General features: G+C 49.9%; 5 protein-coding genes and 1 pseudogene across 6 annotated transcripts; 3 read left to right on the top strand and 3 right to left on the bottom strand.

Annotated features, from left to right (window-relative positions):
* The first annotated feature begins 23930 nt into the window (after positions 1-23930).
* Positions 23931-55824, top strand: UPB1 (beta-ureidopropionase 1). Its single transcript, XM_074321939.2, has 10 exons — positions 23931-24144; positions 30134-30305; positions 32198-32285; positions 41070-41164; positions 43318-43479; positions 45428-45597; positions 49535-49616; positions 50632-50674; positions 51895-52049; positions 53728-55824. The coding sequence occupies exons 1-10, from the start codon at positions 24041-24043 to the stop codon at positions 53809-53811; spliced, it is 1155 nt and encodes a 384-aa protein (XP_074178040.1). The 5' UTR covers positions 23931-24040; the 3' UTR covers positions 53812-55824.
* Positions 55825-68561: 12737 nt separating this feature from the next.
* GUCD1 (guanylyl cyclase domain containing 1) lies at positions 68562-81638 on the bottom strand. Of its 2 annotated transcripts, none has more exons than XM_074321879.2 (6): positions 81500-81638; positions 76009-76093; positions 75000-75165; positions 73742-73833; positions 71672-71913; positions 68562-70986 (listed from the first exon to the last, which is right to left on the bottom strand). In XM_074321879.2, the coding sequence occupies exons 2-6, from the start codon at positions 76017-76019 to the stop codon at positions 70895-70897; spliced, it is 603 nt and encodes a 200-aa protein (XP_074177980.1). In that variant the 5' UTR covers positions 76020-76093; positions 81500-81638; the 3' UTR covers positions 68562-70894. The 2 variants fall into 2 exon arrangements, with proteins under 2 accessions (XP_074177980.1, XP_019565900.2); XM_019710341.3 differs by lacking the exon at positions 81500-81638 and adding an exon at positions 80761-80976.
* A 148-nt stretch (positions 81639-81786) lies between these two features.
* On the top strand, positions 81787-98461 carry SNRPD3 (small nuclear ribonucleoprotein D3 polypeptide). Its single transcript, XM_019710343.3, has 4 exons — positions 81787-81956; positions 83324-83467; positions 96414-96606; positions 98244-98461. Exons 2-4 carry the CDS (start codon positions 83342-83344, stop codon positions 98303-98305), a joined length of 381 nt encoding a protein of 126 aa, XP_019565902.1. The 5' UTR covers positions 81787-81956; positions 83324-83341; the 3' UTR covers positions 98306-98461.
* LOC109433825 (transmembrane protein 126A pseudogene) lies at positions 85417-86303 on the bottom strand (annotated as a pseudogene).
* An 11096-nt stretch (positions 98462-109557) lies between the features above and the next one.
* Positions 109558-116165, bottom strand: LRRC75B (leucine rich repeat containing 75B). The gene is made up of 4 exons (XM_088800897.1): positions 115946-116165; positions 113370-113498; positions 111783-111898; positions 109558-110335 (listed from the first exon to the last, which is right to left on the bottom strand). Exons 1-4 carry the CDS (start codon positions 116120-116122, stop codon positions 109810-109812), a joined length of 948 nt encoding a protein of 315 aa, XP_088657023.1. The 5' UTR covers positions 116123-116165; the 3' UTR covers positions 109558-109809.
* A 7050-nt stretch (positions 116166-123215) lies between these two features.
* Positions 123216-139646, top strand: GGT1 (gamma-glutamyltransferase 1). The gene is made up of 14 exons (XM_074321142.2): positions 123216-123339; positions 124135-124167; positions 129366-129529; positions 130076-130206; positions 130356-130442; positions 133186-133378; positions 133773-133930; positions 134960-135109; positions 135522-135658; positions 138059-138246; positions 138469-138596; positions 138687-138799; positions 138873-138986; positions 139334-139646. The coding sequence occupies exons 3-14, from the start codon at positions 129369-129371 to the stop codon at positions 139478-139480; spliced, it is 1707 nt and encodes a 568-aa protein (XP_074177243.1). The 5' UTR covers positions 123216-123339; positions 124135-124167; positions 129366-129368; the 3' UTR covers positions 139481-139646.
* Positions 139647-140070: the final 424 nt, after the last annotated feature.

The raw sequence follows: 140070 nt of genomic DNA, 5'->3' as shown, positions 1-140070 counted from the left end.
TAGAGGGCTGGTCCCGGAGCTGGAAACCACGTTCTGGACTTTGTGATTGGGACAACCTGTGAACCCTCCTGGTTGGTTTCCCCATCTGTAGAGGAGCAATAACAACACCACCTCTGCTAACGTGGAGCCTGTCGTACCGTCATGTGAGATGGGAGATAGGAGGAAGTTTAAGAATTATCGAGCCCCATCTCTGCAAGTGAGAGATCATCATTCCTGTAGAAGAGCAGGGTTGAGGGAATAGGACGCATATGTATAATAAACCCTGCCCACTGTCATGGACTGAATGGTGTGCCTCCAAAAATTCTGTGATGAAGCACCAACCCCCATTAGGACTGTATTTGGAGATTGGGCCTTTAAAGAGGTGATTGAGTTTAAATGAGGTCATAAGGATGGAGCGCTAATCCAGTAGGACTGGTGATCTTATAAGACGAGGAAGAGACACCAGGGACATGAACCTGCAGAGACCAGGACGACACAACGAGAAGGTGGCCGTCTGCAAACCAGGGAGAGAGGCCTCAGGAGAAGTGAATCCTGCTGACACTTTGACCTGGGACTTTCAGCCTCCAGAACTGTGAGAAATCAGTTTCTGTTGTTTAAGCTCCCATCTGTAGTATTTTATTACAGCAGCTCTAGCAAACTAATATGCCAGCTTAACAGTTTTCCTTCCATTACTCCCTTCCCCAGAACAGAGTCTCCCTTCAAACCGAAGGATAATGCACAAAAATGGTGTTGTGCGGGGTGCCAGGCGGGGTCTCAGCTCCCGCTCCCCACATAAGAACGCAGGACACGGTGAGGCCAAAAAGGAACACCCACGGAGCCACAGGCAGGGGAGTCACACCATTATATTCTCGCTGGCGGCTGGGGTGGAGAAACAGGAAGCAGGAGCCACACTGTTCGCAACCCTCACTGCACCGCTTGCAGGCTCAGCCACCATCTTCTTGCTAGCCCCCATTTTCTGCTAGCGTAGCCACAGCAGTTATATTAGTGGCCAACGGCTCACTGGTTACAGCTGATGGCCAACTAGCCACAGCTGATGGCCATCCAATCACAGTTGATGGCCATTTACTACCTGAGCCAGCAGCTTTCTATGTGAGGCCAAGAGCCTGGAAACTGCTTTCTGGGGCTCTGTCCCCACAAATGGTTCCTAGAGGCATTCCGGCCAGCCAGCAAAGCGGGGAGACAGTGTGGCTAGTGGTCAGGACCAGGTTAGTTCAGGTCAGGACCAGGTGTTAGGAGCTTGCCCAGGCTAGTTGTGAGTTACGCTTCTGAACTGCAGAGTGAGTAGAAACCAGCTTTGCTCTTAGATACCAAGTTTGTATTCTTTTGCTTGTATACAAAGATTCTGAAGGTCAACAGAATGATAAAGTGTGTAAAAGAGCCTTTAGTCCAAGGGAAGACTCTGGACCCATGACTGAAGTTCAACTTTCTTTGTTATGGGCTGGGTAATCAGAATAATGATATCTTAGAAACAGGCGGCATCGTTTAAATCTTGGTTGGGAGATCTAAAAATAATTATGTGGTCTTCTTGTGGGGTTGAAGTCTGTCAGAATTAAAAAGACAAATCTGGCATCTCTGCATTACTTCTTACACCTTAACCTCATAGGTTTATTCAATCAACAAATTTTCTTGAGCACCTACTATGAGACAACTTCTACTATAAATCATAGAGCTCGTATAATAAGAATAAAATAGAGACAGTTCCTATACTTGGAGAGCTTACAGTTGAGTAGGGGAATATTGACAACAGCCTGAGCATAAAAATTAAACTCCTTTGAAAATCCAGTTCAATCTGGGCCCGGTCAACCTCTTCAGCTACCTTCCACAAATGCCTGTTCCAACCAAATCATTCCAGCCAAACCTTTCTAACCTCTACGCTTTCACTCTTGTTATTCCCTATTTGGGATGCTTTCTATACCTTATTTAAATCCTAACCAGCAGGGTGTGGTAGGTAGCCTCTAAGATGGCCCCCAATGATCTTGGCCTTTTGGTTCTCACAGCCTTGTATGAGCGCTGAACCTAGTACGTTGCTTCTAATGAAAAGAATCAGCAAAAGGGATGGGATATCATGTCTAAGATTGGGTTACAAAAGGACTATGGCTTCCATCTTGGTCACTCATGCTCTCTCTTAAATCTCTCCCCCTGGGGGAAGCCAGCACTGAGTCTTGAAGTAGTGCTGTAGAGAGGCCCGTGTTACACAGACTGAAGCCTGCCAATGACCACTCAGTGAGCCTGAATTTACATTCCCCTCTATTCCCCATTGAACCTTTAGGCTGGGAACTTGACTGCAGCCTCATGACAGACCTTGAGCCAGAAGTGCCCAGCTAAGCTGCAACTGGATTCTTCCCAGAAACTGTAAGACAATAAATGTTTATTGTTTTAAGTCACTAAGTGTTGAGGAAATGTGTTACACAGCTATAGACAACTAATACACAAAGTGGGGTAACTTGTTACACAGCAGTATATAACTAATACACAAGACCTGGTTCAAATTGCTGCCCTGAATTTTCTTTGACCTAACCTGGCCCAGAGCAACTCCTGCCTCCTTTGAATTGATGTAGATCTGTTCTTCTCATTGGTCATTTGACGCTTTTGCAACATTAGTTACCTTCTATCTTCTGTGTTTCTGGTCCTTTCCAAGTAACCCAAGATCAGTAGCTGCTTAAATTTCTTGTGCGTCCCTGTTCAGAGCAAGTATTTGGCAAGGCAGAGAAAGAGGTTTGGAGAAGTCAACTTTTGTGTCAGAAAGGGGCTTTTGTGTCAGAAAGGGGCTTAGTTCATGTTTGGTGGCTGACTGATAAATGACTTATAGGTGGGAAAGTGAAGTGTAAGTTAGAACAGGGACCATGGCATGGGAAGAGCTTATTTTTGGTCTCCATCAAAGTGAGGCTTCAACAGCCAATACTCACAGCCAGGCCGCCTTGTAAATTCTTTCTGGCTATTTCCTTCTTATTGTGTGAGGAGCTTAGCCTTGCGTTGGCAGATCTGAGGCAACAGAGAAAGGCTGGCTCTGGGGCACTGGGGGTCACTTCAGAGGAGGGAAGACAATTGTTTTCTCCGGGCCCCTCTCACGTTTATTCCTCTCAGGGCCTCTGCAGCAGGACTGTGCTGAAGCCCATTTCCTACATGTCGCACCATTTATTTAAAACGCACACCACATATACACATGGAAAAAACAAATGCAAAGGAAAAAGGGGGGAAAGGGCTGCTGAAGACCAGAGTCACTAAAAGTTCAGGCTAAGAATAGACAAGGAACTCTGAGAGCTGCTTGGCTATGTGACCTCCTGCAGGGGCTTGGAAACAAGCCCAATCCAGCTTTGTTTTCTTCTACGCCTTTACAAAGAAAGAGCACTCGCTCGGGAGTCAGGAGATGTAGGTTCTAGGCCTGGCTCTGCCAATGCCTTCTTTCGTGACCTTGGGTGAGTCCTCCCCCCTCTCGGCCTCTACTTCCCATTTGTGAAACGAAAGGGTTGGATGAGACTCCAAGATTTTCCAACTCCAACACTGAGAGAACACAAAGGAAAACAGAAAGAATGTTGGCGAGCCCGAGATCCAGGAGACCTGACTTCTTGTCTCAGCCTTGTCACTAAGAAGCCAAACCTCTTTGGGTCGCTGCTTCCTCATCTATAAAATGAAGTGATATATTCATCCATCCATTGCTTCAACAAGTATTTCTTGAATACCTACTATGTACCAGGCTTGGTGCTGGAGATATGATGGTGAATCTACAGACGTGGGCTCTGTCCTCATGGGATTTCCAGGCTATTGGGGGTGGAGGGGCGGAGGAGAAAGTGAATTCTAATTGATCACATAGATGAGGGTGTCAATTGTGCCAGGATAATCATGACAAAGAAAGGATCATACTACATGGTTCCAGTGACAGAGGGATAGTCACAACCTCCATCCATTTCAATGCTTTGTGAGCCATTAGCCATCTCTGCTGGGAGGCACAGAGACACCCTTTGAAGAACTCACCTCTCATACCACAGTCGTTTCTTCAGCTCCATTAACCCAATCTATGGGTTGATTGGGTACCATGTATTGGTACCTACTACAGGAAATCAACCAGCCAATTCCTGTCTTCCTGGAGCTTACACTAGTGGGCAGAATGGACTCATAAACTGACAGAACTATAAAACGTCTCACTCTATTCTCTGACCGCTAATTATGTGCTTTAAATAATAATGTTTATAAGAGTTAAGGCTCAAGTGGGGATTTGGATGTGCTAGGGCAATCAGAGACATTTTCTTCGAAGTAGAAATTGAAACAGGCACTGGAGGTTTGCTGCACAGTTTCAGACAAACAGAAACAATGCTATGGATGCAATGGTCCCATTCTCTATTACTGGACAGTGCAGGTACACAGAGATCTAAAGTGGGAGACTCCTAAATCCCCTTTTGGGAAGGAGGGATTCTAGACCCACTTTTGTCAAAGAGCAACAGACCCCTTCTGTGACCAGCTCTGACGACTGTCCCTTGGATTGCAGGGCCTGCTTCTGATGGACTTCCTGATTTGGGGTGGTCATCTCACCTCTGTGAGTAAGCCACTTGTACAATGAAGGCCTTAGGTGATAGCTAGCATCCCTTACAGCTTCCAGAAAGTTGGTGAAAATCTGACACTTGGGAAGGATTTTTATTATTTTGTAATATAAGTCATGGTTGCTGCCATGCCGTGTGAATTGTGGAATCTCAGACTAGTTACTTAGTTTTCTAAACCGGATTTACTTCCTTTTATTAGGTTGGTGTGAAAGTAATTGCAGGTTTTGCATTTTTTAGCCTTTTAAACAGCAATTACTTTTGCACCAACATAACAGTTTTTAGAATAACAAAGTAATACATGCACATGATTTTAAGAAATCGGAAAATCGGATATTACAAAAGACTATACTATAATGGTTAGGAAGTTCCTGTTTGGGGGATAAAGAGATTTGGAAATAGGTCGTGGTGATGGTTGCACAACACTGAATGCCACTGAACTGTGTGCTTGAAAATGGTTAAATGGCCAATCGTATGTTACATATATTTCACCACAATTTTTAAAAACCGTGTGATATAGCACAAAACTGAATGGTACACTTTAAATGAGTGAATTATATGTTATATGAATCATATCTCAATAAAACCGCTGGGGGGAAAAAAAACTTTTAAAAAAGAGGATACCCTGAGTATATTCTCTATTCCAACCCAGAACCTCACCCCCCCTTCCCAGAAATAATTCTTTCTTTCTTATCTTCCTTGTGAAAACAGACCAGGCATGAACAAGTATACCAGGAGTGCCAAAAGTATGTATGCACGTGGACACTTTGGTCAATGTTGCTCGAGCAGTAATTCTCTGTAATCAGAAGTGTCTGGATGCTGATGGGAACCACTTTGAGCACCTCTTGTAATTGCAGAAGTCTAACGTGACTTGTATTCATTTTTTGTTGTCAGTATATATTATTACAATTTTAATAGTTTTTTCCAGTCTTAACATGTGTATACCTTTTTTGTCACCCTCTGTATTTTAAAAGCCATCATATATTTTTCTTGTGTTACAAACGGCGGAAGTGATATTCTGTTCTGGATGCTTTATTTCACTTAATAATATATCTCAGGTTGCACATCAGCATATCCAGACCCAATTCACTGTTTTCTGGTCCCACTTAGGATTCCAGGGGAACTACCACAATTTATTTAATAAGTTCCCTTATTGATAAACATTCCTATTGTTTCTAGTGTTTTTCTCTTTTTTTTTTTTAATTTTTATTGTGGAATATTGGGAAACAGTGTGTTTTTCTAGGACCCATCAGCTCCATGTCAAGTTATTGTTTTCAAGCTAGTTTCAATCTATGGGAGATGTAGCTCAGCTTCAAGTCAAGTCGTTGTTGTTTTTCAATCTAGTTGTGGAGGGCGCAGCTCACTGGCCTATGTGGGAATCGAACTGGCGACCTTGGTGTTATGAGCACTGCGCTCTAACCACTGGGAAAACCGGCCGCCCCTCTAGTCTTTTTCTATAGCAAACAGTGTAGCAGGAAACCCTTGCTTTTAGGGCTTTAGCACAGACACATATCATCTACAGCAGAAACTGTTAGTTCTGGTGTTGCAGGATCACAAGGTTCATGCATATTAAATACTAATATTGCTAAATTGACTTCTCTAGAGTCTATACCAATTTATATTACTATCAAGAATTCAGTCATTCATTTTTTTCATTCAACCAATATTTGAGTGCCTGCCATGTGCCAGGCACTATTCTAGGCCCTGAGACTCAGCCAACGAACAACAGCAAACAACAAAAAGATAAAATCCATTCCCTCATGGAGCTTACAGTCCTGTAGGGGGAGAGGGCAAACAAAAAAGTAAAAGATGTAATATTTCAGGTGGTAATAAATGCTATGGCTAAAATAAAGCAGAGAAAGGAGTGTTGGCGGGGTGGGGGGGGGGGTTGGCGATTTAAATAGGATGGATATGGTATAAGAATTCTAGGCTGACCCAGCAATCCCTCTCCTGGGTATCTACCCAAAAAATCGGAAAACATTTATACATAAAGACAAGTGTACTCCAATGTTCATTGCAGCTTTATTTACAGTGGCCAAGACATGGAAACAACCAAAATGTCCTGAGATAGATGAACGGATAAAGAAGTTGTGGTATATATACACAATGGAATACTATTTGGCGGAAAGAAAAGATGAAATAGTACCATTTGTGACAACATGGATGGATCTTGAGATTATTATGCTAAGCGAAATAAGTCAGAAAAAGCAGAGAACCGTATGACTTCACTGATGTGTGGTATATAAAACTGAAAACAACAAAAGAACAAGACAAACAAATGAAGAAACAAAAACTCATTGACACAGACAATAGTTTAGTGGTCACCAGAGGGTAAGGGGGGTGGAGGGTGGGAGATGAGGGTAAAAGGGATCAAATATATGGTGATGGAAGGAGAACTGACTCTGGGTGGTGAACACACAATGTGATATATAGATGATGTAATACAGAATTGTACACCTGAAATCTATGTAACTTTATTAACAGTTGTCACCCCAATAAACTTTAATTAAAAAAAAAGAATTCTAGGCCTCAGTTTCCTTATTTATAAAATGGAATAATAACAGTACGTATGTCATAGGACCATTGAAAGAATTCAGTGAGATTATGTCTGGTACCTACTCGCGAACATTTCATAAATGACAGTTATTGTTATTTTCAACAAACTTACAGCTGAGAAAGCTGTTGCCTAGAGAGGAAGAATCTGCCGAAGGTCCCAAGGAAGATTCGTGCTTGAGTACGAACCAGAAGCCAGGCCTCCTGACCCTCCGTGCAGAGGACTTGGAAGCATAGCGAAGGCCCAAAAGCACTGAGAAGCTATCCTCCCAGGGCTGTTCATGGGCAACCTGGTTTTAGGTTGAAGAGCTCCCTGAGAATGTGATTTTCAACATTAGCAAGAGGGGAGGGAAGACGTGAGAGAGAGAACACGAGGTTCTTCAAGGAGAAGCAGGCCAAGTTCACTCGGGCCCAAGGCTGAGCCTGCTGGGGTTTACTGACAAGAAGTTCAGACCCAGGGTGCTGCTTTCAGCCAAAGGCAACAAGCTTTCTGACGGCTGCTGGCCCATCTGCTCTGATGAGACTCTCCCAAACCCTGATCTCCCATTGGTTTCATTCCAAGGAATCTCCTGGAGGAAAGATAAGCCGCAGTGAAGTCACAGCTGTAGAAATAATAAAGGGCACTTGACTCTGTTTGGCTGGATGAGTCGTTCGGGCAGGCCACTGTTTGTGGTGGTGGTCACTCAACTCTCTCTGTGCCTTTTCCTCACCCTGTGGCACGTCTTCTCTCTGCTCACAACCGGCTACCCACTGCTTCCGTGGACCTTCTGCCTACACAGAGCCCTCTCCTGCCTGGGTTCTAACCTGCCTTCAGCACTATCCTTTCTTCACTGGGAGGCTCATTCCCTCCACTCATCCTAACCCCTCCTTTAAAAGAAGATGCGTACTAGTTCAACAGAGTCAGTAACAGAGCAGGATTCAAAGAAGCCAGTTCTGGGCTGGACCTCTGCTAACGAGTGCTTGCTCAAACTTGGGCAAGGCAATTACCGTTTTGGGCCTCAAAGTCTTTATCTACAGAAATGTTGTATATCCTATGGCAGTTCAAGTACCATGGAATATATTATGCTGCAAAGGTCAGGATTACGCAGCAAATCGACCCCAATGATCTACCTAACAACAAAAAAGTACCCAGAGAAGTACCAAGGCCAAGGGCAGAAATTTTCAGAGCAGAGGTGCTAGGACCACTAAAACGCTGTTAGAAGGTGTGTTATGACCAATGTCTGGCGAATGGCATCCAGTATCTAGTCCTAGGTCAGCTGTAAGGGACAAGAGGCCTAGGTTTCGAAGCCTATTCTTGTGTGTTACCTGAATTGTATCACATAACAGACTTTAACGCAGCAGAAAATTCAGACCAGCTTTGGACCACACCACGACTACTCTTGAAAGGGGAAACAGGGAGTCAAACAAGTTGTGGCCCAAATTACCAACTATTAGTTGGACGTTACGGTGCAGGGCTAGCTGCACATTTCTTCTGAAAGGCTAAAAAGAGGAAGAGCGAGGAACATTTCATCAATAAAAAAGATCTTGAACTCAAATGTGGGAGAGTGACATAGGAAGATTTCAAAAGATGTTAGAACTATAAGCAAATGTGTGGCTGTTTCCACTTTTTTAAGAACTGTGGCCGGTGATATTAACAGATGCAGCTTCTGCTGGGGTAATTTGAGAAAACTTAGAAGTCTCAGTGACGGTCACCAGTGTGTGCTCTCTCTCAAGGTGGTGGCTATAATCTTTCCTTCACCCACAGAGAAAGGCATGGAGGATGGAGACTTGAGATTCTGAATTTAGAAATAAGCTGTGACAGTCACTACAACATTGTTCCTGCCTGAAGAAACAATCCGGACCCCCAATTTTTTTCTTTGGTGCCCCACAGTTGGGTTGACAACAAACTCTCACAGGCTTGTGTCTTGCAGCGTCCTTGGTACAGCAGAAGCACTTGCAGACACTTACTTCTTGGGTTGTAAATCCATCAAACTCGCTTCGATCCTCTCCCTGCCAGGACACGGATATGGTCAGACCTCAGCGTGTCCTAGCAGAGGAACACTGAAGGAGGGGTGGTACTGTGTTCACAGAGTCTTCAGTGACTTTCCACTGAGCTGTGGGAAAATTTGACAGTCGACTGTGGCTGAATCATAACCCAGAGGTCCTGACCACTCAGATCTTTGAAGATTCTTTTCATTCTTTTCTCAAAAGGGGAACCTGGCAAACTCCAATTGGTTAATTCCATTCACCTCTGTTTGTCGCAAATTACACGTAGATGCAGAGTTGTGTGCTCTCGGTGGCAAAGTGCATCAGAATTAACAGCGTCTACAATCTATAATTACAATAGCTTATCTCTATCAAGAACTTACTGTTGTCAGGTACTTTTTATAAAAGATTTTTTTTCATTGACTCTTCATAACCACCTAGTGGGATATTTACTATTAGTATCCCTAGTTTACAGATGAGGAAACTGAGGCCCAGAGAGGCTAACAACTTGCCGGCAGTCACACAGCGTGGGCGTACGGTGCTGAGATTTAATGTAAGCATTCTGACTACAGAGTCTGTGCTCCTATGTTATATTGTATCCAAACAGCAGCACAGATATTCAGAGCTCAAAGGCACTTTAGATATCACAGACCAACCCCCAGATTTTGCAGCTGAGAAAACAGACCTAGTGAGATGCTGGGAACTGCCTAGTGACAGAGCCAGGATTTGAGACAGTGCTGTTCACGCCAGGGTTCATTGCTCTCTGCCGTATTGGAAGGCTGTGAGTTCTTTGCATCAGCTTAAGAATCTGGAGTACTTTGATACTTTATCCCTTATTCTTTAGGGAATGAAAGTTGAATCTATATAAACATAAAAACACCTTCATATAGTTTTTCTACAATGTACTTACCCCACCATTCCTCCTACCCCTTTTTAGGAGCAAAAAACCCAAGCAACAACAACAACAAAAAACTTGGCCTCTTTATGCCTTCTTCTTTTTTTTAAATTCCAAGGAAGTGAAAGCAGTTTCAGATAAGGTTTAAAACAATATTGAAAATCTTCTAAGCAGTTTTGCCGTCTTTCACCAAAGCATTTTAAACACTGCTGTTCAGCTAAGATTTCTAATTGTCAGTCATCCAGTTAGTGTTTTTCATCTCCTCACACTACCCTCCTTTGCCCCTCCCTCTTAGGAGATGACCAACTAAGGCTCAGCATGTCCCCTCAGCTCCCATGGATCCATCTTCAGGCCTTACTCTGCATGAGTTGTTCCTCACATCGTGCCTCCTGTCATGGCGGGAGTGTCCCGACCGCTCCCCAGGTAGTCTCTACATAGGGATTTTGGCCCCATTCCTTCCCAACCCCTTTCTATATCTAAATCAACAAATTAAAAAGAGGTCGGAAGGAGCATGAAAACAGTAACATGTGACAGGAAGAGTTTGGTCTCAGTAATCAAACAGATTTTCACCCGTCTGCTCAAGTTAGTTAACCACGCGGAATCAAACCGAGAAGAGAGCTCACGTCAAGGGGATGATGAGAATGCAACGGAAGAATGTGTTAGAATGAGAGGGTTAGATCACCTCGTCCACAACACACACTGCCTTCTCTCTTCTGTCTCCTTCCCCCTTTTCCACAAAAATGTTCAAAGGAGCATCATTTAAAAAACAAAAACAAACAAACAAAAAACAAAACAAACAAAAAAAACCACCTCACCTTATCCTCAAATCATGAACTATTATTCTTTCTCCTTCCTGTTATTCCAGGCTTATTCAAACTTTACTGGCACTGTTGGCCCTTCCGTCTCCCTATTCAATGCATTTCGGCCGCTATGTATTGCGCTCCCCTAGTAGCCCGTGTCAGTACTCTCCTGAACTTGGCACTCAGCACACACCTGTGAACTGACCCTCTGCAGCATGAACTCCTGCCCGGCACTCTGACCCTGGTGGCCTGCTCATTTCTGCACCGCCTCCATTTTCTCTGAACATTTCTGTCTCAGTCCCTTTCTACCCTCCCCATATTTCTGCATCCTGTCTCTGGGCGCTCTGGGCGCTCTCTTTCACTCTCATGCACTCAACCACCACTGTTTGCGAAACTTCCAGATTCTTGCTCTCTCTAGCCCAAATTCCAATCCTTAGCCCCCAGACCCGAGTTTCCATCTGTTCACAAGGATCTCTCTTTGGAGGTTCCATGGGCATCTAAATCTCCAAATTTGCTATTTTTTCCCTTCTCCTGGCTCCTAATTCCTACACGGCGTCACCATTAAACCAATGCTCGAGCGAGAATCCTGAATCGTCTTGCATGTCCCTATCGTCTGTACTCCATATTCTGTCAGTGAGTGGTCACAAATCCCTTAGATTCTTATGTCCGCAGTGTCTCCTGAGTTTACCCTCTCTATTTCCAGTGCCTTAGTTCAGGCCTTCGTCATGTCCCAGCTAACGTTGCAGCCTGGAAGCCCTTACGGAATGCCATTCATTCACCCTGCCTCCTCTGCTCACATCCATGATTTATCTAATCAATAGATCTGAGCATATTCACCATCCGCTCTAAAATCTTCTACAGTAGTGACCAAACGAAATCCTAAATATTTCTATCCCTAGCTCCCTATTAGAATGGAGTCACCTCTTATTAATGATTGTATCCCATGGCCTACTAGAATACATCGAATATGCATCAAGAAAGCTTATTAAATGAATGAACACAGGTATACCTCAGAGATAGCGTGGATTCCATTCCAGACCACAGCAGCATAGCAAATATTATAATAAAGTGCCTCGTAATCTTTTTGCTGGTGGAGGGTCTTACCTTTAATTTGTTAAAAAAAAAAGCAACATCTGTGAAGCATAATAAAGCAAAGCACGACAAAACGAGGTATGCCTATACAAGCCCAGGAGAATAGGAAAGAAACAAAATATGGTCTCTGTCCTCTAGGAGCTTATACTCTTTTTGGAGAGACAAAATAAACATAAGAAACTATTAAGTCCCTAAACTGAGATACAAACTCCAAATGCTACAGAAGCTCAGAAAAGAGAGAGGTGAATGTGAGGTAGAACTGCTGGTGAAGACCTCACTGAGGAGAAGAGACTTCCTGCGGATCTTGAAGGATGGGCGGGGGTGTGAGGGCTCGGGGAAAGGTGCAGGATACTCCAGAGGGAGTCAGAACAGTGAAATGTACAGAGCATTTGTGGGACTAAAAGGAGCCTGATCTTTTATGTTGGGGAACAATGAGACTAGCTTTGGAGATACGGGAAGCCAGAAAAGAGAGGCCCTCAAAAGTCAGGAAAAAGGAGTTTGCCTAGAATAAGAAAGCAGTCACTTTTTTGAGTGCTCTAATAATACAAAAGCTATAATAATACAAAAGCTACCTGTTCATCTACACACATACACACTCTTTTAATGCCAGAATCCTTTGAGATAGATGCTATTATCCCCCATTTTACCAATGAGGAAACTGAGGCACAGCCACATTAAATAACTTGCTGGGGGCCACACCGCTGTGTGCAAGACCCTGTACTAAGCACTACCGGCACAGATAAATAAGAGAGTCACTACTTTCAAAGATCTCAAAATCCAACCAGAGACACGTACATAAATGATTACCTCATAAACAATTATAAATCAAGTGTTAGGTCTTGTAATAAAAATACACACAAGATGGAAGTGTTATTTTAGGAAAATTAACCGAAAAGTATTCATCTAAAAAAGGCTCTACTGGAAGTCAAAACCACTGAAATCAGAGCAATTAGCTTCCTAGATAAAACAGTGGTCCAGGCAAGACCCAGTGAGGAAGGTGACGATGATGGCTGCAGGAAGGCTGGAAAAGGGGCAGAACGCAAGAGGTTTCTAAAGCAGAAATGATGCTAACAGGTTTAATGTAAGAAAAAGAATCAGGTTTTAAGTCTGAGAAACTGAAAGAAGGATGTTAGTAACAGGAAGATAAATTCATTTGAGGTGAAGACAAAGTAGGAATCGCTCTGTTCTGGGAGAATGTAATAGGCCTTAATATAGTTAAGATTTAGAAATGAGACTTTAAAAATTGTTAGCATCCAGGCTTGAGTTGTATATAAAGAAATAATTTTTGAATATTTTAATTAATATTTAATGAATGTGCTAGCAGGATGGCCTCTACGTATTTTCTATGGTTTTATCTTCTCCTCACGTTCTGCTAGTCTCTATTAACAATTCTGTTTTGCATCAGCCTTTCTACAGGAATGAGATGTGATTATAACATAACAAAGCTGAAGTGTAAACATAGAAGAACGTATCTACCCAAAATTGATCCCAGAATGCTGCTTCTACTCAATGCTTTTCTGGAACTTCTCTGTTGGAGTTGCTTTCAAGCTCCACTGACAATCTAAACTTGATGTCACACTTTGTTAACATCTCTAACCTGATTGCCCATGAACTTCGCTCTGAGTTAACTTCGTTTTTTCAAAAATAAAATCTACCCTCAAAAAAATACTAGGTGTCTTGAGTACCAACACTAAGATAATCCCAGAGGTTGTGCCGACTTAGAGAGAGGCTTTCCAAATATTCTGAGGAGTGACAAGAGCAGTGTGGGGAAGAGGTCCCCTACCCAGAGTGGCGCGTTGCACTGCTGATGAATTCACAGTCCTGCTTTTCATTCAATCCTTGAAACAGCCGTACAAGCAAGGACTGTACTCTCCTCTTACGCTAAAGAGTAAAAGAAGGTCCAGAAAAGTTAAGTAACTTGCTCAGGGTTATAAAACTAATACGTAGCAAGCTGAGACTTTAAAAACCTATGATCTTGCTACTGTACCATGTTGCTTCTGATAAAATAAGAACACTGCTTCCCACTGAGTGGGAAAGTTATTAGTTAAATGGTATCATTACTATATAATCCTATTGCATATGGCCATAACTTTAATACTCTTTTCATTTCCCCCCCACACACGCTTTCTGTATCAATTGATTCAGAAAAATATTGAGGAAAATATGAACAACCAGCCCTGACAACCGACTTGTCACAGATATTGAATTAAGTTTACCGTATAGAAATATAGAACGTTAGAAATGGAAATGTCTTTAAATCATCAGGCCTGACTCCCTCTGCTTATAATATTATTGTATAGTTTAAATATGTTCTACTCCAGGTCAACAAGCAAATGGTATTTCTTTCTCCTTATATAACAGGTTGAACTGAAGGCTATGGTGTATACCATTCAGGGGCTTTATCATGCACTCTCGGTTGAATATAGACAGTAAGTTTCACTTATTCCTCCTTTAAATTCTACTCATTCACCACTGGCGCATCATACACATTTATATATAGCAGACATTTATACTATCTTAAACTGGGTTGGAAGGCTGCAGGCTTGAATTATTTAAGAGAAAAACATTTCCACTTGTCCTGCCAAACGCGTTGATCAATGCTCATTTAAGTGATGTAATCATCTCCTCTCATTTTGTAAGGTCTACTCTCTTTTCAGATGACTAAGCAGTTTGCATTCTTCCTTCCTTTAATTGGATAATTTTCAGGCTTGTCTTATCCTTCCGGTTTTCACAACTTCATGCAATCATTTTCTCCTGTGAATATGGCAAAGAGTTTCATGGCTAGCATCTTTCTTCAGCACATATGTCTCTAGAACGTTTTAGATATCTTCCAATACACTTTTGCAGTGCAACCCTTTACCTGCTCTGGTGTTCCAGACAGACTGGCTACGCTGCAATGGCCACCTTTTTCTGCTTACAGTCTTGCTTTTCTTTCTTCTTGGATTGACCTTCCTGTGTCCTCCACACATCCTTCTAGCTCAGATGTTTGTTCTCCCACCTCTGGGCCTGCATGACACTTTGGGTAATGTTATCACCTAATATTGTAAACACAGCTATTGTTTATTAAGCACGAACCCTGTGCTGTACCTGCACCCTTATGTATGTAATACAAACTACCCAGCCTTTCCTCCTAGCCCTTTACAAGTCATCTCCTTTTCCCTATAAATCCTGTTACTTGTAGGCCTAGCACAGTGCCTGACCCATAGCAGGTGCTCAAAAAATAGGCACCTTTATTATTATGACTATGAGAACAAGCACCATATGAATTATTCATGTTTGACCCCAGTGCCTGGTACAGTATCTGGTACCTTCAACGCACCTTTATAAAACTAACCGATGAAGAGAACAAATATTAAATGGCTATAAGATCTTTGTAAGGCAAGTTGTGCGGTCTGCCATGGGCTGCTGAAACTCACTCTTCAGAGTCTACACAGGAAAAGTGCCCAGTTAACAGATCTGGGGCTGGGGAGCACAGGGCCTGGAAATCCAGCAGGACACGTGGTAGCAGGTGCAGGAAGGTTTTGTTGGCTAGCGGCTGCAGAGGCTGAGTACGGGAGGCGGCTTTCTGGAGATTGCTCTGGGCAACCCCCTTGATCAGGGAGAACTTGGGACTGTAAGAAAGGCCCCTGATGACGAAGGGGGCCTGATTCTTAGAGAACTAGAGCCTATACCTGTGGCACCCACAGAGACCCAAAGGTAAGGCTCTGGAGCCTGGGTTTTAGCAGTGGCAGTCTAGGAAGTAGTCTGTGTTCGAGTCTGGCAAGAGCTAGCAGAGCCCAGCAACCAGAGTGAGACTTGAAATCCAGATTCAAGTCTTTGGCAGCGCTGAGTTTAAAAGAGGACAGTGCATTGGGATGCCAGAGAGAGACTTGGGTTTAAGGAAACAAAACATGACCTCAATTACTGAACTGGCGTGCAAAAAAGCTTAATGCCCCAAATGTGCAGACTAGTTATTTGATTTGGGGCATTAATTCAGGCAGGACTAGGAACAAGGTTGAGATATGATTTAGCAAAGGCTCAGATCTGGGACTAAGGACAGGACTTACCAGTGGTAAGGTTGCTCGTGGGGCAGAGAACCTGGTACATTATTACAATACTGCAAGCCCTCCACGATGGATACTTAGCACAATACAGCCTCTCAGGACACAAAATCTACTGTTTCAGTGTTAATGATTTCAAGATGCCAGTTATCTAGAGATGGTAACGTACAGAGCACAAGTCTGTTTGGCCCGGCTTAAAAAATACCTAATTCTTTCTCTACACTTGTTTCCCCCTTAGACTGTGTACAGCTGTGTACTTATGTGATCCCTTAATTCCCATGCTGTTATTCTTGCCCTGGCTGAGCCCCAGATACAACCACTTCCAAGTTGAAAATTACTCTTTACAACCATAAGAGAATTGTTTCATCTTCTGGTTCTGGGACCAGAACTCCTGTCACCCTTAGGTCCCAGAATCGAGGTCCACACACATTAGCAATAAATGTGGTTCTTTTCCTTTAAAACCATCCAATCCAAACAAATACATTACTATTATTACTACTAATATTAATAATAAAATCTTCCTATCACCTGGTTCTTCAGTAAGATCACGTTTTTTGACTTTCATTTCTTTCTTTTTTTTAAGATTTTATTGGGGAAGGGGAACAGGATTTCATTGGGGAACAGTGTGTACTTCCAGGCCTTTTTTTTTTTTTTCCAAGTCAAGTTGTTGTCCTTTCAATCTTAGTTGTGGAGGGTGCCATTCAGCTTCAAGTTGTCCTTTCAGTCTTAGTTGTGGAGGGCGCAGCTCAGCTCCAGGTCCAGTTGCTGTTGCTAGTTGCAGGGGGCGCAGCCCACCATCCCTTGCGGGACTCGAGGAGCTGAACCTGCAACCTTGTGGTTGAGAGCCCACTAGCTCATGTGGGAATCGAACCGGCAGCCTTCGGAGTTAGGAGCATGGAGCTCTAACCGCCTGAGCCACCGGGTCGGCCCCCTGACTTTCATTTCTTTATATACCAAACCGTCTGTCTTATATTGTTCCATAGTCTGTTTATGGTTCTTTGGATTTGGTAACCCTCAATTTTGGAGGGTTCATGTTAAAGCAATATACACAAACCATGGACTGTCTGGTTCAACTACCCATCTGATGACTGACTTTGTTCTACAACACTCCCACCAAGTGGTCATTTGGACAGTACTTGAACACCCAGAATGACTGAGAGCTCATCGCCTGCGGAAGCAGCCTATTTCATCTGCGGGTCACCTGTTGGAAATAACTGTTTGGGGCTGAAATATGCCTCCCTGAGTTTCTATCCACTGACTCCAGTTCCTTTCCTTAGGGTCATATGGAAGCAATATATACCTCTTATTCATGGTCCCTTCACATATCTGAATAAATTGACAATATCCTTCCTGAGTTTGTATGCTTCGTTTTGTTGGATAAATATTCTCGAGGTCTTCAACTATTTGTGTTATTGTTAAATATTCTCACCAACATCATCTTTTTTTTTTTTTTCCTGGATGTATTCAAGATGATCTGTATGCTTCGTAACCATCCCAGAGCTAGATAAATGTTAGGTGTTCTCCGGTCAACACAGAACCGAGTGGGGTACTCACCTCCTCACTGTGCTCTGGACACTATGGCTGTCATAATGCTGGCTATCTCGGATTTTTTTATATTTTTGATTATTTATTGATATTTTGACAACTCACATTGAGCTTATAGACAACGGAACACCCCTAAATGCCACATGTATTGCTGCTAAGCCCAGTGCATATTTATGCAATTGTTTTAGGGGGGGAAGGAGGGAGAGAGGAAGGTTTATTTACCACATTGATACTTCATTAAATTTGGGTCCCAAAAATTCAAACTGGGATTTTGCATTCTTAATGCTATTTAACAAATACCTAATTATTTCTATACACTGTTTTCCCCTTAGGTTGTGCACGCGTACAGCTACGTACCTTCTTTATCTCTTAATCCCCACACAGTTAGTTTTCAGTTTGCTAGCCCAAATGATTAGACAAGTCAGTGACGGGTCATGGACTAGCTCTCAGCTTAGACTAGTCAGCTTTGCTTTATTTCATGGCCTCAGACTGCAGCCTTCTTCAAAATTACTCATCTTTTAAAGATATGCTATTTATCACCAGAAGAACTGGTGGAAAGAATATAAATGATTCAATGCGAAGCAATATTACCTCAAAGATAAGTATCCAGTACATTAAGGATGGTATATTTATGATTTCCCATTGCAAAATTATCTCCAAACAACTTTTCCTCATTTAGAAATAGTATCTTTTAGAGATTACACTGTATAGATTTTCGAAGATATTTTAACTTAGCTCATTTGATTCTTTTAAATCAAAGAAAGTGCAATGGATATTATGGTCCTTATTTATAGATGAATAAACTGCAACTCAGAAAGGTCATGACTTGTCTATGGTTAAATGGCTAAAAAGGGGTGGGACCAGGGCTGAACCCCATGTCCTGGATTTCTAGTCCAGTGCAGTTCCCATGGACCCTGCAGCACTCCGGGACAAGTGTGGCCCAGTCCTGGCCTTAAGGTACTCATACCCAAGGACGACTCCTCTAGGTGTTAGGAAATATGTGTCTACTTGCCCTTGCCATCCAGATTTTTTAAAAAGGGTCTCCATGAAAATATTTGTCACAACACTTAAGAGATGTCAAACTCTAGCAATCATAAAATCATAGACTTTGTGAGAATTAGTCCAATACCTTTAACTTTAGAGATTAGGAAGAGGTATCAAGTAATTCATCTAAAGCTGAAATTTAGTGATTTATCTAAAGCTATTTATCTACAGCTGAAATTTAGTGATTTATCTGAAGCTATTAGGTATAATAGCAACACTAGGATTAGAACCTATTTATATACCTGATTCAATGTTCTTTCTGTTACACTGTACGGTTTCTCAAAATACAAGTAGGCAGCTGTCTGTTACCCATAGCTGGGGCATTTCTGAAAATGGGATCTGACGTGTATTATGTATAACTTAAGAATGTCATGGCCAAGGACCCCACCAAATTCCTAATTCAAGGGACTATGGGCCAGGAGGCTAATCAGAGAGAGACGAACGATGACATACTTATCTGGCAACTTCCCAGTGAACAGAGCTGTGCTAAATGAAGCAGCCCCTGAGGGTGGACTCCTTTCACCAATATCTACTATTGTTGGAGTCACTCAGTGACTGGGACCACCTGTGTCTTAGATGACGAGGGTGCAAAGACAGATGAGAGTCTTATGGATGGGAGATGGTTATGAATCTGCCATAGCCAAGGGTGGTCTTTTTAAAAAGCAGGCTAGGTAAGCAGCTACTGAGATAACATATATAAAAAGGAGATGGTAAGTGACTACGCAAACTCTTATAAATACGGATACGGTGTTCAATTTGGTTCAACAATCATTTATTGAGTGCCAGTTATATGCAAAGCACTGTGGATTCAAAGACATGTCATACTTGTATCGTCAAGAAACTCAACAAATTCAATATTAAGGCAACACAGAAGTGGGAACTTAGGCAAGCCTGAAAGAGCCAGCAAGGGCTTTACTGAAGAGGAGACACTTGAATTGAATGTTAAGGTTTGGGTAGGAATTATCTAGGTGAAGAAGGAGCTAAATAAAGACAGAGGCATTAAATAGTGTGGAGTTCGTGCAACTGGAAGCAGTCTGACAATGCTGGGCCCCAAAGCATAAGGCAGGGAAGAATTACAGCATGAAATGAGGCCAAATCACAGGGCCTTATGCCGTGCCAGTCTTGGAGTGCCACGGAAGAAGAGATCACCCTGGGAACCAAGGCGAGGGGGAATTTGAAGTTGGGAGGCAGGATGACTGATTATAAGTTGGTTGAAGTAATCTAGATCATGAGAGCCTTTACCAACGCATGCATAAGTAGCAATAGGAATGTGTAAGATGCATCAGATAGATGATATTCCAGAAAATGATGGGGCTATTGAATGATGTTACCTGAGGGGTGGGGGTCTCCTGATCTAAGTATTTCTGTCAGGGCCTCTCCTCACACTTGATTTTCTCACCTTCAGAAGTTCCTTCTGTAGGATCTTAAGAGTCTCCTACTAAAATGGAGTTGATCAGTGCATTTTAGTGTTGGTCAGTTAACATTAAGATGGATTATGAAAAAAAAAAAAGATGGATTATGAAATTTTACTGGGAGTAAAGGCCTTGCAGGGATGAGCAGGGTTAGTCATGAAGGGAGAGGCAAGAGACCCAAAGCAAAAACACGGGACGAAAATTCAAGCTTCTAAAAGGAGTCAAAAAACTTCATATGCCACCATTTTGGCTGGGCTGGCCCTGCTCTGCTACAAAGTCCATTTTCAGTCAGCTTGGGTGCATTATTCCAAAACTCTTCCATGTGGACACTTAAATTTACATAAGGATGATAATAATAATAATAATAATAAATAATAATAATAATAATAATAATAATAATAAAAACCCTAGCAAAGCAAGAAGAACTGTGACTTCTGAGCTAAGGAACACCATGCAGAAACAAGTTAACCCAGAAACGGAGCCTTAGAAAGTTACTTAGAAATCGGGTCACTTCAGATCTTTCCCCCCTTGACTATATCGGCTCCGGTATTTTCATTTCCAGTAAGTGTCATGTTTAACTTGGAACTCTAACAACAACCAAGCAAGAACCCTTACCCCATAGTTCAAAATATTATTGGGAGGATCACATAGGACAAAAAGAGGCAAAAGCTTTCGTGTGCTGTAAAATGCTAAATGAGGGCTTAAGCAGCCCCTCTGGCTCACAGGAAGGAGACAAGAGGACAGGCCACATCTCCAAGTTACAGCCCTGGCAAGCATCGCTCACCAATGTGATTATAAAATTTTACTCTTTCAGATGTTGATGAGCAGGGCCCACAGTACCTTAAATACCTTCCCTAAGGATGAAAATGAACACGCATTGTGAATTTAAAACACCTAAAAACAGACACCAATACATTTTTAACAAATGAGCTCTTTCTATAAAATCAGCCTCTATAATGAAATTCTTTTGTCACAAACACATAACAAGAGGAACTTATATATGACTAGATTATTAGAATCATATTTTATTAGGATTATTAGAATTAGGGAAGGCTTAGATCATCTCTAGAGACTGTCTTCCCAGCTTCCTCCCCTCCTCCGCCTTTCTACAACAGGAAAACTGAAGTAATTGTAGAACCCGGACTACACTACAGATTTCCTGACTCCTGATCTAAGGCTCTTTTTAAAAATGAAACATAAACATAAAGAAAAGCATAATAACAAACACCCAGATAGATTTTTTAAATATTAATATCATATGCTTTGAATCTTTTAAAAAGAGAAAACATTATGTATCAGATGATTCCCGTTCCTCTATCCCATTCCCCTCTCTCCTTCTCCAGAGGTAACCACCATAGTGAGATTGTGGGGTATCCCAGCCTTCCTGTTTGTATACACTTACCAAATAATTGTGCCTCCATAAACCATACCATGTTGCCACAGAAAGAGTTGGTCTTCACAAAAAGGAAGACTCCCTCTCTCTAGTATGCTTATATGCAGTTAAAACCTTTGGGGTTTGGCTGGATATTTCAAAAAGAAATTAGGGAAGAGCTTAAAGTGTTTTTTAATGATTGTCACAGAAAGATCGAGTGAAGTGCCTTATTATTGAAAGTGAGAAATAAGTTGGGCAAATATGATAATTTTCATATAACTTTTTAAATCCCATTCAAGTTAGTGTTTCATATTTGTGAAACCCTGGTTTATAATGGCCTAGTGTGAATGGCCTGTCAGCTAACAGTAGGGAAAGATGGATTAAGCAATTTAACTAGTAATAATAGTTTCTACTTCCGCTTCAAGGTCCAGCTCAAATGTCACATTAATGAATCTGTCCTTGATCCCATCAGAATTAATTTCTTCAACAGTCATTTACTGAATGCCAAAGCCCTGCAGATACAAAAGCAGATCAGACCCAGTTCCTGCTCTGAGCTCAGAAATAATTACAAAATAGTGTTTGATAAATGCTCTAACAGAGGCATAATGGGTTAGTGGAGTCCAACTCTTCCTGCAGCATTTGGAGAAGACTTTCCAGAGGAGGTAATATTTGAGCTGCGTCTTGGAGGATGTGTAGGAGTTCACAAAACAGAAGATGAAAAGTCATTCCAGGTAGGGAGACATTGAATGAGAGGGTATAAAGGATGGTGAGATATTAGTTTTAGAAAGACAACTAAGCATAGACGTCAGAGGTAAGTTAGAAGATTGGTAACAATTCAAGCAAAAGATGACATGATTGCAGGCATGAGGTGGGAGGGGGAAGGATTTTAACAAAATTCAGGAGATAAATTTAGCAGAATTTGATGCTTGATTGTATGGGGGAAAGAGAACATAGAGGAGTTGGAGATGACTTCCAAGGCTTGGCAAATGAGTGGGCAGTGAGGCCATTAACTAAAATAGAAAACACCATACAGAAGATAAGAGCAGACCTGAGGAGGGGGTTCAACGTTCCCTTTATGGCATTTTGAGTCAACGATGACTCTTCCATGAGGCCTTAAATGATTTCCTTTTCTAGGCCGGAAATCACCCTTTCCTCTCCATAGCCTATCATATACTTTTTTCATATCAAATTATTTAAATCCGCTGTATTTACAACTACGTCCCTACCTTAAATCATGGAGAAAGGTACTAGGTCTTGTACGTCCCTGCATTGCCCTTATCTCAGAGACTAATACACAAAAGCCTTCAGTCAAAGTTTGCATTCTTGAAAAGGCAGCTCCATTGGAATACTGGGAACTGTCAGGTAACATTAATCAAAACAATGACCAAAAGTTGAGTTAGTGACCCACATAAAATATCTCAAGTGTTTTGCCCTACAACACCTACTTTTAGCTCCCTTTGTGCTTATCTTACTTTTAAACAACTCTGCAAGATAACTGTATTCCTGTTTTCCAGGTAAAGCCACAGAAGCCCAGAGTGTCTGAATAACTTCCCTGGGGTGGCAAGGTTTGTAAAGGGCTAAACCAGGACTTGGGGCTTCTTGTTCCACCATGCTGCCGACAGTTGGGCTGATCTTGCTGTCCTAATTCTCAGCCGGCGGAAAAGAGGACCTTCTTTGGCTCCTGAGTGGGTAGCACCCTCCGGGTGGAAGGGAACTGCAAGAGGGGGCTCATCCCTATCATCTCAGCCACAGTCTCAAGCGCGCCCCTTCCAGGAAAGTGCCCATGCGGGCACACCCACTTCCGATGGCAGAGCTGAAAGAGGGCCCCAGGGTCCAAAGGGTGAGCCGCTGTGGGGACTCAGAATTCTGCAGTATTCACGAAAGCGCATTAGATCACTTGACCTTTCGTCCGCGCGGCCAGGGCTCCAACGCTGAAGCCTGGGGTGGGGGCGCGGCGAGGCAGCGGCCAGGACTCCGAGCCTGGCCCCTCGGGAGTAATGACCGCTCAGAAGTAATGGGCACTGGCAGACGGAGGGGCAGCCTCCTGCCCTCGGGACCCTGAAGCTCGTCCCGTACCTTCCTCCGCAGAACCGTGCGGCGGGCCCGCCGGCTGGCTGCCCCCCCCCCCTGCGGACCCTGACCGAAGCCGCGGCGGAAGAGGCCCTGCCCACGGTTTGTGGCGGGAACTGCTCCGCCGGGGTGCGAGACGGCGGAAGCGGCGCGCGGCGGGCCAGCCCTGACCTCAGGCCCGCCCTGCCGCAGCCTCCCTCTCCGCCTCGGCAGGTTGTCTGTTCCGCCCCGACACTTCGGGCCAGGTGAGAAGTGGAACCTGAAAGCGAGCGAGAACGAGGAGGCCAGAGAACGGGCCTGGGAACTCGCACTTAGACGACAGGAGGGCACAGCCCCGACCCGCCGCGAGCGGCTGAGGCTGCAGGGCTCGGAGCTGCCCCGCGGCGGAGGAGGCGTGTCCCGGCGGAGGAGGCGTGTCCCGGCGGAGGAGGCGTGTCCCGGCGGAGGAGGCGTGTCCCGGCGCGTGCGGGGGGCGGGGGGCGGGGCGGGGCGGGGCGGGGCCACCCGCGAAGCCCTGGAGCGCGATTATCCGCGCGCTGCGGGCGCCGAGGAGGGGGCGTGTCCTCGTGGGCGCCCACCGAGGGCAGGAGGCTGGGCGAGGAGAGGGGCGGGCGGGCGCGTGCGCGGGTCCGGCTCTCTCCTCTTCCTTCTCCTCCTTCTGGAGGGTAAAGGGCGGGTTGTTTGGGTCTGGACAGTGACGCTTGCGGTCTCCAACCAACAATGGCGGGAGCTGAATGGGAGTCGCTGGAGCAGTGTTTGGAGAAGCACCTGCCGCCCTCAGACTTGCGGGAGGTGAAACGCATTCTCTATGGCAAGGAGACCAGGTCTGCCGCCCAGAGCCTGGGGATAGGGGTACCTGGGGGCCAGTGAGTATGGGTCCGAGGGTCCAGGGACAGTGCTTCAGGATCTGAAGGACGTGAGGGGCCATGATGAAGCCCTGAAGTAGCTGAGTAGAGACCTAAGAAGTGTGGTTCTGAGGCGTTCAGGGGTCGCCCAACTTTTACAAGCCACTTCTCCCCCAGTGGCCTGGAACCGGAGGAGAAAGGACGGGTATTTTACTCCCTGCGGCTTTCTTTGTGGCCACCTAATTCTTCTTGCCCGCTTCCAGCGACCAGCACCCTCCCCCGATCCAGGCCTGTACTCTGGGTGTCTTGTCTAGGTCAGTGCCTCCAGCCAGAGCCCCCTCCAGCCCCCAGGTCAACGGGTTGTCCAGCCCCAGCCCCTGTTTCCTGTAGTGACCCGGCCTCTGGCGGACCGTTGGAGGTAGAGGCCTGCAGAAGCTGATTGGCCAAGGAACCTTTCCCACTTGGCAAAACATAGAAGTTCGTTACCACACTCAGTGCAAATGTTTTCCCACTCCCAGCCAGTCCTGTGCATCACTAGGCTTTCTGAGGGCAGTGCTCTGCTGGACACTGGGTGTACAAAGCTGGAAGGCACTCCCCCTTCCACTCTGGTTTCTCTTCAGTCCACTTTTCTCAAAGTAACCAGAAGACGTAAATCATATCCTGTTGCTCCTTTGCTTAAAGGTCTGTAAGGAATTTCTATGGCTCTTTGAATGAAATCAAAACTCTGACCCCATGCAGCTCCTGACTAAATAGTCTTCCATTTCCTTGCCAATTGGCAGGCTCTCTGACCTTGGCAGTGATCTTGAGGCAAGGACCTGGTCAGCTCACCTGGAAACTTAAGGGTGTTGATTGGATCAGTGGTTTCCAGCCTCCAGCTGCTGTGTAGTTAGTTACTGCAGGAAGGTCAGTCCTCAAATCCAAAGGTGTTTTCACAGCTAGTGGATGATAAAGGTAGAACAACTGCCTTTGGGGGTGGGAGTGTTACAGAACTTGGTGAGAAAGGGTTCTTCATGCCCGAAAGGGTTCTTCATGCCCGAAGAGGAATATTGGGACTGGATGACCTTCAAGGCCCCTCCAGTGTGCTTTTGCTGGAATACCACTTTCCACTGAACCTGTCAAGGCTCATCATAGAGGAAGCCTCTCAGAGTTGAGGCTCCCAAAAAAAGGTGTCAAGAAGGTATCTGAAAACAAGGAGTGTCTCAGGCTACAGTTCTGGAGATGAGAATAGGTTTAAGGGTGAGATGGGCATGTTCTCCTGGGAAAAAGACGGAGAGAACTCATGGGTGTCAGGGAGTGCAAAGCAGGAAAAGAGAAATGTTTCCTACATAGTAGGTGATTGGCTGGGGCACGTTCTAGAAATCAGGGTAAGGACTGCCTTGCAAGGACTTTCCATGCGCATTTGGGTTGCTCCAGAGTGGCGAGGGATTATAATGGGTGGTAAAATGGGAGCCACAGTCCGTTGACCAGTGACTGCCAGGCATCTTCCTGGGGCTTGGCTCTCAATAACTAAGTAAGTGGCTCTCCTTTTCCTCTCTTTTTCCTATTTCTGTTTCTTGGTCTGTTGCATTCAGCACTGAACCCATCCAAGCTTTACCTCTAGGGCATCCACCTTTGTACTTGCTCAGTTTTTGCAATTGGGTGGGATTTGGCTATGAACGGGATTGCAAACTAAAACAGGAAATTAATCATTTAAAAACTCTTCTCCCACGTAAAGTCCTGTTCACGCCTCACAGCCTGACTCGGACATGGCCTCCTCTGTGAAGGCCTGGAGGAGCCTGACTCCTCAGCCCCTTCTCTGGACTTCCTCTGTGCTCCACATAAGACCACCTTCTCTCCCAGTGACATGCTGCCCAATGCAAAGATGATGCTTAGTAAATGTTTGCTAAGTGATGAGCCAAATGGGCCTTTGCCTGTGCCAGACAGATGAAATCCCCAAAGAACGTCGACTCTCAATTTTAAGACAGCCAGAACCAAGAAGCATTTATCCATTCAACACACATTTATTGAGCATTTATTTTTGTCTTAGACACTAGGGATACAAGGATGAGTAAGCCATGGTTCCAGCCTCAAGGGGCTTTCTTTTAATGGTTGTCCTACATTGTGAGAGAAGGCTGCAGAGAGAGCTGGAGAGTCTACATGTATAGAGTTAGGGCAGGTCTTAATGGCTTCCCAGAGGTGCCATGCTTGAGAAGCATCCTGAAGGAGATGGAGGAGTTGGTTTGGAGACAGAAAGGGATCAGGTACTCCAGCCAAGGCCCAGACCCAGGGGACATGTCCATTCGGGGATTGTGGGTGTAGAGTGCTAGAGAGGAGGTAGCAGTAGCCGGGGTGGGGCCTGGGGCTCTATATGTCATGCTGAGGCAGTGGGACTTGTCCTGATGGTGGTGGGAGCCTTCCAAGAATTTGAAAAGGGCAGGTGAAAGATGAGGAGGCCTAAGGCAAACAGTGCCTGGGTGGAGAGGAGGAATGGTGCCAGAGGTCTCAGGGAGGTTACTGAGTGTGGATAGCAGGTCTGGGGGAGGAGGCAAGGATACGTCTGCTTGGACCCTCAGGTGGCTGATGGATTCGTCTGATGAGGAGCAGCTTGGGAAAAGGCTGGTGAATTGAATTGTTTAGCTTCCTAGGACTGCTGTAACAAATTATCACAAACTGGTGGCTTAAATCAAAAGAAACTTGTTCTCACAGTTCTGAAGACCAAAAGTACAAAATCAAGGTGCCACAGAACCACACTCCTCCAGAGGCTCTGAGGGAGAATCCTTCCCTGCCTTTTCTAGCTTCTGGTGGCTTCTGGCATTCCTTGGCCTGTGGCAGCATCACTCCAATCTCTGCCTCTCTTCACATCCTCTGGGCATCTCTTTTAAGAACACTTGTCACTAGATTTAGGGCTCAGCCAGATAATCCAGGAGAGTCTTATCTTGAGATCCTTAATTACAATGCAAAGATCCTTTGTCCAAATAAGGTCCCCTTCACAGGTTTTGAATACTAGGATGTGGACATGCCTTTTGGGGTGTGCCACAGTTCAACCAAGCACCGAGACCATGAGGAGATGGCCTCAGAGAGGAGGTGGGGGTTGGGGTTGTCCTAGAGAGGGTCATTCCAGGTGGAGGAGGAGAGGGATTCTGGAGAACCCGATGTTAAAGGAGTCAGAGGAAGCAGAGACTTTTGGCGCCTCTAGAGGTGACGATGCGGTGATGGGAGACCCTAGGGTGGAGATCAAGGACCCTGAGCCAGACAAGGACAGTGTCGGGGGACATCAGCAGGTCTAGCAGGATGCAGACAGCAGGGAGTCTGCTGGCTGTAGCGACCAGAAGGCTGGTAGCCCAAGGTGGGAAGTGGTGGCCGGGAACAGGGGGTGTGGCAGGTAAGGATTGTGGGGAAGCTTCCTCTGGAGGGGTGGGGGAGGGGGAGAGAGCATGTGAGGTAACAAGGGGAACCTATATAGAGCCTACTCTGCCCCCCCCCCTTTTTTTCCTATTTTTTAATGGGAGAGACGCAATCACCTGTCGTGGTGAGTATGGTAGGCCTGTAGGAGACAGACAGGGATGTCCAAGCCATGTGTATTGTTAAGTGAAAAAGGCAAGTGGGAGAGCAGACTATACAGACTGATGCTATTGTATTTGTAACACACGTATAGACAAATATTGGAAAGATACGTAAAACATTGTTAAGAGGGGTCATCTCTGAATTTCAAGGCTGAGGCTAAGGGGTGGGATGGAAAGGTGAACTCACTACCTTTTTCCACTGTTTGATTTTTCCCCCCATGAATATGTGTTTCTTTTGTTACAAAGCTCTAGTTTAATTATTTAAAACGCTGATGGTAAAGAGCCATTAGAGGGGGAAAGATGACTTTCTAGAAGTGAGAGGTTGCCGAGGAGGCAGGAGCTGGTTTCCCTTAGGCGAGTCCTGCCTTGACCCTGTGTGGAGAGGTGGGGGCCCAGGGGAAGGGCCGGGAGGGTGTGTTGGGGCCAGTACAGGAAGTGATGGGCTTTCCTCCTTGAAGTTAGAGGTGAGGCCATGAGGCCTTAGTCGGAGGAGAGGGACCAAGGGAGGGTCATGGCCAGCACGAATCTGCCACCTGCTATGTGAGGTTGTGGCTCATTTGCTGGTCTCTGCCCCTCCTGGGCCACGGCTGATCTGTACCCCACACATCCCCAAGCCAAGCCTTTGGTGGGCACAGCACATGTTTATGGAATGGGGCTCAAGGGTTAATTGGGTCCTCCAGGACTTGGCGATGGATCCCCTGGATAACAGCAGGATGGGGAAACCTTACAGTTGGGGATGCTGAAGAGAGGTAGAGCCCTGCAAGTGGACAGGCCTGGCCTGTATCACCTCGAGTCTAGGAGAAAGAGTGTCTGTGGGGAGCTGGGTAGAGGGATGGAGGCAGCACTCAGAAAAAATGGTGAGGAGGCAGGAAGGTTGTGCATCGTGGGATAATGAGGCTGATGGTGGTGGCAAGATGGGGAGAGTAGACAGCGGTCGGCAGTGGGTGGGGAGAGATGACCAGAGGCTGAGGGACATCATCCAGGTGGTGGGTACAGCTGAGCTTGCAAATTTAAGACAAGACCTCATCCACCTGTTACCTTCCTGGGGTGAGACCACAGGCCAAGGATGGGGCTGCCAGGATCTCTCCCAAAGGGTGGTCCAGCTCCCCAGCCCATGGGCCTAAGGGGAAACAGACACACCCTTCTTCTCCTGTCCACCACTTGTCCTGGGGCTGAGGTCTGCCAGGATGGGGGGCCCTCCACGTGGGGGCAGAAGGACTGTCTCTGAAGCAGTCATGGCAAAGGGAGGCGTGGTGTGGGCACTGATGTTATTTCTAACCTGCTGAAGCAAACGGAACACTGATGAGTTGAAAAGCAGGCTGATTGTCAGGGGTGGAACCCAACTCAGAGCTGTCAAGGCCATCACATGGAAACTGCCTGGCAGGGGGCGGTGACAGGGGGCTTGGGCTGACAGGGCTGTGATTTTGAAAGAAACATCTTTAAGAAAGTGACTTAAAGTGGGAGGGAAATATTATTATTAGATAATGGTTGTCAGGTTATTTTTTGATGTGTTCTCTAGGTATTTCATAACCATCTCATCCCTAGATGCTAAGGCCTTCTTGGCCAGGGGCCAAGCCTCGTGCCCTATGGGTTTCACCTCAGCACCGGGCGTGCAGCGGGCATCAGACGGTGTTTACCATTTGGCCAATGGTCACTTCAGTGGGAGGTTTTATAAGTAATCCACTTGCCTTTGTTAATAAACTACAAACCAGGATGAGAGCTTGGACCTTTGGTCTGGACACTTGTATGTCCACCCAGCACGGGGCAAGGAACTGCCACCACCCCCCACCCCCACCCCTCTCCCCTGACAGGAGCAGCAGCAGGTCCCCACCAGAGACTTGTAATCCTCGGTGGTGAAGGGCCACAGGCGCTCGGTAATACTACGGTCCTGGCCTCTCCAGCCAGTGGTCTCCTGAGCCTGGTTCTCAATGCCCGACCATCTTATCCCAGCCTGCTGTACCCCCCAGGCTCGGCAGAGCCCTCTGATTCTAGTCCACAGACATTTTGGGGAATCCATTCCCTCACTTCTGTGTTGACTGCTGAGACTTTAATCCCCTCTCTGACTTTAGCATCTCTAAAACATCAATTCTTTACGGGTGGCCCTGCCACCCACACCCCGCCCTGCTCCCTCCGTTGGCCAGGCCTGACCACTGCCACTGCCCTGCTGAAGTCTTCCCGGTAGCCATCAGGTGACGTCCACACTCGGTGTGGGGTGCGGTGTCCATCCCGGCCAGCCAGGCCCTCCCTCTCCGCCAGGCCCTGCTCCACCTCTCCACGCGTGTGCTCTGGCACTGGACTGCTCTGTCTGCCTTCTGCCAGGACGCACCACCTCTTCTCTGCTGGATGCGTGACTGTGGGGTTGGGGGAATTTTAAATGCAGCACACCTCATACAAATCATCTCCCCTCTTCTTTCCTGCCCATTTAGGAAGCTCGACCTGCCCAGCAGGGCTTTTGAATCCGCCTCCGAAGGGGACTTTGAGCTGCAGGGATATGCCTTCGAGGCCGCAGAGGAGCAGCTGAGGCGCCCTCGGATCGTGCGTGTTGGGCTTGTTCAGAACAGAACCCCCCTTCCTGTGGATGCCCCTGTGGCGAAACAGGTGTGGCCTCTTTATGTATTAATAATACATCATCATAATAACGTGTATTATTATATACATAATAATATTTATGTATTAGACCATAAATACATACTCGGCAGTGGGCCGTGGCCTGCTCTGTGTTTTGAACACATCCACAGTGAGCTGGCCACTCTCTCTGGGTCGGCAGGCACACTGAGTGGTCAAATGGGCGCCCAAACACTTCTGCGCTGGCCGCCCCCTTCCCTCCAGCCCGTGTCCGCTCTGGCTCTTTCTCTTCTGACTCGCCCCCTTTGCCTGCCTTCCTCTCACTCCTCACTGTTCTTTCCACCTACCCCTCTGCTTCCTCTCCTGCGATTGGTCCATTGTTCCATTTGCAATTGGGATGGTGCCCTTTTGGCTGGCTCGGCTCTCTCCATGGAACTCTGCCTCTCAGTCTCCTGCCAAAAGGCCACCTGTCAGCACACACCAGGCAGGACCTGTCCGTTTGTCCATGTGTTTCTTTGCCTTGTTCCTACAGACGGGACTCACTGTACCCAGATGTCTGTCAGCTGATGGGGCCTGCAGGGTTGCGGGAATAGGATAGGCATTCACTTATGACCTTACAGCTAATATCAACGTGACAGCATCTTGTATTTCCCTAAAGAAACATGTTGTCACAGACACTGGCAGTTTGTTATATACACTTCTTCACAGCTTTCCTCCAGCTGCTCAAACTTTCTAAGCTTTCTCTACAGAGGTGTCCTCCTGATACAGTGTGCTTGAGAATTCTTAGGGATTCTCGAGAAACCTAAGGTCAGTTGGATTCCAGGTCGGATTCTGCATTGTCTTTCACATTGGTCCTTCCTCTGCTTTTGTTGGATTAAAAGATTTCTGGTTCTCAGTTCACTTTTTGTCTCTGGATTAGTTAATTGTGAAATGTCTCCTCAACCATCCCAGATTGTCAGGTCATCACGGGCAGGGGTGCTGTTCTCACCCCCACAGCTCCTAGAAGCATGCTTTGCATGCTGTCACCCCCAGCAAACCTCCGTGGAGCCCTCGTGTGCGCAGTCTTGCAGGGGAGAGACAGAGCATTGAAAAGAGCGTGCTTTCTGGGTTTTCAACCTGGTTTCTCTGCTCTTTCTTTGAACAAACACTTCTGAATTTCTCCTGGGAGCCAGCTGTTGTGCTGAGGACACAGAGAAGATGAGGACACGTTCCCCTTGCCCCCAAGGAGCTCAGGGGGTCATGGGAGTGACAGTGGAGAAACGTGACAGCACAATGAGAACAGCACCACTGTAGGGGCACACTTAGGCTGGGGAGCACAGAGGTACCTCAATACTCCTAGGAGAGTCTCCCCTCTGCGGGTGACACATGACGTGGATAATACTTCCAGGAAGGACTGAGTGGGGGAAGGAATCACGTTCCTGGCCAAGGGCATAGCTGGGAAAGGTAAGTCATTCCACGCTAAGGTACGCATAGGAAAACAAGTGGCAGGACCAGGCATCCCCAAAGCCTTGAATGCAGCATGGTGGAAAGGGGACTGTCCTGGGGCAAAGGGACAGCTCACCCAGGGGATGGTCCTGGTGTTCATGGGCCCACTGGGTGTGGGCCTCTCTGGCAGTAAGCAGCTCACATCCTGATTCCTCTTAGCAATCCCATGAGGTAGGCAGTGTTCTCCCATTCTCCGGGCAAGGAAACTGAGGCTCAGAAAGGTAGTGTTGTGTGTGGGGGACCCCAGAGCCTCTGCAGTAACCCCTTATGTTGCAGATTTTGGACCTGATGACAGTATGAAATATCAGAACCTCCCCACCCAGCTCATCTTCTAGCAGCTGGCGGGGTGAGGGGTTGTTCCACATGTTTGGGATGCGTTCTAAAACTGGTCTCAACCAATAGAACTAATGGGTTCTAATCCTCGACTTTTAAATTGCCAGGTCTCTGCCCTTCACAGACGCATAGAGGCCATCGTAGAGGTGGCGGCAATGTGTGGAGTCAACATCATCTGTTTCCAGGAAGCGTGGAGTAAGTCTCTCTTGGGGTGCTTTCTCTGCCACCCTTAAACAAGAGTGTGTTATTGTCACGTTGCCAAGAGTGTCTACTACCCAATTAAAAAAAAAATCTCTTTTCTCATCCATACAAAGCTTCTTTGTCAACAACAGCAGAAACCGAGGAACCCCAGGCTCCCTCCCTCACACACGCGCCGCCCAGCCTGCCGTCTGGTCCTATCAGTTCCTCCCCCCCACATCATTCTGAATCCTTTCACTCCTTCCTCCCCACCTCCTTACCTGTCCCAGGCACCATCATCTCTCACCCTGACTTCTGTAACCGTCTCTAGCTGGTCTCCTGGGGCCCTCTCCTCTGGCCCCTTCTAACTGGCTCTCCACACCTTCTAGGAAAGATCTTTTCAAAACATAACTCTACGCTGCTTAGTCTTTTCCTTCCTCCACCTCTGGAGCCTCCTCTCTGCTTGGCTCTGCCCTGACCTCCCAGATCGGTCACTCCCAGATCTCCCTCCTCCCAGGCCATTGCATCAGCGGTTCCCTCCTCTTGCCTAGTGAACCCTGCTCAACCTTCAGCTCTCAGCTCAGAGCCCACCTCCTTATCTAAAGCTGTGTCCCTGTTATGTACCTCTGCGGCCACGTAGCTTTTCTTTATTTCATCTTTATTTTTATCAAAGTCATACATGTTCATCATTTAGAGTCAAATGGGTCTACAAAGTCTGTTATCAAAAAAAAAAAGAATGACTATCCTTTTCCTCAGAGGTAGCTCCTTTCAACTCTTAGCTGGTCCCTTTGGACTGTACCTTTGTGTTGCTGCTTCCTAATTTTTCAATTTTGAATCATCTATTGATTTCTTACTATGGAAGAAGACCGTGTTAGTCTTTTCCCTCTTTCTGCCCCCTTGACACACATGGATCCTTCCTAGTTTATCCCTTGTCCATCCTCTGCCAAACCGTTTTGTAAACTTTGATTTCTTTCCATGAACAGCTTTCTGTTTTCCCTGGAGTTTGTTTTGTATTCAGCATACTTACTACAAATGCTACTCCCAAATTTCTGCCAGTTTCCTAAATCCCCTTAAAAGGTTTAGGCACATGAAGCAGTCTGTTGGTTTCACATCCTTGAAGGAATGTGTTCCACAGCCTTCTGACTGCTTTTTATCTGAATTGGTTGCCCCCTCTGCTGGCTGCACAGCTGTCATCTTGGGATTTCCCATCACTGTCATCCTGGGGAGCCCCTTTATCTTGTTCTTGTGGTCTCCCATCCCACATCTTCCTCTTTTTCGGTTTACTCCCTCATTTTGGTTGAGTACAGTTAACCCTTGAATAACATGGGTTTGAACTGTACAGGTTCACTTACACATGGACTTTTTCTTTCATCTTATAAACAGACAATGTAAACTTATAGTTTCAATAAATATAGTACAGTACTGTAAATATATTTTTTCATCCGTCTGATTTTCTTTTTTTTTTTTTAAAGATTTTATTTATTGGGGAAGGGGAACAGGACTTTATTGGGGAACAATGGTCAAATTGTTGTCCTTTCAATCTTAGTTGTGGGGGGTTCTGTTCAGCTTCAAGTTGTTGTTCTTTCAGTCTTAGTTGTGGAGGGCGCAGCTCAGCTCCAGGTCCAGTTGCCGTTGCTAGTTGCAGGGGGCACAGCCCACCATCCCTTGCGGGAGTCGAACCGGCAACCATGTGGTTGAGAGAACAGGCTCCAACCAACTGAGCCATCCGGGAGCTCAGCGGCAGCTCAGCTCAAGGTGCCGTGTTCAATTTTAGTTGCAGGGGGCGCTGCCCACCATCCCTTGCGGGAGTCGAGGAATTGAACTGGCAACCTTGTGGTTGAGAGCCCGCGCTCCAACCAACTGAGCCATCCGGGAGGCAGCTCAGCTCAAGGTGCCGTGTTCAATCTTAGTTGCAGGGGGCAGAGCCCACCATCCCTTGCGGGAGTCGAGGAATTGAACTGGCAACCTTGTGGTTGAGAGCCCACTGGCCCATGTGGGAATCGAACCGGCAGCCTTCAGAGTTAGGAGCACGGAGCTCTAACCGCCTGAGCCACCGGGCCGGCCCCGTCTGATTTTCTTAATAGCAGTTTCTTTTCTCTAGCTTACTTTATTGTAAGAATACAGTAGATAATGCATATAACCTACAAAATATGTGTTACCAGTCAAGAATAGGCTATTAATAGTTAAATCTTGGGGGAGTCAAAAGTTATAAAGAGGGCTGCTGGTTAGCTCAGTTGGTTAGAGTGTGTGCTCTTGACAACAAGGTTGCTAGTTCGATTCCCACATGCACTAGTGAGCTGCGCCCTCCACAGCTAGATTGAAGACAACGACTTCAGCTGAGCTGCCACTGAGCTGCTGATAGGCAGCCAGATGGCTCAGTTAGAGTGCGTGCTCATAACAACAAGATTGCCGGTTCAATTCCCACATGGGGTGGTGGGCTGTGCCCCTTGCAACTAAGATTGAAAACGGCGACTGGGCTTGGAGTTCAGCTGCAGCCTCCACAACTAGATTGAAGGACAACAGCTTGACTTGGATGGGTCCTGGAAAAAACACACTGTTACCCAATAAAATTTTTTTAAAAAATCCTTCTTAAAAAAAAAAAGAAAAGTTATACACAGATTTTCACCTGCACAAGGGGTTGGTGCTCCTAACCCCTATGTTGCTCAAGGATCAACTGTAGTTCCCTGAGAAAGAACACATAGGAAGTAAACTTTTGGGGATCTTGCATATCTGAAAATATACTCCTCCTACAACTTACTTGATAGTTTGGTTGGGTATAGAATTCTAGATAAGAAATAATTTTCCTTCAGAAGTTTAAACACCTTGCTCCATTGTCTTCTGGCTTTGGATGTTGTTGACTAGTCTAAAGCCATTTTGATTTATGACCCCATTGTTTATGACCTGTCTATTTTTCTCTGGAAGTTTGTAGGACCTTTTCTTTTTCTCTAATACTTTGAAATTTCATAATGATGTGAGATACTGTGTATCTATTTTATTCCATTATTCTAAGCACTCAGTGGGTTCTTTTAGTCTAGAAACTTGGGTCCTTCAGACCTAGGAAATTTTCTTATTTGTTTCGGTAGTGATTTTCTCCCCTCTTTTTTTTTTTCCTCCTCTTCCTTATATCCTACTATTAGGATATTGGAACCCTGGGCTAGGTCCCTACTTTTTTTTAATGTAGTTCCCCCTATTTTTCAACTCTGCCTTTTAATTTTTTCACTTTTCTGGTAGATTTTACCTACTTTGTCACTCATCCTTCTATTCTGTCTTTCGTTTCTGCTCTCATATTTTGAATTTATTAGAGTTCTTTTTGTCTGAAAGTTCCTGTTTTATCACATCCTGTTTTAATTTTATAGTTGCAGTATCTTCTCTTGTCTCTGAAAATAGTAAGTAGTAATTTATTTTTCTCCCTGCATGGTCCCTACTTACTCCAATTAGTCTCTCTCTCTCTCTCTCTCTCTCTCTCTCTCTCTCTCTCTCTCTCTGTCTCTCTCTGTCTCTCTCTGTCTCTCTCTCTGTCTCTCTGTCTCTCTCTCTGTCTCTCTCTCTCTCTCTGTCTCTCTCTCTCTCTCTCTCTCTCTTTAAGAATTGGGGATGGATTAAAAAGCTGTTGCAATATCTGAGTTTTGGGGAGGGGTTCCTCCACTGAGCTTCATGATAGGATGACTTGATTTAGTTATTTGTCCCATAATCCCCCATGAAACTGTCTTTGGGTCATTCTTTTCAGAATGGTCAGATTTGCCAAAGAAGATTCTTCTGATCTCTTGCCAAGAAGAGAAAGAGAACAGGGGTCCAGTATGCTAATGTTTACTTAATCCATCTGTTTTGGACCTTTATCTGTCCTTGTTTCCCCAAGGCCAGAGACCTTCTGTTTAACTGTCTGGAGAATGAGCCTCTAGCTTCTAATGGGGTGGGAGGGTCTGTCCCAGCCTCTTACAGTGGAGGAGAGTTCTGGGCTTCTCACTGTGTCTTAAACAGACTTTTGACCAATGCTTCTTGTTTGTCACACCTTCCTGCTTCTCCATCTTCAGATCTACGTGATGCCTCTGGCTTCTGAATTCTTGAGGTGTCTTTGGTGGAAAGTGGGGTGCTTCCTGGCCTCCTCTACTGCTGGGGGGACTCAGTTTTCTCAATCCTCTGAGATATCTATATGCATCCCTCGGCTCTCCAGCCTCCTATGTGTTGCTGCTGTTGTCCCTCTCTCAGTGCCCCATCCTTGTGGGTGTTTACCTTTGCATAAAAATCCCTTTACTGTCATGTTACTGGGGTTTCAGGAAAGAGAAAAGGTGTGAGGCCAATCTGCCATCTGCTCCCAGAAGTTCATCTCATTTTTCACATTTCTTGTTACATGTGTACTTCTACTCTTGTTTGTATGACATTTGATTTTTCTGTCTTTTCCATTAGGCCGTAAGCTCCCCGAAGCCAGTGACTGGGTGTTTGTTTATTATTCCCATCCTAATACCCACCCCTATTTTTTAACATTAAAAATAAATTTAATTTATAAAATATACATAACATAGTATTTATCACTTTAACCATTGACAAATGTACAATTCAGTGACATTAAAGTTGTGTAACTATCACCACTATCAATTCCCAAAACTTTTTCATCATCTTCAACAAAAATTCTGTTCTCATTTAATAATAATTCCCCTTCCTCCCCCACCCCTGATAACCTCTATTCTACTAAGAATTTGACTACTCTAAGTACCTCCTATAAGTGGAATCATACAGTATTTGTCCTTTTGTGTCTGACTTATTTCACTTACCATCATGTTTTCAAGGTCCGTCCATGTGGTTGCATGTGTCAGAATTTCATTCCTTTTTATGGTTGCGTAATATTTTATTGTATGGATATATCACATGTTCTTTATTCATTCCCCAATCCCCATTTTATTTTTAGTGACTTGAACAATTTCTGGTACATGATAGACACTAAAAAAATATTTGTTGGATGGCTTCACCCACTTCTTCCCTTTTTTGGTCTGGAACACTCCCACTCAACCATCAAGACCTAGCACAAACACCTCCTCCTGTGAGGGCCCTGGGGATTCCCCTACACAAAACTGAGCACTCTATGATGTCATGCAGCCACACCAGGTTATAATTCAGCTCCTCATCTAAGCTGGCAGCTCCTGAGGGCAAAGCTAAGTCTAGGTTTATGCGGAGTAAACCTAGGGAGTGTTGGTTCAATGAATGGGAAACTCCCGTCCTCCCTAATTTGAAACTAGTTGGGACTTTGCAGCCAACCTCCCCCAACCTCCATCCCTCATCCTTTTTTTGAAAGTTTGTTTACATTACAGTGGTTGTATGGGGGGGGGGAGCCATTAAAATGGAAATAGAGAAATTTGGAGAGCTTAGCAACCTGAAATGAAATCAGAAAGGGAGGTTTTATTCTCTTGGGGCATTTGAGTCTCTCCTAATGCTCTGAAAGCTGAGAATAAATGGTCATTAAGGATTGCTTTTGTTATCAACAGCTTTTTTTTGTGGCTTCCTTAAAACAGTTCATCCCTCTTCACTGAAGAGGAGCCTGGGGAGTCTTGAGCCTGGTGCCAAGGCCCCTGGGGCTATTGTTGGCAGAGCCTGGTGCTCACTTAGGTGCCTCCTTGGGCCACCACCCCTGCAGCCAAGATGGTGGTGGTGCCACTGGTGCCATCTTAGTTCTAGACTTCTTGGGACTGGAAGGAATTGGGAAGTTAATACTTCTATTTCTACTCTGTGAAGTGAGGAGAGGCAGGGATATCAGGTATTATCATACCAGGCGCTGTGCTGGGTATATGGCCTGTGTTTGGGAAAAGTTGGCTACAATGATTACCCCCAAACAAGGTCGTAACTAGTTAAAGCACTCGCGAGTCACATCACAGCTTCTCATACCACCTCCGCCCCCACCGACAGCTTATTCAGTTCAGGGTGACCAGAACAACAGCAAGCATCTGGAAACTTCCGTTAGGCTAATCCTCCTGAAAGAAATGGACTTGGAATACTATTCTGCCATAAGAAAAGATGAAATAGTACCATTTGAGACAACATGGATGGATCTTGAGATTATAATGCTAAGCGAAATAAGTCAGACAGAAAAAGTAGAGAACCATATGACTTCACTGATATGTAGTATGTAAAACTGAAAAGAACAAAAGAACAAGACAAACAAATGAAGGAACAAACTCATAGGCATAGACAATAGTTTTGTGGTTACCACAGGTTAACGGGGGAAGGGGGTGGTAGATGAGGGTAAAGGGGATCAAATATACGGTGATGGAAAGAGAACTGACTCTGGGTGGTGAACACACAATGTGATATATAGATGGTGTATTACATAATTGTACACATGAAATTATGTAACTTTATTAACAATTGTCACCCCAATAAACTTTAATTTAAAAAAAAAGGAAAGAAAGAAATGGACTTGGGTGATTAGGAAGAGGAAAATCTAAAGAGCATACAGAATCGGTCCAAAGAATTCAATATTCCAAAAAGAAAAATACAAACAGTTCAGTAGGAAATGGGCAAAGGGTACTAAAAAGATGGCCTAGAGGACGAACCCAGAAGGCCAGTGACCACCTGGCAAGGAGTTCCTCCTCACTAGTGATGAGGGAAATGGACATTTAATTGTGGTGAGATTCCAGTTCATGCCATCAGACTGGCAGATATTAATAAGTGTGGCTGAGGCTGTGGAGTGATGGAATATACACAACCAGAGGCCCCTGGCGCCCACCTCCATCACAGTCCCTTCCCTCTCCCACACAGGAAACTGCCATTTTGAACCTAGTATGCATGGTGTTCTTTGAAATATATATATATCTCTAGTTTGGGAAAAAAGCAAACAAAAATTAATGAGTTTAATGAAATTTCCTATTGAATTAGCCCCTTGGTGTCATCTAGTCAGAGATCATAGGACAGGAATACAATCATGCACCACATAATGACGTTTCTGTCAATGGCAGACCATTTATACAACAGTGGTCCCATAAGACAATGGAGCTGAAAAATTCCTATGGTCTAGTGACACGACCGCCATCGTAACATTGTAGCACAACACATTAGTCACATGTTTGTGGTGATGCTGCTGTCGTATAAAAGTATAACAATACAATTATGTACAGTACATACTCATAATACTTGATAATAAATGACTCTGTGACTAGGTTATGTATTTACTATACTTTTTACTGTTAATTTTAGCGTATACTCTTTCTACTTATTGAGAAACAGTTTGCTGTAAACAGTATGCAGTGTTAGGTCAGCAATAGCCTCATACATCTGTTTGCTGTATCTCTTTACTGCATCATTTTCTGTCTTTTTTTTTTTAATTAAAGTTTATTGGGGTGACAATTGTTAGTAAAATTACATAGATTCCAAGTGTACAATTCTGTATTACATCATCTATATAGCACATTGTGTGTTCACCACCCAGAGTCAGTTCTCCTTCCATCTCCATATATTTGATCCCTTTTAGCCTCATCTCCTACCCCTCCCCCCTCCCTCTTGTAACCACTAAATGCATCATTTTCTCTTGTGCTGGATTTGATCTCATGTTGTTTTGTACAGTACCAAGCTGTACAGCTTTGTAGCCTAGGGGCAGTAGGCTGTGCCATGCAGCCTAGGTGTGTAGTAGCCATCTAGGTTTGTGTAAGTGCACTCTGTGATGCTTGCATAACGGCCCAAGCCATGATGACGCGTTTCTCAGTGTGTATCCTCATCATGAAGCTGCGTGTTACTGTAATGCATTTATCCTGGGGGCTGCTCAACCCATCAAGTGGTCCCCAAACTTCCTATGGGGTCATTAAGTGAGTGGGTTTTCTTGTTCCTGAAGAAGCCTCCGTCCCTGGAGGAGGTGACACTCCTCAGGTCCCAGCGCCATCCTCAGTGGCCCTCAGATACTTCCCCTGAGGAGTCTTTTTTTTTTTTTTTACCTGAGGAGTCTTGACTCTGCTCTTACCAACCTGCAGATTGGCAGCAGCTTGGGATCTGCTGGTTGGGAACAGTTTGGGGCTGTACCTTTCGCAAAAGTTAAAAAAAAAAAGTATATATATTATATTATATTATATTATATTATATTATATTATATTATATTATATTATATTATATTATATTATGGAAAAAACACACATAACACTATTTTAGCTATTTTTAAGCGTATAGTTCTGTGGCATTATGTTCACATTGTTGTGCAACCATCACCACCATCCATCTCCAGAACTGTTTCATCGTTCCCCGCTGAAGCTCTGTCCCCATTAAACAACTCTCCATTCTCCCCTCCCCCTAGTCTCTGGCAACCAGTATTCTCCTTTCTGTCTCTGTGAATTTGCCTATTCTAGGTACCTCATATAAGTGGAATCATACAGCACTTGTCCTTTTATGGCTGTTTTATTTCACTTAGCATAATGTCTTCAGGGGTCACCCATATTGTAGCATGTGTCAGAATGTCCTGCCTTTTTTAAGGTTGAATAATATTCCACTGTATGCATGCACCCCATTTTGTTTATCCCTGCTGCATCCGTCAGTGGACACTTGGGTTACTTTCATCTTTCAGCTCTTGTAAATAATGCTGCTGTGAACATGGGTACGCCAATATCTGTTCAAGTCTGTGCGGTCGTTGTTTTTAAGACTGGAGGAAAGACATTTGGCCTAGCCCCTTGTTTTGCTATGAAGTCTGAAAGGGTAAGGTCTTCTAAGTGTCCACAGCCAGGGATGGGACTTGAAAGCCAGCCCGAGGCACTTGGGGTCGTGTGCTCTTGTGGGGACCCTCCGTCACCAGGTCATGAGCGTTGCACATAATTCTGACCTTTCTTCTCTTCACAGCTATGCCCTTTGCTTTCTGTACAAGAGAGAAGCTTCCTTGGACGGAATTTGCCGAGTCAGCAGAAGATGGCCCTACCACCAGATTCTGTCAGAAGGTAGGACATTAACTGCTCCTCTGGCAGCAGCTGCTGACATGCTCAGGTCACAGAGCGAGGCCACAGCTGCTGGGTGTGGCTCTTGACCATGGAAAATGCACCCGCTTGGTGCTTGTTTTGCCAGATAAGATTAGATAAGACTATTTGCTGCCCTTTTTTTTAGTGTACTTTCACTTAAAATCAGAGAGTTTCAGAGCCAGAAGGGCCCTTAATGGCTTTTTCAGGGAGGGAGCTGCAGCCAGGGAAGGGTGGCCTGGGGGTGACTCCATAATAGATTTTGCAGTGACAAGTGGTAGAGCTGGCACTCGGGAACCAGAGACAATGCCAATTCCTTGTCCAGAGCTCTGCTCCTCCACTTGCTGTTTACTTGAGTTATGTAAGCTTCTCTACATGGCCTATCTTATCAGCATAGAAATTGGTCTTCGTTTGTCTTTATTAAAACCTCATAATACATGTTGTATGAGCTCATTTATATGAATTGTCCAGAATAGGCAAATGCGTCAAGGCAGAAAGCAGATTAGTGGTTGCTGGGGCCTGGACAGGGAAATGGGGGGGGGAGGGGGGGGGACTGCTAATGGGTGTGGGGTTTCCATTTGGGGAGGTGGAAATGTCCTGAAATTAGATTGTGGTGATGGTTGCGTACCTCTGTGAAAGTACTGAAGACCACTTTAAAAGTGCGATTTTTATACTATGTGGATTATAGCTGTTATCAAAAAAAAGAAAAGAAAACCCTAACATATAAAGAGGTTATAAATTGTAACTTATCCTTATTCTCACCTCAAACAAAAGAACTTTCATTTCTCCATATCCCATTTCAGACTTTATACACATACATTTAGGGGTTTTCTGAGCAGAACTGTAATCATAGTGATTCTGTCAATACTGAGCTGTGATTTCAAACATCAGTATTCTCAGCCTATAGGGAACAAAAGAAAAAAGTCTCTCATTCACCAGGTTCGTGATTCTGTGCTATGGAAGAAAAGAGGAAGGGGACTGGTTAGGAGGCGATTGCAGATGACACTCCTGACCCAGAGCCAGAGGAAGAGAAAAGAAAGAGTGGGAATGAGAGCTGGTGCCAGGAGACACCTGGGTGCATTGAGTCGCCCAGGGATGCCTGGCTGCCTTACATAACTCACAGCATCCCCTTCCACCCCTCTGCTTTCCCCTGTCTCTGTCATTAAGGCCAGAGGTAATGACAGGCTAGTTAGAGTTGAGGACAAATGACTGGCTGGGCCTGCTCATCCTGATGGTCACCAGGTCCCAATGCTCTTATTTGAGACAAAAGGAATTCAGTGTCAGAGAGCTTTTTTTTTTTTTATACTCGTAGATGACAAGTATGATTCTTCTTTTTTTAATTGTCTTAAAACACACACACACACATAACATAAAATTTACCATCTTAACCATGGCTAAGTACAGAGTTCAGTAGTATTAAGTACATTCACCATGTTGTAAAACAAATCTCCAGAACTTTTCTTGTAAATTTGAAACTCTATACCTATGAAACAACTCCCCTTCACCTGGTAACCAAGGTTTTACTTTCTGTTTCTACGAATTTGACTACTTTAGATACTTCACATAAATTGGACTCATACAGTATTTGTCCTTTTGTGACTCTTTTCACTTAGCATAATGCCCTCAAGGTTCATCTGTGTCAAGGATGACATCCATGGAATTTCTTCCTCCTTTAAGACTGAATAATATTCCCATCTTTGGATACACCATATTAGTTTATCCAGTCACCCACTGATGGACACTTGGGTTGCTTCCCCCTTTTGAGTATTATGAATACTGCTGCTATGAACATTGGTGTACAAATATCTCTTCTAGACCCTACTTTCACCTCTTTTGTACATATGCCCAGAACTGGAATTGCTGGATCATATGGTAATTCTATTTTTAATTTTTTGAGGAACCAGCATACTGCGTCTCCGCAGGGCTGTACCATTTTATATTCCCACCAGTAGCACAGAGGACAATTCTTATTTCACTCAGTTGGGCATCAGGACAACACTGGAATTTAGTCTTCCGAACAACCAGCGATGGCTCTGAACCGACGCGAGTCATTTAGAAGAACCATTGAATTCTTCAATAAAAAATCTATGGCCGTTGATTTGAAAGTAGGACCCTGCTATAGTTATCACTTTTTTCAGCTGGCGAAGAAGCATGATATGGTGGTGGTCTCCCCCATCCTGGAACGAGACGCAGAGCACGGAGACATTTTGTGGAACACAGCTGTGGTGATTTCCAACTCCGGAGCAGTCCTTGGCAAGACCAGGAAAAATCACATCCCCAGAGTGGGCGATTTCAACGAGGTGAGCTGTCTGTCATGTGACCCACCTGGTTTGCTCATTTTTCTGTGCATAGATCTCACTGAGCCTTTCCGTTAGGGAAGTTCTGTGTTGGGTCATGTCCCACCATGCGACACTGGAACACAGTGTGTCTGCAGTGCCTGGGGGCCCCCCCACATTGCCCCACATCACACAGGCAGATGGGATTCGGGGGGACTCCCGGGAGAGTCCCAAACACCTTTAGCACAGAGGGGTATTTTTTTTTTTAATGTTACCTAATTTGGCTTCCTGAAATTTTTCTTTTAAGTAAGTAGTATATACTCACCGACATGAATCACGCACAAACGTGAAATAATTTCTGCAGCCCCTTTCAGGCTCTGAGCTCCTCGCCTGTCACAGTCTGGTCCTTGTCCATGGCTCATGTGGGAACTGACTCAGCCATGTCCGTGTGTTGGGTAACAGTGGGTGACAGCGGCACATGACAGTGTGCACGTGTGTGTCAGGTGGGGCTTCGTGCTTGTGATCAGGGTATAAATCAGGGTTGCTGTTTTGATTGGTTAATGCCAATTTGTGGGTGGGTAGGATGGAGGGAGACGACATTTGAAGGAGGGAAATGAACTCCACCTAATACCTACGTTATGAACGGTGAACTTGATCAGTAATAAACAGTTGTTCAGGAAATGACGTCCCCAGTCCTTCGTTGCCTTCTCTGATTGTGGGGGTCCCAGCCACTCTCGGGATGGTCATGTGGACTAGAAGGGATCTGCAGAGCTAGCCCAAGGTCCCTGGGGAGAAAGAAGAACCCAGCGTTTCTCAGCAACAGCTGGATGTGGAGACAGGAAGGCGTGCCCTCACCTGTTTACCCTGGGTTAATCTTTAGCTCCCTGTAGATAATGAAGGGCTTGTCTCGATGCACCGGGATCTGCTCTGGTGTCCACCACATGTGCACATCCTGGTTGCTGCCCGACGCGGGCAAATTTTGAAATCAAGGGGAGGAGGTGAAATGCTCCGGGAGGGGATCTGTTTGGGACCCAACCTTCCCTCTACCCATCCCCAGTATCATCCATGAAAATGTCCCAGGCCCAGCACCGCGAGCGGGTAGATGGAGAGGGAGGGATGGCAGGACTGTATCCCACCTGTTTGCCCTGCAGGGACAGCCTTAGCCCGGGGTAGGATGCCCAGGGACTTTGTGGAGAAGAGCGCTCTCAGCGTGTGAGTTCTAGTCTCAGATTGGCATGAGCTGGGCAAGTCACATGCCCACTCACACGCCAGTGTTCTTCCCCTAGCAGGCAAAGGTTGCTCTGAATGAGCTTGTGGTCCCTTCAGTTCTGACATTCTTTATAGGAACATGTGATTGGTGAGGACATTGACCAGCTCAGGTTAACACTGACCTACCCTCAGCCTTCAGTTGTACCATGACTGAAACCTCACCAAAGTTTGTCCTTGGAAACACTGTGGGAAGTTGCTTTGGTTTTGATTTTTGTTTTCGGTTTCCTTTTTTTTTTGACGTGTCACAAAAGAAATTGTGGGTAAATGGTTAAGCCATGGTGATTTCCCCTTGCATTGGTTTGTAGTTATTGTGTCTGGGTTTTTGGGGGGTTTTCACCCCTGTGTTTTTTTCATTTGTTTGTTTTTCGTTTTTGAGTATATTGAAAATTTGAGGGTGGGAGATGAAGGTAAGGGGGATCAAATATATGGTGATGGAAGGAGAACTGACTCTGGGTGATGAACACACAATGGGATTTATAGAGGATGTAATACAGAATTGTACACCTGAAATCTATGTAATTTTACTAACAATTGTCACCCCAATAAATTTAATAAAATAAAATAAAAAGAAAATTTGAAACTTAGAGTCACACCCAAGAGTGTCACTTTGGAATACTGGTGATATTTCACTTTTTCTGCCAAGTCTAAGGGAAGGGAAGTCTTACAGCTCAGAGCCTTCAATATCCAGCCCTTTGTTTTCCAGTCCACGTACTACATGGAGGGAAACCTGGGCCATCCCGTGTTCCAGACGCAGTTTGGGAGGATCGCAGTGAACATTTGCTACGGGCGGCACCACCCCCTCAACTGGCTCATGTACAGCATCAACGGGGCCGAGATCATCTTCAACCCCTCGGCCACCATCGGAGCGCTCAGGTCCCTCAGTAGGCGGATGTGGGCGGGTTCTGGGACATGGCTTTCGGAACAGTCAGGCGCGACCAGCAGCGCGTCTGACAACTCTGAGCCCTGGGACTGTGTGTTGTATATTTAACCAACTTTCCCGTGAAAAAAAGTACCTAAAATATCAATTACAATTTCCCCTCATGAGCTTTCCTGCTGTGAAATACTATCCTTTGCTATGATTCTAAACCCTGAAATGGTAATAACCCTCCCTACTCACCCTCATAATTGTCAGGATTCAAAAAGGCTCCTCTTCTAAAGTGCCCAGAGTAGCTGGTGACTGGCCAGCATTAGCTCCTCTCCCCATCACAGCTGCTGAGCTCCTGAAGGGATGGGGGACTGTGGATTTCTAGACCTCATGTCTGCAGCATCCAGTGCGTGGAGGGTCGATCCTGGACAAGGAGCAAATGAGGGAGAAAGAGCTGAGAGGGTCCTTAACAAACCAGTCAAGTGGCTCTGAAACTTGTTTTTAACCAGCAAAGTGTTTTCTTCTTAAAACACCTAACACGTGTTCAAGTGTCACCCTGTCCCGAAACAGATTAAATTATTCTGATCAAGTCAGTGGGGCTGGCCCTGACAGCCCTGGAGAGTCTAGGCAAGACCCCTGGGGCCCCTCATTTAATAATGACACCCGAGCTAAGATGACCCAGGATGACTGCACTTCTGCTGCTTCTCTTTCCCCAATGGCTGAGCATTTGGGTGGTTTCTAGTTTTGCATCATTAACAAGTACCAGAGCTCTAGGAATTTGGGTGCAAATATCTTTCACCCAACTTACTTCCTCCAAAGCAGGATGCCTGGATTGGGAGGTGCTGGCTTGTACTCTCTGTTGTCCTGGTTGGCATTTCCCCCACAGGGTGGGGGCTGGAGGGGCATCCCTGGTCCTTTGTGGGGGGCAGCCCTGGTGGTCAGCTTCGAGTTCCCTGGCGGCCACCACTGTCACGCTTGTCCTCATTCTTGACGAAATTTCAGTCTAATTTCTTCTGAATATCAGAATGTGAAATTTACTTTACCTTTTCTTTTAAGCATCGTGCCCCCTTCTCATGAGTAACATCCCCTCAAGTGTTCTGATTTGCACAGCAGGTCCCAAGTCCACTGTCAGGTCTGTATACCTGAAGGTCCTTTCTGTGTCCACGAGGGGTGCTGTTGGTTAGAAAGGGAAATCACACCTTGGCTCTCCCCTCAGAGAATTTCCCCGGGGCCTCATAGCAACTCGGTCACTGTGACAGCACCCATTGGCCGTCATGAGGTAGGGTGGATACGGGTCCTCCAGCCACAGGGCCGGGGCAGAACGCTGGGGCATTCCCTAGAGCAGCCCCCTTCTTCCAGCCATGTGTAAGGCATTTAGCAAGCTCCATCTCCCCACAGGGCCCTAAAGGAACCTGAAGCTGACACCCTTGGCATCTGGGCTGGCGCTTGGGCCAGGACAGGCAAAGCTGTGGCCTCAGACTCAGATGGCTGCCTCCCTGACCCTGCTCCCTTTTATTAGCCCCAATTAAGCAAGCAGAAGCACCCGGCATAATATGCACACAACTGCTTATGTTCTCAGCAGCTTATTTGGCTTATTAACAATTATTGATTTTCCTTCCTCAGCCAACAGTCATCCAACTAATGCCTTTCAAGGGTGTGGTGAGGCTGATAGTTAAAACACTAACAGGTCTTTTGGAAAGCAGTGTGTTTCATGAGCTACTAAAATGGTCACACACTTTGACCAGATAACTATACTCCTAGAGCTTTACTTGAGGAAGTATCTAAAGGAGGCGAAGAAAGGTTGTATGCGTGAAGATGGTTCTGGCAGCCCTGTCTATCATAAGAAAAAGCTGGAAGGGAGAGAAATGTCAGGGTTAGGTAAGTGTCAGCCCATTTCTTCCATGGATTCTTATCATACAGCCACTGAAAAGAGTCCTTATGAAGATAATGCAGCATCGTGACAAAAAACCCGTGAGCAAAAATGATGTATACAGGCCGTGACCAGAGCTCTGTAAACTTTTTCTTTTGCCAAAGTTGGTCATGGAGTATGGAAAAATTACAACAGATCATTTATTAAGATGGTGGGATTCTGGGTGATTTTCTTAAAATGATAATTATTTGTGGAACTGATAACAAGCATTTTTAAGCACAATACTGGGCAAATCCCCACCAGCGGCATGCAAGCATCGGCTCCCAGCTTCCGGAACCATCCATCCCCATCTCTTGCATCTCCCCCCACCACTACTGGCTGTGGTTTGGCAGGGTGCCCTCACTCATTTTGGGGTCTCACAGTCCTAAGCACACAGTAGAGTTGACGTGCTTTTTGATGAACAGTCTTCCTGCACTCCCATGCAGCCTGTCTAGTTGGAGATTTTGGCCACATATGTGCCTTAATCAGAAAGCTGCTGTCCCATCCCCTCAATGCATTTCGTCTTTCCACTCTGATCATTTTCAGGGGCTCAAGTAGCTGCACTGGGAATATGGTAGATGACCCCATACCCCCATCGTGCTCTCCATGCTTCCCGCACGTACTGGGTTCTCATGAACCTCCGGCTTCTTTTCCCTCGCTTGTTTTGAGAGCCTACGTTTTATTGCCAGCTGTGGGTTTGAGTCCTACGCAGCGCACCCTCCCTGGAGAATTGCAAGGAAGACGTTTTATGGCACTCTCCCTGCAACTGTCTATTTAATTCTTGTAAATGTCATTTACGGGTGTGTTTCTGTAAAAATCCTTTCTTAAAAGTTTTGTCAGCTTGGCTTAGCAGCTGGGGGAAAAAGGCAGCAAAATGAGGCCCCTCAATCAAGCCTGTGATTTTTTTTTTTTTTCCAGACTCGTGAATCCTCCTGAGAATTAGACTTGTGACAAGCATCCACCCCCTCCACCTACACCCTGGTTTAAACCAGGTGCATGCTGACAGGAAGGAAGATTTCAGGGCATTTCGTTCCCAGTCACTCAGTGTTTCTAAGTGGGCATTATGCCTGTCGATCCAGAATCTTAATGATGTTGTTCCTCAGACAAGAGATAATTAGTGACCAGAAGGGCCTCTGAATTCCACGGCACATTTTAGTTGGTAGGCTGGAGAAATACAGTCTCTGGTTGGGGCCAGGTCTCCCACTACATCCTCCCCTGTGCGGGTGCTGGACTGAGGAAAGCCCACAGCTCAGCTGTATCTGGGGGCTGCCTCCTTCCTGGGCCACTAAGAGAACCAGAGCCCCTGCTTAGAGACTCGGGGTTCAGAAGAAGAAACCGGGAAGGCACTGGGAAATGGGGACCAGCTCAAGAGAGGCTCTTGCTACAGAATCTGTCTTCCCCCCCCCCCATACACATATATACCATTACCTACATTTCTTCAGGTTTACTCTGTTCACTTAGCCTGAAATCTCCCCCTACGGAGACTGCTTTGCAACACTACACATCAGGGTAGGGTTGGGACAGGCAATTAGAGCCTTCACAGGGCCATGCACAAGCCTCCAGGCCCCCAACTCCCTCCTGATGTTTTCCAGGTAAGGCTCTGCCCGGCCTGGAAGGCAGGTTCTTCAGCGACCCAGGAGGAGGGAAGGCACGAGAAGTAGCAGTGATGGAGCTCCTACCATGCAGGCCCCTCTAGAAGCTTCACCTTCCTGGTCATAATCTCCTGTAATCAGTCTAATCTCCCTTTGAGGGAGTTTCAGAAAAGGAAACTGAGGCTCAGGGCAAAGATTTGAGCCAGGGCTCCTCCTGCCTGCAGCAGGCCCTTTCCAAAGGCTCCTTGGGCTTGAGCATGGGACAAGTTGAGAACAGGCTGGCCTGCTTGCAGGAGAAAGGACACCCACAGGCACAACGAGTCTCCTTGGCCATCCCCACAAAAGGCCTGGAAGGCTGGCAGCCCAGCTGCCGCTTGGGGCCAAGCACCCATAGAGTCTGGCTGGGAAGTCGGTAACCTGCTTCCTCTCGTTCTTCTCTCACAGTGAGTCCCTGTGGCCAATCGAGGCCAGGAATGCAGCCATTGCCAATCACTGCTTCACCTGTGCCATCAATCGCGTGGGTGAGGTAAGTTCCTGAAGTCGGGCCAGGCTCCTCGGCTAGGTCAACCAGGTGTACTGAGGAGGGAACAGAGTGATAAGCTGCTGTGAAACCTGCCTGCCAGAGGGGTCCCTCCCAGCCTCTTCAGTCCAGTGAAGGCCACAGGCAAAGGAGCTACTGTCTGCTTGCCCTGGGAGGGGGTACCTGTCACACCTCTCCCTGTTCCTTCTCTTCGAGCATGCCACAAATCCTAGGGCCCCCGAAGGGAGGAAACTGGCTCTGTCTGTTACTTTTAAAGATATCACTATGTCCCTCCTCTATTTTTGTCTGTTTTTGTTTTTAGCTGAAACTGTTTTGAAAGGCTCTCAGCCTATCACCGCCAAGTATCTGGTTTCGTATTTTTCTCCATTGGCCCTGTGCACTAAACAATTCTGACTACCAAACACAATGCATTCGATATGTAATAATCATCCCCATTCTGATCAGATATCAAACTCTAATCAGAGCATCTGATCAGTCTGACCTAACCAAGGTGTCTACACTAAATTGGTCTAATTTCTGGCAACATAAAGAAACTTGGTATTTTAATTAGCTGTGTAACCCCATCACAGCTTGATGTGCCGTTTCCATTAGGCTTTGGGGGAAAATATGGAAAACAGTGTGTGGACATCCCCTTCCTGCCTTCACAGACTCCAAGCTGGGGCTTTGTTACTCAACAGGCAAACCCCAGCCACAGTCACAGCCCTGCAAACCTCTCTGCAATGCCTTTCTTGTCTCCCAGCAGATTGTGATCTCCCTAAAGGCAAAATCCAGATCTTTACCTTGCTTGTCAAATGCCCCGCTGGCTGCCTGGCCTGCATTTTTCACCCAGTGCTGGGGACTCAGTAGGGACGTTTAATAAGTACTTGTTGATTGCCCAGTGAGGACAGGCCATTCCATCTCAGTTTAACTGTTTCTTACCTAACTCTGCCTCAGCCTGACTTCTGATGAACGCAGAGGCAGTGCCACCTATGGGTGTATCTCACCTGGTTTTATTTCACAGGAATACTTTCCAAATGAGTTTACCTCTGGAGATGGGAAGAAAGGTATGTTCCATGAATTTTCTTGGTGGGCCTCACTGTCCCCTTCTCCATCTGCCTCCGGGCAGCGTCTGCCCCACAGACCTTGTCGCACACCTGGCATGGTGGAGGGTGGGTTCCTCTTGACTCTTCCCCACTCGTGGGAGCCTGACTTTGCCCAGGACATGGATCTGCAGTCCTGGCCTTGTGACCACCTCGTTCCGCAAATAGGTATCAAAGGGGATTGGGTTGGACTCCATCCCTCCCTCAGCACTGGTGTGAAGATGGATGGAGAAAATGTGGGGGAGCCCTTTGTGCGCTCCCTGAAGAAGGGGGTGCTTCCTCCACCCTACAGACCTCACTTCCTCCATCCTTTTCCTTCTCCGTCACCCCCCTCAGCTGTACAAATGCCCCAGAACACCGGCATTGATGGCTTTGGGATCCTAAAAGCCACAGATTATTTTGATCTGAGGATAGGTACCCCCTCACCTCTGTTAGGAAGCCCTCCTGGTCCCACCTCTCTGGCAAGGAATGCGGGAGGGAGGGGCTGCCTCCCTCACCCAGACAGGGTCTGAACTAGCTCAGGGTGTCCCTTGGGTCTGTTTCCCAGAAAAGCACATCCTGAAAGGGTCCCAGATACCCCCCCACACTCACATATACACACACTTTAGGCCCAGGACTTCTAGAATCTCTAATCCCAGTTAGCTCCCTACACAGAGGTGGGGGAGAGGCAGGGAAATGAGGTCCACTGGTTGCCTGCTATGTCTGAGCCTCTGCTGGGCCCTGCCCTGTGCCAACCTGCTCCTTACATGCCTGTGGGGCGGCCACTTTACTGGTGAGGGAGCCAAGCTGTAGAGTGAGGGTACAGGTGACACAGCTGGCAAACAAGTGAGGGCATAGGCTCCAGCTCAGCGTGTGGGGCCACCACAGGAAGTGGGTCACACAGGAAGCCCTGCAGAGCCATATGGCTCCCTTGGGCTGTGGGTACAGAAGCTAGGACCTCTACAAGGGTGACCTTTAGAAATGTTCCCAGAGGCAGAGGGGAGGGTGTGAGGGTGACTTTTACAGCGATTGTCTGGGCCATCAGGCCTGAGGAGGGAAGTGTGTCCTTGGGGCTGCAGCATTTGGCAGACGCTGGGCGCAGGGTGTGAACCCTTTGCCCTGGGTGTCCCGCCATGTGCCTGCCTCTCCGCAGAGCCCACCATGTGCCTACAAAGCTCATGGTGTTTCCCTTTGTTCTTTCAAAGCTCACCAGAACTTTGGCTACTTTTATGGCTCGAGCTACGTGGCAGCCCCTGACAGTAGCCGCACACCTGGGCTCTCCCGAAACCGGGACGGGCTGCTGGTTGCCGAGCTCAACCTCAACCTCTGCCGGCAGATGAATGACACCTGGAACTTCAAGGTGAGCTCCTGAGCCCCCTGCTGTTTGTTGCCCTGCTCCTCTGCTGGGGCCCCCACCCTGCTCTCAGGGCTGGGAACCCCGGCTGGTGGGTTTGCCCTCCTGGACCGTCCAGGTGAGACTCCGAGCTGAGCAGAGCGCTGGGTCTCTGCCTCCTTGCAGGCTCCAGCCAGTGGTGGTGCCCACGGGTGGAACCATTGGGTGAAATGATGCCCGGGCAGCAGGCCTCAATAAATTCTCCTCTCATCTGATTTAGATTCTGGGCGCCTTCAAACAAATTAATCTCAATTTCATTTGTCTGGAGAATAGAGTGGATTGGCTTCTCTAATCCTTTTTTCCTTTCCAGGCATTTGCACTTATCACAAGATTAATGTGTGTGTCTGGCTCTGCCTGTGGCCGGGCCCCACGGTCTAGGTCTGGACAATAGAGGGAAATGGGTCACGCAGAGAAATGGAACCTAGGCCTGGCTCTGCCACCTCCTTGTTCGGTCACCTTAAGCAAGGCTTTTCTGCACCTGGGCCTTAGTGCTCCCGTTTGTAAAACGAGAGGCTCAACTCAAATGTTCCAAGCAGCTTTTGAGACCTAACACCTGTGACACCAGGAATCATGAGAGGGGTGTAGGTGCCTGCCCTCCTAGAATGGGGCAGTGGCAGCCATGGCCTTGGACGCCATAGAATATAGCATTTCATCATGGACGCAAACGGAGTTTGTTGTATTAGTGTCGGGCAGTATTTCCACCAACTCAGCACCCACTTATAAGCAAATCATACATACAAATGAACGTCACATTACCACAACTGAATGACTTTGCCCAGCATGTCTGGAAGGAGCCAGGACTTCAGATCCAGCCAGACAAGGGCTCTAGGCCCGGCTCCCCATGTAATTGAGCGTGGGTCCTTGGGCACTTTCCCTGGATCTCACATCCTCATCAGACAAACAAGGCATTGCCCACAGGAAAGTCTGGCCTTTCTCTCCTCTTCTGGGAAGTTCAGATTAATGCAGGAATCCATGCAAATTACAAGTTGGAATAACTTGTTCTAATAAATAGAATGTTTTCTCATTAGTAACTTGTTGAAAACAGAAGACTTCCCAAGCTGTGGTGATGGGCATGAGCTCCTGTGAAGGCTTTGGGAAGGAGGGAGCGAGGGAATACTGGGGTGTAAGCACCCTGGGTGGGCTTTCCAGTACTTCCCCCCACCCTCTCCCAGCCTCTGTGTCCACCATGAAGTGCCATGTGGAGTCGTAGGGCCTCCAGAACCAGAGCCAGGAGACCACGGTGCAAATCGCTACCACTCCACTCCTGGCTAGTGACCTGGAGCTGGTCACTGCCCTCGGGGCTGTCGGCTGTTCTTCAGGGTTCTGCTGGAGCCCAGGACAGCCCTCAGTCCTGCCTCAGGGCAGGCCACACCTTCCGGATGAACAAATCACAGAAGGCTCCAGCAGGAGGGGCCGGGTTGTGTGAGTCATCTCAGCATCCCCGATCTTCACCACAGCCCTGGAATCAGCGCCAAGAAGTCCGGAGGGGTTGTTCCTCAGTATTACCATCTGAAATCGGCCTGTGGACCAGCCTCCCTGACTCATTTCTGTCCTGTGGCTGCCCCCTAGTGGCAAAGGATGGCGGCGAGTAAAGGAGGGGCGTTTAGAAACGGGAATCTCTCAAGTGCACCTGTTTTGCTTGCAGATGACAGGCAGATACGAGATGTACGCACGGGAGCTCGCCGAAGCTGTCACGCCGGACTACAGCCCCAATATTGTGAAGGAGTAGCTGGCCTTCAGCTCCTGCCCGCCACGGAAGGCACCTCTGCCCCCAGCACATCAGCAGGTGTGACAGGCTTTACACGACCACGTTCTCCTTGATGATTCCCTGATAACATTGCTGCCCAGATTGGTTTCTAAATGTCAAGACGTCAAGATGGTGAGGGTGGGATGACGAGTGACTGCATAATAGGTACGAGGGTTCCTTCTGGGGAGATGAAAATGTTTTGGGACCAGATAGAGGTCATGGGTACACACGTGGTGAATGTATTAAATGCCACTGAATTGTATACTTTAAAATGGTTCATTTTAGGTTATGTGAATTTTACCTCCATTTTTAAGAATCGCAGGCACTGATTATGCAGGTTAAAGTTAAACTGTCAGCAGCTTGAGGGTAAGCGTGGAAGAGTGTGCACTAGTGGGAAAGGGTAACTGGATGGCTACGGCGGGGTGGGGGGCAGTCACAGACGTGTCAGCTGGGCTAGGCTGCAGTCTCAGTTATCCCGTCAGACACTAATCTGGGTGTTGCCGTGAAGGTATTTTGTCGGTGTGATTAAAGTCCATAGCCAGTTAACTAAGCAAGTGAGATTATCCTAGATAAACCCCCTCCCCCGCGTCCCCACAGGCCTGATTCAGTGACTCAAAGGGCCCTGTGAGCAGAGCTGACTCTTTAGCAACAACGAGGAAATTCTGCTTGGTGCACAGCAGCCTCGGTCCGTGCTGACAGGTCCAGTTTGCCTTTCTGGCAGCCTGCCCTGCAGAGTTCAGATTTATCTCTCTAGCCCCCGTAATCATAAATCAATTCCTGGCAATAAATCTCGTAATATATATCCTACCTTCTGCTTCTCTGATTAGCCCCTGAATGATACAGATTCTGCTAGCAGAAGTGGTTCGGGAGGAACAGAATCTTGAGGATGAGCTTTCTGCATTGGTTTTAGGTTTTCTGGAATTCTTCTCTAATTTGATTGGATTTAAAGGCACTAATGACTATTTCCAGTAGTAAAGAGGGCAGCAGTCGTCCATGGCATGATGTGGTATTAGAGATGTACATATAGGATAGGCCATCAGCCTGTGCCCGAGAGTCCCAGCCTGGCCTTCCTTCCTGGTGGCCTACCCTATCTGTGGATTTGGGGCTTTATCCCCTTCTGATTCTGCTTCTCTGGTTGAGCCCTGACTGCCTGACTGACATAGCAGGTGACTCACCTCGCTGCACCTTGGTTTTCACATCTGTAAAGTGGGACCATATCCCCTTTCCTGCTTTATGTCCCAGGAGAGTAGTGAGACAGACTAGATGGGTCAGGGAATCTCGTGGCAATTGTCAGTGAGGTGCCTGTGGGGGCTCTGTCCCCTGCACCACACAGCAGAAATCCAATCTGTGAAGGCTCAAAGCTCTACAGCTGAGCCCAGCCGAGTGTTCTCTCGGAGGTCAGAGGTTGGGGGGTGGGGGGGGCGGGGAGGGGAAGAGGCGGGGTCCTCGGTTCCACCTTTACTGTTCCTAGTCAGAGAAGGCAGTGTCATGTGTCATGTCTTCCCTGTCCCAGCAGCTGGATTGCATGAACAACCCCATGTCAGGGCTGGGTGCCCCTAGACAGCCACCTGGGGTGAGAAAGCTGATGGAGCTGCCTGGCCATAGCTCTGCGTTAACTCCCTTAACCTCTCTGAGCTTCAGGTTTTCACCTCATCTAACGGCCCTCTTTGCACCTTCTTTTTCTCAGATTCCAGCCCTGCAGACAGCGTGAGCTTTTCTGTGTGGCCTTCAGTCTCTAAAACCTTTGTGCCTGTGGTTTCTAAGATGAGCATGTAGTCAGCCTAAAATAGAGGCCAGTTTAGGAGACAAGTTGGTGCATTTATGAAATAGGAACTAATGCACCAGAAGCTATTTGATTATCCACACCTCTCACTGCCTGGAAATAAAACGGCCAGGCCCATCTTAGAGTAGATAGGCCCTGCAGAGAGGGAGTCATTTGAAGGTTTAACTCTTGCCTAGACTTTATAGATGCTCAGTAAACATTTATTGAATGAACCTGGGGTGGAAGTTTTTGTTTCTGTGTGATCATTGCTGATGCCACAGGAGAGAAGTGATGGTTCATTGTATGGGGCCTGTGGCCCATGGTCCCGGTGCTCTTGGGTGAAGCCTCTGACCCCTCTGAGCCTCAGTTTTCTCACATCTAAGATGAGATGTGGCTGGGTTTGTAGCTTTCCAGGGGTTCGTTCTCTAGTTCTGCAGGCAGCATTCCTGCCAACCCATGACTTATTGCTAAAATCGGGGGTCGGGGAGGAATGTGGCCAAACTACAATGTGCCCAACAGGAAAAAAGGGCAAAGGCGTTCTCCAGGATACACCATAAGAATATGTTAGGCCACAAAACAAGTCTTAATAAATTTGAAAAGATTGAAATCATACAAAGTATCTTTTTTAATCACAATTGGAATGAAACTAGAAATCAGTAGCAGAAGGAAAAACCCACAGCTAATAGCATACATACCCCATGGTCAAAGACGCAAGCGCACTTTTTCTACTTCTATTCAACGTGGTACTAGACGTTCTAACCAGAGCAATTAGGCAATAAAAATAAAAAGTACCCAAATTTAAAAGGAAGAAGTAAAATTATGTTTGTGAATGACATAATCTTACATGTAGAAAACCCTAAAGATTCCGTACACGAAAATTATTAGAACCAATGAATTCTGCAAAGCAGCAAGATAAAAAGTCAACACACAAAAATCAGTTGCATTTCTATAAATAATCCAAAAAGGAAAGTAAGAAAAGAATTCCACGTAAAATAGCATCAAAAAGAATAAAATAAGTTTGGAATTAGCCCAGGAGGTAAAAGAAAGGTCTTTGTAGAATGCAAACGATAAAACATTGCTGAAAGAAATTAAAGTAAGATATAAATAAATGGAAAGAAACCTGTGTTTATGGATTGGAAGACTTACTATTGTTAAGATGTTAATACTATCCTAAGCAACTTACAGATTCAGTGCAATCCCTATCAAAATCCCAATGACGTTTTTTGCAGAGATGGAAAAATCCACTCTAAAACTCATATGGAATCTCAAGGGACCCTGAAGAGCCAAGACAATCTTGAAAAAACAGAAGTTGGGGGACTCATACTTCCTGATTTCAAAACTTAATACAAAGCTATGGTAATAAAAACAGTATGGTACTTGCATAAAGACAGACACATATACCAATGGAATGGAATAGAGAGCCCAGGAATAAGCCCTCACGTGTATTGTCAAATGGTTTTCAACAGAGGTGTCAAGACCATCCAATAGGGGAAAGGACAAACTTTACAACAATGGTCACATTGGGAATACTGAATATCCACGTGCAAAAGAATGAAGTTGGACCCTTCCTTACCTTATATCATACTACTATTAGCTCAAAATAGATCAAAGACCTTATTGTAAGCGCCAAAAATATAAAATTCTTAGAAGAAAACATATGAGAAAATCTTCGTGACGCTGGATTTGGCAGTGATTTCTTGGCTAGAACACCACAAGCACCAGCAACAAAAGAAAAACTAGATAAGTTGGACTTCAACAAAATTAAAAACTTTTGTGCATCGAAGGAGACTATCAACAAAGTAAAAAAACAACCCACAGAGTGGAAGAAAATACAGAGGGTGCCAAAAAAACGTATACACATTTTAAGAAAGGAAAAAACTGTATTAAAATTGTAATAATATATACCTATAACAAAAGATGAATACAATTCGTGTATACACATTTTTGGGTGCCCCTGGTATTTGCAAATCATATATCTGATAAAGGGTTAATAGCCAGAATAAATAGAAAACTCCTAAAACCCAATGACAAAAAAACAACCCATTAAAAAATTGGCAAAGGACTTGAATAGCTGTTTCTCAAAAATACATATATAAATGACCAATAGCACATGAAAAAATGCTTAATGTTGCTAATCATTAGAGAAGTGCAAATCAAAACTACGATGAGATACTGGTTCATACTCATTGGATGGCTATTAAAAAACAACTAACAAGTATTGATGATGTGGAACAGTTGGAACCTTGTGCATTGCTGGCAGGAATGTAAAATGGTGCAGGTGCTATGGAAATAGTTTGGCAGTTCCTCCAAAAATTAAACAAAAATTACTACATGATGCAACAATTCCACTTAGGTATATGGCCAAAAGAATTGAAAGCAGGGATACCACAAATAAATGCAATAAACAAAATGCAGTCTATAACCACAATAATGCAATATTATTTAGGCTTAAGAGGGAGTGAAATTCTGACACACACTACAACATAATGTCCTTGAGGACATTACGCTAAGGGAAATAAGCCAGTCACAAAAGGACAAACACTGTATGTATGATTCCATTTATATGAGGTACCTAGAGCAGACACATTCATAGAGACAGGAATTAGAACAGTGGTAACCAGGGGCTGGGGGATGAGTTGATAGGGAATTATTGTTTAATGGGGACAGAGTTTCAGTTTGGGAAGATGAGAAAGTTCTGGAGACGGATGATGGTGATGGTCACACAATATGAATCTGCTTATCCCTAAACCCAAACAATTTCTATAACTATTTAATGCCACTGATAAATGTATGTACATCTTAAAATGTACTCTTAAAATGTAAACTGTATGTACTCTTAAAAATGATTAACCTGGGGGCGGCCGGATGGCTCAGCTGGTTAGAGTGCAAGCTCTCAACAACAGGGTTGCCGGTTCGATTCCCACATGGGTCAGTGAGCTGCGCCCTCCACAACTAGATTGAAGACAACAAGCTGCCACTGAGCTGCCGGAGGGGCGGCCAGATGGCTCAGTTGGTTAGAGCCCGAGCTCTCAACAACAAGGTTGTCAGTTCACTTCCCACGTGGGATGGTGGGCTGTGCCCCCTGCAACTAAAGATTAAAACCGGCAACTGGACTTGGATCTGAGCTGCACCCTCCACGACTAGACTGAAGGACACCAACTTGGAGCTGATGGGCCCTGGAGAAACACACTGTTCTCCAATAAAAAAATTTTTTTAAAAAAGGAACAGAATAAAATACATTTAAAAAAAATGGTTAACATGGTAAATTTTAGGGTATACATATTTTACCAAATTGTGTTAAAAGGTATGGGGGCCAAGGCACTGGGTGTTCTCTTTTTCTCACCCCACTGGAAATCAGCCGTGAAGTCACTTGAGTCAGAGGCAGAGAGTCCTGCCTTTGAAGAACTGATTTTGCTCCCCCTGCAGAGAGGTATATGTGGGGGTGGTGAGTTCCTTTCTTCAGCCCCTCTCCCTACAGGAGCTGGTGCCACAGCTGCACTCCCAGACCTCAGCAGTGAAGAGGGGGCTGGTCCAGACCAGTCACCCCACCTGAACTTACCCTCACATACCATGGAGCTCTTTCCCCCCCATCCCCTGTCCCTCCCGTCCCCCCTCCCTTTCCCCTTAGAGCCTGCCACTCTCCAACTTTTTGCCCTGGGCCATTCCAGCTAAGTGCTGGATCCTACCCTCTTGGAAAGCCTGCTGCTTGCTGGCCTTCCTGGTCACACATCTCCGTCCATGATGAATCATAGGCCTCGGAATGCAGATGTCTGTGAGGTGCAGGCTGAAGGCTGGGCCTCTGCTCTTTCTTTTCCGTGTTTCTTCTTTCTCCAGCTCTGTGCACATCAGGCCCTCAGGGAAAGTGTGTTGAGCAAAAGAAGGCATGCTGGCTTGTCTAGGGTTGTGGGCAGAGAAAATGCTGGGGACTGTGGCAGTCAAAAGAGAAATCAGCTTCTTTTCCCTGATTGTAGTGAGCAAATATTTTATAGAAAATAAGGGAAAATATGGAGAAGGAAAAAAAAAATCATCTCTAGTCCTCCAAACCAGAGGTATACCAAAGCTAACGTTTGGCATATTTCTTTTCAGTCTTTTATATGCCTATTTTAACATCATTGGGGTCACAGTATCTGTATGATTTAGTGCCATTCCCCTCTGTTTCCCAATATAATGTGAGCATTTTTCTTCACCATAAAAAAACTGTTTTTAAACTCTTTTTACCCACTGCATAATGCTTGACATGTAGATGGACCCTTATTTATTTATTCCCCTACAGTAGACATTAAGTTATTCATTCATTCATTTATTCATTCCTCCATTCATTGTTATTCCAAATGATGCTGGGATAAACATTTTAATAGCTAAATTGTCTTTTTTTGTTGTTTTCTTTAGAAGAGGTTTTTTTTGTGTGTGTTTTTTTGTTTGTTTGTTTGTTTTTTATTGGGGAATATTGGGAAGCAGTGTTTTTTTCCAGGACCCATCAGCTCCATGTCAAGTGATTGTTTTCAATCTAGTTGTGGAGGGCGCAGTTCACTGGCCCATGTGGGATCGAACCGGTGACCTTGGTGTTATGACCACTGCGCTCTAACCACCTGAGCCAATCAGACGTCCCTAGAATAGGTTTTAATAAATAGAATTCACTGTGTTAAAAAGCATGAACATCTTGTCAAGAACTGGGGAGAGTCTGAGATCCTACCCTATTTGCAAGCTGACAAGTTAGTCAAGCTCAGTTTCACGGATGCTGACAGAAGACATGATATTCTCGGATCAGAGACAAAGGACAGTTTGTTACAGCAATAGCAGCAGCCAGAGTACTAGCATTTTTTTGCAGCAATTCCCAAGCCCCAATTCCCACAGGCCAAAGTGACTCCTGTATACTCAGGGGATTGTGTTAAGTAGAGGAAGAGAAAAATGAGATAAAGAGCTTAGAGAATTAGAATCTCTTATACTGGACAGTTAGTAGTGCTGCCCTTTGCTCTAAAGGTAGATACTATCTCTCTGCACCAAGGTTGCAAGAAGACCTGCATTTTTCTTCAGAGGAAGCCCTGTCTCTGTCTTCCAAGGCTGTTGGCTCTACAAATATCTTGAAAAGATTGTCCAGAACAAAGACATTTATAGCTCATAAGTCTTTTAGCTCACAAGTCTTCCAGGAATTCAAGTCATGTGAGAGACCCACAATAACTTCCAGCCCTCATTTCTATGCCATCTTGACTTCTGGAAATTTCCCCGTGAGTATACCACTGCACCAGTCACTCTGATTAATCTGACTGACAGAGGCTGGACCGAATTAGTTCAGTCTGTCTCCCAGCATTTAATTAATTCATCCACAGTACTTCAAAGAGCAGAATGAGCCCAACCTGCAGAGTTAACCTCAATCCTGCCCCCCAGGGTCTTCAACCCAATAGGCTGGGCAAATCCCACAAACCATCAAGGTCTATCTTAGAAAAAGTCAGGTGGCTTTCTCAAATGTTGACCTCTCCACTTGGTCCAAGTCATTAATCCAGGAAAGACAGCATACATTTGATATTGCCCAGTCTCCACTTTCACCCACAAAGAGGAAGTCTAAGCAAGTTTCTTGTCCGTACTAACCCTGGGCAATGAGTTACATTGACCTGAATGCCTTCCAGGGCCAACATGCTGTGGTTGATCACTTCAGCTAAAGTCTGGAACAAATGGTGCATCACTTTTCTAATCAGATGACCACCATCGCAGGGATGACTACTCAAAGAGTGCACGTAAGTAAGGAGTCACTTATGGGTCCAAGAAACTCCCCTGAGTAAGGTTAGCCTTATTTTAGCTAAATCTCCACAGTTGTCTGTGGGCTGCCTGACCTATTAGTGGTGTTTATTTAAACACCTGATGGTCTCTCATGACTGCCACACAGACGCAAGACACTGCTTGGGGGAGGTGGACAAGTTAATGCCTGGCTTCCGTGCAAGTACAGTCATCAGGGCATGTGTGGTACCCCTTGAAAGGAAGTGTTCACAAGGGTTGGTGTCCCCCAGGTGGGACCTTACATCAGTCGGGGCACAGGTTGACAGCACCTTCAGCATGGCCTCCTGGCCAGCTGGTAGGTCTTTGGTTTCCCAGTTTAGTGTGAATAATTGAGTCTAATCCTTGTATTTGGAAGGACTGCCAGAGGCCCTCAGTCCGATCTATCCTGTTTGCCCAGACCACCAGCTGGTGGTGTTCATCTGCCCCACAGATGACTGAGTGATGTCTGTGGGGGTTGGGTGAACATCTGCTGCTGTTGCGGGTGTTTTTCCTGGGAGGTGCAGGAGCCAGGGATACCCCTGTGTTTCCAATAGATTTCTGGTAAGGTTAACTAACAGGAACGGTGGTGACACTGTGGTCAAAGCCATGTGGTCAGGAAGAAGGCAAACCCTGCAATCAGTTACATGTAAGGTGCTCACAAAAGTTTGGGAGAACTGCACCAGGGCCTTTGTGTTCCTAAGGAAGGTTCCAGAGGCAATGATGAAACACAGCTCCTTAATAGGTAGCCCCTCCTGACCTATTTCGCGAGATCTAAGGTGTTGCCTCCTGGGGTGCCAAAGTGGCCGCTCCCCCCCCCCCGAAACAGTGTAGCTAAATTCCAGTAACTAAAATGTCACTTTTTCCCCCCAAGGTACCCCTTTCTCAAACACAGACCTTTTGTTTAGAAGGGTAGGTGCAAGGGAATCAAGGGCATTTTTATAAAATGCACAGGGACCCATTCTGTCCCCCTTTTTGTCCTGCATGGACCTCTGTAAGGGGGTCTCAGCAAGCAATGTACGCACTCAAGTGACCATTGTCCTTACGATGTAAGACTACGGCAATCCGGAATCAAGTTTGAATTTCTACGTCGCCTTTCAGCTGGGCTGTCACCTAGAAGATATGCCAACCAGGCTGGCCTGGAGTTGCTCTTAGGGGAAAGGAAGAAGCAACACACATGCCTAGGAATAGTCAAATCTGAATCTCTAAATTCCCAAAAATAGGTCCTTACGGTCTTCTTACCATTTTCATGCAGATGTACCCAGGAAATGGCCTTTCTAGAGACAGCTGCATTCAGTGACCAAACTGCTTTACAAAAATGTGTGGACCAGGAGGGAGTGAGGGAGGCAGAGTCAGAATCCTTTCTGAGTTGATTTTTGAGGAGGCATTCCAGTGCTGAAGGATTCCCGGTGCCCGTGGATGGCAGGGAATGTGGAGGGTCCGTTGAATACCTTGACTGCCTGCCCATCGTTGAGGAACTTTTGTGATCAAAAACGCACCCTCGTCAGACTGCACATGGCCCAGAAAGCCAAAGACATCACACAGATTACTTTCAAGGGCCACAGTGATGTGCCCTGAGTTGGCTGTTTGGGCTGAAACAGCAAATCCATAACCTGAAAATGTGTCAACAGGGTTGCGACACCACCAATAGCCCCCAGAGGAGATCAGAGGAATGATGGAGTTAATCTGCTGTGAGCAGGTGGGGGGGGGGCATGACTGTACAAGGTCACCTCCTTCTCTGCAAGAGAAGTGGGCCAGCCCTTGGCAGGAATCACAGGCCTGGCATGTGGTGGCAGCCTCTGCATCAAGACAGTGTTTTCCTTTGTGCCCAGTGCCCAGTGGTGGAGGTCTTCCCACGCCCAGCACAATGATCCAGGAGGTAATCTGGGTGGGGGTGCAATCAACAGCCTTATTCCAGGGGGTGTCATAGGAGAGCAGCCTCTTCTTACACAGGCATCTAACATGAGTGACCCCGACAAGTCTATCACAGCCACAGTTGATTCCACAGCCCGTAGCCCCAAAGAGGGGTGTCTTTAATCTGCCGGTTTGAAGTTTTCTAAGGGGTAGACCACACTACTAGGCCATTGGCAACAGCCCAAGAATCAGTAAAAATATGCCAGTACCAAGTGGACGACTGGCCCAGGGCTGCGAGAGTGGCTGGAGTTCTACCTACTGAGCAGAGGGACTCACGTCCGTTTTTGGTTCTGGGTCGGGCCTCTGAGGGTGAACAGCACCGCAGCCCAGAGGACACATCAGCTTTCAGCTCAGTGGACCCATTGGTGAACCGGGCCCAAGGATTTCAGGGAACTTGGGGTCACCGTTGAGCCAATGGCTTTGCTTTGGTGGAATGGGGATATAAGTTTCCCCCAAAGGATTAGCTGTGTTTTTTCATGTAAAGCTGAGGTGTCACTTGGGCCAGGCCAGCTGTGTTCTTGAATGTACCATTTTTATTGCACAAGTAAGGCTTTCATAGGTCAGGTGTTCAGTTTCAACAAGAGCCCAGTAGTAAGCTTTTCAAAAGGGGTGTACCTGATCACTGTGTCGGGGTGCAGGACCCCAAGGGGCACCTCTGGGTACAATCTGCTTCCCTTTACCAGAGGCTCCTATTACCACAGTCATCAGTCACAGAGGCTTATACAGCTTAAAGGGGTCACTGGACTTGTGGGGCCCCAGAGGTACAGAGGGGGACACAGCTTTCTCGGCAGCTTCCAATGCAGCCTGTTGTTTTGGGTCCCTCTCAAAGGGTGCTGAACTGCAGATCAGCCGATAAAAAAGGACTAAGTAGGATGCCCACGTGAGACAATACGTCTCCAGTACCCAAAGATTCAAGAAGGTGCCAGGCCTTCTTTGTTGGGAGTGGTGGAGGGATAAAGAGGAGGTGGCACATTTTCCTTGACTGTGGCGATTATGGCATTGTGAATCAGGCCACATAGTCCCGAGTGCCTGAATTTGCTCAGGGTTTATCAGTCACCCCACTGGTGGAGGGGTGAAAACACTACTGTCACAATCTCTGAGGCTGAGGCTTTTAGCTTGAGCCCAAACGATATCGTCGACTCATCTGTCTGTCTGTCTTTTGCTCTGAGTGAGACACTATCATATCTTCCAAGACAATTTGCTAGACAAACAGCCCTGAAAAGATCATTCAGAATGAAGGTAGCCAGTGCCTCTGCTCATGAGACATGCAGAAATGCAGTCACTAGTGGAGGATTGCCTCCCAGTAATATATTGTCAAATTCGCCTGTAAAAAACACTACCAGTTTACCCTCCCACTCATCCTGCAGGAGAATGTCTGCTGAATTCTGCATGACATCAAAGGTTCAAATGCAACCTCGCCTTTAATGATGACCTGTGGTTCTGAAAAGTACAGGAGGACCACTAAAACGTGTTATTAAAGACCTACTGTCAGCCATTCATGTACTTTATCAAGCACCTACTGGGTGTCAGGTACTGGAACTACAGCAGTGGAGACAGGTAGACAGCATGATGTGATGGGGCGGGGGGAAAGGATGGCGGTGCTCCTTTAAAAGTGATGCCATTGAGCAGAGGCCTGAGGGAGGGCACAGGGGAGGTGCAAAGGCCCTGAGGGAGGAAAGGATCTTGGCAGGTGGGAAGTATCAAGAAGAGGCCAGCTTGGCTGCCTTATGGGTCTACTGTGAGGGTGGAATGAGATGTAGACATCAGCTCTTGTCAGTCAAGGGGCTCCAAACAGCTCGGGAAGACTGGCTCACCAGATCTCCCAGGGCTGGGGGAAGCCCAGGATTCCAGCAGGGCTGGGTGGGCTCCTCAAGAAGCAGTATAGGCACAGCTCAAGTTACTGCACTTCGCTTTACTGAGCTTCACACATGTTGCACGATTCTTACAAATTGAAGGCAAGACCCTCCACCAGCAAAAGGATTGTGATTCACTTTATCGTGTTGGTCTGGAACCACACCCGCAGTATCTCCACGGCATGCCTTGTTCAGGACACATGTCGGGACACGCAACCAGGGAGAGGCAAAGAGGGAGAGGGTGGGGAGATGGTGGAAAAGCCACTGGAAAGGCCCCTGTGCTGGGCCTGTGCTGTCTCAGTCTCCATGTCCTGGCACTGAGATTTTTCCGTGAACACTCAAGTCTGTACTGGTCCCACCACTCGGCCCCTGGGATCACAGCTCAGCAGGATGATGTCTTCTGGTTTTCTCCATTCTGTTCTGAAGCTGAAGGGTGTGGGCTAGTCTGTGATGTGCATTCCTGGATACGGTGGCAGGGACAGGTTGGATGGAGGCAAGTTAGCAAGGAGAGCAAGATCTGTGCTTTTCCAGGGGTTCTCGGTGGTTCCGCCCCAACCATCTTTGCCTCAAGCATTTTTGCTGCATAACTAATTGGCCATAAGGCAGTTTCACCGTAAACAATAAAAGAGGGACAGTAGAAAAAGCACATAATGAAATGTGAAAACGTTAACAAAATTTAGAAGACTTTATTGCAAAAAATGAAAATACATTGTTTTTCTTTTAAAAAAGTAGTCTTTGAGGTCTTTCGTTCATAGTACGATACATTCTTTTTTGCTTATTGATTCATCTCCTTGTTCAGCAACATGCTTTTTTTTCCTTTTCACTAAAATTTCTTTCTTCGTTAAGAGAGGTATCAGTTTCCAACTAAAGGATCCATACTTCATGCTCTCGAGGACTGTTGTGCAGTAGCAGCCACCTCTGTAATATTTGCCATGGTTTGTAAACATTCTCGGTTTTGACGGGGTGGAATGACTGGTCCCCGAAGGATTTGCCAACACATTGACATGTGATCATTTTCGAGTACAGTACGCCATCTGGTTTTACACGTGGCTTGGCCGTCAGTCTGACTTTATACATAGTTGTTGACATCCATCTACACAGACGCGTAGGCCACCACGTCTACTCATCACTGTGTATGAGGGCTAATAGATGTGTAATATAAAAACGGGAGTCCTGCAAGAACTTAGGCAATGGAGAAATGAAACCAAACTGACAAAATGCATTAAGTCTGCCAGATGTCAACCAGTTATTTTATCTTTTACAGTAAAACTGCTTTATGGCCAATTAAGTTCTGCGGTGAAAACGTTTGCAGTGAAAATTGAAGCAAAGATGCAAAATTCCTGTGGCAAACATGCTTGAGGAAAAGATGTTTATGGTGAAAGTACTAGATAGTCTTCCAGGGTGTTGGGGCCCCCAGCCAGGCTTTCTACCCAGAGGCAGGCCCCCAGGGGCCAGCGGCAGTGTCTCTGGCTCCAGAACTCAGAGTTCACTTCCTGGCTCCTCTGGCATTGGCCCCCTGCTGTAGGGGCCCCAGGGTCTCACTGTGGCTGGGGCTGAGGCTTGGGGCAGCAGCCACATGGGTTGTCACTGCTCTAGAGCCTCTAGCTTTGCTATCACTTCCGAGTGATGACCTGGGGCCAGCCACTCCCGTCTTGATTGCAGTCTCCCCCTTGGACTAGACCAGTGGTTACCCAAGTGTCAGCAGATTTCATGGAATACCAGTGTTATGAGAAAACAAACTCTGTGGTTAATTTGGGAAAACCCGAAATGAATGGGGTCACCTGGTCGCAGAGTTGTACCTAAGCTTTTCTGCACATCCTAAATCTCCTGGAGAGCACGGTGGCATGCAGTGTTTGCCAAGCTGGCCTGACCAGGGCACCCTATTGTACAGAACCTCACACCACTGGCATTCTCAAGGGCACACCTCAGGACCCACTAGACAAGATGGTCCCCAGGGGGCGTTCCTAACTCTGTTCTGAGGTTTAAAAAATGGAACCACTTGACCTCCAGTGCTTCTTGCTTCCTCATGGTAATGCCCTGTGTAACCCCCAGTGTGGGCTAGACTGATTCATTCTCACACATAGAATACTGCAGAAATGACAGGATGTCGCTTCTGAGATTAGGTTATTAAAAGGCCGTGGTTCCTATCCTGGGAACTTGTTCTCTCTCTCTGTCTCTCCCTTCACCCCTCCCTCTCATTATATCTGTAATATCAGGACACCCAGGCAGCCCATGGCCAGCAGCCCTATATGGGAGCTTGGAAGCAGATGCTCCAGCCCCAGTTGAGCCTTGAGGTGACTGCAGCCCCAGCCAAGAGCTTGAGAGACCCCCATGCAACCTCATGAGAGACCCGAGGCCAAAGGCACCAGCTCAGCTGCACCCAGATCTCTGCTGTGGCCTAGCCCTTGGCTCCCAATGGGGCCCCTCCCAGGAGTCCTCAGCCTGTTCCCCCACTATCCCCACCCTGCATGCTCCGGGCCGCCAGCTCCACCCAGGACTCACTGCCCCACCTACTTTCGTCCCTCCTGCTTCAACACCTCCTTCATTTTGTCATTTTTCTCCCATAACTGTGCTCACTGGCCACTCAGAGACCCCAAACCAATCTTTCCCATGCCTGTCCCAATCCATGACATGTCCATTCAGGGTGAGGCCCCTTTCCCTTGGGTGGGCAGAAGGCTCACGCTGAAGGGCAGAAGAGCAAGTTCACTGCCAGGGTTAACATGCTGTTGGCTGCACATGTAGCACACCTGCTACACTGCCTGGGACACTAGTTGGGCATCCCAACCTTGGCTGGTCGGCTCTGACTGATGTCTATAGGGCTGCTTTCCAGTTTGGAGTAAAGAGTCCAAGACCTCGGTCCAACTCCCTACTAATATATCTCCACAGTATGGAGCTTGGGGAGGGGCAGAGCGGCAGTCAGGGTGAGCACAGGCCAGACACCGGGCCCCTACCCAGGGGCTGGCTCTGCTTCCATCATCATCCCTGTAGGACCTGGGGCAGGTCTGAAGATGCCACGTAATGCAGGATTTCCAAACACTTCCTCTTTTAGAAGTAGAATTCTTATCCAATGAAATATTAGAAGGACCCAACAGCTAGCAGATACGGAGAGCTGCTGGTTGGGGTGGAGGGTGCAGGGATGGCTGGAGTCCCTCTGTTCCCTCCTGTGGTCCCCACTGCCCCCCTCACTTGACATCCCCCACCCCCAGCCCTCCTCCTGCCCGAGATTGTACGCCTTCCATGCGCTCCTCAAGAACCTTGGTCAAGCTGCCCTCTGAGGGCCTTCCACCTCCAGTATTACTGCCTAGGCCCTGCAGAGCTTCAGGACAGATGCAGGCCAGAAAAGCAGAAAACTGGCTTCCAGTCCCAGCTAAAACCTGGTCCGGCAGGTCGAGGACCCGGCTCCTGCTCGTGCTGAGGAGACAAGAATTCATGAAGGCAGCCAGGGACTGCCATCGTTGTGCAGTGAGAATAACGTTTATTGAGAATGGCTTATTACAAACAAAATATATTTATGTATAAAATCTCTGCAATGCAAAAGATCCCTTTTGTCCCCATGTGGCCAGAGTGAACAAAGCCAAATGTCCACTGTGCTTTGGGGGCTGTGCTGGACCCCCAGCATATGGACAGGGGGTTGTGGGTGCCATGTGCTGTAGGCAGAAGTTCCTGATGGAGCTTTTTCTCTGGCCCCACTTTCATGATTTTTCATTACACAATATAGTGTGGTTTGTGTCCTGCCTCCATGACCCTCCCCAGGAAGGTGGCACCATCTTAGGGGCAGGCAGCTTTCTTGTTAATCTTCCACATAGTTGAACCCTAACTTGTGACTTGCCCTGAGAAACCCAGGGACGGAGCGTTTCTAAATGTCACATGATGGGCTGAGGCGTCATGACTAGTCCGTGGAGGCTGCTCTCCATGGCAGCCTCCCAGCACGGGCACGTACCTCACTCACATTCAGCCATCCTTCAAAGCTTCACTTCCTCTCGTTGTTTTCCTTGACACATCTATTCTCACCACAATTTTACTTGGGCCCCTCTAAGAACGCCCAAACCCCACAGTTGCCACATGGGGTATTCCTGAGCATAGAGCCAGAGCTCCCCGGGATCTTGGACCACCCAGCATTAAGGCAATGGAAACGAGACCAGTCTGAAGGCAACGCTAGTCTCACACCCAGAATAGCTGCCCAGCTAACAGCGCCTTCCTCTCGGCCCAGGCGACACCTGGTGTTGAGGAGCAACACGGCTGGGTGGTCTGACAGCCTTCGTAAGCAGAGCCCCTCAGAGAAGCCATGGTGGGGAGGGGCCAGCTGGAGGGGGAGGGCAGCAGCTGCTGCCACGTCATGCCTTGGGCATTGGAAGACGAAATCGCAGAGGTGCAGGGTGAGTGGGGCTGCTGGGGCACCTCTGCTCCTTTGCCACAGGCAGCCTATGAGGGGTGGGTGCCCCAGTCCCTTTGGAAATAATTCATTTCCTTTATTTTTTAGGTGCAGACCTGGGTTCAAGATCCAGCTCCACCAGACTCCTGGGTAAACTCTCCCCAGACTGGGCCGGATTCTGTCTGTAAGGTGAGGGGCCCTGGCACTCAAGCCCACCAGCTGTGAGTCCCCTTTTCTTTGAAAGAGAACTTGGACTGGCTTATCTGCCCCGTGAAGAGAGGTGTCAGTGGTTCCAAAGTACCTGCAATCTATTATTGTCTTACTTGAGGGTTATTCTCACCCCCAAAAGTAAAAACTTAAATCTCAAAAAAAAAGAAAAGGAAAAACCACCACCTACCCCCCAAAAAAGAGAAAGAAAGAAAAAGAAGGCAACAGCTCTAGTTCATGCTCCGTGCCATGCTGTGTGATCCTGGGCATGCACCTCCCTTCTTGTCACAATAGAAGAGACCCAACATTCTGTGCAAAAGGTCCTGCTGTGCACCGCAGCGGGGGTGGGAGACCACATTGCTTCAGAACCACAGACCCTGTGAGGCCTGGGGCTCCCCACACTCAGAGGACAGGCCCCACTGTTGGGACTTAGGCTAGTGTCAGGAGGCCTCCTGGGTGAGGGGCATCTTCGGGGTCCAGGCAGCTGTCCCTAGCCCTCTGGGTCAGGCTTTCCTGAGCACTCACCAGGACCCTGCCCGCACCCTTTAGAGCTGGAGTACCTGGAGGGCTGCAGGGGCCTCAGAGTCCTTTCTTCCTGAGGTCCAGCCCTCCCCAGGCGCCACAGGCCTTGAACCAGCCACAGGAACTTGGGCCCCCTGCGAGGCCGAAGGGGCGGTGGCATCCACGAAAGGACAGGGGGCCCTGCAGCACTTCCAGGGAGAAGGGTGAGGACAGCTCCCAGCATGGCCAGGGTTAGCTACAGTCTGCAAACACAAGATGCTGTCCTGATAAGCAACGTCTCTCTCAAGGGCTTGGTCCCTCAGTCTGTGGGGAGATGGGCTCAGACCTCTCCCCTGGCCCAGGGTCTGGCTCACAGGCAACAAGGGTACCGGCGGTACTGGACGTCTCCTGGACACAGCTGGAGTCAGGCTCGGGGTCTTGGGGGAAGCTCCGCTAGGATGCTCTGGGGGTGCCTCCAGCAACCAGCAGGTACGCTGGGTAAGTGGCAGGATGACACTCACCACTGGTGGATGAAGCAGGAGTGCTGCAGCCTCCCGGAGTTCCCTAGGGGTATTGCCACCCAGGCTGAGGCCGCAGCTCTGCCTTGGAGCCCCAGCAGCCCCAGGGCCTGGCCCCGGGCCTTCTGAGCGGGCCAGCTTGGGTGGGGCAGGCTGGGGTCTGAGGGCCGAGGCCCACGGCGCTCCGCTGTCAGCTGTCCAAGTAGACGAAGAGGATGTCCTCGTCTGTGCCGTAGCTGGTCCGGGCCTCCTCGAAGTTGCTGACGCTGGTGCTGCACATCCCTGGGGCAGGGGGGCAGAGCAGGGCAGCTGGGAGGGCACGGTGCCGGCACCAGGGATGCCGGGGGGTCTGAGCATAGCCCGCCTGCCTGGCCCCCCTCAGCACACAGGTCTTCCCCCCCCAAGAAGCCCTTCTTGCCTCTTGTGCCCTTTATGAGCTTGTCCCTGAGCCTTCCCCAGTTTGGCAGATGGAGAAAGCGAGGCTCAGAAAGGGGACAAAACATGCTCAAGGCCACACAGGGCAAGCCTGTGACTCAGCGCAGTCCTTCCCTGTCCCCAGGGCAGTAGGGAGCCCTGGAGGGGTCTAGAGAAGGGGCTGGCAGACTCTCTGATGTGTGTGCTGACTGTTCCCGGGGAGGGAAGGAAACTGCAGTCTATACAGCAAGAGCCCGTGGGCGGGGCCCTGGGCAGTGGTGTGGAGCCAGCAGTGTGGGAGGGAGAGCTGGCCGGGCCCGGTGATGACGGGGTGTGGAGGAAGCCAGCGCGGCCCCAGGTTGGGGGCTGCTTCGCTGCCTGGACAGAGGGGTGGCACAGATGACAGGAGCCCAGGAGGAGCAGGGGTTTTGGGGAGAAGCCGGCAAAGGAGGTCTTGGCCCCACCAAGTTGAATGGGAAGGAGTTGGGAGGGCCAGGCGAACGTAGCCGCACCACCCACTGTCCCCAACCCTGTCCTCGTGGGCCACACTCACGGTCAGCGTATGCTGGGTTGTTGTAGAAGATGGAGCCGGTGGCCCGGTTGTAGCCACGCAGCACGATGAAGTGGCCCTGGTAGTCGGGGGTGCGGCAGAAGCAGCGGTGGCCGCGCGGAGCGAAGCAGCAGTACTTGGCGGGGCTGGAGCAGAGGTCGCAGTGCAGCACCCCTGAGTTCACCAGTACGATGGCCACATGGCCCTGCGCCAGGTGCACCTGGATGTCCTGCACGCTCACCGTGCTGTGGGTGGGAGGGGGGAAGCTGGCACCGCTGGGCCTGCGCCTCATCCTTCAATGGACCCCTAGCTGGACCCTGTGTCACACAGCTTGGGGATGTGGCTTGTGTTCCCTCCGCCCCGAGCTCCTTGCAGGTGGGAACATCTTGCTGTCACGGTGGTTCAGGCTCAGCCCAGGGCCAAGCACAGGACCCGTGGAGGGCGTCTCTGAGCATGCCCAAGCACAAGCTGGCCCGTCAGACCCTTTGGGGGTGGCAGAAGGTCAGCTCCAGACAGGCCTGTCAAGGGCTCGTGGAGCAGCACCTGGGACCCCGCCTCCTGGACTGGTAAGTGAATTATTTTAGCCAAGCACCTCCACTGGTCCTTTACCCTAAATCATGGGTGGTTTACAATGGAAACTGTCGGTCCAGTTTAATTCCCCAAATCTGAGCCAAGCATGGCTTTGCCAGTATCAAAACCAAATGCTTCTCTGAAAGGGCTATTTTTCTTTTTTCCTAAGGCTCCTTGTGGTAGAAGTGGCTGTCTAGGAAGAGCTGGTCAGCAGCGCTTCCAGGAGAATCCCCAAACCAGCAGAGCCAGCTGCCCCATGTAGGGCGGCCCCACCCAGAAGGCAGCAAGTCCAAGGCCAGGGGCTCCACCATCTTTGCTGGCTCTCCTTCCTTAGCAGTCTCAACAGTGATGGCCTGAGCACCAGTGGCCTGGCCCAACCCCAACCCATGGCTGAATCACATGGCAATTTGGTTTGTTGCCTCAGCCCAAGGAAACATGTCATTTTCCCATTTGGTCTTTGAAATGAAATACTAACTGGCTGACTTCCCAATGGTATGTACAAGAGTGAGATTTCAGCTACAGAAAAAAAGCAGGGGCTGGTCTGGAAGGAAAGGCAGAGGGTTGCATGGGATAAGTGTGTGTGGAAGTGTCAGGTTGGGATCACCGCAGGGCTGAGTAGCTGGGGGCGGGGCGGGCAATGGCGGGGGAGGGGGTGGGCGTGGGGGCTCACACCACTTTTCTCTTCCTCTGTTTCCTCAACTGAGGAATGAGGACAGCACCAGCTTCCCACTCAACAAGACAGCACCTGTCAAGTGCCATGAAATCAATATTTGCTGCCTTTCCTTCCAACGTGTGTTCATGTGGCATAAGGATGCATGGAAACTCTTCCTGTTTTCTAAGTCACCTATAGTGTGGCTCGTTATATTAATAATGAAAATAGAAATCTGTAAACAACAGGGACACCTGAGAATGGTCCAGGGGAGCCCAGCCAGGATCTGAGCCAATAGGCCTGAGAGAGGAAGAAAGCCACTTGCATCCAGGGAAGTTACTCCCAGGCTCTGCCTGAATCCTGCCCCCACGTAGAGATGAGAAGGGGAAACCCATGTAAGGTCATAGCAGCCCATGAGGAGATCTGGGAGCCAGGCCTCCCCAGATAACCTACACACTGGGCTGCCCTGTTACCCTCCATCACTGTGCCAGCATGCTCCTCGGGTTGTCACCCCTTCCGTCAGGTTCCTGTTCTGTCCCATGCCACCATTCAGTGAGCAGCCCAAGGACCGGCTGGAGTGTGTCTTGCTCACCTGTCCCTCTAGCCCCTGCTCGGGATCCATCCCAGGCTGAAGCCTTGTGTACAGTAGACCATGTAGTCCCACTGGTCCCCATTTCATGGATGACAAACCAAGGCTCAGGGGGGCAAGTCAGTACCCATGGCCACCCGAGCAGGAAACCCCAGTTCTGCCTGTCTCCCGAGGCCCTCGCCTTTCCCGTACACCATGCTTAGGCCTCTCCCACTCCAAGTCTGCGGGTGAGCAGGTGTGCAAGAAAGGGTGTCGGCAGGCTCACCATTTCTCTACCAGCACCTTGGAGGCCTTGGCTTGTGCAAACAGCTGGTTCACCCGGGTTTCCTCTGTGTCAAAGTGCTTCCTGTAGAAAGACTGAAGAGAAAAGAGCAGGCTGGAGGGGCCACCCACCCTGGCTGTCCTCACCCATTTGGACAAAGAGCACGTTATGGAGTCAGAGACGGTGGGAGAGTGGAGGAGCCTGGGCTGCCATAGGAGACGGCATATGCAGCACATGAGCAGAAAGCTGCATGTCCCGAGCCCGCAGGGTGACTTGCCAGTGTGCACAGGACCACACAGAGGTAGGAAGAGGATGCTCAGGAGATGGGTGGGCAGCTGGGCTCGGGTCGCTTCCCTGGGGCAGGTCAGTCGCCCCTGGGCTTGTGCCTCCGGTAGGCACGAGCAGGAGTCTGAATAAATGAGCAAAGGGGCAGCTGAGCCCATCTAACTGCTTAGCCACCACTCGGCTTAGCCACGTGAGGTCCATAGAACAGACTTGGTTTGGTGCAGGGACCTCAGGAGAGTTTCCGGGGCGTGGGAGCTTTACTCATGGGGGAGGCAGAAATGACCTTGTTCTTGGGCGCTTTTCTCTGCCTCGTGGCTATGGTGAGAGCCTCGTTCCCCCAGCCTGGAAGGTTCAGAGGAGAGTTAATTGATTGGCCCTGGCCACTGCTCGGCAACCCTCTTGCCAAAGAGGCCAGCAGGGACTCCGCTCTGCCAAGTTTCAGAGCCTGGGCTGAGCTCTGCCTCAGTGGCAGGCAAGACCAGCTCTAGCTGTGCAGGGAGGGAAAATGCACGGGTGTGTTGGCGAGGCTACGCTGGCATTCTTTTTCAGGGAAAAAAAAAGATGATATTTTGGTTTTATCTTTTAGAATACCTATTACCCATGAGAAGGAAGAAAATGGGCAAATAATTGTTGGATGAGGTCAGAATGGTGTGCTCTGAGGCCTTGGGCCCTGCCTTGGCTAAGGGACAGGGGAAGGGCACAGAAGGAACCCTGAGATGCTCTTCTGCATATCCTCAAGTCTGTTGAAGGCAGGCGGCAGGGTTCTCTGGGGTAGGGGTGCCAGGAGGGACCCAACTTGCTCTTCGAATCCTCTGGGCAGGCTGAACCTCAAGGTCACTTGGTCTCACCAGCTTGAAATCCTACCCATGGCACATCTGCCACGCTCCCTGGTCTCTGCACACCTGTGTGCCCACTTGGTGTCCAGGCCTTGCCCGTACCCTCTTCCAACAACTGGACCTGGTGGCTAGCCACTCACCTGGTTTTTGTAGCCCTTGTCAACGCCCAGGGTCTGGGTACAGAAGCGGTGCCTCACGCCAAAATGGCGCATCAGGTAGGCGAGGTCGATGGTCCAGATGCTCCTGGTCAGCTGCAGCTCCTGCAGGGCGCCCTCGAATGCCCCGTCATCCAGCTGGCCCAGGTACCTGTGGGCAGGCAGGCCACGGAGACCAGTTCACCTCGAGGGGACGCTGGTCTGGGTCACCCTTCACCTGTAGCTCCATCAGCCACTGACAGAGTTTCCACTCCCCAGAAAGCGCTGTCCTTTGTCATGAAACCCTATGTCCCACCTGGACACAACCTGAGGCTGCTTGGGTACCATGCTGGCCTTAGAGTCGAGAGCCTGAATTCTGCTTCTCCCATCTCCTGCTGTCTGTGTGACTTTGGGCAAGTCACTGCCCTCTCTGGCCTCACTAGTTTCATCTCTAAGATGAGGTGGTTGGACCACCATCAATGGTTTTCTAAGCTTTACTCAGATAATTCTTCTGTTGAACCCTATCTTGCCTAGAATTCCAGGATGTAAAAAGGATTAAGGGAAAAGCTGCTCCGGGGTCCCAGGCAGCCATCTAAAAACTCTCCTACAAGGTGATAGCTCTGGTTCCTCCAAGCTCTGATGGTCAAGGTTCCAGTGATGACCACACAGCCTCAGCTCAGTGGTTGGCTACCCAGTGACCCTGTCTTCCAGGAGCCTGAGGCCGAAAAGATGGAAGGTCCTGTGTCCCCGTCATGGGATCACTCTGTGGCCCAGGACTGGGCACCGGGGACTGCCCTGGCCATCCCCAGAGCTCCCAGGCATTCCCAGGTGCACACTTGGAAAGCCTGGCCCATCCCTCACTTGCTTTTGCAGATGGGACTGAGCCTGAATAGAAGCTGGGCCTCCCACAAGCCCCAACCAAGGGCAGCCACATGGACGATGAATCCCACCCAGGTCTCTCCCCGCAGCCAGAGCATGTGGTGAGGATGGGGAAGGCCTTGGCCTGCCTACTCACCGCAGCACCATCTTGGAGCAGGCCAGCCCACAGTCCCAGTGGTAGAGCTGCTGGATGATGGGCACAGGCAGCTGCACAAAGTCCCCTGCAGGGAGACACAGGGAGGTCATGGACCCTTGGCACAGTGCCTGTCACTGCCACCCCCACTGGACCCATCGTCATGGGGCCCTGCCCAGATCCTGCAGGTGCTGTTCAGGGGCCAACCCACAGCCTTTCAGGACCCCAAATCCATTCTCATTACAATAGCAGTGATCTTCCCAAAATACCAGTCAGAGCAGGTCAGCCCTACACAAAATCCTCCAGTGGGTTGGTTCCCGTATCTCTAGACAACGCCTTAATGGCTGCTGCCCCAGCACCCTCTGCCTCCTCACCTCTCATCTTCACCAACCATCCTCCAGGCAGAATTTTCACCCGTTGTGATCCTTTATGCCCCCGGGCCTTTGCACACCTGCTCCCTCTGCCTGGACTCTCCTGGCCTCCCAGGTGCCTGAGCTCACTCCTGTTTTTGTGTACCACTTCTTGATGCTACCCCTGTCCGCCCCGCCCCCTACTCTGTGCACTCACAGCCCCACATGCCCCTCTCTCAGAGTCCTTTTTGGTGGGAGCTCCAACGAGACGGGGCCAGGGCCAGCATGTGACAGGTGCTCAGCAGATATTCATGTCTGAATTCATGAGGCCTCTGGAGTTTGTCTGACTTCAAAGCCCCCAGGGCCACCAAGGTGTGAAGACCACGGTTGAGAGGAGGGGACTGTCACGTAATCTGTGTATGTGGAATGCTACCCTGGGCGATTTCTCAATCTGTCCTTGCCAGGCAGTGAGGTAGAGTAGAAAGGGCCCGCCCTAGATGTACTAGCCCCAGCTTGGCCACCGGCTGGCTGTGGGCTGAGCAACTGACTTCCTCTTACTGGATTGAGTCTGGCCATCTCTAAAGTTGGGGACTTTGGTCTGATTCAGTCATTCAATCAACAAATATTTTACAAGGGCCTAGCAAGTGCCTGGCATGTTTACTAGAGATACAGCAGTGAGTGACAGGTCCCTGTCCTGGCGAACACTAAAAACAAGCAAGTGTAAGAGAAAAACCGGGGGCTTAGGCTCAGGGAAATGGTGGGGGTGTGCCTTAGAGTCAAGAGGTAGAGAGCCCAAGGCAGAGGGAGAACAGCATGCACTGAGGGCCTGAGGCAGGGGCGAGCTGGCGGCGGCCTGCAGGACCCTCCCACGCTGCCATTCCATGAATCTGGACAAAGTTCAGAGTCTAAAGAACCAGGAGGGACTTCCCTTCAGTAGTCACCACCACTCACTGCTCACTCATGACACCCATTCAGCACATGAAAAGCCAGCCCACATTGTTTCACCTCAGGTCTCTGGGGCCTTTCCTGAACCCAAGACCAGCCGGTACAGAGCTGTCCTGGGAGCCTGCCTGCCTCCCACTGCATGCACCAATCATGAGGGCCACTCATTAGCCCTGGAGTCCATCCTCGTCTTCCGACCTACTGGCCCTGTCTGGACAGTACCTTCCTCAAATGAGTCCCATGCTCCTACTCTCCTATGTCTAAATCCTCCGCCGCCTTCAAGGTCTGGCACAGATGTCACCACTTCAGGGCCTTCTCTGAAAAAGCCACGCCCTTTCCTTCATCTGCACTCTGCCAGGCCTGAGTTCACACTTTGCCTCCCAGAGGGGACCCTTGCACTGAGCTTGTCTGTGCCCTTCTCGGCTGTTGTACATTCCTAAGAGGCAGTGACCTGTGGCGGCTCCTTTGCTACATGGTATTGGTCTCTCTCCTCAGACGCCTCACCGTCAAGGGCATGCAGCAGCATGGAAGGCAGGATGACATGGGCGAGGGCAGGACACCCACTGGCTGAGTCACCTGAGAGGCACCTGACTTCTCTGAGCCTGCTTCCTCCTTTATGAAATGCACCATCACAGACACCAGCCAGCAAGGTGGTGTGAGCGCTCAGGGCAAGGAGGTGTGTAGAGCCCTTTGTGGGTGCTGATGTGAGCCCTGCATCCATCCAGCTGGGAGGGGCCTGGCACACTGAGTCCAGGCCTGGCTGAGGCTTTGTTCCCTTCTTCCCCTGACCCCAGGTGCCTTTAAAAGGAACCCAGGCACTTCAGTCAAGGCCGTCACACATTCTCCTCCTCCCATTGCCATGGATTCAGTGCTGAAGGCTTAGTCCCGCCTGACCTTTGCCTGTCTCCTGCTCCAAATTCCACCTCAGCTCCTCGGCCATCTCTGTACACAGAAGCCAGAGGGATGCCATCCATAGTGTCCCTCTGCTCTTAGAATAAAGTTCTCCCCCTTTACCACAGCCTGCAGGCCCTGCCCAAGCTGGACCCTACCAGCCTCATCTTTGCCTTTCCCCTCATTCACCCTGTTCCTGTTCCTCTAGGCACCCATCAAGCTTCACTCCACTCCAGGGCCTTTGCACATGTCGCTCTCTCTACCTGGAACTCTCTTTCCCTTGCTGTTCTTAAGGCTTCCCCTGATGGTCATTTAGGTCTCAGCTCAAAGTCTCCTCTTCGGAAATGCTTTTTCTGGCTACGCCTTCAGAGTGAGGGAGCCCTCCTTCACAGCACCCTGTTTGTTTCCCTCGCAGTACTTAGCGAAAGTAACAAAAAGCAGTCAGGCAGGCGATTCTGTCTCCCCACTAGGCTGTCAGCTTCCTGAGGGCAGAGAATTTGCTTATCTCGTTCACTGTTAGTCCCAGGGCCTGGTGTCTGATGCTTAGTCGTAATTCGACATTTGTTGGAAGAAAGGAACTTGTTGAGCACCCACCGTGTGTTAGGATTTGGGGACACTATGTGACTAAGATCCAAACCCTGCCCTCCAGGGATTCATATTCTAAAATAATTCCCCGCAATGGGCTGAGTGGAGGAGAGCTCTATGCAGGGTATTGTCCCCCCATGGTGGGGTGCCTCCCTTTTCAAGAATTCCCCATTGTGGCCATAAACGGCCTTTGTGTTTTTCTCTACACAGGCTGTTTATTCCCCAGCCTTTCCTCTTCTATATCCCTTAGTTTGGAACGTTGTCTCCCATCTTTAAACGTCCAAATGCTCTGGTCCCTTTCCTTCTCTGAACCCTTCAATATGGATTATTTGAGGTGGTGTCTGTTTTCCCCAGTGGACAAATGGAGAATTCTTCAGTGGTAGGTGGGGACAAGGTGGCATTTACCTCCTCCTAGCCCTCAGCCCAGAGCAGGCACTCAGACATGCTTGGTGATTGGAACATGCTTTTCCCCAAAGGCCTTATCCCTTGAGATGCCAGGGGCCGACCTGTCACGGCAATGCCCAGCACTCCCACCCCCAGGCTTCCAGACTACAGCCTGTTCATGGCTCCCTCCTTACTCTGTACCCAAGGCTCTGGTGTGGACTAGCTGGGCCATCTTGGCTGGGCTTTGAGTCTGTCTGTACGTTCTCCTATGCCCAGCTGTAAATGTGGCACAGGACAGTTGCTCTGAGCTCTGCTGCCCCTTCTCTTCTTGCCCTGATCCTTGAAACTCCTTGATCCTGAGGTCCCCAAGAGCTAAACATCCCCTTGTGGCCGCCCCCAGTCTTGGCACGAGCAGGTCTGCCCCTAGGGACCCAGAGATACTCCTGTGGGGAATGATAAGAGTAGGCGAGGTCTTCCAAGCCCAAAGCTGCTACAAGATGTTGATGCCTGAAGCAAAGGGACTGTCCCACGTGAGAACTAGGGTCTGCCTAGAAGGCCCTGGCTGGCTTCAGTTGGCAGCTGTCACCCAGGAAGGAACGCAGCTCACTGGCCCTGAGTACTTAACCCCTCTCAGCCTCAGTCAGCTCATCTGTAAAAGTGAAAATCACAAGGCAACCTTCTTCATGGGGGTGGTTATGAGGCTGAATGAGGCACGGCATGTGAAAAACAGCACAGTGCCTGCCAGAGAAAGCTCTCTGTGAAGGTGAGCCATTACTCCACTGAGGCTCAGGAAAAGCAAGCGCCTGGTCCAAGATCACAGAGTCGGAGTAGGATGCATTAGACGGTACTCCTTGCTGCAAACGCAAAAGAGACCACTTCCTCGAGTGACACCATGGTTCCACTGAGGCGTTAGTGTCAGGTTCCCACACGCTCCTGTCCTCTCCCATGAGTTGGCAACTCACTTCAGAGTTTACTATGGCAGTACTACCACTTTCTCTTTCTCATCAACCCTGTGCCTTAAGCAGAGAAGAAATCACTACTTCCCCCCTCCCCCACTTAGAGAAGCAAACTGAAGACCATGACACTGAATGTCAGTCTTGGTTTCCACCCCAAAGGAACTCAGGCCACCTCGGCGCAGAAGGAACCAGAGGGTGAAGAACTGTACAGGACAAAACGCTGAGTCTGGGAGGCCAGGTAAGGGCCCTCCCATTGCTCTGTGCTCTCAGCAGTTCCTTGCGCTTCTAGGCCTTGGTTCCCCCAGGGGTCAGGATCTCCCAAGGCGACTCCAGCAGGACTTTTTGCTCCTGGGGAAGGTGGCGCCCCAGCCTCACAAGCCGGGACCCTCCCCACCATGACCGCTATCAGAGCTGACTGGGGTCTCAGCCCTGGGAGTATCAGGAAACCCCAACTGACAGGGGCTGGGGGGTAGGGAACCAAGGCGGCTGCGTACACCTGGCCAAGTTTCGCTGGAAGCTCTATAGCCTCGCCGGAGGCGGCGGTCGGCCCAAGGTCGCGCGCGCGGCCGGACCCTGCCCCGCGCTGTGGAGGGGTGGGAGTACCCCTCGTTCCCGAATGAGGGCTGGGCCCTCAGGGAGGCACTAACCGGGCTCGAGCGGCGACCCCGCTGCCTCCGCCTCCGTCCTCATGACCCGGGCGGCGCGGGGCGCCCATGGCCCCGGCCTGGCGCCGGCTGTAGCTTCGGCTGGGGCGAGAGTGGGACCGATACGTGTAAGGCTCCTCCGCCGCCACCTCCACCGCCAGCGCGGTGGGGAGAAGGGGAGGCGGTAGTAGGGCCTCCCCAAGCCCCGCCCTGGCCCCTCTAGGCTTCAGATCCTGGGATCCCGCCCCTTCCATAAGCTCCTCCCCTTCACTGGTGGGCCTCCAAAGAGGCCACTCCCTTTCCCTTCCCTCGTCCTATTACTAGAGGCCCCCCGCCTCCTGATCTAAGCCCGCCCGGGCCATTCGCAGCCTTGGCTTCTGGTGACCCCGCCCCTTTCCCAGTTCTCGCGCAGACGCACAGGCCCTTCTCCGCCTCCGTTCCCGGGGAGCCCCGCCCCTCTCTGAGCCCCGCCCGCCCCGCCCCTTTCTGAGCCCCGCCCCGAAACCCTGTCGTCAAGCGAACATTGGCTCCCCAGAGGTTCTTCCCTTTAGCAAGCTCCACCTCTTCTCACACCCGCTTCTTTGTCAGCCTCAGGTCCAAGGCCTGGTGCTGCCGCATAAACCGCTGGGCTTCGGGAGACCTAACCCTACTCCGAATCCCTGGGCCGGCACCCCCTCTTCTCTATACCTCAGTTTCCCTATCCGTATGGTGAAATTCCTCGTCTTGCTCAAGTCGCACTTACCTGGCAGTGCCGGGTTCCAAAGGTTAAATTGTGAGGGGAGATCCTAGCCTTCGGCCCTACAGGCTGCTGCCCCCGATCCGACGGCCCAGACCCTAGATCTCCCCCCTTGGATCCAGCCCGTCCCTGGTGGGGGGTGCTTGGAAACGCGAGTTCCCCTCTTCCCTTGACGGGCTGAAGGTCGGTATTTCGGGTGGCACCTGGGCCCCATCATCAGCCCTCTCTTCTGGGGCCGGAACGATCGTACCAGAGCCCACGTTTCCTAGCCGGCGGGGTGAGGAGGAGGCGGAGGCGAGATCGCTCTCACCACTAGGAAAAGGAAGGGGTCGGGTTCTGCGCGCGGCATTTTGGGAACGCACGGTATTCTGGGAGAGCGGAATCCGCCATTCGCTCGCCTCACGCCGTCGGAGTCGCCTGAGACACCGCAGCTGCGCGGGAAAGGAAGAGGAGACCGGAACCGGTAAGGAAAGGCCAGGGGCAGGCGAGGGTAGGCCGAGGCTCCCATGAGGGGCCGGGGGCTGGAGGACGCACAGCCATGGAGCTCTGCGTGGCGCGGGGAGGGAGAAGAGCGGGAAGCCTGGGCCGCCCAACCATCAGCGTCGCCTCACTAGCGCCTGGAAGTGAGTTTATTAGCTTTTCCCCAAACTACATGCTCTTCACTTCCTATACCTCTCCAGGTCTGTCTTTCGAAGTGTGCAGGCAATAGTCTGAAATCATTTCTGGCTGATTGCCTCCAGCCCCCGTTCAGGCGCTGGTGCCCTGTGCTTTCCACAGTTACAGAAGTTTTATCACGTTCCCCTGCTTCTTAACTGTGTTTGATCCATTTTATAAGTGCTGCTACCTTTTTGTTGGATTATTCCTTACATATGATCTTGCAGTGGTTCCTCGCTGTTTCCAGCCTAAAATCCACACTCCTGAGGCTCCTCTCCAAGGGAGCCAGCCTGTTTTTCCCAATCTCGTGTTCCTTTTCCTTTCTTGAACACACATGGTGCCTTCCAGCCTTTAGTCGTTGTTCATTTTGGAGTTAAAAAACCCTTCACTTGTCTCTTTTAATTAGGTCAAGCCAGGTGCTTGCCCTGATTGTTTCTCTTCCAATAAAAGCATTTCCTGCTTCTAGCACCTTGTCACTTCGTGAACACTTTGATATTTTCTCTTTAGCCTTGATGGTGAAGTGGAGGGTCAAAGGGCATAGAATGGGTTAAATTAAATACACATCCTCTTCCAGATTTGCCTGGATCCTTTGGTCTATATCAGCAGTGCTTAGTAATACTGTATATATGTATGCCCAACACTAGCCACATGTGGCCATCGAGCACTTGAAATGTTGCTAATATGACTGAGGGACTGAGTTTTTAATTTTATTTCATTTTAATTAAGTTTAAATGGCTACGTGTGGACAGTGATTGCTGTATTGGACAGCTCGGGTTTATGTCATGGGTTCTCAAAATGGTGTCACCTACAGCTCTGGGTTGACAAATACATTGTAAGGTAATGCATGCCAACCCCCTTGCCCCCAAACACACAGAATTGATTGATGGTTATTTGGTGAAGATAAAGGGACATATAGTAGGGAGGGAAATGGAAGGTACTTTTCATTCCCATTAGATTTCCCTCTACCCAGGCTTCCATTCCTCCCCACCCCACATCTTGCATGTATTTTTTCAGATAGATACCTCAAGCTAGGTGTTAAGCTTTTTTTGTAGAAAATGCAGCTTAAACATCTTTGCTAAGTTTTATGGAGTGTCAAGCCTTAAGGGAGGCATGCTATGTGCCACATGCCCTCGCAGGCCCTGAAAGATGAACTAACTGTTGTCTCTCCCACTGTAGAACTCTCCTCCTACCAAGATGTCTATTGGTGTGCCGATTAAAGTTCTGCATGAGGCGGAGGGTCACATTGTGACGTGTGAGACAAACACTGGTGAGGTGTACCGTGGGAAGCTCATTGAGGCGGAAGACAACATGAACTGCCAGGTATCCTGCTTTGTACTTGAGACTGGAGAAAGCTTGTGTCTCTGTCTTGCGGGACAGAAAGATGGTGGCTGGAGGTCTGTTTGAAGTTCTCATTGAATAGTTCCTTACTGAGTGCCTAATGTGTGCCAGAGACTGGTATAGGTGTGGGGATATGGGCATGAATAAGCCATTCAGAAGTTCGGAATATTTAACTTTGTCCTTTGTCCCATATTTGGGGGACTGTTTAAGAGAAGTGGCACTGCTCCCTTTGTTGGAATCCTTCAGATTCAGACCATTATCCATTTGCCCCCACATATTTGCATAATGCTTTGCAGTTAGCAAAATCTTCCACTCACATAATGTGTTTTTTTGCCAATTTTCTTGAGGGGAAGAGTTTCATTTGATTATAGCAACTACCTCTTGAGGTAAGTGGGTTTGGTGGGAGTGATGTCATCCATAAAATAGGGATAATAAGGTTAAAGGACTCATCTAGTGAATGTCACCCTGCTAATAAATGTTGGAGCAGCTTCCTGATATGCTGTTCTTCCCGTGGCACTACTTTGCTTTTAATAATCACAAGAATCTGTATAACATTACAAAATGTATCCGCACACTTTCTCCTTTGTTCTTTAAACCATCAGTTAAGAGCTGGGGCTTTGGAATCATGTTGGTTTGAATCCTAACTATATGACCATAGCCATGTTAATCATCTCAGTTTCCTCATCTGTAAAATGGGAATAGTGTTACTTTGGGTCCTCTGTGATGTAGATGCCAAAACTGAGGAGTGTAGCATGGGGCAGAAATGGCCTGGCTCTAGTAACCCTGCTGTGGCCAGTCATTGGCTGGCAGCCTGCAGAGAGAGTGGCCTCAGGGTGTATGTATGCTGTAGTGGATACCAAAGGTGGCAGCTGGAGGTTGTCAGCTCCTTGCATTCCTCTCAGCCTGTTGTCCCTTGAAGGGAAATCTCAGCAGAGCCACAAAGACTGCCGCAGAGATAACACCTACACCCCAGGGCTATTCTAAAGATCAGATGAATGATGTGTGTGCAACACCTAGCTCAGGTGAGAAAACTGGAGGTCAAAGAGATAAAGTGACTTAACCCAAGGGCACACTGTGGATCAGGTGTCCTAACTATTCCTTGCTTCCTAGGGTCATTCATTTATTTGTGGTATCTCTGTAGCTTTCAGCATCATCTTCCTGCCAGGTTGACCAGCTGGGGCAGTACCCTGGCATTCAGGGAGATTGGCATCTGGTGGCTGCCGATTTCTCTCCCATGGTGGTGATGCCACAGAGATGGGTGGTGTGGGCTCTCTAAAGGTCCTGTGGCTCCTGGCTTCCTTTGCTGTTGTGGGGTGCCACTGTCATAGATCTAGTCTTCGGGCTTAAGGCATCCTCGTCCATTTTAAGGTACTTTAGTTTGGTGAGTAGAATGCAAGGCTAGAGGTAGGGAGTCCTGATGTGTTTATTCCACTATTTGGACAACTTACTGAGCTTCAGGTCCTCAGACTGCCCGTCTATAATGTGAGAGTGTCTCACCGGATGGCCTTAGTGGTCTTTCAGATGCAGCCAGTGTGGGATAAAGCACACAGACCCTGGTGATAGACGGATCTGGAATCAGGTTGTAGCTTGCTACTTGGTGTGACTTGGAGCAAACTTTGGACTGCCCTCACCCTCTCTGTTCCCTCCTTCTAAATTAGGGATGAAACTAGTACCTCAGCCTCAGTACCGTAGTGCATAATAAATAAGCAGATGCTTGTGAAATGGTGGGGGCGGGCCTCCTGCCTGTGTTAATCTGCTGGGGCGGCCATAACAAAGTTCCACGCTTGGTGGCTTAAACAACAGAAAATTGTTTTTTCAGGGTTCTAGAGGCTGGAAGGCGGAGCTCAAGGTGTCACAGAGGTTCTTCTGAGGTCCATGAAGGAAGACTTACGGGTGGCTGGCTTCTTCCTGTGTCTTTACATGGTCTTCACTCTGTGTGCCTGTCTCCAAATCTCTTATAAGGAAGGAGACAAGTAATTGGATTAGGGCCCGCTTACCTCTAAAGATCCAGTCTCTAAATAGTCACGTTCTGAGGTACTGGGGGTGTTAAGACTGCAACATAAGAACTTGAGAGTGGGGCACAGTTCAGGCCATAACACTGCCCATGCCAAGATGCGAGGCTTCACTGGATCGACCTAAACTTGGCACATTGACTAAATGTGCCAGATGCTTGTCAGATGGTGGGGGCCTGGCTCCTGGGGGCTTTGGTATGACCCCCCAATCACTGACTGGACTGTTGGAACTATCACTGAATTCCTGTGCCAGATTCAGAGAACTGAAGAACCTTTATAAGTAGTTTATATTGTCAACCAAGGTATGCTGCAAACCCAGTCTGGAGCAAAATGGGAAATATCTTTCTAAAGACAGGCTTAGTTCTGATCTTACTGGTTAAGATGTTTCCTTTCTCTGGTAGCAGGGCTGAGGCATACCTTGCTGCTAGGCCACCATTCACAGGTATAGCCAAGAAAACTGTACAGACCACCAAAAACAAGACCAACTAATCCACCTCGTGTTATGGTATAGGTTTCACGATTCAAATCACCTTTATTCAGTGATGCAAAACCTTTGTAAGATACTCGTATGTTTGCTGTCAAAAATAGGATCCCTGCCATTGGTAAACCCGCAGCTATGTGAGCTTGTGTCATATTTAAGATGAGCTATTAAACCACAGAGAGTAGCATTAAGTCCAATATATGTTGACCCATGTTCAAGTAAATCCCTTTTCATTTCTGGAAACTGGTTAATTTTTCTGGTTATGATAACAAAAATTCGGTTTTCCTTGACAGTATCATCTGGTTCACAATTTTCAGTCTTGAGCTTCGTGCTCTCCGCCCAGCAGTTGGTGCTTCCTCTGGTCTTCCTCGGCCTCTCAGGCTCACTGCCACACTTGACACAACCTGCCGGGGCACCGCCATCTTTGACTGACACATGACTCAGTCCGAGCAAACTAATTTTTAAACTATATTTTTTCTGAACTATTTGAGAGTGGATTGCATTCATCATACTCCTTCATTGAATAATACTTTTGTGTATATTTCTTAATAACAAATGTATTCTCTTATTGTGTCCATAGCACCATCATTCAGGAACTTCAACATCGAATCAGTACTTTAGCCTGCAGTCCATATTCCTGGACTGCAAGTGTCCCAGTAATGTCCTTTATGACAGTGTTTCCATCTCTGTGTCACTTACTTCACTTAGTTGTCAGCTTACTTTACGCTTCTTTGGTTTTGGTTGGTTCCTCCACTTTTGCTTTTCATATCATTGATGTTTTTTGTTTTGGTTTTTGAGTTTTTATTTAAAATTTTTATTAAAATATAACATACAATAGTATATTAGTTTCAGGTGTACAACATTTATACACCTAAAGATGTGATCACCATGATAAGTCCAGCAACCATCTGACACTGTACCAGGCTATCACAATATTATTGACTATATTCCCTACGCTGTACATACACCCCCATGACTTACTTGTTTTATACCTGGAAATTTGAACCTCTTATTCCCCTTCACCTTCCCCCCCTTTTTAAATTTTTCAATGACAGTTGACATTCAGTATTATTTTATATTAATTTCAGGTGTACAGCATAGTGGTTAGACATTAATTTAAGAAGTGATCCTCTTGACTTGTCTAGGACCCACCTGGTACTATTCATAGTTACTACCATATTATTGACTATATTCCCCATGCTTTACATCTCCATGACTATTTTGTAACTACCAATTTGTACTTTTTAATCCCTTCACATTTTTCACCTGCCCCCATTCCCCTCCCATCTATCATTCTGATAAACCCAGTACCCATCTGACACCATACATAGTTATTACAATATTACTGACTATATTCCTTATGCTGTACCCTACATTCCCATGACTATGGTGTAACAATTTGTAGTTGTTTTTTTTCCCCAGGGAGGGTGCAGCTTACAGTGGCCCAGGTGGGGATCGAACTGGCAACCCTAGTGTCATCAGCACCATGCTCTAACCAGTTGAGCTAACCGGACCCCCCTTAATTTGTACTTCTTAATCCCCTCCAGTTTTTCACATGGCCCCCCAAACGCTCTCCCATCTGGCAGCCATCAAAATGTTCCCTATAAGTTTATTTTGTTTGTTTGTTTTGTTCTTTAGATTTCCCATATAAGTGAAATTACATAGCATCTGTCTTTTTCTGTGTGACATAAGTCCACTCGGCACAATACCCTCCAGGTCCATCCGTGCCACTGCAGATGGCAAGAACCCGTTCCCTTCCATGGCCAAGTAATAGTCCATTGTACATATGTACCACCTCTTTATCCATTCATCCATAGACAAACACCCAGGCTGCCTCCACATCTTGGCCATTGTAAACAATGCTGCATTGTTTACATACGTCCCTTCGAAGTAGCATTTTGAGTTTCTTTGGCTAAATACCCAGAAGAGGGATTACTGGGTCCTTTTTTGTCTCTTGTTATAACTTTAGTTTTAAAGTTTATTTTGTCTGGTATAAGTTTGTTTTAAAGCCTATTTTGTCTGGTATAAGTATTGCCACCCAGCTTTTTTTTGTTTGTGTGTTTTCGTTTTGATGATATCTTTTTCCATTCCTTTATGTTCAGTCTGTGTGTGTCTTTTGATCTAAAGTGAGTCTCTTGTCGGCAGCATGTGTAAGAGTCTTGTTTTCTTATCCATTCAGCCACCCTATCTTTTGATTGGAGCATTTAATCGATTTACATTGAAAGTAATTATTGATAGATATGTAGTTATTGCCATTTTATTATTCATATTGTTTATGCTTTTTTTTTCCATCTTAAATAAATCCCTGTAAGATTCCTTGTAATAATGGTTTGGTGGCAGTGAACTGCTTTTGCTTTTTCTTGTATGGGAAACTATATGTACTGTCCTTAGATTCTAAGTGATAGCTTTGCTGGATAAAGTAATCTTGGTTGTAGGTCCTTGCTTCCTCTCCCCCTTCTCCCGCCTCCCCCCCCCCCCCCCCCCCCGCACTCCAGTTCAAGCCATTGTTTCTCAGTCTAGTTGTGTAGGACACAGCTCCCTGGCCCATGCTGGTGTTATGAGCCTTGCGCTCCTACCGGCGGCTGAGGCGGTCGGTCACTGGCCGTCGGTCGGCCACTCACAGCAGCTCTTGCCAGCTGCCAGCCGCTCACAATGGCTGCCGGCCACTAACTGACTGCCGGCCACTCGTGACAGCACACGGTAGCCCACAGCTGCACACAGCAGCTCATGCTGGCTGCTGGCCACTCATGCTGGCCACCGGCCGCTCCTGGCAGCACATGGTAGCACACAGCAGCCCACGGCAGCTCACACTGGCTGCTGGCCATTCACGCTGGACACTGGCCACTCCTGGCAGCACACAGCAGCCCACGGCAGCTCACACCAACCAGCTCACACCAACCTTTCAGCTCCAGGAAGAGCTGTTGTTCACAATCTTAGCTGTAGAGGGTGCAGCTCCCTGGCCCATGTGGGAATTAAACTGGCAACCTCGGCATTAGGAGCACGGTGCTCCAACCACCTGAGCCAACTGGCTGGCCTAGTCCTTGCTTTTTATCACTTTGAATATTTCGTGCTAATCCCATCTGGCCTGCAAAGTTTCTGTTGAGAAAGCAGCTGACAGTTTTATGGAAGCTTTTTTGTAGGTAACTAACTGCTTTTCTCTTGCTGCTTTTAAGAGTCTTTCTTTGTCTTTAACCTTTAGCATTTTTATTATGATGTGTCTTGGTGTGGGCCTTTTTGGGTTCATCTTGTTTGGGAATCTGTGCTTCCTGGACGGGTATATTTATTTCCTTTGTCAGGTTAAGGAAGTTTTCCATCATTATTTCTTGAAATAAGTTTCCAATTCCTTGTTTTCTCTCTCCTCCTTCTGGTACCTCTATGATGCAAGTTAGTGTGCTTGATGTTGTTACAGAAGCCCCTTACACTATCCTCATTTTTAAAAAATTCTTTTTCATTGTGCTATTCTGATTGGGTGTTCTCTGCTACCTTATCTTCTAAGTTGCCAATTCGATCTGCTTCATCTAATCTACTGTTGATTTCCTCTAAAGCAGGGGTGTTCTAACTTTTTTCAACGTTTTTCACCAAGGGCCATATGTGGTAAAATACACAAACAGCCGGGCCACTCACTCGAGGTGAAGTACGTATTGCCTCAGCTGGTTTCTTTCTTTTTTTTTTTTTTTTTTTTTTTAAAGATTTTATTGGGGAAGGGGAACAGGACTTTATTGGGGAACAGTGTATACTTCCAGGCCTTTTTTCCAAGTCAAGTTGTTGTCCTTTCAATCTTAGTTGTGGAGGGTGCAGCTCAGCTCCAGGTCCAGTTGCTCTTGTTAGTTGAAGGGGGAGCAGCCCACCATCCCTTGCGGGAGTCGAGGAATCGAACTGGCAACCTTGTGGTTGAGAGGATGCGCTCCAACCAGCTGAGCCATCTGGGAGCTCAGTGGCAGCTCAGCTCAAGGTGCCGTGTTCAATCTTAGTTGTAGGCCCTTGCGGAACTCGAGGAGTTGAACCGGCAACCTTGTGTTGAGAGCCCACTGGCCCATGTGGGAATCGAACCGACAGCCTTTGGAGTTAGGAGCATGGAGCTCTAACCACCTGAGCCACCAGGCTGGCCACACCTGGTTTATTTAAGTAAAGTAAATATATTTTTGGAATTTGCTGCGTTCCAATTAACAATGGATCATGGGCCCCTGGCCCGCGGGCCGCAGTTTGGACACCCCTCCTCTAAAGTAGTCTTCGTTTCAGTTACTGTATTCTTTATTTCTTTAGTTCTTTTTTATATTTTCTATCTCAGTTTTTATGTTTCCTATCTCTTTGTTGAAGTTCTCCCTGAGATCACTGAGCACCCTTATAATGAGTGCTTGGAACTCTGTGTCTGGTCGATTACTTGTCTCCATTTTGTTTAGTTCTTTTTCTGGAGCTTTGTTTTATTTTTTTATTTGGGATATGTTCCTTTGTCTCCCCATTTTGGCTGCCTCCTGTGTTTGTTTCTAGGTAGGGGTGCTCTGTCACCCAGTCTTAGAATGGCCTTATATAGTAGGCATGCTGTGGGGCTCAGTGGCACAGTCTTCTTGGTCACCAGAGCTGGGTACTCTAGGTATGTCCCTTGTGTGGGTTGTGTGTGCTCTCCTGTTGTAGTTGAGCTTTGGTTGCTTTCTGCACATCAGTGAGTGTATTTACTCTTGGACTGATTGGTTGTGAGGACTGGCTGTGACTACAGTGAAGGAGCTGTTGCACAGGGGCTGACCCTACAGAGTAGGGTTCCCTTTAGCAGGGCTCTGGTGCCTGCCTAGTCTGTCCTTTGGGTGTGTGGTCCTTGGAGGTAGTCGGGTGATGCTCTGTCTGAAGCTGTCCACTGGGTGTGCCACCCCTGGGGTCTCCTAGGACAGGCCCCACCACAGTCCAAGTTCAGCCTTGCCTGTGCCTTGCCTGGGGCCACCTGGCATGAGCCACAATGTAGTTTACAGATGGCCCCACCCATGCTGGCCTTGGAGGTGCCTCAAGAGGCCAAGCCACGAACAGCGAGGCCAAGCCACGAACCGCAGCTGGTTGTCGCCAGTACTGGGCTTACGTCTGTTCAAGCGGTACAGGACATGCTGAAGCCAGATGCTGTTTGTTTTGATTTTGTGAACCTTTGAGAGATTTTAGGAGAGTCTGCAGCATGAGCCAAGACAGGCAGTTTGTATGGAAAAGCCACTGCAAGTGACTTGGGTGTGCCTGAAAGTTGGGTTGGGTGGAGGTCTCGATCACCAGGGCAGGGTCAACAAATGGTATTAGCCAGATTGATGGAGACTCGAATATAGTGGCTGCCTGCCTCTGATGTTGGGAGCCTGGTGGACTCAACAAAGAAACAGTGGCTTCCTCTAGCTCCTCTGTCTGGGAGAAAGCTGCCCCTCCAGCCCTCACCCTGAATCCAGACAACTCAGTTCTCCCCCATATGTCCTTGGCACCTTTAGAGCTGCTGCCCCAGCTCTGGAACTCAGAGCAAGTGAGTCCATCAGCCAGTAAAGCCATGCGCAAGTCCTTTAAAAGGAGTGCCTAGGACTGCAACTGCCCTCATCTCACTCAGCCACAATCTCTGGTTTTCACAGCCAGAAGTTATGGAGACTTCTCTCCCTGGCACTGGAACCTTGGCCTGGGGAGCGTCCCCTCCACAGCCTAGGTATCCCTCCTGATTTTTTTTTTTTTTTTTTTTTTTTTTTTAAGATTTTATTGGGGAAGGGAAACAGTGTGTACTTCCAGGACTTTTTTCCAAGTCAAGTTGTTGTCCTTTCAATCTTAGTTGTGGAGGGTGCCGTTCAGCTTCAAGTTGTTGTCCTTTCAGTCATAGTTGTGGAGGGCGCAGCTCAGCTTCAGGTCCAGTTGCAGTTTTCTAGTTGCAGGGGGTGCAGCCCACCATCCCTTGTGGGAGTCAAACCGGCAACCTTGTGGTTGAGAGGACACTCTCCAACCAACTGAGCCATCCGTGAGCTCAGCGGCAGCTCAGCTCAAAGTGCCGTGTTCAATCTTAGTTGCAGGGGGCACAGCCCACCACCCCTTGCGGGAGTTGAACTGGCAACCTTGTGGTTGAGAGGACGTGCTCCAACCAAGTGAGCCATCCGGGAGGCAGCTCAGCTCAAGGTGCCGTGTTCAATCTTAGTTGCAGGGGGCAGAGCCCACCATCCATTGCGAGACTCGAGGAGTTGAACTGGCAACCTTCTGGTTGAGAGCCCACTGGCCCATGTGGGAGTTGAACTGGCAGCCTTTGGAGTTAGGAGCACGGAGCTCCAACCGCCTGAGCCACCGGGCTGGACCCCCTCCTGATTTTTAATGGTCACACACAGGAGTGGGACCAGCACGTTCCATATCTCTGCCCCTCCCACCAGTCTCAAGGTGACTTCAGACAATTCTCAGTGATGGTTGTTTGTAGTTTAGTTGTCATTTTGATGTGGTTGTGAGAGGAGGTAAGCACAGTGTTTACTCCGCCATCTTGACCATAAATCACATCGTTGATGTTTTTGAAAAATAGAGGCCAGTAATTTTTTTAGAATGTCCCTTGATTGGGGTTTCTCTAGTGTTTCCTCGTGAAGCCGTACTGTGTAAGAGATTTTGTCTCCTCAGGGTGTCACACCTAGACGCCCAGAATGCCTGTTTGCCCCTTATTGGTGATGTTAATCTTGATCATTTGGTTCAGGTATTGTGTGGTCTTTTCACTGTATGTTCTTTTGCCTTTTGTAACTAACGAGAATTTTGTCGGGAGGTTTAGGTTTACTGTATGGAAGAGCTTTCCTTTATTCCCCATTTATTCATTCATTATCCATATGGGCTGTGGGTTTCTGTTTTATTAAATGTGTTATAACCTGTGACTATCATTATTTTGATGTTCAAATGAATTCTGATTTGGTCAGTAGGATACCCCTCAAGCTGACTCCTGTGTCCTTTCAGTATGCTCTGGTCATATTTTGGGAGCACATCCTTACCGTCTGGCTCAAGATGTTTGTGACAGGCCCATCTTTTCCTTCCCTAACCCAGTTCTGGAATCAGCCACTTCTTCAAGAAGCCTTGATTTCTTTTAGGTTGGGAATAGAATTTAGAAACCAAGATCTGGGCACTGTTAAGTATTTTAAGTCTTAGTTTAACTTGTCAAACTAAGACCTGTCTCCGAAAGGCTGTGTGCTTAACAGTATCAAAAGTTTCCATTTTTTGCATGTTGATTCTGTGCCAGGCACTGTGCTAGGCATTTTACATACAATAGATCCTTCAGTCATCGCAGGACCTCTCTGAGACCAACATGCTTCCAGGTGCCCAGGGTGACCAGACGTGGAAGGAGCAGATCTAAACCCAGGTTCCTGACTCCCAAGTCTGTGCTCTTAAACCATAGTCCCTACAGATGAGGCATAGAGGAAACCTGTGATATCCTGTTGCCTCTGGATGTTTCAGACCCTCAGCTGTGACTGTCAGCTTTCAGGCAGGGAAATGAGTAAAAAGGATCAGAGGAAAAGAAGGAGGCTGTACTGTCAATGGTAGGGCAGGCGCTTGCTGTGCACCCCACAACGGGAGGCTGTGTTTGACGATCCTGAGGCCCCCTGACATTGCTTTACAGATCTCTGCCTTGGCCCCAGGTAGGAGGAAACCCCACAATGTGACTGTAGTAGTCCCGTCTTATCCAAGGGGGGTTGTTCCAAGACACCCCCCCCCCAGCCAGTGTTTGAAACCAAGGATAGGACCAAACCCGATGTATACTATGTTTTTTCCTGTACATACCTATGATAAAGGTTAATTTATAAATTAGGCACAGTAAGAGATTAGCAACAATAACTAATAAAACAATTATAACGAGCACTATAACAAAATTATGTGAATGGCTTTGGGACAATTATTAAGTAAAACAAGGGTTACTTGAACACTGCGACAGTTGATTTGGTAACCGAGATGGCTACTAAGTGACTACCAGGTGAGAAGTAGTGGTGGGCTTGGATGGGATGGTTCGTGTCCCAGGTGGGACAGTGAGACGTCAGGAGATTTCATCACGCTACTCAGAATGGCGTGCAATTTAAAACTTTGTTTATTTCGGGAATTTTCCATTTAATATTCAGACTGGAGAACCATAAGATGTCATTTAAGTTGGGCCCTGGCTTGTGCCATCTGTGTTTTATTGTGGTTATTTGGGAAAGTTGAGTAAATTGGGTGTTCCTGCCTGACCTTGATTAAAACCTCGTTCCCTCAAGTTACTGCCTGGGCTAACGATGGGAACAGCTCAGAGTTATTAACCAGCTGTGTGAGTGGGTGGGCAGCGAGGCTGTGGGGCTTGTACACAGCACAGTCATTTCTCAGCTCGTGCAGCAGGACGAACACGAGAGTAACAGTGGACATGGTTCTTAGGGTTGGAGTGTGAGTCAAATAATACTGGACTCTGTGCCATTGTGAAAACACGTGGTTTATGTCTTGTTGATCTTACATAACAACCTCTGTCAGGGATTCTCAGAGTGGGTTGGGGAGATTGTGGCAGAGGGAGGAATGACATGTACCAGCATGTGCTGAAGGAGAAGGGACTTCGCAGCAGCACAGCCCCCAAAATAGACATTTTAACTGTCATTTTGCTTCACCATTTACTGAGATTCTGTGATGTGGTAGGTAATAGGACAGCATTCCAACATACTTGTATTGTTTAATTTGCTTCTTAGTAATTCTAGGGAGTACGGGGTGGTCTGTGTGTGGGTTTAGTCAGATAGGCTAGGGTTCTCCAGGCTACACAGGGGCACCGTGACCTTGAGCCGAAGAACAGAGTGGGTATTGGTCTCTGGGAACAAATCTGCCTCTAATGGGCTGTGCTGCTTTATCTCCAGTGGGGATGGTGATAGTATTTATCTCGTAGGATTGTGTGACATAAAATTAGTTGCTGTGTGATACTGCCTGGAGCAGTAGTAAGTGTTCAGCCAAGTTGGCTTTATTAAGTTGTATTTTTCCTTACTTTGTAGGTGAGGGAACTGAGGCTCAGGGGAGCCAGGAAACTTAGCCAGGGTTACACCCCTGACAAATGGCAGGGCCAGGCCTCAAATACAGGTTCGCAGGCCTGTTCCAGGGGTATCTGGTATTGTGAGACCCGGCCAGACCCACGTTTCTCTCTCGGGTAGCATAACCGTAGCTGGTGTTCATTTGTAGCACCAGAGGTTATGATGGTCTTCAAGGCAAGAGCAGGGTGTCAAGGACTTAGAAACTGGAAATTTGCTAAGAAACTGGGAGTGCGGGGCCTGGAGCAGATTTATGGAAAACTCGAGCCTTGCCACCCCTGAGCGAAGAGCAGGGGTAGTGGGTTGAAGCTCCAGAAACTATTCCAACTCAAGATATAGCTGAGGCAGCCCCAGAGTATTGTTAGTCGTCTTGTACTCTGGATGTCCAAGCAGAGGCGGGTGGTCAGTTAGCACTTGAAGAAAAGAGCAGGTGAGTGTAAGATGACAACAGACCAGTGAAATCAGGGAAACAGCAAACCTGTCTGCACTGTAGGCTTAACCCATTCTGAATAAATTGTAATCATCTTCCCTCCAGAAGACTCATAAAATAAGCTACTGTTTCTGATAAACGTACTACCTGTTGAGATTGGCCCTGGCAGGTTTGCGTCACCTTCCCCTGCTAAGCCAGTCTCCCAGCTGGGCTCCCCTCTCGGCTCCCTGCCTCTCTGTCCCACACTTTACCCATGCTGGCACATGCATCTTTCCAAAGTTCTGCCCTAACCCTATCCACTCTTCCTGTGTCCGTGAACTTGAGTGACCCCCTTCGTCTCTGAAGTGATGACCCTGTCCTTCATCCCAGTTCTGCTCCGGTCCTTGTATCCTGTAGGTCCCTGCCTGAGTGTCCTGTCTCTCTGCAAGCTCTCTCCTCACACCTCCCTCGTGTTCCGGGCCCCTCACACAGGCACGGCCACCTCAACGTCTCAGTCCTGCTCACCCAAGCCCGAGGGGCTCTGGTAGAGCATGCCCTGGGAGAATAGGAACCACCGCTGGTACGTGCTCGTGACCTTCATGGTGCCTTTGCAGTCTGGAGAGGACAGAGTTTGGACAGGCAGTTCAAAGCTCTTTCAGTTACAGTTTATCACCACTGAGCACGCTTCACATGCTGGCGGGAGGCAGTATAGCAGTTCGAGCTCTGGAGCCAGGCCAGCTGGATCGAATCTGGAGTCCCTGCATTCTGGCTGCTTGACTTTGGAGAAATGCCTTAGTTTTTTTAATCTGTAAAAATGGGAAAGCGCATACCCACCCTGGAGGTGCTGTGAGGACCGCGTCTGTAACATGTTAGCACAGTCCCGGGTACATGTATAGGTACTCGCGTTCCCCTGGCTTTGCCTGGCTCCTTTATTTCATGGTGTTAGTCTCTGTTTCAGGACTTCTCTCCCACCAGCCAAGGCCCCCCATTGTGCCCCTGTTCTCTGCTGGCCCTTACTGACGAGCTGGTGATTCCCTTCCAGATGTCCAACATCACAGTCACATACAGAGACGGCCGAGTCGCACAGCTGGAGCAGGTATACATCCGTGGAAGCAAGATCCGCTTTCTGATTTTGCCTGACATGCTGAAAAATGCACCCATGTTAAAGAGCATGAAAAATAAAAACCAAGGCTCAGGAGCTGGTCGGGGAAAAGCTGCTATTCTGAAGGCCCAAGGTAGGTGTTCCTCATGCATTGGTTTTAACATACGAGTCTGTTGCGTATCTTTTAAGAAAGGGTCCTGTTATTGCCTGGGAATGGGTGTGGACCTGACCTCAGCCATCTCCACACCCACTGCAGTCTTGGGGTCCTTACCTGCAAGGGGCTATGGGCCTTGCTCTGCCCTCTGTCTTGCCTCACCTGGTTGCATTCTTAAGGCTTATGCAAAATCCACAGTGGCTCCATTGAAAAATGATGGGGAATCCTGTCTTAAGCTAAAGAGTAGATAAGTGTCATCTCTAAGAGGCCCTTTGTTCCCACAAATTATGTCCAAGGGCCTGGGAGAAACTTGATCTTGCCTAGTTTGCTGAGCAGGGCACTGCCATATGGATTAGCTTGACTTCTGAAGCAACAGGGCAGCAGTGCCCAGAGAGCCTGCACATGTGTGTTGACACTCAGTGTAAACCAGGGAAAAGCTGGTGGTGGGGATCCATTCAGACCACAAGTTAGCAGTTTTAAGCCATCTTTACCTATTAAAGGGGCTGGACTTCTGTCTTCAAAGCTTCTTCTAGTTGAAAATAAATCCTTCCTTTAGCATATTCTAAAAGTGAGACTAGCCTTTTCCCACTGACTTAGTCTGGCCTTTCTTCTGGCTTAGCCCAATCAAAAGTTTTAGATTTGGGTCCGTGGAAATTTCTGTCATGTTGATTAGCTAAGAAAGCAAGTGCAGTAGTTAGACTCTGTCTTGACATTGCTAAAAATGTACAGTGCAGGAAAGTCACTGGATTCTCCACCAGTATCTTTAACTGCTGTACATATTTTTGATATGTGTGGTAGCTTTTGAGTTTAGAGGTGCAATAGAGTAATCCTTTAAAATACCTTCCCCAAAAACTGATCAGACTCTCGTTGCCCTTCCTAGAGAAGAGGCATTTACGGGGAGGTAGAACCAGGAGCTCTGGACCTCTTGTCCTAGAGCAGGAATGATTTCAGAAATGCCAGCTTCCTTGCTGGAATTGCTACTCACTTTGCTTTCTCAGGGAAGGGCTGTCCTCATTGCCACTACGTAACTGCATCATTTTCTCTAGCGAAAGGTGAAACCCAGTGGCTGTGCCCTAGAAGGCACTTGGCAGTGAGTTTGCCCAGGCCCTCTGGCTTCTGCCTGAGCCATCTGTGCCTCTCCCAACCCCTTGCGCTGGTCCTATAAGCATGTGGCTGGGTTTTCAGGTGAATTCCCTCCCTCTTCAGGGCAGCTCTAGGCTCTGAAAGAGGAGAGAGGGGTGAGGCTCCAGTTAGTCATCAGAATATTTTCACCTGTCCTTCAAAGCCACTCATCCCCTCTGAGAGCCCTTGGGTCACAGAGAACAGCAATCTTGTCATAGTCTTTGTATGGAGAATGGTTTTAGTTTTTTGTGAGTTTCTGTTTTTCTTGTTTTTTGTTTTGCTATTACAAAACATTTCATACATGCAGAATTGCTCAAAGATAATAAAAACCCTCACCCAGATTTCTCCTGTGAAATATGATGGGGTGGGCGTGGTGTGGGGTCAGGTGGCCTTTCAGGCCCCTTCCCACTTTGATGTCCCCAGGCTCCAGCTGCTGTGGCATGAGTACTCACCACACTGACCTGGCCTTGTCCTTTCTCTTTCCCACCTTTCAGTGGCCGCAAGAGGAAGAGGACGTGGAATGGGACGTGGAAACATCTTCCAGAAGCGAAGATAAATTTATCTGTTGAACAGAACTTTGCCCTTATTTTTTCCTTTTAGGTAATTTGGGTTTGGTGGGGTGCGTGCTTATATATATGTTCTAGGTTTCTTTTGACATCTTCCTCTTGAGGTCAGGGGAAATGTTAAAATAAATAAATATGGGTTTGTTTTATTTTTCTTTTTGATTATGTGTTCATTTTGGAATTTAATGTTGTTTGCTTTGGCAGCAGGTTAAATTTTGACACCCTGGGAAAATGCCAATGCTTTAAAGTAACAGTTATTGATAAGAGTTTAAGTTGCTGTTCCCAGTCGTTGGCTGGTTAAGCCCTAAAAAAACTCTGCAAACGCACAGACTGTGTGTCACTTATCTTGTGACATAGGCACTACACCATACTTTGTTCAGGTAACCTTTGTGGCTCATTAGCTCTGTTTGAACATGACATGAGTGGTCCTGGCCCTTGACTAAGTCTGGTGCTCTGACCTCTGAACCCGGAAGCCCCAGTGGTTCCACATTTGGCAAAAGCAATCTAATAGTAAAAGGTAATTCAGAGAATCTTAGTGGCCAACATCTGTGGCTCCTATACTGGCTTCGTACGCAGTTTAGTAACAGGGAGGCGAGGGGGGGAAGGGTGACGACAGTTTTTTTTGTGCATTTATGAAAGTATCTCGGCATTGATTGGCACGGCCAGTTTTTAATGTAGCAAAAAGGTAGAGAAGGCAGCATATGCAAAGCGAATAACTGGCCAGAAAATACCACAAAAATCAGAAAAGCAGCCTAAAGACATCAAATACCACAAAGAGCTCTCGCAGGCGTTCCGTATAGGATGAGTTACAGTGAAAACTGTCGAGGAAAAGGGATCGATTATCGCCCTTAGAACATCACTCATTGAACAGATTGTTCAAGTAATGGAAGAAGAAAATCCAACACATCCATTAACCTGGCATCAAGTAGGGATTTTCTAACAAGCTTTGTTTAATAATCATATCACCAAGAGGTGACAGACCCTATATAATTCCTATAACAAAGAACTACTAAGGAGCAAGCCTTGCTGGAGGAGGGGTTGTCAGTCAGATGCCACAGGCATGTCAAGTAAAGCTTCAAAGACCATCCCCTCCAGCCCCCCAGCAGCAGCCCTTGTGGGTCTTGCCCGGTCATCCCCAGCTTCTCTGAGGCACTAAAGTGTGGCTGGTGACCCCCCCAAGCAGTGCTGCTCCAGAGGAGGGGCTCCAGGACCGGGGCGGTTTCAGATGAACTTACCTCACTGAATGGAGTTGTCCCTGGTAAGAAAAACTTGTTCATTGAGTTTCCTATAGAGTGGATTTCTTTGAAGTCTTCATAGAGTTCTTTCAGGTAGGAGTTGTCACAACCACTAGTACCCTGCATGGACTACTTTGCTGCTTCTGTGCTGGTCACCTTGATTTACAGACATTGATTTATTTGGCTTCTTCGTGAAGCCTCCTGAGTGATCAATATAGCGAGTGGGAGCAGGGGTTTTCAACATTAGCTAGGGACCTTGTTAGAAATGATTCCCTGCTGTGAGCGGCCGACCAACGACCGGCGACCGACTGCCTCAGCCGGGGGAGCTCAAGGCTCAACACCAGCATGGGCCAGGGAGCTGTGTCCTACACAACTAGACTGAGAAACAACGGCTAGAACCGGAGTGGGGGGCAGGAGGTGGAAGAAGCAGGTAAAGAAAAATGAAGATTCCAAGGCCCCAACCCTTAGAGATGGTAGTTGGTCTGGAGTGGGGCCCAGGAATCTGCATTCAAAACACTGCCCTTGCCACGCCAGCTAGTAATTCTGATTTGGTATATCTGAGGCCACATTTTGACCTTGGACTACAGTATGTTTTAGTATGATCGCTCCTTAAGTTACACTTTTACAATAAATGGTACTGTAAATAATAGCATTACACTCAGTAGTGAATTGCATCCTGGATCTGAAAAACTGACTTTGGACATGGTTCATTGTGGGCATCACGCAGGAATACCGCCTTGCACGAGTCTATACACAGTGAAAACCAGCCAGCCGTAACCCTGCCTAGATCCTGAAAAGTGGAGGGGATTCTCACAAAGAAAATTAACCAAAAACGTACAGCTTTATAAATATTTTTATATCCTGCATTTTAGGGGAAAAAAGAAATCAGTTCTTCACATTGAAAGCGCAAATATTTCTGCAAGATTTATTATGAAACAGCAGCCCTCCTGCCCTACCTGCCCTTCTAACCCCTTTTCCCTGTCAGTCTGGGCTGATTGGTTTCTACTTGCCTCCATGTCACACTTTCAAACAAGTTTGCAAGGCCACTCCTTGGTGTTCCATTTTAGGCGTTACCTTTTGACGTCTCTGACTTCCTCCTGCCTACCCTGCATTCCCCAATCATATAGCTCCTGATACTGTAATTCTGCTGAGATCAGATTCATTGTTTATTATGGCTGGGTGTTGCACAGCTGAGCCAACTAGTGGACTAGATTGCTTTCTTGCAGAACGTTTCCCTGGAATTAGTAATTCTCTTGTATTTTCGTTTATTTAATTTTTCTGTCCTGTCACTAATTCAACCCCAAACATAAAGACAACAGAGCTATTTTATCAATTCCTTCTTGACCTGCCCCAATCTGGACTAGCACTCCCTTGTGCCTCATGTATTGCCGTCATGGTGGGCTTTCCCCACCTCTTGAAGCTCCTGTTGTCTGTGTAACCTCGGTTATTACCTCATTCTGGTAGAGGCCTGCTGTAGGAGGGGTGCATGGGAAGTAGTGTTTTGAGATTGCATGTCTGAAAATGTCTCATACGTGATTTGATTGGGTATGAAATTCTAGGTTGGAATTAAGTTTTCCTTTAGAATTTTGAAGGCATTGTTACTTTTTCATCTAGCATCTTGTGCTGCTTTAGAGAAGCCTGAAGCTGTTCCAAGTCCTGACCCTTTGTATGTGACTCTTTCCCTTCTGTCACCAGTGTTCTGAAATTGTAAAATGACGTGCCTTGGCAAAGGTCTGTTCACATGCATTGTGCCAAGCCCTTGTTGAACCCTTTCAGAACGGACTCTCATCCTTTATTTCTGGGAAACGTTCTTGAATTAGTCTTTAATGATTTCCTTCATTTGCTTTTCTGATATTCCTGGATTTCCTGTTACTCAGATGTTGGAACTGCTGAACTCACTTGTTTTTATCTCCTCTCCCTGCCACTCCCCATTTTTCTTATCTTTTGATATCCTTTATGGAAGATTTCCCCAAATTGATTCTTGAATATTCCTTTTTTTCCCCTTTTTTTAATAGTACTTTGTGCCATGGTTACAATATCTTATCTGAGGACATTAACATGCTTTGTTGAGCCTTTCATCTCCCTGCCTGATATGTTCCCCCCCCCCTTTTTTTTTTTTTTTTGCAGTTTTTCATATTATAGACTTTCTGTAGCTGTCTGGCAATCAGTAGTCTATATTTAAGAGTGGGGCATTAAAAAGAATATCTGTTTGTAAGAAAAAGAATAATGTTTTGGGGTAAAACCCCCTAATGTCTACACCTTTAAGACTTCCTCTTGCACTGGTCAGGTTCCCTGGAGAAGACCCAGTTTCTTGTCAGGAGGGCTTACCTTGAACTGCTCCCCTTCTGCTAGTTCAGTTGTGGGGAGAGGGCTGGGGAGTTTCGGCATTTTAGCATGTCCGGGTTCACAGTCTTCCCCGTCTCTGGGAGGGCTAGAAGGTCCAGAAACCTAACCCCCTCTTGAGAATAAGCTCCAATTTTTTGCCAAGATTGGAGAGGGACAGACTCGAGATCATATAGAGGTCTGAATATTTGAGTTCTCTCTTTTTGAAAAGACATGTATTTCCTTTGTAATATATAACTTTAAAATGGAAAACAACTTGGTAAGATAAAGAAGACCTAGAACAAAGGATGAGGTCCTGAGAAGATAACTAGACCAAGACAGAAGAGATGGATTCTGGTTCTGACTGCCTGCACTACCACTTTTCTCCACGCCTCTGCAAGGGAGGGTTTAGACTCAGTTGATTCCCTAATACATTCAGCTTCTACACTCACCTGCTGGGTATTCCAAAAATAAAGCATACAGGATTTCTTTCTGCATCTGGCCAAGATGAAGGTAATTACCTGGATTTACCCTCATGGCAAAGAAAAAACAATGGGGCGGGCGGCCCATTGGCTCAATTGGTTAGAGCACAGCGCTCATAACACCAAGGTCGCCGGTTCAATTCCCACATGGGCCAGTGAGCGCACCCTCCGCAACTAGATTGTAAACAATGATTTGACTTGGAGCTGATGGGTCCTGGAAAAACACACTGTTCCCCAATATTCCCCAATTTAAAAAAAAGTTAATGAGCATTTAACAACAAAAAAAAAACCCCTCAGACACTGAAGAAGAGTAATCCCCAAGAAATGGGAAAAATAAGGCGGGCTTCCTTGTGAGTTTTCCAGGCTGCAGCACAGGAAGGGCAAACTGAAGGACCCTGCTAGCCTACCTGGGTTGAGTCAGAGCTAAGACTTTAGAAAGGCCAAGGCAGCTAGAGTACATAGGACAATGCTAGAGAAAAAGCTACATAGAGAACCCAGAGCTGCAGAGAGTCCTCCTTGAATATGCGGAATACTGACCAGCATGTGAGTGTAAGGAAATGTTGATATAAAAAATGTCTAAGGCCGGCCCAGTGGCTCAGGCGGTTGGAGCTCGTGCTCCTAGCTCCGAAGCCTGCTGGTTCGATTCCCACATGGGCCAGTGGGCTCTCAACCACAAGGTTGCCGGTTCAACTCTCCGAGTCCCGCAAGGGATGGTGGGCTCCGACCCTGCAACTAAGATTGAACGCGGCACCTTGAGTTGAGCTGCCGCTGAGCTCCCAGATGGCTCAGTTGATTGGAGCATGGGCTCTCAAACAACATTGCCAGTTTGATTCCTCGACTCCTGCAAGGGATGGTGGGCTGTGCCCCCTGCAGCTGGCAGCAGCGGCTGGGCCTGGAGCGGGCCTGGAGCTGGCCTGCGTCTTCTACAAATAAGATTGAAAGGACAACTTGACTTGGAAAAAGGTCCTGGAAGTGCACACTGTTCCCCAATAAAAGTCCAATTCCCCCTCCCCAATAAAATCTTTAAAAACAAAAAAAATGTCAAAAGATGTAGAGACTTTCTATGAGTTTATTTGAGCCAAACCTGAGGACATATGCCAGGGAGCAAGATCTCAAAAGGTCTAGCGAAGAACAATTTCACAGTTTCTTTTATGCATTTGAAATTAAGGAGGGAATTTAAGGAAGATTATGGAGGTGGGAGAAAGCAAGGTGGGGATGGGATTACAGGCTAGTTAAGATTCTGTGCTCTCACACTTCAGGAGGGGTTTGAAAGGGCATTTCAAAGGTGTGTTAACCTCGATACACAGAAACAATGGACAGGGCTTGCTTGAGGCAAAAGAAAGCCTTTTGCTAAAGAAGTTAAATCCCTGAAGCATGACTACCCACCAGAACCTGCCCAGCTAGGAATCTTGATCAGATCACCCTGTGATGCTACTTTCCATAGAACCCTTTTTTTCAGTCTACATACAGTAGTATAAACACTCCAATTAAAAAGCAGAGATTGTCAGATTGGGTTTTAAAAAAGCAAGACCCTGTAAGAAACGCACTTTAAATGTAAAGACTTAAATAGTTGAAAAGCAAAAAGATGGAAAAAGATAATACAATTGCTAACACTAGTCAAAAGAAAGCGGGAGTAGCTATATCATTATTATATCAGACAAGTAGATTTCAAAGCAAGGAATATTGTCAGGGATAATGAAAGTCATTTCATACCAATGATAGGGTCAGTTAATCAAGGAGCCATAACAATCTTAAACATTTATGCACCTAATAATAAAGCTTCAAAATACCTGAAGCCAAAAATAGGTAGAACTGCAACAAGAAATAGGTAAATACAATTACAGCAAGAGATTTCAGTTCCCCTTTCAATAACTGATAGAGCAAGTAGGCAGAAAATCAGCAAGGATATAGTAGACTTGAACAACACTATAAATCAATTTGACTTTTATTAACACTTATAGAACCACCCAACAATAACAGAATATACATTCTTCTCAAGTGCACACAGAACGTTTACCAAGATTCAAAATTGGCTTCAAGCCTTCGGGGTGGCTGGTTAGCTCAGTCGGTTATAGTGTGGTGCTGGTAGCACCAAGGTTGCTGGTTCAATCCCTGCATGGGTCACTGAGTTGCGCCCTCCTTTAATAAAAAATTGGGGCCAGCCCCGTGGCTCAGGAGGTTGGAGCGCCTTCCTCCTAACGCCTAAGGCCGCCAATTTGACTCCCACATGGGCCAGTGAGCTGTGCCCTCTACAGTTAAAATTGTGAACAATGACTCTCCCTAGAGCTGGGCTGCCATGAGCAGCCAGAGGTTGGCGTGAGCGGCCGTGTGCTGCCCTGAGTGGCCGGTGGCCAGCGAGAGTGGCCGGCAGCCATCGTGAGTGGCCGGCAGCGGGCAAGAGCTGCGAGAGCTGCTGTGAGCAGCCAAGTGACGACTGGTGACCAACGGCCTCAGCTGGGGGGGAGCGCAAGGCTCATAATACCAGCATGGGCCAGGGAGCTGTGTCCTACACACCTAGACTGAGAAGCAACGGCTTGAACTGGGGGGGAGGCGGCAGAAGAAAGGGGGGAGAAAAAAAATTGGCTTTAAGCCTTGTTAATTATGTTGTCTGACCTCAGTGAAATTAAATTAGAAATCATTAACAGAAAGATACTTGGGGGGAGTGAAATTAGAAATCATTAACAGAAAGACACTTGGGGGGGGGAATCTCTAAATATTTGGAAACAAATAGTACACTTCTAAGTAACTCATGCATCAAGGAAGAAACCAAAAGAGAAATCAGTATTTTGAACCAGCTTAAAAATGGAAACAATACATCAGAATTTGTGGGGTGCCACTAAAGCGGAGTTTAGGGGGGTAATTTATAGCACTAAACATACATATATGATAGGGAAAAAAGAAAGATTGCAGATTAATGTCTCAGCTATATTAATATCAGACAAGACAATTCATTTAAGAATCTAGAAAAAGAAGAGCCAATGAAATCTGAAGTAAGTAGAAGAAAGGAGATAAGGATCAAAGTGGGTATCAATGAAATAGAAATCAGCAACAGAGAAAAGTCAGTGAAACCAAAAGATGATTCTTTAACAAAATCAATAAAATTGAAAACCTCTCGCCAGACTGATTAGGAAAGAGAAAAAAAAACAAAAACACACAATTACTAGTCTCAGGAATGAGAGAGGTGATTACTACAGATTCCACAGATATTGAAAGGAAATACAATGAACAACTTTATGCCAACAAATTCAACTTAGATGAAATGGACAAATTTCTTAAAAGATCCAAGATACCAACACTCACTCAAGAAGAAATACCTAACTTGAATAGTTCTATATCTATTAAAGAAATTGGAACTGTAGTTGAAAATCTCCCCAAAAAGAAAACTTCAAGCCCATGTGTCTTCACTGAGGAATTCTACCAAATATTTAAGGAATAATGCCAACTCTTCCCAGAAAAATTGAAGAGAGGGGAATACTTCTCAACTCTTTCTTTGAAACCAGCATTACTCTGATACCCAAACCAGGCAAAGATAGTACAACAAGAGAAAAACTATTGTGATACCACTACCCAAGAGGAAAAGAATTTTATGTTCATGCAAAAACTTGTACACGAATATTCAAAGCCGCTTTATTTGTAATGGCTAAAAATTCAAAACAAATATCCATCAACAGGTGAACAGATAAATTGTGGTGCGTCCATCCAATCAAATAGTAAACAATAAAAAGGAACTATTGATACATGCAACAATACTGTGGGGGGGGGGTCTCAAAATAATTATGCTGAGTGGCAGAAGTCGTATGAAAAAAAGAGTGCACCTGTATGATTCCATATATCTAAAACTCTAGAAAATATAAACTGATCTCTAGGGACAGAAAGCAGATCAATGCTTGTGGCTCGGGATGGGTGGTAAGGGGAGGGAGGGAGACCTTACTAAGGGACACAAGGAAACGTTTGGGCGTGAGAGATATGTTTGTTGTCTCAATTGTGGTGCTTTCATGGATATATACACAAGTCAAAATGTGTCATATTGCACACTTTAAACTTGTAGCACTTGGTATGTTCATTTTAATGTATTTCAATACACCATGGAATGTGTGTATTGAAATATGTATCTTTTCTACATGTTTCCTTTAGATGATCTCAACATCTTGGCAAAATAGGTTTAGGACTGAGAAGGCTGAGGCCCCGAGATGATCTCAACATCTTGGCAAAGCAGGTTTAGGACTGTAGTGGCTGAGGCCGCGAGAGGTGAAGGCACCTATAGGTCCCAAGCAGACCACCAGAAGTAGGCATGAATCCCGCACCCCTGAATACAAGGCTAGGCTTTGTTCAGTCTGACAAGTACTTCCAAACCCACTCTTAATTAGTCCCTTTCAATTCTGGAAGAGGGCAGAGCCCAGGTCCTCCCTGCTCCCCTCCCCACCCATTTTTGAACATGGGGAAACTGAAGCCCAGGGAGGTCCTACCTGGTTTTACTCCTGGGGCAGCACAGCTGGAGGTCTGTTCCCATCCACCAAGGACACCATCATGGTGGTCTCCTGCCTCGAGTGGCCTCTTGGGAAGGGGCTTGCTCAGGAGTTCCAGTGAACCCTGGGCCCCCGGGGACGGCTGTGGGAAAGGCAGCATCACACAGGGTGAGCATTGCAGACTGAAGCCAGGCAGCCTGGCTCACATCCCAGCTCCTTCACTTCCAAGACTTTGACCTTGGACAAATCAAGGTTAAGTGTAACCTCTCCCTGTTTCAGTTCACTCACCTACAAAATGGAGGTGGTAATAGCACCCACCCACCTCCTTCAATTGCAAAGAGAATTAAAAGAATGTGTAAAGCCATCGGAACAGTACCTGGCCCAGAGAAGGCTACAGAAGTGCTCATTAAATAAATAAATGGCTTCAGTCCTGCCTAGTCCCAAAGGTTTGGGCTCCTGCCATTCTCATCCAGAGAGCCCTGGGTGGAGGCCCTGCCCATGCTGCCTAGCGCCTGTCTGTGCCCCCCACGCAGCAGGCACTTTCCAAACCTTATGTCATCCTCACTCCAGCAGGATGAGGGGAGGCTTGGTGTACCTAGTTCCCAGGAGGGAACAGGCCTGCGTGAACCGCACACCAGTGGATGATGGGGTCTGTCTGCCCCTAGTCTGGGACTGGGTGAGGACCAGCCTCAGTGAGGCCCCCACCTGCTGCCTCCTCCATCTGGAACTTGGGCTGGAGCCGGCCTGGCGGGCACTTTCTGCCCACCAGGCAGGCTGAGTGAGTCACAAGCCCCGCTTCCTGGACTGTCCCAGCCTGTAGAGTAGCCTCCCTAGTGGTCGTGAGGCCCCGGTGTGAAGGCCCCCGTGAAGGGACTGTGGACACCTGCATGGCAACAAGGCCAACCCTCTTCTCTTGAGCTGCTTCAAGCTCCAGCTCGGCTGTTGCATTGAGTGCCTCTGTCCAAGAGGCGGGGAGATTGAGGCCAGCTGCCGCTGCCTGGATTCGCCCAGAGCTCGCCTGGCGACACCCGGCTCAGGTCGTCTCGCCATCCTGGAAGGAACCTCTCCAAGCGGTGACATTCAAGGTTAGTGGGCTGGATGCCGGCCACTGGTGGGCAGGAAGCAAGGCGGGCTGGAGGGCCAGAGGGCAGGCAGGAGCCTGACATTTCTCCAGCAAGGAGTCACAGGAGCGCACGGCTGCCTGTGACAACAGGCTTATCAGCCTACCCGGCCTCGGCTTCCCCATTCTTTCCCTCTCCACTGGCCCCTTCCACCTCCCACCCTGCTTTGCCTCACTCAGAGGCGCCTCAGCCCTCTGTTCTAGGGCAGGGGCACAGGGAGATGTTTCTGTAGCTCCCCAGCCACTGGGCAAGGAGGCCTGGGAGGAGCCAGGACCCCAGGGAGAAAGGAGAACCCGAGGCCCTGAGAGGGGTGGGCCTGGCCAGGTCACACAGCGAGTCAGGAGCAGCGCTGGGCTGACAGGATGCTCTTCACACCCTTCTCACTAACCCCAGATCAGGGTTCCCGCAAAAGTGCAAGACCAGATGGCCTGACAGTGGGGAAGACGCGCACCATAGAAGGGGGAGCTGCCTCACTGCCTCGTCTTAGGACCAACTCCTTCCCATCCTTACTTTGGCCACCTCCTTCTGGCCCAAGAGGCTGCTGTGCAACCAGCCGACCTGGGGATGTGCTGTAGTCCACGCCAACTCACAGTCCCCTGTGGCCAGAACTGTGGGGGAAGGTCGGCGCTGGTGGGCTGGGGTACACAGGCCCAGGAGGACTCCTGCCTCCTCTTTGGCCCATGAGGCTTTGCTCTGCCACCAGGTGTCTCCTATCCGGCAGGATCCCATGGACCCTGGACCTCACCTTTTGGCTCTGCACAGGAGCCTTAGGTTACTGGCTTCCCTACTCTGGAACTCAGTTTTCCCCTGGACATCTCTAAATTCCTTTTTGCCTCTGCCCTGCCTGACACCTAGTTGGGCTGAACTCCAGCTCTCCGCTCATAGCGTTAGGCTTCTTTCTGGTCAGGAGCCTGCCCTGATGGTGCTTGGGAGAAAGGGAGACAGCCCTCTGCTGGGAGCAGGCCACCTCCTGGGCTGCCTTAGGACAGCTTGGTCCCAGAGACGCCTGCTATTGGCTGCGCCCACCTCCACCCCCTACATGCTGTCTTGGGATCCCCTATAGGGGAGGACTGTGTGTGTGTGCCCCAGGGGCCTAGAGGGAACACACAGCTCTCCATCTCTGGTCTGATGTGTCTCCTAACCCTGCAGAGTTGCCCACTCACCAAGTACAGGAGGCCTGGGGAGTGGGGCCCAGGGGTAGTGGGCAGTGCTGTGCCCTGTCGGAGGCAAACCTCACCTCCTATCAGTACTCTTGTGCCCAGCCCAAGGGGCCTTTATGGGGAGGTCAGCAGCCTGGGCTCAGGCATGAGCTAGCGGTGGGCTCCGTCCCAAGCTTTGCCCCTCTCTGGGCTCCGAATTTGCCCCTTCCCAGCCCTGCCCAGATGTGAGGGCCAGGTCCCTAGAGGCCTCCTCTAACTCCTCAGCCCACAGACGGACCTGACCCCCACACCTTGGTCTGTGCGGGTCTTGTCCTGGAAGCATCTGGAGGGAGGTCACTGTGAGCTTGGTGCCTCCCTTTCAGGTGGGCAGGGTCCCTGAGTATTTGCCGCTCCCTGCACCTTCACCCCACCCTAACAGCAGGGCTGGTGCTCACTGTCCATGATGCAGAAAGGCTGAGGCAGAGGGGGTATCACCCTTTATTATGGGGTCTGCACAGCGGGTGCTGAGCCCCTCCTGCTGAGAGGAGGCTGAGATGCCAGTCGGGACTGATCATCCAGCCTCTGACGAGCCCGTTATCCTCCCATTCCTTTAATCCCAGGCAGAGCATGTGCACTGGATCTCTGGGGGCCTGGGTCACCTCTGGGGCCTCCATCACCCCATGCCATGTGCCTGGGAGCACCATCAGTCAGCAGCAGGAGCCAGGGTGGCGGTCACCTAGTACAGCAGGCCTGGGGCTCAGACCCTGGTTCGGCAGCTGCAGAGCCCCAAGTGGAGGCAGCAGTGGTGGCATGGGCCACACTGCCCTCAGGCTCGAGGTCCAGGCCCTCATAGATGGTGGGGAGCAAGGTGCACTGGCTCAGCCGCCGGCGCAGCCCAACCAGCAGGGGCTGGGGCAGGGAGGCCACGTCTACGTTGTTGCCCAGGTCCACCCAGGCTAGCGCAGGGAACTTGGTGGTGTCCTTCATGGCCTCCGTGAGCTCACGGGCGGCAGCCCGTGTCAGCCGGTTGCCGTTGAGCAGGAGCTGGGAGAGGCGGGGCAGCGTCCAGAGGCTGGGCAGCAGGAGGTGTAGCAGCTCATCACTCAGCCCCGTGAAGCTCAGGTCCAGCGCCGTGAGCCCGGCGCCCTGGCTGCCCAGGTAGCGCATTATATGTGGCACATCCCGCACCGACAATGGGATCCCTGAGAGGTTCACAGTCTCCCCTGCCAGCAGAGTCTTCTGCAGGCTGCTCTTGAGGCTGTGGGAGGGTTGCAGGTGGAGACAGACTGAACAAGGGCCCACAGCCCAGGTTCCACTGCCCACAGAAAATGCCCTGTTGCGGCAGCCCAGGGAGGTGAGTTGGGCCAAGGTGGGATCAAAATGCCACTTTCTAAATGGCTGGCCATGGGTAATGCTCGGAACCTCTCTGAGCCTCAATTTCCCCTTTGGTGAAAGGGATCTGACTGTTGAGATGATTAAATACACACCTGTTCAGGCTCTAAGAGCTGTAATTATAAAAACCTACCTGTGACTGCACCACCACACCTGTCATTTATTGTCTCACTTACTTTCATGCCAGCCCAGTGGGGTAGGAACGATTGCATTCTCCAGAGGAGCAAATGGACACTCAGAGAGGTGATGTGATTCTTCCATGGTTACACACCATTAAGTGGGGAGCCAGGTCTCCAAATCGAGGTGCTCCAACTCCTGAGCCCAAACATTTTTCACGTGCCTCTTCTAAAGTCAACCCTTTGGGGGTAAGGATAGGTGTTCCTATGAGGATGATAGGGTATCAGGCTAGTCCCTCAGGTCTTGGAGGCTAGAGAGGCGACAGGCCCAGGGAAGCAAGAGGGGAGGTGTTGGGGGAGGTGGGGGTGGCGACCTGCCCTGGGGAAGGGCTCCCTGTGTTCTAAGCTGGAAAAGAAGTTTAGAGACTGAGGAGGGTCCCCTGCTGTCCTCAAAAACCCCTCTAGGCCTCTCCTGTCATTTGAACACAGCTCACAAGGCACAAAGGATTGACTAGGGGGTGAGGGTAGTGGGGTCACCCCACCTGCCACAGCGGGGGACAGATGTGGACTGCAAGGCCTGAGGGGGGCAGGGGAGAGCACCGGGGCTGTTGTTCTGGGCCCCTGGGCCGAGTCTGTGGCCATAGGCTGTGACGGAGTGTCTGAGAGCAGGACCCCTTGGCAGAGTGAGCCATCAGGCCAGCTGGGGAGGCCTGGGCTTCAGGCAGGTGGCACAGAATTCTCGAAGGGATGCAGGAAAATCAAGGCGGGAGTGGCCTTGGGAAAGCCACTTTCCCTCTCCCAGCCTCAGTTTCCTTCCCAGTAAAATGGGCATCATGACCCAGAATCTGCCTCCCTCAAAGCCTGTTACAAGGATTCAGCGGATACCTGCTAAGGTTACCTTGGAGACAGGCCCAATGACAGGCCAGAGACTGAGGGAGGAGCGAATGGCAGGGGTTGGGTCATATAGAGAGTACAGCTTGACTTGGAGAGTGTCTGCAGCCATCGGCCAGCCATGACCTCCAGTGTTGGGGCCATGATACAGGCGAGGGCGAGAGGCCCACAGAGTGGCGTTTCAGGCACTAGCCTCTTTCTGAGAGAAGCCTGGGTACTCCCCAAGGGCTGGTCCTGCCTCTTCACATCAGCCTGGGAAGGGACCCTAAGGGGCATGAGGTGGGACTATGGTTAGGCTCCCCTTACCAGCTCGGGGTCTTCCTCCAGGGCAGTCTGGACGCTTGCTGCCACTTGGAGTGAGGGGTGAGGTGGTAGATGAGCTGCCGACAGATCTTGTCCGAGGACTTCCAGAACTCAGAGTCCTGTAGGGAGACACTGCTGTCAAGGGTGAGTCCGAGCCTCTCTCACTGCCCTCTGGGCACTGGAGATCCAAGTGTGTGGTTGAGTACACAGTTATTCATTACGGATCACTGAACTGCCCACTGGCCTCCCCTGCCCACCTCCCACTCCAGCTATGGCTTGGCACGGAGCCAGGGGAGTCTGCCCACTGGGAGCTGGACAGGCTGGTCTGAGGCCCGCAGTGCCCGGTGGGAGGAAGCCCAGACAATGGGCCCTTGTTCCCTGTCCTCAGGCCTCGGGCCAGCACCTCCAGCCATCAGTCGGCCCTCTGCCCACCCTCAGCGCTCCCCGGGGACTCGCCACAGGGGGAGGCAGGACCAGGCCCCTCCAGGGAGCCCTGCTCCACTGACGCCACCCCCAGAGAATAGGAACAAGCCAGGTCAGCATGTTTTTCTACCTCTCACTCTCCAATCTAGACTGCGCCTGTGGGGCCTGGGGTCTGGACTGCCAGGGCTGGGAGGGTTAACACGCTACAGCACCACGACCTGGCTCACTCCTGCTCCTACGTGGGCCTTTGTAGAGCCCAGCTTGGGCAGAATGGGGGTGCCCTGCTTTCCATAAGCTGGCACTGAGCACGCTCCACTACCCACATGTTCTTTATCCATTCCCTCCATTAACAGCGTGCACACACAATGGCAGCAAGCCCCCAGGGTCATTGTGGCAGCTCTAGGCTACCTCAGAATCCTTAGTGACAACTGCATATAAATATGGGAGTTCAGAGTTTGCAGGGCCCATCGTGGGCACCCTTGACTCACTGTGACTCACTGTGACTCAGAGATGGGGGTTGGGGGCTGGCCACAGGCTGTGTCAGAAGCACAGCACCATCAATGCTCATGGTGGCAGGATGTCTGCAGGTGCCATTAGAGTGGGGTTCTGGGCAAACGTGATGCATAGGGGGAGGCTGCAATTGGAAGTTGCCAATTCAACATGAGGAAGGACTTGCTGTGGCTTACGCTGCTGTGGGAAGCAGTGAGCACTTGTCCCCAAGGGTAGTGTACAGGATGGGGACATTGGACAGGGGTTCCAGCCTAGGACAGTTCTCTTCTGGTCCAGGAACCCGGAGGCTGAGAACTCAGAGATTTGGGTCCATCAGCGAATTTGTAAGAACATTACAAAGTCCTGCAGGGGTCCTGCAGGATCCCCATACAACTTCCTGCCTGGATTCTGGGGCCTGGTGCTTAGTGCTGCCACTCAGGAAATGGTCTACCCAGCACACAACTTTCTGGGGTTGGAAAAGTACAGCTCACACTTGCTCTAGCTGCTGTCCACCATTATACATTGACACTGGCATAAGGGCCCAGAGAGGGACAGTGACCTGCCTAAGGCATCGCAGCAAGCCAGATAAGGATGCAGGTTCCTAGCCCCCAGCCCTGGGCTCTCCTGGGCCCTGTCAACCACACCATCCAGCCTGAGGTCCTTGCCTGCTGGCCTCACCGTCTTGGGGAATTGCAGGTCCTGGGCCAGGTTCACGAGCAGGTCATGGGAAATGGGGTCTACCAGATTGAGGAAGGACACATTCCTGTAGAGGACGTCAGGGAGGAGGATCCCCTCGAGGCCCAGGTCCTGTGGGTGAAGAGAGTTGAGTGAGCCAGGAGTTGGGGCCACCCTTCTCTGGGCCCCCTCCCAGCCAGCCAGAGCCCCTCACATCCATTCCCCTCTCTCCGTCTCTCTGAGGCTTCCTGGGGTCTCCCCACAGGTGGCGATGGGCTAACTATCTAGGGGCAGGTGGACCTTTTAGATGAGGAGAGAGTCAGTGCACCAGGGGCCTCCGGAGGTGATAAGTGGGTCCAGAGCCCTTAGACTAGTGCCCTGAAGGTGAAACATGCTGGGACACCTTGCATTCTCTGAGGTTGGGCCTATCCAGGGGATTCTTTGAGGGCTCCTCTGATGACCCCAAAAGCCACTGTCCTCTAGTATTCCCTTTGGGCCCTTTGCCTCTTCCATCTATTCCTGTCTGTTTGCCTACAGGTCCAGACCCCTGCTGTGGTGGAGAACCTCAGTTCAGACTAGGCGTGTTCATCTCCTGCCCTGAATCTGGCTTCACTTCCTGTGCCCCAGCTCAGTAAAGGGTGTTACCATCCCCATCTTCCCAGGAATCACCCCACACTCTCCCTCACCCCACCCACCCAGCTCTCCCTCCCCTTTACTCAAGGAGGTTCAGGCCTCATTCTACAGCAACCTCCCCCTGGGGCTCCTGCCACTCTTTCAGTCTCGCCCTCAGGCTGCCAGAGCCTGCTCTAGGAAACACACACACACATGAGCTTGACCTTAACCCCCTTCGGTGGAGACCAAATGCTCTGAAGTCGTGTGATATCAGACTCATGCACAGTCAGCAGTCTCAGAACTCTCCACAGCCTGGCACTCACACTCTCCCCCGCCTACCAGCCCCCTTGTCTAGCTTCCAAGTCTCTCATTCCTCAAATAGACCCCATCATCAAGCCCCTGGCCTTCCTGTCTTCAGCCCTCAATCTGTTACACAGGCCTGACATGGTACTAACCACCCTTTTTGAGGTTCTATTTAGAGGGTATACTGACAAGCTGATGGGGCAGGCACAGCCAGGAGGGGCCTCCAGAACCTATGTGGGCCTCCGCAAACCAAAGAGTGACCTGTTCAGTGCAGAAGCCAACCCGCCCCACCCGTACACAGGAAGACAGCCCAGGAGGGAGTGCCCAAGGGCTGTAACTGCAGAGTTTCTGTGGGGTATGGGGCAGGACAGGCCCCTCACTGGGCCTCGAATCCCAAACTCTGGGAAACGGAGCTGGTTTTCCAGTTATAATGCCCAGCTGGTGCCTTGGACTCCAGATAGAAATCTATGCCTCTGGATAGTCTGGCTGATTCGGTGATGCTCTGCTGTTTGCATTGTAAACATCATTCATGTTCATGTTGCAGATGTCAGTTAGGGAGGACCCAGAAGGGAGGAGTGACTGGTGAGCCTGGGCTGACCCAGACAGGGCCCCAGACCTCAGCCTGCTTTCTGCTGGTCTAGACAGCTCCTCTTAAAGGGCCAGCCTCACCTTTCCAGACTGCTGAGCCAAGAAGAGAGTAGCAGGAGGAGCATGGCTGGGAGGCTAGAGGTTGGACTGTGGCCTTGGCTGGCCCCCAGTCTGTTCTGTGGTTCTAGGCTCACTTTTCTCCAAGCCTAAATTTCCCATCTCTAATCATCCTCCTGCAGGGCCAAAGACCTGCACGGCTGATTTCAGCTTACGGGATTGGGCAGGTTGTGGTGGCAGCTGCTGTAGGGGGTGGGGATGTGGGCAGAGAGGGAAGTAGCCTGCCTAGTGGTGATGCTGGGAGCAGGACCCATGTCTCCTAGGATAACCCAGGGTTCGGGATCTGGGACTCAGGTGCCTGGTGTGTGTAGGACCAGAGCCCCCGCTGGTCCAGATGTGGTATGATGTACAGATGCCAGGGGTGTGTACTCAATGGGCGTGAGCTGTCCTTTAAGAGAATGGGTGATGCATGCTGTAGCTCTGTCTGGGCCACCTGGCGTCATGGTGAGGTTGCACCCACTGACCAGCTGGGCTGTTGCTTCCCAGGATCCTCTCTCTAAGGTCCAGTGCCTCCCCTCACCCTGGGGGGGGGGGGGGCTGCAGGCTTCCCATTGCCCCTTAATACAAGATGCTCACACCGGCCACTCCTCCCAGCCCCCCTCCTTTCCTGCCAAGTCCTGAATCTGGGCTCTTAGCTACTAGCTTGGGGCACCCTCAACACACACAAGAGACCTCAAACCCCAGAGGCTGCCCGACACACTCACAGTCCCCCCCCACGTCCCCCGCCTCAATGGTCCTCACTTTAGCTGGTTGCCCTCCCTCCCTTGCCGTCTCGCCCAGACAAGCTTCCATCCCTGCAGCCAGTCATCTCCTCCCCTCGGAACCCGCCCGGCCCGTGTGCCATTCCGGGCCGGCCCTGCCTCCCGGCCCCTTCCAGGCCCGAAGCCCGAAGCACAAAGCGCGCAGTCCCCCGCCTCTCCCGGGCCTCCAGCCCCGGGCTGGCCCGCTCCTTCTCTCGCCTGGCGCAGGAGGCGCAGCAGCTGCCGGGCGTGTTCCGGCCGCCGCTCGCGGAGCGTGGACTGAATCTCGCGGAGCCAGCGCACCCGGCGCTCATACGGCGCGCGCCCGCACCCCGTCGCCGCCCCGGCCTCGGAGCCCGCCTCGGGTCCAGCCCGCCGGCCCAGCCGCGCCCCCATGGCCACCGAGCAGCCGGCGGCCAGCAGGCGGGAGGCCGGGCGGTCTGAGCCCCGCCCCCGGCCCCGCCCCGGCCCCGCCCCGGCCTGGCTCCGGCCCAGCCCCCGCCCCTGGATGCGCGGAGTGGCGAGCGTGGTGTCTGAAGCTGCACAGCTCTGCCGGGCCGGAGATGGGGAAGGGAGGGGGGGTTTCCTGCTGGGGCCTCCGAGCTCCCAAACACTGGGTGTGGGGGGGTCTCGCTGGAAGACGGGCCCCCACCCGTGCTAGGCAGGGTTCTGAAGTTTTGATGCTCCCGGGGTGAGTCGCTGAGCACAGCCAGGACAAGACGGCGCTTGACGCCTCTAAAGCCTTCTGGCCCCAGTGTGGATTGTGGAACAGTTGCTTTCGCGGTGCAAAGAGCACTGGACTTGGACTCAGGGCAGGATGGATTGAGGGTTCCGCTAAAGTTTGCCAGCCTTAGGCAGTGCCAGGACATGCTTTCAGGAATCACCCCAGCAAAGAGCAATTGTAGTATCTGACCCGTACACCCTGCTTGGACACTCCTACGATGACAAATATTTACTGCCCCTCCCAGCATGGCTAGGGACAGGCCTCCGCAGGCTGAGTGGAACCAGCCCCCTCTGACCCAGGCCTCTGATCTCTGGCCTGGGAGATAAACGGGATGAGGAGTGCTGGTTAACCGTTAAGCCCAGCTCTGGTAGAATGGCAGACAGAAGGCTGGCTGCACCTGCCCCTGGCTTTGGTTTTCCCTGCCTGACAAGGGGGGAGGGACCGTGTGAGAAGGGAGACCCCTGGCTCTTCCCAGGACCAGGCTTGAGCTAGGGACCCACCCAACTCAAAGAATGTCTCCACCTTCTGAGACTTCCTCAGCAGGAGTCTGGGGACTTCACTGGAGGCCTGCCGTCCCCTGCAGCCCCTACTCAGGTCTAGGCCCCTCACATTCCCTGGGTAGGGAGCATTTGAGATACTAGGCTCCAATCCCCAACTGCCACAGCAAGGAGGGTTTGTCCAGCCTGTGAGGACAGGGTGCCTGAGTACAGGTGCAGAAGGAGGGTGGGGTGAGAGGAGACCATCCAAGGGCATGTGGTAAGTGAGGGCAGGGTCAGGTTCCTTCCTTTGGGTTAAGCACTACCTGGGTCTGTGGACCCCCTGAAACAAGGCAGTGTCCTCATCCCATAACCACCCACTGAACCCCAACCCTTGTTGCCGGCTTGGGCACCCACTGAATCCCAACCCTTGTTGCCGGCTTGGGCCTGTTTCTGGGGCCTTTCTATCCTGGGCTTAATTCTCTCCTGGCAACTGCTGGCTGGACCCAGCAACCTCCTCTCCCTCCTGTATAGTTAACATTGTCCTGGGGCCACCTTGGCATCACAGGTTTCCTCTCTGGCAAACCTGCATGACTGCTTGGCTTGCCGTCCCTCAGAGCCCAGGCACTGTCGCTGAATTGACGTGGTGGTGAGGGAGCCAGAGACTTCAGCAGTGGCCCCAGTGCCCCAGACACCTCTAAGACCCCCTGTCCAGAGCTGGCACCCTGGTAAGACCCTCCTCCGCCACCCCCATATCCCCAGGGCTGGAGCCAGAGCTGGGATTGCTCCCAGATCCTGACCATATCCTTCCAGAGACTGAGCCAGGCCTGCACATTGTCACCTTGATTGTGAGAAGACTGAGGTGGGGTTGCAGGGTGGGGGAAAGGCCGGCTGAACCTGAGGTCATGAAGGGGGCAAAGCAGGCAGTGGCATAGGGAGATGCCCAGAGTTTAGAATCTTGTGGAAAGCAGAGAACTAACCCCCGGCCCCATCCCTCACCCCACAACTCACCCTCTGTCCCTGGCTGGGAGATTCCTGGAGGACGTTTTTCCAGGAAAGGAGGGAGAGTGGTGTCTGGACCCAGATCCCTGGATGGGTTTCCTTCAGCCTCCTGTGGGGGGTGCCTAGATTGAGCTGGCTCTTGGGGACTCTTTCTGGCCTAACCTGATTGGGCAGGAGCCCCCAAAGCCAGGGCTGTGTCGTGGGGAGTGGAGACTTCTTTCTCCCTCACTAGCTTCCATGTGTACATAACTAAGGCTGCTGGCCCCACTCCCTGGAGTTTTCCTGGGCAGCAGAACTGTGTTTTTAGAGTCCCCACAGCGCAGGGGGAGAGCTGTGAATTTGCCCTCTCAGGCCCCAGGATTGATGTGGAGATTCAGGGGCTTGTACCACGCCTCTCAGGGCAGCCCTACTCAGTGGGCCACCAGTGAGGTAGAGGTTGGAGGGGTCAGAGAGTCAGTGTGGGGGGGAGACGGCCAGACCCCAGGCCCTCTTGGAGGCAACCTGAACCCCAAGTGGAGCCTGCCAAGAGATAAGTAGCAATGACAGCCACACCTTTGGCTTCCCAAGCCCTTGGCCACCCATGTAGTGACTCAGCTGGAGTGACAGGGAACAAAGTCCAGATGACTCAGAAGGTGGGGTGAAGGGTTGTGGCTGGAACTGGAACGGTCTCAGTTTTGGGCTTCTTCTCTGCCCACCAGCGGGATAGTCCCAGCCCAGGAGGAAAGTTAGCACAGGGCTGATGGTACCTCAGCAAGTAGCCAGGTGACACCGAACCTCTTAGCAGCCAATGCAAAGAAGGAGGCAGGATGGTTTTGGACTCAGTAGGAGGAAGGAAGTAGATGGATGCTCTATGAAGGCAGTTTTCCCTTGAACCAGGTCTGCAGGGATGGGTTGTCAGCCTTCTACAGAGCCAGAAATCTCCATGCGGGGGGGGGAGGGGGGTCACAGGTGTAGGTTCAGGACCTGGATTAAAATCCCCTGGACCTGACACCTTTGGGGTGTGCAAACATAGGCAAAGTAGGTAGCTGTATTAGTTTTCTATGGCTGTCATAACAAATTACCCCAAACTTGGTGGCTTAAAACAACAGAAATGGATTCTCTCATGGTTCTGGAGGCTAAAAGTCTGAAATCCAGGCATCAGCAGGGCTGTGCTCTCTGAAGGCGCCAGGAAAGAATCCCTCTGCTTTTTCCAAGCTTCTGGCATTGCTGCCAGTCCTTAACTTTCCTTGGCTTGTAGCTGCATCGCTCCAACCTCTGCCTCCATTGTCACATGACCTTCTCCCCCCCCCCCCCCCCCGCTCCCCCGTCGGTGTCTCTACTCACATGGCCTTATAAAGACACTCATCATTGGATTTAGAGTCCACCCTCACCTTAACTAATGACATCTATGAAGACTCTATTTCTAAATAAGGTCACATTCTAAGCTCCTGAGTGGACATGAATTTGGGGAAACACTCTTCAACCCACCACAATAACCTCTGCAAACCTCAGTTTCCTTATCTGTAAAATGGGGAAAATAAAATGCCCATCTGGCAAAGGTGTCATAGGATTAGACATACAGCAGTGCTGATACACAGCACTGTTGGACAGGTGTGAGCTCTTTTTACTAATGAATCTTCCATAGCTCTGTCCCGAATCCACCCAGCCACCCAACAACCATCATTCTTCCAGTGAAGATTACTGGGCAGTGTGGTTACTTTGGAGACTAAGAAAGTCACAGGAGGTCATAGTAATAGCTGTGCTCACCCACCCCCACGGTGGGAGGTGAGGAAGGCAGCTGACCAGGAGGAGGAGAAGAGCTTCAGGAGGAAGTGACATTGAGGTTGGGGTCTAAAAGAAGAGTGCTAGCACAATATCCCAGCAGGAGAGCAGGGCAGAGCCTCAGCAAGGCAGGAATTTATCCGGAGGGCAAAGGGGGCCTTTGAATGGTTTTAGGTGGGGGAGGGTCATGCTCGGATTTGCAGGCTGAGCACAGGGGCTGTAGTAGGGAAACCAAGGAGGAGCTGGGGACCCCGAGGAGGAGTTGCCAGGTGCGAAGCAGTGGTCTGAGGGGAGATTGGGGTCAGATGCAGCCATGAGGGGGTGCAGAGGTAAGGGCCACGGGTTGGGGCCAGTGAGGATGCAGGGGTGGCCACACCGGACTAGATGGGCTAATGTGACCGGTGGAGGTGTGAGGAGGTAGCAGCTTAGCTTAGTCTTGGGCGTGTGGACCTGAGGTACCTGAAACACCAGGGAAGAGGATGTTTGAGCAAGATTCAGCTAAAGAGGAACTGAGTCCAGCTTGCAGAGGTGAAGGAGGCCAAGGAGAGGCTATGAAAAAGGGGGTGGGGGATAGAGCTCCTGGGAGTCCAGGGGGTGCAAGGAAAATGTTGGGCATTTTTGTCATCAGTGAAACCACGGTCCACTTAGTGAATGGGCGGGTTTGGGCGTGAGACCCCTGAGGCTATGGCTCTGGAGACAAGAAGACTTGGCTCTTAGGGAGTCTATGCCTTGAGCAGGGGTGGGGCTTGGGCATGGACCAGATCCAGCCTTCCTCCCCCACCCCTTGGAGCTCCCAGACATTGCAGATAATTATAAGGTGATGTGATAAATGCTACTTGCGCAGAGTGCCGTGGGCAGGGAAGACCGGGCAGCCTGCAGGGGGGCACTTATGACCTCTGAGCTGCTCCTCAGGCAGGGGCAGGGAGAGATGGCTTCAGGCCCTGTATAGGAGCCATGGAAGTAGCAGTCACTTACTGTAGCCTGTGTACTGTCTCAGTGAATCCACCCAACTGTTTTAATTATCCCTGTTCTCCAGATAAAAAACTGAGGACAGGAAGAGGAGACCATGGGCTACCAGTAGCTGGGGTCGAATTTGAACCTAGGGACGCTAAAGCCACTTTGCCATTCTGCCTCTGAGTTTGGGAGTTGGACTTGGTCCACCAGGTGCCAGACCGGCCCTGCTGCCGGATATTCCCAGGTGTTTACAAGCCGACATTTCTGGAAGCCCACGCACATGGCTGTGCTCCAGCCTCCATCCTCACATCAAAGGTGGGCGCTGAAATAGTGAATGCTGGGTATGGCTCCAGGGGTGCTGGCCAGGCTCTGGGGATGCAGGGACTCTGCCCGTGCCTGCAGTTGGCCAGAGCTCATCTCCCCACCACCACTTGGTGACTTCAGCCCCTTTACCACACTGGCGTCTTCCTTCCATCTCTTCAGTGTGGTCTGCATGGCTCTGAGAGGCTGTGGCCAGGTAGCCACAGGGTCTGGCGTGGCCCCTGCTCTTCTGCTCTGTGGCCTTAGACCGTGGCAGCAGGCCCATGTGAAGCAGGCAGACGCTCACAGCTGCAGAAAGAATTCTAAGAAGGCAAACTGGGGCTTGACACTGGGAAGAACTTGCCAACCAATCAGTCTTGCTATTTTTATGGATAGTAAGCTCCCCATCAGGGCAGGTGTGCAAGCTGACTTTTTTGGGGTGCTGCAGATGGGTGATCAGAGACCAAACATTTGAGATTCTGTGATCCTAGTTAAGATACTACGATGATTGGCTTTGCAGTCACTTTTCCAAATATCTCCTTGGTGCAGATACCAGGAGCCATAAAGCATCCTGGATGGTATCAGGTTTCCTGGCTCCCAGCAGGTCCTGAAATCCTGTCCCAACAGCTCTGGAGGATGGATCAGGCCCTGCTTGCATCTGGACCTTCCTGCCAGGCTCACTCCCTGCGAGGCTCATGGCTGCATTTGGGGATATTGTTTCTCTACCAGCTGTCGCCCACCTAGGGCATGAGGCTCACTTGGCACACCGTGGGACAGGCACCAGCCGCTCCCAGGACCTGACAGCAGGGTGGGGCATGACGGAAGTGGTTGCAAGGTTTTCCTCCAGTCATGGGTCGCTGTCCTGCCCAGTGGCTTTGGGCAAATTCCTTCCCCTCTCAGGTTTCAGTGTCCTTGTGCTGGGAATACTCTTCTTCCTCCACCAGGGACTTGTTTTCCCAGGCACAGAAGTGGGGCAAATCTGAGCCTGTCAGAACAGGAAGGGCCTTGGAGGTCACTGTGGGCCCATTTCTCAGAGGAAGGGGTGGGCCAGCCTCCTCTACCCACTGGATTAGTGCCTTGAGCCTCCTGTCTGGCCGAGGCCCCTGAGGCACTCTAGGTTGCTGGTGCCAGCACAGCAGGACTGATTAGGAGATGAAAGGCACCAGGATGGTGAGGTGGCACCCCCCAACCCCCATAATGCCTTGACAGCTGCCCCTGGCTGGAGGCCAGCTCGGCCCAGGAAAGCTCTTCAAGGAACAAGGATACAGAGACCTCAGCTTGGCCAGTTCCCAACCAACACTCCCGTGAACACTGCCTTCTTCCCTCCACCCCTGCCCACTGCATGGCTGACTGAGGAGCTAATGGTCACCCACCAGGGTCTTAATGAGTGAGCTGGGGTTGATGGGTTACCCAGCCCGCTGACACATTTACCCGCCTCCCTGGGCTCTCAAAGTCCAGACACCTGACCTTCAAGGTCTAAGCTCAGACACCTTCCTTTCCAGTCTTGACTCCTCAGGGGTCAGGGAAGGACCCAGGGAAGTTAAGAGCCTCCCTTGTGCTCTCACTGCTTCAGGAGACGCCTCAGTGCTGAGTCTCCAGGCTCAAGTTGTTCCCTCCATCTGGCATGTCCTCCCCAGTCCAATCCCAGCTCTGCCTAAATTCCTCCCCACCCCCACCATGCCTGCCCTTCCCTCAGAGTCCTGGGGTCTTCCTCCTTCTTGGCTCACCATACTATCCCTCCTCTCTCCCTGCCTCGTGTCCTCCATCATCCGGAATGCTCATGACCCCAGAAAGCTGGGGGATGAGAAAAGGCTCCCCTAGGTCATGTGACGGACTCCCTTCTGTCCAGCTGACAGGGTCCTTGGAGTGACAGCCTCTAAACGCTACCCTTGCAGCCTTAAGGGTTGGGGAGAGGGCATGTTTGTAGAGAGAATCTTAAGCTCCTCAGACTCTGGGGTCTCAGATGCTTACATTCCCAGCCTTCGCTGATCTAAGCTTCTGGCTGCACCCCAGTGCCATGCGACTGTTCTTCTCTGGACATTGTAAGTTGTGGGGAGCTCACCTCCTCTCAGTGAACCCTTGGCCTGACCTGCCTCTGCTGGAAACCCAGCCTCCCTCAGCCCCCCCCCCCCATGAGGCCCTCAAAGCTCAAGTCTCTCATTCAGGGTTTGGGACCCCACTGGACTGGGAGAGGCCAGCAGCTGTCCCTGGTCACACAGCCACAGGGACAGGACCAGGAGCCAGCCTTCTTCCCACCTGGAAAGGTTCCTGTGCCTTTAAAGCCTTCCTCCACCCAAGGCCAGCACTGGGAGGGAGGGGAGGAGCTGGGTCACAGCTAGGCTCTGGGGACTTAGTTCTGTGCTGGAGTGCAGCAGCAGGACCAGCCCTGGAGCCAGGTGAGCTGGGATGGAACAGGCTCTGGCTGTACCCCAATGCTGTGTGACCCCAAAGCATGGCTTACCCTCTCTGAACTGTTGGGCATCGTAGGTGGGGTAGCTTGGGTTTGGGGCCTCCTGGGAATGTCTGGAGGCCTGGGTTCTAGCTCTAGCTCTGCCATGAGCTGGCCGTGCTCTGGAGGAACCCCTCTTGCCATCTGGGCTTCAGTTTGTGAGCTGTAATTCAGGGTGACGAGGCATGGCTCACCTGGACAGATCCAGAGAGGCTCTTTGTCTGATGGGGTCTGGGCTGGGAGGCTTTGTGTCTTGTCTGGTAAGTGGTTTTGAGACTGCCTGTACAGGCTCCCTGCTTTATTCTGCCACAGGTATGGGGTGGGTGGCGGAGAGCCGGGTAGGGCCACTTAAATTCTATGAAGAAGGCTTTGAAGAAGCCACGGCACCCAGGAAGTGGACTTGTCAGAATTAAGAGGGACGAGTGCCGCATGGAGAAACTGAGGCCCAGAAGGATCTGGCAGTCTGGGGTGGGGTAATCATTGGGGGCGGGGGTCAGGTCTGGAGTGGAGCCCGAGCTGTGAGGGGGCTGTGTCCTCGGGCTATGATTCCCCCCTGGGGCTCTGGTTTGTGTCTGTGGTGGAGGTGGGGCAGGGTCAGTTGTGCAAGGGTAATTGCACAACTCTAGGGGGCACCCACGACCTTGTTATTACCTTAGGCATATTCCGACAGATTTACATCCGGTAGAGGTTATTGAGTCTTAAGGAAGAGGCCTTTATCTAATTCTCAACCTTATGCCACCAGGGTGGGCCGTGAGGGAGAGAGACCCGAACTCTGGTAAGTTTTGCATCCAGGGGTGTAGACTGGGCGGGGGAAGCTGCTGAGAGCTGTGGTCTCATACTTGTGGGAGGTGACTCCTCGCTGCGGGCTGGCGATGGTGGGGTAAGGGGCGTGGGTCCTGGGTCTACCTGCCCGTCCATGTGGCTCCCAGGGCCAGCTGACCTGGGCCAAGTTGCTTCTACCTAAGCCTCAGTTTCCTGTCTATAAATGGGTTTGGAGCTGTGTCCTGTTTTCAGCCTTGTAGCTCTGGGGTTGTGGTGACACAGCTATTGGGCTGGGTTGGTAGATTAACAGAGAAATTCCATTTGACTGCTCTGTCTTCCTCTTCCTTATGCTCTTCTCTGCTGTGTCCTGGGAACCCACTTGCTTTAGCCTAGATTCAGTTTGGGGGGGGGTGTTGGGAGGGGGTGATGCTAATGGCAGAGTCAGTATCTTTGGGTGGGTGAGGCTTGCACATTTTGGGGGATGAGGAGCTCACCACCTTTTGTGCCTAGGACGGGAGGCGTAGGGTCTGGGGGAGATCTCCCGCCCAGCCCCTGCAGCCTTAACTGACATGACGTGGTTTCCCCAGACCCAGGTTTTCTCTCTGTATGTAGGGAGTGAGGGGCTGACCTGGACAGAACATGACACACTCGACGTATGAGGAGGGGCCTTCTTTGTTCTGTACGTCATACCTCTGTTGACATGGCCTTTGATGAGCTGCCCTCCCTCCTGTCGACATTCCCTGAACCCTGCAGCTGCTGCTAGGCCCATCACAGGCAATGCTCTGTGCCCAGGGTTTTCGTATTGCGGTTACCTGTACGGGCTGGACCATCCTCTGCCCACTCAGAACTTCTTCTTGTCCTACCGCTGTTGCTGTAACTGCTGTGTCTCGTGCCATCCCAGGAAGGGAGGAAACTGCTGAGCAGTTTCAGGCTAGGGACAGAGCCCCTCCCAGCACTGCAGACCCCTCCAGTTGACTGCCCTGCGATGTAGCCACTCAGCCAGGGCCAAATCCCCGGTGTTCCTGGCTGTTGTCTAGCCCTCAGCGACAGGCTTGGGCCTCGGACCTTGGCTCCTTCCCTGTCCATCTTCCCAGTCGCTCTGGCCTGCAGTTGGGGTGATACCCAGGCAAATTGTTCAGTTATAATATCTCCAGCCTGCTCAAGGGCAGTGGGTGACAGAAGCAGGTCTGCTCTGACGGCGTGACCCAGGGCAGGCAGCAATATCTGGTCAGCTTCTATGTCTCCAAGTGGCGCAGCCTTGCAGGCTTGTTGTGGATTAGGTTTTAGAGACGAAGAATGCGGGGGCTCCCAGGCAGCCTAGACACAGCTGGCCAGGGGACCTGGTGGGAGCCATGACTCAGGAAGCAGCTGGTCTTCGTCCTTGTCCTTAGCAGAGGAAAGGCACGGGGAACGGGGAGCAGTGTCCAAGGTCCCCTGGGGCCGGGCCTCCTGACTCAGGACCTCCTTGGTGGGCTGGTCAAGGACACACAGTAACTTGGGGGCAGGTACAGGGCGGCCAGGCCTGTATTGCTGGGCTATGTGACTTTCTATCAGCTCTGGCCCTCTCTGGGCCCTGCCTTTCAGGTAGTTCCTTGAGCCTGAGGCAGTAATATTCTTGGATAAGCAGTAGAACTGGTTCTGACCTAAGGCCTCAGGTTGTGTTCCTGAGAGGCTCCCTGGGAAACTAGCTGAGGGTTGTGTGTTGTAGTGAGGCCTCCCAGGTCTGGCTTTCTAGTCTGGTGCTGGCAGCACTCATGCCGCACTGCCTCAGGAACCAGCTCTGGGATGCTGAGTCGCCCTGACGTTCAGAAGCTCTGATTAGGGACAGGGATCGCCAATAGAGGACCCAGTTTGGGGCTCCGCAGAGGGGCTTACGGCAGACTCCACCCTTTGGAGGGATTTGAATCCTGTAGAGTGGGGCCCCCCTGCCTCTGTCACCACACCTGTCGTTCCCTGTTGGGGTCACACCCTCACCTGCTGCCAGCACCATGGGGACTCCAAGAGTCACTGCTGTCACAGAGACTTCCAGGACTTCTTGAACTTTATTCGCCTGACTACAGGCCACGTCACCACGCCTCATTGCTGCCCGTATGTCAGCCTCTGACTGACATCCTTGCCAGGCTGGACGTCCCTTAGAGGACTGCTTGCTCTCCAGCCTACTCAAGGGCCTTCAACTGCCCCATGGGGATGCTGTGTGCCCCCTGGCCGCCCTTTCTCCCTCTCTGAGCCTAGGTGAGCCTGTGAGATCTTCCAGCCCTTCCTGCCTCTGCTCCTTCTCGGACACGCCCATCCCCAGATCTCAGTCCTAGTTCAGAGGCCCCCTGAGGAGCTCTGCAGGGGCCGCAGGCGTGGCTCTGGCTCCTGAGGTCCCTCAAACCTCCCCACACAGCTGGCTCCCCTGGGAGTGGGGAAGCCAGCGGCACTGTGACCAAGACTTTCCCAAGCAGACAAATCTGCCTCTTCCTCCCCTGCCATACCCCAGCCCAGAGCTGTCTTCTGAGGAACAGGGGCTTTCCTGGGCCCCTGATGCCCCGGGGTCTCAGGTAAGCCCACTAGGGTTTATGAGGAGCCAGGCTGGAGTTTGAGGCCAGACAGTGTACCCGATCCACTCTCTGGCCTCTGTTTCCCCTCCTGATACCGATTTGAGTGGGAGCCAGGCCTCTGGGTTTGGACATTTTTTAGTGAGTCTTAGAGAAAAATGTGGGGCGGAGGGTGGGAAACGGAAGCACAGTCCCCCAGCAGGGTGTCTTCCGCAGGCTGGATATGTTTGCCTGTGGGGGGCTGAGCCAGGCCTCCCGCTGCCCTGCTGAGGGAGGAGGAGATGGGGGTCAGCGCTGCCCACATACTCCCTACACACCCTGGCAATCTGAGCCTCACTGGGTGCCCCCTGCCCCTCAAGGCCCTTGGGTGGGTGGATGGACAGACAGATGGATGGACAGGAGTGTGGATCTTAGGAGATCATGGCTAGCTCATCCCAGGGACCTGAGGGGAGAGAGGAGGGCCCCGAGGGGAGTCTCAGCTGATGGCCCCGAGCCCGGGAGAAATGAAGCCAGGCCATGCCCCAGTGGACAGGACCGAAGGGCCTCGTTGGTGGGTGGGGCTATGTCTATGCCAGGGAAGAGGTGTGCTGGCCTCTGTCCTGTCCAGCCCTGCCCGTCACATGTGATGGGAAAGTTCTGTGTCTGGGACAGACGCTGCATGTTGCCAGTCCCGCTGCTGAGGCCCCTCAGACCTCCCAGCACAGCTGTCTCCATCAGAAGCCCTTAACCCTGACTGACCTCTCTGCCAGGGCCCAGGGTGTACCCCGAGGGCTGTCAGGCTTAGTGGAGGCAGGTGGCAGAGGCATGGGCTGTCCCCAGGGCATTGGCAAGGGTTAGTACCTGCTTGACACTTTGGAGAGAGACCTCTGGCTGCTTTTCAGAGGACTAAAGAGCAGAAGATGCTCTGGGCGGAAGAGTAGGGAGGAGGCTGCATGGAGTCCAGCCAGAAATGGTGGTGCTTAGATTCCGTCAAGGTGGGGAGGAGGGACCAGCTTGAATCTTGAATATGTGCGGTAGTGTGACCGCCCCTTCAGCCTGAGGAGAAGAAAGCCCTTCTACGCTGGTGTCTGGATGCCCCTCACATGGGTGTGGGGCTCCATTCCTAAGCCATATCTGGGACACCACCTCTTGCCCTGGGGTTCAGACCCTGAATAAGGACAGAGTGAGCCAGAGAGGTCCCAGCCCGGGGCTCACCAACAAACACCCAGTCTTTGGACGTAACTGTGTCTGAGGGAGGGGGACACCCTGCCTCTGTCATCATACCTCTCCTTACCTGTTGGGGTCACACGCCTCGCCTGCTTCCATCACAGGGGGACCCAAGCCAAGATTAAATCTAACGCCTCCTCTCCACTGCTGTTCCTCCCAGTACCCCCTGGAAGGAATTCAACAGGGAAATAAGTGAGCAGGAGGCTGACCAGCTTCCCACTGCTGCACGCAAGCCTCCAGGGAACCCCCCCCCCCCCCAGGGTAGCCCACACTTAACCTTCCATTTCCCACCTTCCAATCCCCTTAATCTTCACAACATCCCCAAGTGGCATGCCTCTGTCATTCGCATAGGCAGATGGTGAGTGACTTGCCCAAGGCCCCACAGCAGGTGAGAGGCGAGTGTGGGCTCAAATGGGGCAGGCTGGCTCCAGGGCTCATTCTCTCCATCCTCTTGGCCTGGCTTCCCCCTTACCCACATGACATGCTCACCATAGAACCCCGGCTCACCACAGACTACCCCCACTGCTCCCTGCCCTGCTCTGTGCAAACCCCTCTTGGCTGTGCCTGGGAATATTCATGGCAACATGTGAGCGGCTCATAGTCTTTTTGACTCCAGAGCTCATCTGGAGGCAGAGAAACCTCACTGAGCTCCTTGAGAAGGGCTGGGCCTGCTTCAGATACACCCTCTCCAGGAGAATGAGGAGGCGGCGTGGTTGGGGCGTTTACTCTGGAGCCGGTTCTGTGGTCATACACTCCTGCAGTGAGTGACCTCAGTTATTTTGCCAGCTGTTTTAGCCAAAGAGACCTCAGGTATTTTGCCAGCTGTTTTAGCCAAACTCTCCCAGTTTTTGTGGCTCCCCCCACGCCCCCCAACCCAGGCGAGGATCGGGGGTACCATCTGCTGAGGAAGGTAGGTCCCTGCCCTGTGGCGGCTAATCTGATAATTTCAGGAGGGGACTGTGGGTGCCCCCTTTGAGGGCATGACAGAAGCAAAACCCCACATTCTGTGGCAGGTCAGTCTGGGAGACCCATGGACAGTGCCGGGGTCTGGGCGAAGGCGGGGACACAGAAGGAAGCAGGCCATGCTTCTCCCTCCTGGAGTAATCCATTGACAGGGGAGGGCTCTGACACTGGGAGGAGACAGACAAGGACCTGCAGAAGTAGAGGCATGTGAAATATGGGGGCTCCCAGGAGGGGTCCCTCCTGGAGACGGGGTCCTTTCTGGGCTGAGACCCCAAGGATAAACAGAGAGGATCTGGGGAGGCAGAGATAAGGCCAGGAACTTCTCGCGTAGAGAACGACCTGACACACACATGCTCTGGGTGTTGGGAAGGAGACACAGGGACAGATTCCTGAGCTTTGACTTTGAACTGTGCCCTGTGGGGGTGGGGGTCAGGATGTACCCAAGTCCAGGCTGGCGCGGTGCCCTGACCCTGCTCCCCCCACCCCCACCCTGTGCCCACAGATCATGAAGCAGCGGTACGTGGTGCTGGCAGTGGGGGCTGTAGCCCTGCTGCTCCTCATCATTGGCCTCTGCTTCTGGCTGCCCTTCACCTCCCAGCCGCCCAACCACGTGTACCCCAGGGCCGCTGTGGCCACAGATGCCAAGCACTGCTCAGAGATCGGGAGGTGAGTGGGACAAAGAGTGGGGACCCAGGCCGTGTAAGTGGACCTCTGAGACTCAGTTTCCCCATTTGTCAACGGGCTGCCTGGCCAAGGGGCATCCTTCCCTTGGACCTCCTCAGCAGCCTCTAGTCAGAGGAAAAGGGGACACTGACCCCAAGAGCAGGGTACAGGTCTCTCAGTGCCCAGCTGGGCCTTTTCTCAGTTCTAAGGGTGTCTGTCTCTTTGAATAAACTCTGCTGTTTGGTACTGTTTTTGACTCCTATCTCACATTATATACAAAGACTTAAAGACTTACACAGAGAAAAATGTAATCAATAAAAAGTAACAATGTTTAGTATTTTTTCAATTATAAAAGTTACATACATCTGTTTGCTTGAAAAAGAGGAAAATATAAGCCCATCAGTTTTAGAGTTACATTTGAAAAACAAAAACTCCCGCTGATTTCTCTTCCATCAGGGCCAAGGAAGCCAGGGTTGGAGGTGGGTGGCAGGGTGTGCATGGGGTAGGGGCGGCCGCAGGGTCTCACTCCCCTCCATGTGCTGCGGGCAGGGACGCGCTGCAGGATGGCGGCTCGGCAGTGGACGCCGCCATCGCAGCCCTGCTGTGCGTGGGGCTCATGAACGCACATAGCATGGGCATCGGGGGTGGCCTGTTCCTCACCATCTACAACAGCACCACACGTGAGTGCCCGCGGGAGCGGGAGGTAAATGGCAGGGTGTCTGCCTCCGGTTGGACTTGGGCTGGGGAGAGCACAGCTGGGTGGCCCCTGGGCTCACACAGGGTGAGGGGTTGGTGTTGGTCCGGCCTGCCCACCTGCTTCTCCTTCCAGGAAAAGCGGAGGTCATCAACGCCCGCGAGGTAGCCCCTGGGTTGGCCTTCGCCAGCATGTTCAACAGCTCAGACCAGTCGCAGAAAGGTGAGGGGCAGGCTCAGGGTGTGGGGTGGGAAGCGTGCTTCTGTCTGGGGCTAAGGACAACTCTGGTAGTTACGATGTCCACCGTAATGAATCGTCAAGACCATCATCAGGGAGGATAATGGGACAGAGCTTCTGTTATTTCTGCTCAGGCTCCTCCAGGGCCACCTTGTGCTAGTACATGGAGAGAATGATTATTTCTGCAGTAGCTTGCCGTACTAGAGGTCACTGGGGCCAGCACTCTGTTCAGCCAATTTCACTGATGAGGCCTTTGAATCCTCCCTGTACCCTTGGTGGGGGAGTGCTGTGCTGGTTCCCGTTCCATAGGTGGGGATGCTGAGGCCCATAGAGGTCATGCAAGCCGGCTGAGGTCACACAGCTCCATCGTGGCAAAGCCAAATCTAAATCATTCATTCATTTGTTCATTTTCGGGGATGAGTATGGGGTGGAATCTTTCTTTTCTAATCTAGCCATAAGCACAGAGGAGGCTCCCCAACTCCCTAAGTAGCTGAGGAGAAGCCAGTGGCCACCAGGGGGTGCTGCTTCAGGGACACTCCCCCCCCCCCCCCCCCCCCAGGTGGATTGCAGGAAAAGAGGTTGAAGAGGAGGAGGGGCAGGGCACACCAGCCATAGGGGGCGTGATCCCCTACTTTGGGCTCTGCCTCTGAGGTTGAGGCCCTATGTGTAGCCATGTGTGGAGTTCTCTCCAATGTGCAAATATTTGAATTTTTACCCATTGGGAAACTCAAAATGTATAAAAATGAAATCAGAGTGTGAGATTGCTAGAATCTTATAGACCTAACATCTTGTGTACATTTGGAATTCATTTATTAACTAGGACTGATTGGGCACTCCCTCAAGTGTCAGGGCCTATTCCCTAAGCTGAAGTCCAAAACAAAGGCACCAGACGAAACCCGTGGCCAGGTCAAGCTGCCATTCTAGGTTGAGCAGACTGCAAGTTTGCCACGTGCTGCCGGGACAGCAGAGGCAGGAAGGGCCAGAGGGTGCTCGGCCCTTCAATGGTGGCTTGATCAGGGAAGGGGCACCTGAGGAAAGACCCAGAGGCTGGGGTGGGGTCGGGGGAGCTGAACGATGTCTGAAGGGAAGAGGAATGGTCAGATGGAATGGTCCAGGTCCTTTTGGACTTCATTGGTCATTGTGAAGACCATGCTTCTTATCTGAGGGGAGTAGAGTTGTCCCCTGGAGTGTTTGAATGTGGGGAGGTGGGGGTGGATCTGGCCTATGTCTGTCAGGATGTCTTGGGCTCTGTGGAAGGGACAGGGAGCAAGCTGCCTGCCTGGCAGGTGACCGGTCAGGAGGTCTCAGAGATAATCAGGGAGAGATGAGGATGGTGGTTGGTGGCTGGTGCTAAACTCATGTGGAAGGTGGAGCCTGTGGCTATGATGTGTTTGCCAGGAGTCCCAATGACCCCAGGTCTTCGGTCTGAACCTGGAAGGATGGGGTGGCCCTGATGGAGACCGCCAAGGCTGCGTGGCAGGGGAGGATGGATGGCAGTCCGGAGTTGGGTTTGGGGTGTGTTAAGTCAGATGCCTTTTCCAAATGGGCAGATGCATCCTCAGATGCAGGCCAGGCCAGAGAGTAAATTTGGGAGTTGTCAGAATGTAAATGAAACCCGAAGCCCAGATCTGGGGGAGTTCACTGAGAGAGTGAGTGTAAACAGAGAGGACAGGAGAGGGCGGGGAGATGTGAGGAGAGTCAGGCGGGTGTGACACAGAAGTGATTCGGGAAGAGAGAGTGATGGGCCAGGTAAGGCGAGGCTGGGTGGCACCCACTCTGGCAGTGTGGGGTCACTGGTGACCTTGGTGAGCAGGGTGGTGTGAGAGCCTCGTTGGTCCTAGGTCACGGCAGAATTTGTTTCAGGTGGGAGGAATTGTGTACTAGGTGTCAGATCTGAGATGTGCAGGTGTCGTAACAACCTGGCTCTTGGAACTTCATGCCCAACTTCAGCTCTAGAAGCTGGGAGTGGCATCTCTAGAGCTGTAGCTGCCAAGCCTGGGAGTAGCCGAAATGACCCTGGTCATCTCAGTGGTGAATGCGGGAGGGTACCTGGGAGTGGGGGCCGTGGCTGAAGCTTTCCGTGTCAGTGTGCAGCTTAGGACATGGTGGGCAAAGGGGTGCGGCGGGGGATCAGGGCCCAGGGGTCTGTTTCCGGTAGGATCATGGGCTCCTCAAAGGTCAGAGCTGGAAGACAAAACTCTTTATGGTCAGTTGGGGAAACTGAGGCCCAGAGAGGGAACAAGGTAGGGATTTGGGCTCAGGTCCCAGTTGGGACAATAGAAGAAAGCCTCTTGCTTTGGGACTGGCCTGGGCTTGAGGGTGACCTGAGCTTGTGCCGGGAGCTCAGGCAGGTTCTGGTGGAACCCTTGAGTCTCGTGGAACAAGAAGCCTTTTTGCCTGGGAGGCTCCAGCTGGGACGTGGTATGGATCTGGCTTCCCTATAGTGTCATTGTGCAACTGTGAACCTGGCACCTGGGGAGAGAGACATCTAGGCCTGGGACAGCAAAACCCAGCACTCACACAACTATCTCTCCTTCCTGTGCCCTGTTAGACAGACATCCCCAGCCAATCTGTACTCTTCTCTGCCGAGTACAGATACGACCTAAGAAACCCATCTCCTTCCATAGCCTCACTGGTCCCACGTGGGCCCTGTGCCTGGGACGCTGCCTGGGAGAGACCCTGCTGTCCCCTGTCTGGAGCCACTAACTGTGTTCCTCTCCCTCCGCAGGCGGGCTGTCGGTGGCAGTTCCTGGTGAGATTCGTGGCTATGAGCTGGCGCACCAGCGACATGGGCGGTTGCCCTGGGCTCGCCTCTTCCAGCCCAGCATCCAGCTGGCCCGCCAGGGTTTCCCTGTGGGAAAGGGCTTGGCAGCAGCCCTGGAGAAAAGCCGGGCTGTCATTGAGCAGGAGCCTGCCCTGTGGTATGTCTACAGGTGCTGGCCTGCCCTGGGGCACAGGTGGGGCAAGCATGTCCCCAGGTCCCTGAAGACCCTGAATGGCTGATGGAGCTTTTTCAGGAACCTGTGCTGATAAGAGGGCCAGGGTCCAGGAGATGCAAACCCCTTCTCACCACATGTGGGGACACATTCTGAGCCTGGTGTATGGGGTTCTGGCCTGTGTGTCCTGAGTGGCAGAGGACTCTAGGAGGCCTAGGCTGGACACTGGAGGATGAGCCCCAAGTGACAGGGACACCCACCTGTGGACAGATGCTGACTGTCTTTTGTTCTTGTCTCCCTGTGTTGTTGGGTGGAAGTGGGGGGTGGTCTGGCCAAGTCCACCACACCTGCCTGCCTCATGGGAGTCTCTCTGCCCCAGTGAGGTGTTCTGCCGGGAAGGGAAGGTGCTGCGGGAGGGGGACAGAGTGACCATGCCACGGCTGGCTGATACATACGAGACGCTGGCCCTCGAGGGCGCCCAGGCTTTCTACAACGGGAGTCTCACGGCCCAGATTATTAAGGACATCCAGGCGGCTGGTGAGTGGGCGACCTAGGGGCCTTGGGTGAGGAAATGCACAGGGGGATCCCTGAGATGAGACTCAGAGGTCTGCGGTGGGCACTGGGCCCTCAGGGAGCACCTGGCCAGTGAGGGTTATAGATGTGTTCGCTGTCAGTGACAAGCCACGGATCCACAGCTCCTGGTTAGGTCAAAGCTGAGAGAGAAGGTGCAGTTTAGGAGAGAAAGCCCCTGGGGGGTAAATACAGATGGAGACAGGAGCCAGGGCTAGGGAAGCACTAAAGTGCAGAGCTGGGAGGGCTTCCAGGAGGAAACAGTGCCTTAGCTACTGATGATGTTGCACATTATAGGCAGAGAGAATAAGTGTGTTCCTGGTGGAGGGGTCAGACTAAAGCTTGGAGGGGCTTAATTTTCTAGGGGGACCACAGGGGATGGCGGTGGGCTTGGCGTGAGCAGCGTTGGAGGGGTGGGATACAGGGTTCTGTGGTTGGAAACTTGTGGTGGGGTTCTGACGGAGCCTGATGCTGCCTCTTCCTCCCTGACTGTGGCCTTCTGCATATGTTTTTTGTCAATGTGTCATGGAGGAGGGTGATTGGCATGTTGACCTTCACCACTGACGCTGGAAATTAGCTTGTAAATACTTGTCTGCCTGGAGCCTTTCCCTTGGAGAATTAAGAGCCACCCTCCACCTACCCATTAGTCATGGAGGAAGGGGCTGAGCGGGGGGAGATGGGAGCAGATATTTTCCACTTAGAAAAAACGCTCTGCCTGCCCAGAGGAGAGACAGCCACTGGGAGGTCAGTGGGGCAAGCAAGTCGAGGGCAGCTGGCCTGGGCCTGGCTGTGAGGAGGTGGCACTGTCAGTGACGACAGAGAGGCTGGGGCATGGGCCAATGTGGAGGTGAAGGGGTGGGGGCCCTCCAGGATAGGCAGGGTCCTCCTCTGATGGTGTGGCCCCAGCTACCCCAAATGGCAGCCCTGACCCCCCAATAGTGCAGCCCCATCGCTGTGTCCACCCCGACCTCCCATTGAGCTGCTGTCCTACTGCAGGGGGCATTGTGACGGCTGAGGACCTGAAGAACTACCGTGCCGAGCTGATTGAGCACCCACTGAGCATCAGCCTTGGGGACACCCGGCTCTATGTGCCCAGTGCCCCGCTCAGTGGGCCAGTGCTGGCCCTCATCCTCAACATCCTCAAAGGTGAGTTGTCCACCACAGTCCTGCAGGGGGCAGTGTCAAGCTACCAGGCCCCGAGTGGCGACTCAGAGGAGCTGGAGAAGGGGGAGTGCTGGGAGGGAGAGAGCGGGGAGCAGTGCCCTGGGGTGGGGCTCAGAGGCAGCAGGAGCTGGCTTGCCCCAGACATCGGCTCCAGAAGTTCACCTGTGACCCTGTAGACTGGCAGCCCTCTGGCTGGATGTGTGAGGCCCAGACCCAGGGGTCCCTTGCCTTCTGAAGCAGCCACTGCTGCTGGTTATTTAGAGGTTCCCCTTCTCAAGGTGGGCCAGGTGGTTCAGGGAGGTGAGTTCACCCCTGGCACCCAGCTGTCTCGGCCCAGCTGGGATGCCCTGAGAGCCCTGGCGCTGCCAACAAGCACTTGGCTCTGCTCTACCAGGGTATAACTTCTCCCGGGCAAGTGTGGAGACACCCGAGCAAAAGGGCCTGACCTACCACCGCATTGTGGAAGCCTTCCGGTTTGCCTACGCGAAGAGGACCCTGCTTGGGGACCCCAAGTTTGTTAATGTGACTGAGGTGAGGGGCAGGGGCTACCTGGAGATGGGTGGGGGCCCTGCCATGGAGGTGTCAGGAGGGTTCCCTGGGGCCCTCTGTGGATTAAGAAAGCCTCACACCTGCTTTATTAATCCATTCCCACCAACTTTGGTGGCAGGCCTACTATGTGCTTGTATGGACTGCTGACTCCAAGTCCAGACCTCTACCCCACGGAGATCATAATGTAGCAGAATTTACAATGAGTAATTAGTGTCCCCCGCCTCTGCCACACTCCCACCTCGGCGCGTTTGCATGTGCTGTGCCCTTGCCTGGAAAGTTCTGGTCAGTGCTGAGGTGAGGACTGAATGGGGGTCTTGCAACCCTCAGGGGTGATGAGAAGGAGGGGTGACGGGGAGAGGACCAACGTTCCAGGAGGGCCTTGGCCACCTGCTCCCTGGTCATACCCATAAACTCAGACTTTCCAGATCCCCACCCAGGCCCTGCACTGCCTGACGCACTCACCAACAGGTGCCCTGGCTGCAGGCTGGGCCTCCACGGTGGCCCCCATCCCATCCCTCCTTACCTACTTGTATCTCCCCATTCTGGAGTAGACCTCCAGGACCCTCACACTAACCTGTGCCTCCCAGGAGGAACCTCAGCTGCCCAGCAACCCCTCTGGTCTCCCAGGTCTTTTCTCTTTCCTGGTGACCATTTTGCACCCCCATTGCCCACCACACCCAGTGACCTGGCCTCTTGTATCCCTGAGGTGACAGAAGCCAGTGCCTCGTGCCCCCCTCTGACCTCGCTCCTGGCTAAGGCCAGCCTTTTCTTCTCAGCCACTGGCTGACTCAGCACATCCTTCCCACAAGGCTGTTCTGCCTCTTGCGTTACCATTCTTCCTTCCTTTCCTCAGAGCGTGCTGTTGTCGCTCCAGAACCCTCTGTCTGCTGCCCTGTTCCTCTGCTTCCCTCAGAGCAAACTTGGCCGGCTCCATCCTCTCTGGAGCCCTCTCCCATCAGCCTCCAGCATCGATATTTGTGTTTTTTTTCTGAGTCTGTGGACAGCAAGTTACACTTCGGTTGTATCTCCTGAGCGAGGACTTCTACACACCGACATTGAGGCACGTGACCTGTTAGAGCCTGTGTCAGGATTTTTCTGAGGGTCCCAGTGATTTTAGGCCCAGAGCTCACGGGCCTCACACTGGCAGTTGCTGTTCTCTCTCTCCAGTCTCCTATATGATGACGGTACCCTTGGCTGTCTTGCTGATTGTTAAAGCCCAGGGCAGTTATCTTGCGGAATGTCCCACGTCCTAGGTTTGACTTTGTTTCCTCGGGAGTAGATTCTGACTGAGCATTTTCCCCTTGAATTAGTTAATTAATCTGAGGGGTTTGCTGGAAACTTCTGGAGGCATTTCCTCTGCTAGGCTCCCAGTGGCCATCCTTGCTGGCTTCTCCCTCCTCTCCTCTCCTCTTTGTGTGTCCTTCCTCTCTGTGGACCCACCCAAGCTCACGGCTTAATGCAGTCGTCTCAGCTTCATCTTGCCCATGAACTCGATACCAGGTTTGCCACCCACCTGAGACAGGCTCCTCAGTGCCCAATGTTTAAAATCAAGTTCCTGACTATTCCCAAACCTGTCCCCTCTGCAGTGTTCACATCCCTAGTTAAGGGCCACTCTGGACTAAAGACTTCGGAGCCATTCTCAATTCCTTTCTCTCCCACTTGAGCGAGCCATTTTCTCTCTCCTTGGTTGATGTCATAGCCTCTCAATTGGGCTCCACCCTTTTCCCCCACACAACCCCAGAGGGATCCTGTGAAAACAACCATGAGGTGCTTACTCCTCTGCCCCAAGCCCAGGTGGCTCAGAGCAAAAGCCAAAGTCTTTATGGGGCCTATGAGGACCTATGGGATCAGCCCCTGCTGGCATCTTCAATCTCCTGTCTCCCTAACCCAACTCACTATCTGCCTGTCACTCACAGGCCTGCCTCAGGGCCTTTGCATTTGCCATCCAGGGCTCTTTTCAGATGTCACCTCCTCTGAGAAGCCCTCCCTGACCACTCTGTCCCATCCTGTCTGTCTCCACCACCCTTACCTGGCTTGTTCTTCTAGCACATCCTTGCCTGCCTTTGTCTTCTCTGCCACGAGGGTGGGGACCTTCATGTCTGTTCTCTGCTGATCCCCCAGTTCCAGGCATGCAGTATAAGCTCAATGAATGAATGAATGCGTTGAGAGTGGGGGCTTGGAGAACAGACAGACAGACATTCAGAATTCCTGGACTGCAGCAGAGACAAAGGCTGGAGAGAGGGAGTCGGACAGGCCACATGACTTTTAGGGTGCAGGAGGCTTGTGGTCAGAGCCATGGTCAGGGGTTTTCTGAGAGCTGTTTGCACAAGCCTGTGCCCCCTCCGCCCCCACCTCCTCAGGCCAGTTCTGGGGTCTCGGCAGGTGGTCCGAAACATGAGCTCCGAGTTCTTTGCCACCCAACTCCGGGCCCAGATCTCCGATGACACCACTCACCCGGCCTCCTACTATGAGCCTGACTTCTACATACCGGATGATGGGGGCACCGCCCACCTGTCTGTGGTTGCAGAGGATGGCAGCGCCGTGTCGGCCACCAGCACCATCAACCTCTAGTAGGGGCTGCCGGGTGGCGTGGGTGGGCCAGGGGCTGCCCCCATGTCCCAGAAGTGGGGTCCATCAACCCTTTCATGGTGGGAAACTGAGGCCCCACCTTGGTAGAGCACTTTCCCTGGACCTCACGGGGCACACGTTGGAGCTTTCGTGGGTGGGTGTGGCCCAGGTGGGGCCAGGCAGGACTGGGCAGGACGTAACTGTCTGACCAAGCTGGTCTGCAGCTTCGGTTCCAAGGTGCTATCGCCGGTCAGTGGGATCCTGTTCAATGATGAGATGGACGACTTCAGTTCCCCCAACATCACCAACGACTTTGGGGTACCCCCCTCACCAGCCAACTTCATCAAGCCAGGTGTGGGGTGGGGCTTAGGTGGGGAGGGAGCTGGTGTCCTGAGCAGGCAGCTGACCAGCATCTCTGTCCCCTACTGCCCACTAACCTCAGGGAAGCAGCCACTCTCATCCATGTGCCCAACGATCATCGTGGACCGCGATGGAAAGGTCCTCATGGTGGTGGGTGCCTCCGGGGGCACTCAGATCACCACGGCCACCGCACTGGTATGTCCCACTCACTTGTTTCCCCAGCCCCTGACCCTGGGCCACGCTAACCCCATCCTCACCCCCACCCCAGGCCATCATCCACAGCCTATGGTTCGGCTACGATGTGAAGCAGGCAGTGGAGGAGCCCCGGCTGCACAACCAGCTTCTGCCTAATACTACGACGCTGGAGAGAGACATGGACCAGGTGGGGTAGGAAGTGGGGAAACTGAGTCACGGGGGGGCGCACAAAGTGTCCTGGGATGAAGGTCTGGGTCTTCTGAGTCATCACGGAGTAGATAATGGCTGGCGTCCTCTGCCCAGAACACATGACCCTCACCCCCACTTCCTGGACTGTCTTGAGCCCCTGTGCAATGAGGGCCAGGCCACCTGCTCCAATGAGATCCAACAGGCTCAGCGACCCCCAACTTGCTCTTCCTGGCCACCTGGCCAGAAATGACATCATCTGGGTCTGTGAAGTCCATGACCACACAGGTGTGGCGCAGAGGGCATCCTGGGCCCTGCTGAGGTCTCCCTCTCCCTTCCCACCCCCAGGCGGTGATTACAGCCCTGAAGACCCGGCACCACCACACCAATATCACTTCTACCTTCATTGCTGTGGTGCAGGCCATCGTCCACACCGCTGAGGGCTGGGCTGCTGCTTCAGACTCCAGGAAAGGCGGGGAGCCTGCTGGCTACTGAGTGTTCAGGGTGGGCAAGACTGACCAGCAACCCAGGGATGAGATGCCCGAGAGGAGTAGGACTTTGGGGGATATACGTCCCCTGTGAGTGGCAAAGCAGTGCAATAAATGGGGGCCGCAGCGCCAGGCTCTGGGCAGTCTTGCGGGCAGGCTTCCAACTCCCTGGGTCTCAGCATCCTGTGTGTGAAACAGCGCCATCTGGCGGGGAAGGATGGAGAGCTGGGTGGGTGGAGGTGGGCCCAGGGCAGAACCATGCCACTGTCCTTCCTCACCCTGAGCCCTAGCACGAGTGTCAACCACCAGGGGGTGCCATAGCCCTGGCTTTCACCTGGGCCGACGGGGCCTATGTTGGCTAGGAACTGGGTTGCCTTCTCAGCCTGGTGGGTGTCTGTACTCATCCTCTGAGGACACACAGAGGTGAAGCTGAGGTTTGAGTTGTGGAATTGTGCAAGAGGCTGGAGCAAAACATGCTGGTCAGAGCCATGCCTGGGGGGCTTTCCAAGCACAAACCCAGACTGAAACCCAAGCTGTGATCAACTCCAGAAGGAGGTCCAGTTCTCAGAGAACAGAGAACTAACTGGAAGATTTCCC

The sequence above is a fragment of the Rhinolophus sinicus genome, chromosome 9, assembly GCF_057876585.1.
Source record: "Rhinolophus sinicus isolate RSI-liver-muscle chromosome 9, RSI-T2T, whole genome shotgun sequence".
NCBI classification, from domain to species: Eukaryota; Metazoa; Chordata; class Mammalia; order Chiroptera; family Rhinolophidae; genus Rhinolophus; species Rhinolophus sinicus.
The sequence above is the reverse complement of the archived record's forward strand: the minus strand, read 5'-3'. Positions and strand labels throughout refer to the sequence as shown.

What these genes read in the sequence shown, in the direction of transcription:
- GUCD1 (XM_019710341.3), bottom strand. Translation starts at nt 80,803, where the DNA reads ATGAGGACGGAGGCGGAGGCAGCGGGGTCGCCGCTCGAGCCCG. An exon ending in TGCTCCAAGATGGTGCTGCG is followed by an intron (nt 75,166 to 76,008) that starts GTGAGTAGGCAG and finishes GCCTGCCCACAG; the next exon opens with GTACCTGGGCCAGCTGGATG. An exon ending in CAACCCAGCATACGCTGACC is followed by an intron (nt 70,987 to 71,671) that starts GTGAGTGTGGCC and finishes CCCCTGCCCCAG; the next exon opens with GGATGTGCAGCACCAGCGTC.
- LRRC75B (XM_088800897.1), bottom strand. Translation starts at nt 116,122, where the DNA reads ATGGGGGCGCGGCTGGGCCGGCGGGCTGGACCCGAGGCGGGCTCCGAG. An exon ending in TGCTGCGCCTCCTGCGCCAG is followed by an intron (nt 113,499 to 115,945) that starts GCGAGAGAAGGA and finishes CTTCACCCACAG; the next exon opens with GACCTGGGCCTCGAGGGGAT. An exon ending in ACCTGCAATTCCCCAAGACG is followed by an intron (nt 111,899 to 113,369) that starts GTGAGGCCAGCA and finishes GTCTCCCTACAG; the next exon opens with GACTCTGAGTTCTGGAAGTC.
- SNRPD3 (XM_019710343.3), top strand. Translation starts at nt 83,342, where the DNA reads ATGTCTATTGGTGTGCCGATTAAAGTTCTGCATGAGGCGGAGGGTCAC. An exon ending in AAGACAACATGAACTGCCAG is followed by an intron (nt 83,468 to 96,413) that starts GTATCCTGCTTT and finishes ATTCCCTTCCAG; the next exon opens with ATGTCCAACATCACAGTCAC. An exon ending in TGCTATTCTGAAGGCCCAAG is followed by an intron (nt 96,607 to 98,243) that starts GTAGGTGTTCCT and finishes CCCACCTTTCAG; the next exon opens with TGGCCGCAAGAGGAAGAGGA.
- GGT1 (XM_074321142.2), top strand. Translation starts at nt 129,369, where the DNA reads ATGAAGCAGCGGTACGTGGTGCTGGCAGTGGGGGCTGTAGCCCTGCTG. An exon ending in TAAGGACATCCAGGCGGCTG is followed by an intron (nt 133,931 to 134,959) that starts GTGAGTGGGCGA and finishes GTCCTACTGCAG; the next exon opens with GGGGCATTGTGACGGCTGAG. An exon ending in CATCCTCAACATCCTCAAAG is followed by an intron (nt 135,110 to 135,521) that starts GTGAGTTGTCCA and finishes CTGCTCTACCAG; the next exon opens with GGTATAACTTCTCCCGGGCA.
- UPB1 (XM_074321939.2), top strand. Translation starts at nt 24,041, where the DNA reads ATGGCGGGAGCTGAATGGGAGTCGCTGGAGCAGTGTTTGGAGAAGCAC. An exon ending in ATGCCCCTGTGGCGAAACAG is followed by an intron (nt 30,306 to 32,197) that starts GTGTGGCCTCTT and finishes TTAAATTGCCAG; the next exon opens with GTCTCTGCCCTTCACAGACG. An exon ending in CCATCAATCGCGTGGGTGAG is followed by an intron (nt 49,617 to 50,631) that starts GTAAGTTCCTGA and finishes TTTATTTCACAG; the next exon opens with GAATACTTTCCAAATGAGTT.